This window comes from Rhinatrema bivittatum, chromosome 1 (genome assembly GCF_901001135.1).
Source record: "Rhinatrema bivittatum chromosome 1, aRhiBiv1.1, whole genome shotgun sequence".
Classification (NCBI taxonomy): domain Eukaryota; kingdom Metazoa; phylum Chordata; class Amphibia; order Gymnophiona; family Rhinatrematidae; genus Rhinatrema; species Rhinatrema bivittatum.
Window position 1 is genome coordinate 489,077,900 of NC_042615.1, and position 116,925 is coordinate 489,194,824.

General features: G+C 45.6%; 1 protein-coding gene across 5 annotated transcripts; it reads right to left on the reverse strand.

Annotated features, from left to right (window-relative positions):
• Positions 1 to 1,150: 1,150 nt before the first annotated feature.
• LOC115095113 (dynamin-1-like protein) lies at positions 1,151 to 102,328 on the reverse strand. 5 transcript variants are annotated; one of them, XM_029608400.1, is made up of 18 exons: positions 102,164 to 102,328; positions 100,697 to 100,812; positions 100,039 to 100,189; positions 99,155 to 99,201; positions 98,641 to 98,712; positions 84,930 to 85,016; positions 73,554 to 73,716; positions 56,968 to 57,088; positions 56,151 to 56,282; positions 46,052 to 46,258; positions 45,542 to 45,662; positions 45,281 to 45,436; positions 35,924 to 36,013; positions 16,577 to 16,675; positions 12,928 to 13,074; positions 5,961 to 6,070; positions 5,514 to 5,673; positions 1,151 to 5,238 (listed from the first exon to the last, which is right to left on the reverse strand). In XM_029608400.1, the coding sequence occupies exons 2-18, from the start codon at positions 100,796 to 100,798 to the stop codon at positions 5,182 to 5,184; spliced, it is 2,022 nt and encodes a 673-aa protein (XP_029464260.1). In that variant the 5' UTR covers positions 100,799 to 100,812; positions 102,164 to 102,328; the 3' UTR covers positions 1,151 to 5,181. The 5 variants fall into 5 exon arrangements, 4 of the variants coding, with proteins under 4 accessions (XP_029464260.1, XP_029464252.1, XP_029464241.1 ...); XM_029608392.1 differs by lacking the exon at positions 102,164 to 102,328 and adding an exon at positions 101,531 to 101,917; XM_029608381.1 differs by lacking the exon at positions 102,164 to 102,328 and adding an exon at positions 101,039 to 101,281.
• Between the last annotated feature and the right edge of the window lie 14,597 nt (positions 102,329 to 116,925).

A 116,925-nucleotide genomic window follows, 5' to 3' on the forward strand; every position in this document is an offset into this window, starting at 1 on the left:
TTGAAGTGGACGAGCTGGAGGTCGGTGACTTTTTGTATGCTCACTCCGGCTCCCATCCGTGAGGTGCAAATCTGGTGGTCCAAATCCCTCCCTTCACAAGGCCACCTAGGTGGCTTTTCAGCTCTGGGCAGCTGTTTTTTTTTATTTTTAGGGCTCTCTTTCCTAGCTTTCAGGCTGAGCTGAAGCTGGACAGCTCCCCTCGGCCTTAGGAGAGCAGAAGCCCTTTTATTTTTGTAAAGTTTAAAAAAAAAAAAAAGTTTCAGCAGGAAACAGCTGCAGTGGGGCAGTAAGTCTCTCCCGGGCTTTATGGGTAGCGTTTTCGATATCAGGGCGGCTTTTTCGGGGGATGGTCTCGCTGGGCTCTATGGGTAACCGCGTGCTATGGTTTGCGGTCAGGCCTGCCATGCAGTTCCTGCCTGCCTCAGCCACTATTGCCTAGACAAAGCCGGAAGACAAGATTCCATCTTTGGCCAATCTGTCCTGCGTAACCTATTTCCAACATGACGTACCAACACCCTTCTGCCTGCCCAGTGGGGTTCAGGATGCCCTCTACCAAATTCCACCCCAGTTGTTGTGCCTGTTGCACGCCAATGGGTATCTTTGGTGCATGTTCGGACATCCTCAGCTCGGTACTCATCCATATGTGAGGACTACCATCCTGCTTGTCCTGTGAGAAAGCAAATGTTGCTTACCTGTAACAGGTGTTCTCACAGGACAGCAGGATGTTAGTCCTCACGAAACCCGCCCGGCGGTGTTGGGTTCGTAACGTTTTGTTGTTTTATTTTTTCGGCACTGCCTGTAGCTATCAAGGGGGACCCCTGCTGGCTGCAGGGTTAGTGCCATGCTGGGCATGCCCAGTAGGGGCCAGTCAAAGTTCTGGAAACTTTGACAGAAGTTTCCCATGATTGGGCTCCATCCTGATGATGTCACCCATATGTGAGGACTAACATCCTGCTGTCCTGTGAGAACACCTGTTACAGGTAAGTAATATTTGCTTACTCTCACCATGAAACTCACAAAAGAAGATGTTATATTAAAAATAAGGAGGTAAATATTGTAGCAAATAAAACTAAAAAAAAAAAGTGATTTTTCTACAACCATCTTTAAGGAGAAGAAGCATTGCAGTTAGTTTAAGAGAAAAGAGCACACATTTTAGAAACAACCTTGTTTATTAGTTTGACATTAGAGAAGAAACATGGTTTCTGTTTCAACACATGAAAGCATCTAAGTTATGGCAAAAAAACATCCTTATCTTTGCAGGAATCTTGAAGCAGTCCTGACTAAAGAAAATTGTAAGATTTTTTAACTAGATTTGTGCAAATTTGTAAGTTTTTGGTTTTTTTTTAAACATCTGGGGTTCTATAGGAACAGACCCCCAACATCAAATTGGCAATTTAAGGAAGGGCTGTCTGAGCTCAGGGTCGTCCTTGGGCAGGGGGAGTGGTGAACAGAGGCAACTGTCCCTGGGATCCACACCACTATAATTTCCTGTCATCCAGTGTTCCAGGACCCTGCTGCAGTTGATATTCCCTGGCCCCATACCCTCCTAAAGTCAGCCCTGGGAGAGGCTGGAAGTTCTATTTCTTACTTTTACTGAATCTGAAAGGGGAGTTAAGCAATAATGCAGCATGATAAATATAAAACCATATCCCTGGTATCCTAAATAGATATGTAAATCATGATTAACAGAATTAATGGGCAGAGTTGTACCACTTCTAGAAATAAATATTACAACAGCTGACCACTATCCCTTTCCACCTCCCTGCACTGTCAGGGGCCCAATCAGTCCAACTCTCCCATTACAAGTATTAAAAAATAAGTGTGTCGCAGGATTTGTCATATAGCTGCACCAGTCCTGGAGTATTCCTCACCTTGTGGTAGGTCATGTGCCAGGTTCTCAGCAACAGCAGAGCATACGAGGCATGGGGTTTAGACAAGATATTCTACAACAATCACAAAATTGTAGCAAGGGGCTAGCCCAATAGTTCCATGGCAAGTGTTATGCAGAAGTGGGTTTGATTCCCAGGTGAGACTTCTACTTCCTGAGTCAGCTGGGGCTAGGGATGCCATGGAAGCTGCATTCACAGCCCTCAAAGGGAAAGGAAACCCAGCTGTTGCTCAATGGCAACATCGAGTAGCTGCAGGGGGTGGGGCTCACATTTAGTGTTTGATAAGGGGATTAATTAATTAAAAATTTTTCCAAAAAGACATCACATTATTGAAACATCATTGGCCTATCATGGTTAAGGTCTACTCCTATATCATTCACAGGTTAGTACGAAAAGAAACCAGGAACATCAAAAGAATAGGAAAGAGTAGGAAGAAATTGAATAGAGAAGTGGGCAATTTTGTTTTAATCTTAGGTGGTGCCCTAATGAAACATGAGGATCTGGGAAGCTAACATGATATTCAGTTTCTGGCCGTCTTGGTTCTGAACCTGACAAACTGATCAGCAACTGAAGTTGAGTATCAGGAAAAGATCTCCTGTTGGCTGTATCACAATAAATTGAAACTGAATCCACAAAAGACAGAAGTACTCTTGCTGGATAACAAGGACCCGAGATACTTCTCAAAGGGATAACTCTTCAGCAGCCAAGCTTGTAGCCTAGGATTTGTACAGGACTCGAAGCTCAGATCCTGGCAGTGGATAAGGTAATGGTTTTCCCACTGCATCAACTATAGCATATTTACCTCTTCTTTGAGGCCCTGCCTTTGCTATGATTATTCAGGCCTACATGATCTCCCTCTTAGACTATTGCAACTCACCCTACATTGGGATTCAAAAAAAAAAAAAAAGTACCAGGTGCTTGTAACTAATACAGAATACTAAAGTGTGAATGATGCTGAATGCAGACAAATTTGACACAAAATCCCTGCACTGACTCCCAATATACTACCAAGTTCAAAATCATGATCTTGGTTTTCAAGGTCCTCCAAAGCTGGGCCCCACTCTACCTGAACCCACATGTTCCTTCCCACTTCCTGCGCTCGGTACCACAAGCACAACTAGCTGTGCCAGCTCCTAAGGATCGGACAGGTGTCTCACAAGTACAAGAGAAAGGGCCTGCTCGGGAGCAGGTCCATCATCAACTACAAACCTTTCAGAAAACTAGTAAAAACCTGGCTTTCTGAAACTTTTCCAAACATAAAAATAACTGCTGCCTACCTTGGGGCTATGCTTTCTTGCAAACTAGCTTGGTCCTTGCCCCCACTGTTATAATGAAGTCTACCTGTTTCTCCTTTTTGGCTCATTACTTAGTTATTGTTGTAACATGCTATGAGCTCTTTGATGGAAAAGTGTGGAATAAAGAAAGCACTGGTGACAGTGTGAGAGCGAGGTGGAGTATTATAAAATACAGAGTAGTTGCGAAGTCTTATGGCCCCGTAACCCAAAAGAGTTTGAGCTGGAAGCTCAATCAGAACCAAAGGAACAGGAGAAAACTACCCAGCCAAAACCAACAAGCAAACAGACAAGAATGATAGCAAAGACCTAAAACCATGCTGAGGAAGTTACAGTCACAAAGGGAGAAGGACTGTGCGTTAGCTTATGGTCATAGCTCCTGCTCCCTGCCCTTTCTGCTGAATCTCCCACTGCTGCATTACAGGCAGAAGTGATGCCGCCCCTAAGAGTCTGTGCACACTTTAATCTTGTGGCTATAAGCAGGATATGCGCTTCTTATTCAAAGAGCTGTAAGCACAGCAGAAATGTGCTTGTACTCAATCACTGCCATGTTTGTGCTCCTATGCTTTCCCTCACAGCACATCACTTTGGACATGAAACACCGGCATTTTTTTTATTTCACTCCAAAATGTGAATTTGGAGCACTGAGCATGGTGGCAATTTAGCTAATCTAGTACTAGATGGCAAGATAAAGGGTAAACAAGTGAGGAAAGCAAAGAACAATCTGGCCCAATGACATTAAAAACTGGTCAAGATCTGGCAATATGGGTGACACAAAGAAGAAAGCTGAGCACAGAGAAAATTGGTGCATTATAGCTGTTGACCTGCATGTAGAAGATAGCATTTGATGATGATAGATAGGGTGCTTCCTGTCTAAAGGTACTGTCTGAGCTAGTCCTGATTTTACTCACAGTGCATGCAGGCACTTGTAGTCAGAACAGAAGAAACTAAAATTTCCATAGCTAAGGGCTGGTTCAGCCTGGCCATCCCAACATACAGCTGTAGTGTCACCCTAATAATGGAGGAGCATGAGGGACCATCATGCTGTGTCTGCTCCCCAAGGCCTTTTGATAGAACTAGAAAACTTCTGATGTCATAGTTTAATGTACAGAGAAAGGAAGGCTTTCAAGATACCCACTAGTGTAACACAGATATAACCAAAAGACGTGGTATTGCCAATTGTAGATGTACTGAAACAAATTCTATGTCTTGTCAAATAAAAGTTATCATCATATGTGAGTTGCACATCTGTTGCATGACAGATCTAAAACACCAAAATGGGTAGCAAGGACAACTATGTACTACACACTGCAAGGCAGCCACTTTGCATTTGGCAAGTGCAGAATAATATCAACCAGACGTAGGTCTTGTTAAGTGAATGAATTATTTTTTTTCTTATATTTCTTTATGCAAGTAGAAACATCAATAGCAACTGCTCATGGTTTGTTGTAACATTGCACGCTATATGTTTAAAACATTATTTTAATCTCCAACGTAGCAAGCCACTTTCTGTGATTTTTATATCCTGGGATGTAATTATTTTTTGCAAGCTATACCATTATCTGTTAGACCAACTTAGAAGAACCCAGATTACTCTAACTATTATGGAGCAGAGCGCTACACGCATTTACAAGTGTTCTTTCAATTTCAGACTCAGTTCTGGACTCTGGCAGTATTCCTAGCCTTGTGGGAGGAGGAAAACACTTGACTGATTAATAAGTAATAAATGTGGAAGAAAAATAGCATCCAGGTCATGATGGGAAAAGGAGGCTGATCGGAGGAGGAAGAGGTTTTGATATGTCAGCCAGAGCATATGACAAGAAATGAAGACTCATATAAGGAGGAGAGCTTGCTGAGGTCATCCACAACATGATGGAAGAGTGAGCGGAAGTGCCGACATGTTCCAGGACACAGGATGGAAAGGCGCCACTTGCACTGAAGCCTGGGACAATGTCCACAAGTGCTCTGGCTTCCAAGAATCATTCTCAGCTGTAGGTCTTTCACCAAAGCTGTGTCTCTCTGATCTCAGAGATGATCTGACTGGCTCTGTGTAATGCCTGTAAGGAAAACAGAACCAGATAAAATAGGCAGTGAAGGTCCTATCACACCAAGAAAAATCCATCTTCTCCGTGGCACATCTTTCAATTACTACATAAAAGTAGATAAGGGGGCATTATCCATAGTCCAAATTCAACATTACTATGGATCCACTGACAGAAATAGATTAGGCTAGATAGCATTATCCAGAATGCCTTATTCCCATGTGCCCACTGATGGAGAGAGGCAACCTTACTGAGAACTGCAGGATTTATGTTACTGTCCCTTCTCTTACCTTGAGCATGCTCGTGGCCTCACTGCGCTGTTGAGCCATATCCTGGGACTCAGTTAGTAAGCCATCCAGCAGCTGAGCCTTGTATAATTGCCCCACAAGCTCACTCTGCAGGTGATCTTTCACAAAATTAACCAGGAAATGCATGATAGTCTTAGGGACACTATGAAGAGACAGACAGATAGCAGCTGAAAGAAACCAAGCACTACCCCTCCCAAACAATACACTAGTCTAAGCAGCCTTCATCAATGCAGCCCCCTCACACATTTTTGTATCTGATAAACATTCAGTCTCCTCATCTCCCTCCCTCATCAAAAATACAAACTGCCTTCTTGTCTGCATAAACCCTAATAGACATGTCACCCCCCCCCCCCCCCCCATACACCTCTTGATTCATTTTGCCCTTTTGGACACACATTTTGCCTAAGCATGCTCCTTTGGCCCCCATACCTGTCCTGGATGCTCTTCCTGACAATTAGGAAATAAGATTTGATAAGTCTCTGAATCACTTCACAGTCTCGCTGCTCCTTCTGGCTCAGCTTCCGTGTGACTGGTACAGGCTGGAGAAGGGAAAGCACAGGCAGGCTTGGAGCCCAACACATTATTTAATTCCAGACTCTTCAGAGCACTGAAACCACCAAGGACACCAGTGCTGCCCTTTAACATCTGCTCTGCCTTGAATACAACTGATATTTATACTAAGAACCTACTATTGTGTTAGGGTGCTTTAAAAAAAGTTTTCCTATGACGCTGTCATCACTGCACTGTGAAAATTATACTGATCAGACATAAAATTATTGAAGGTTGATGACAGAACAACATATGTTGAAATGCTACAATGCAGATCAAAACACCAAAAGTATGTTGCATTTAGTCTTAAGTTTTATTCCTGCCTTCTAAGCTCAATTTACATGAAATCACAAGACTTACAAGAATCCCAACTTCATTTTGTATGAGATAGAATTATAATACCATCCTATTAAGGGGTTGTTGTGTTAATGTCACCCAATTAGAAAAATGTTATGAAAACTAACAAAGTAGCTCACTGGTGTGTAAATTGGATTTAACCTATTATGTAAGCAAAGCTCTCAGACTGCTTCTGAATTCCCTTGCTGGTAATCTTGTACTCTCCTGATATATTCTACTTTATCAAAATAAAGTTTCTTTGCTTTCTGCTCCACCAGGCAGGAACAGATGGGTTTTATCCTCTCATCCAGCTACTGGAGACAGAGTTCTAAAATTCTTTAAATGTCATCACTCCCATATATGTCCCTAATAGAACCGGTATGATCAGTGTTCTCTGTCTCCAGCAGCTAGATGAGATGGTTGTGAAGGCACACCCTGGAAGATATATATTTGGAAGGAAGTTAAGAGGGTGTTTTTTTTTATTATTTTAAGTCCATTTTTTTTTTTTTTTAGAACTAGTATGACAACCTAGCTCATTGAGCTTCAAATTTCTGACTGGTCTGGTTTTCTGCTTTTAAGGCAGAGGAATACGTTTTGAGCCATGGAAGCAGCTTTTGTCCTTATTGATAGAGAATTTATATGCTCTCAGCAAACAATTTACCCTAAGAGGAAACACTCTTGAGTCATTTAAAGAAGGCGAGGCTAAGACAGCTTACCACGAGTGAGAAAGTGAAATGCTGAACTGCCTGTGGTTCAAAACAGCTGGCAACTGATTCTCCATATACCACAATTCGGCTAGTTTAGATGAGTTTTGTAAATCAGCAAAAAACAGTCAGGTGAGCCTGTTTTATTTGGGAGAGTGCCATTAGAGAAGGAAACTGCCATTATGACTGAGGAGGTGGCCATTTTGAAATCTTGTCTGGCATCGGGGTCTTGACATGCAGAAGTTTCTGTTAATTTAGAGCATCCCCGTTTGTTTTCTGAGGCTGAGATTCTTGCTGATGCTGATTCAGAAGAGGCAAGCATTTTTTAGCCATGTATTCTCCAGAATTTTTTTTAATTCTTACATCATGCCTTTCAGGCATTGCACGCTAAAGGAAAATTGGTTCTTACCTGCTAATTTTCATTCCTATAGTACCATGGATCAGTCCAGACTGCTGGGTTTTACCTCCCCTCCAGCAGATGGAGACAGAGAAAAACTTGAAAGGCACCCTCTGATATGACTGAGGAGTGATGACATTTAAAGAATTTTAGAACTCTGTCTCCAGTAGCTGGATGAGAGGTGCACCACCTGCGATCCCTTCAGTATAAACAGTGTCAAAGCAGATAAAGAACTAATGAACTTTGCAACCAAAACATCACATCCCAATCCAATGGCTGGATCAAAACTGGGGAAAAGGAATGTGACCAAAAAAACTATGTACATGACAGGAGCACTCTGAAAATTGAGCCCATTCGCGTAGTCTGTTGTTAAAAGAAATGAATTTGAGCAGACTCTCCCCCTTTAAACTTGTCTTCCTCCCTGGGTGGGCATCTGGACTGATCCGTGGTACTACAGGAACGAAAATTAGCAGGTAAGAACCAATTTTCCTTTCCCTGTACGTACCCGGATCAGTCCAGACTGCTGGGATGTACCCGAGCTGCCCTACATGGGGTGGGACCTGGAGAGTCCCACTTGAAGAATACTGCTGCAAAAACAGTAGACATCCAGGGCCCAAAGTCTAAACTGTAATGCTTAGCAAAGGTGTGTAGAGACTTCCAAGTCGCCGCTCTGCAGATCTCCTGCGGTGAGACCAACTGACTCTCTGCCCAAGATGCAGCCTGAGACCAGATCGAATGAGCTTTTAGACCATCCGGCACTGCACGTCCGTGACATATATATATGCTGAAGCTATAGCTTCCTTCAACCATTGGGCAATGGTAGCTTTGGATGCCTTATATCCTTTCTTAGGACCGCTCCACAGGACAAAGAGATGGTCCAAAACCCTGAAGTCAGTAGTACCTCCAAATATCAAAGGAGAACCCGTTGGACATCCAACTTTTTCAAGTCATGAGCATGATGGGACTCATGATCCAAATCGGGAAAAGCCGGCAACTCCACCGACTGATTCAAGTGAAAAGTCGACATGACCTTTGGTAGAAAGGATGGTCCCGTTCTAAGAGACACCCCGGAGTCTGAAAACCAATGAAAAGGTTCCCTACAGGACAGCGCTTGAATCTCAGATATTCGTCTCGCCGAGCAGATAGCCACTAGGAAGATCGTCTTGAGCGTTAGGTCCTTCAAAGTGGCCCGCTTGAGAGGTTCAAAAGGAAGTCCGCACAACCCATGAAGAACAAGATTCAGACTCTAAGAAGGACAAACAGCCCTAACTGGGGGGTCAAGTGCTTAGCACCCATCAGAAAAAACACGCCATGTCAGGATGGGCTGCTAGGGACGCTCTGTCAATCTTTCCCTGTAAACAGCCCAATGCTGCAACCTGGATCCTGAGAGAACCGTTTGCCAATCCTTTTTTCAATCCTTCCTGCAAGAAGGCAAGTATATGAACTATGGAGGTGCGCCATAGAGAAACTTCCAAACCTCTACACCAAGAATCGAAAACCTTCCAGACCTGAACATACATGAGCGAAAGAGTGGAAATGACTGTCAGGATAACCCTTCTTCCTTAACTGCTTCCTTTCACAAGCCAGGCCGCTAGACAAAAGCAAGCCACCTGGTCGAAAAATACTGGACTTCCCGTAGCAGATTCGGAAGATGACTGAAATGAAGTGGGTCGTCCACCACTAGGTTGATCAGGTCTGCGAACCACGACCTCCGTGACCACTCCGGAGCTACAAGGATGACCGACCTTGGGTGGGTTTCTATTCTTCTTACAACCTTGCCCACCAGGGGCCAGGGAGGAAAGACGTAGAGCAGAATGTCATGGGGCCATGGAAGGGCAAGAGCATCCACTCCTTCCGCCCCGTGTTCCCTTCTGCGACTGAAGAAGCGAGCCGCCTTTGCATTCAACTGAGTTGCCATCAAATCCAGGTGGGGAACGCCCCACTGATGAGTTAAGAGCCTCATCGCCTCCTCAGATAGCTCCCACTCTCTGGGGCCTAATTGCTGTCGGATTAGAAAATCCGCCTGAACGTTGTTTTCTGCCCAGACCATCAGCTTGTCTGCCTCCAAGGCTACCGGACGGCTCTTCGTTCCCCCCAGGCGATGGATACATGCTACCGTTATCGCACTGTAGGACAAAATCCGTACCAACTGATGACGAACGAGGGGAAGAACAGCAAAGCCAGTCATACTACTCTGGTGTCCAGACGACTGATGGACCACTGCACTTCCTGCTGCGTCCACTGGCCTTGCACTGCATGAGACTGGCAAACTGCCCCCCCCCCCCCCCCCCCCCCCCCAACCGAAGAGACTGGAGTCTGTCGTCACTATCACCCACTGCGGCACTTCCAGCTCCACTCCCCGACTTAGTCTTTCGAGGATCAACCATCAATCTAGACTGGACTTGGCTGGTTCCTGAAGAGAACCACAAAATCTAGAGAAAAAGTATTTGCTCCGCCCCCTTCCCCCACCAGAGGATCGGGTTGGCCATCAGAAAAGTGCTGATCCAGTTCCGAAGGATCTTCCGGACTGCCAGGAACGGATGATAAAATAGGGCGGGAGATCCCCTCCCTCACTGCTCAAGTATTCAAAATGGCCTCCTCATTTAGCGGGAACGGAGCGACTGGAGGCTCATGAGGAGCAGATATTTTATGTGCCACGCGGGCCTTAGAGGGAAACTCCGGTCCCCGATCTGAGCTGCCTTCACCTCCGGAGAGGCAGCGGGTGCAAAGGCACGAAGCCAACTCTCCACAGGCCACACGAGTAGAACGTGGCATTGGGGGATCCCAGAGAGGCGCCGAAGTGAGAGAGGAGCCGCGGCAAAAAATGCAGTGTCAGAGAAAACCGGCCGGCTGAGGAGAAAAAATGCCGGTAAGCTACCCGGAGTCCAGAATTAAAAATAGCTACAGCAGCCGTACAGCAGAAAACTCAGAGAAGGCTGACAGGCTGCTTCTTTCCTTTTTTTTTTTTTTTTTTTTTTTTTTTAAACGGGCTGGGGATATTGTGGGGGGGGGGGGGGGGGAGGGACTGGACCACCGGTATTCCCCCCCAGGCACCTTACCTCTCAGGAGGCCCACGGGGTCACCAACCCCAGCTCCTTAAACCTGCTACCAGGGCGGGATAGTCCAACTAGGACCTGCCTACCCCCCCTGGGAGGATATGCTTTGTCCTGCTTGATCCTTAGTTTTTTTTGGTTTTTTTAAAGAGATTGCCTTAACCCAAATAAAAGGGCAAGACTGCAGGGTTTGCCACCTCCATCTGCTAGAGACAGAGAAATACTGAAGAGATGCAGGTGACACTCCAGGTTAAGAGGGGATGCTCTTCAAGTTTTTCTCTGTCTCCATCTGCTGGAAGGGAGGCATAACCCACAGTCTGGACTGATCTGGGTACGTAATGGGAACTCAGATAATTGTTGAAGCCAACGAAGCAGAGATCTAGCAACATAACTAGCACAAACCGCTCCCTGTAAAAAAAAGAAGCACGCAGAAAAAAGATTTTTAAGGACTGCCTCTAACTTCCTATCCTGAGCACCTTGCAGGAAAGCACCTCCTTCACCTGAAGCATCCACGTTAGGCTGTTGAAATAGATGACCCACAATCTTAGACAGTAAAGGATACAATCTATTAAAAATCCTCTGACACTTATAACCAGCTTCAGGAAATTCCCACTCAGCCAGGATCATAGCTTCAATCTCTTGGTGAAAAGGAAAAGTAGAAGGCCCTTTACGGTGAACCCCTCAGAATAGGATCCTAATCAGGAACAGGATCATCTTTCTCCTCAAGATGTAAGGCTACAGAGACCTGTAAAATTAGTGCAACCATCTCCTCCTTATGGAACAATCTAATCTGTTCCTCCTCATCCTCTAATGACAATCTCACCTTCTTCTAGAGATTTGAGAATGCTTCCTCCCTTATCATTCTCCGTAGCTCAATGAGGAGGATAGTTTAAATCCAGAGAGAGATTCTGCATCCACTGTATCCAATCTCTTTCCTTTTGAAATCTCAGACTCCGCTGTAGAAAAATCAGCATGCAAGTGCTCAACCTCAACATGACCCTCTTTGTAAGGCATTAAAAACCTGATGTAAAAATCTAAAAGATTCTGGTGAAAAAGATGCCGAGCCACTGGCAGTCGCATCCTGCTTTGGATCAGAAGAAAAATCAAGCCCCGGCAGCAACCTGGGTGGTCCCTGAGCTGCACTGGGACCTCCCTTTAATGACGATGCTATCAGCATATCGTCCAAAATGGCTACCAAATCCAAATCAGCCATTAGAATGGCTGCTACCGATGGTTCCCCTGCAACAGAAGCTGCCCTTTATTGCGGTTTCTGCATGCCAGCAATAAGATCATGCAATGCTACCTTTTAGTTGATACTGAAACCTTCAGCAATTCTGGGGATCCAGACTTACCCCAGCAAAGGGAGCATAATGTTCCCTCACAGGAACTACGTTTCGCTCCACAGCCACCATAGCAACATTTCTCCAACATCAGAACTAAAATGAATTCAGCTTCCAGCTGCAGCGAGCAGATCAGAAAAAGCTCCAATTCAGGTAATCAGCTAATTTGCCAACTACTAGATGAATTAAGACACAGCCACAGTTCCTCTTTACCACAACAAACGGTAGCAGAGTAGGGCAATCAGTGTCTTTGGCTTGCTTCACTGCAGGAGTACATCCACAGGAGCATGGCCATAAAGCTGCTGCTTTGACAATTAAAGGGGCTAAAATTAGCAGGAAATCCTTCCAATGTGCTGAAAACTCTAATATAACAGAGAAAAATAAAAAAGCTCCCATCCAACGACTGGAGGCAGAGAACACTGGCTGAGTTGGTTCTAATCTGTGCTTATGTTCTACTGATGCCATTTTAAAAAAAATTTAAAAAAAATTAGAACTCTGCCTCCATTTGGCTGGATGAGAGGATAGATCCCCCCATAGGTTCGGGACTGGTGGAGCAGAAGGTAATGGACTGTTATTTAGCATTTTAGTTTTTACCTAATGGTAAGTTGTTCAACCTTAAGTTTACAAAGTTCTTTATACATTTTTTTTTGTGTCTTCCTCAAATGGAGACTTTAGGGGGTTTATTCTATTAATTATATTTTAAGTTTTGCTTTGACAATGGTACACTGATCATACAGGTTCTATTAGGGACATATGTGGGAGTGATATCATTTAAAGAATTTTAGAACTCTGTCTCCAGTATCTGGATGAGAGGATAAAACCCATCTGTTCCTGACTGGTGGAGCAGAAGTAAAGGAAAGAAAATTAACGGGTAAGACCTAATTTCTCCATCTTTCTTAAGCTGCCAGCATGAAGGGTTTATTTTGGTTAAACTGCAACAGTGGCCTCTCCTTCCCTACACCTAAGATAGTAGCAACAGCTTCCAAATGATTCAAAGACCAAGGAGCACCTACTGACCGTGTCTAGCAAGTTTACAGCATATGTCCTGCTGGGACTACTATAGGCTGAATTCTGAGCTGTTGCCTGAGGCCTCTTCTCCTCCATTCCATGTTCCTCCACTCGTTCGTTCTTCCACCGCCGAGCTCCATCTGGCAAAGCATCACCCTGGAGAGAAGCAGAGAGAAAGTAGCCCTCGCTGCCATAGGAGGCAATAGCAGGGAACAGGATTGATGGGGGAGGGAGCATTGGGAATAAAGGAGAGGGATATACACACTGATACTCAAGGGAGCATTAGAATAGTAAAGAAAAGGAAAGGGATAAGCACACTACCCAGGACAGGGGGATAAGGGTAAAGGAGAGGGTTACACAAGAGTGTTGTTTAGGAGAGGGAGCGCTGAGAATAAGTTAACGAGTGATACGTTCTCTGTTACCGAGTGAGAAATTTTAATTGTAAGACAAGAAAAGAGAAGCACTGTGAATTTTGGCTTAGTTTGGTCAATTCTTGTTATATTAGTTCTTCACATCAGCCTGGAGAACAAAGTAATGTCCTACCTCTGTAGAATGAAATTAATGCTGGACTGTGAAGATGCAAGGAAGTGACACCATCCAGCATCACCTGATTTGCCTCCTGCTTTGTTGCTCTTCCCATCAACAACATCAATAGACTCAATAACTGAAACAATACTAAGTTCAAAACCATCAAACAAATAACATGACGCCATCCAAATCTCACACAAAACACTGGAAATAATAATAATATGTCCCTGGATGGATTCGTCCAGACTGATGTGGAGAATATAACAAGAGCTGACCATGATAAGTCTAAATTCTCATTATATTTTGTACTCCCCACGTCTGGATGGCAGAGATACCAAAGCTGTACCTTAATGGTTGGGAAGCATGGCATAGATGATCTTTATTCTAAAGGATGTAGCAAGCTAGCGTGGTAGCTCAGATGGTAAGTGCTGTGCATTGCTAAGCAGAAAGTCCCTCAGATTAATCCCTGAGTGGGGTCTTTCTGCTCCCCAGGTTGGCTGGGGCTGGGGATGCTGCAGAGGCAGTGCTCACAGGCCTCCAGGGGGAGGGGATGGAGTTGTGACCATTACTTAAGGATGACTCATAGTGGCTGGATTCAGAGCTAGTCTGGCCATTGCAGCGAGAGTCCAGATGCATAACCTCCCGGTCCAGGACTATTGCTCCAGTGACCAGACTAGGTATGTTAGAGGGGAAAAATCCCCAGGTAGTTGTGAATGAAGGCTCCTGGTGCCAGATCCCTCCCTGGTTACAAGTGAGTTAGAAGTACAAAGGAACAAGATGAAACTGACAGATAAAAAAAAAGGTTGTATTGGTCAGTGCCCAGCTTATATTACTTACAGAAAGTAAATGTACCAAGTGTATAAGTGTACCAAGCCTATATTACTTACAGAAAGTAAATAGGGAATGCAAAGATGTGGGGGGGAGGGGCATTTGCATATTTGTTCCAAAGAAGCCTCTGCTTTTGCCTGGCAGGCAGTTCCTGATGAAGTGATCTATATGTCTCTCTAATACACCTATAGAGGGTTTAGATGCTGGCAATCAGCACACAAAACAAAGTGGTTCCTAGACCATGCATTCAGAGAGTTCCTGGCTTTAGAATCTGAGGGAATGGCCAAGAGAGAAGCAATCAGAGGAGGCATGGCAGCCTCTCTCTCTTCTCAGTGAGGACAAATGGATGCAGCTCCAAAGGCAAGGAACTTTAGCCTACTAGCTCTTGGAATGACCTTTGCTTTTCCTGGCCATTCTGTAAAGCTGCTGCCACTAAGGCCGATACAGTAAAGTCCGCGGGAGAGCGGGCGGGCCCGCTCTCCCGGTGCGCGCAATGCAGTATTTAAATTAGGTCCAGCGGTAGATCCGGGCAAAAGGAGGCGCTAGGGACACTAGCGCATCCCTAGCGCATCCCTAGCGCCTCCTTTTTGACAGGAGCGGCGGCTGATAGCGGGTTTGACAGCCGACGCTCAATTTTGCCGGCGTCAGTTCTCGAGCCCGCTGACAGCCATGGGCTCGGAAACCGGACGCCGGCAAAATTGAGCGTCCAGTTTTCGGCCCGACAGCCACGGGCCGAATTCAAATTTTTTTTTTTTAAACTTTTTTTTTTTACTCTTCGGGACCTCCGACTTAATATCGCCATGATATTAAGTCGGAGGGTGCACAGAAAAGCAGTTTTTACTGCTTTTCTGTGCACTTTCCTGGTGCCAGAAGAAATTAGCGCCGAACTTTGGGTCGGCGCTAATTTCTTAAAGTAAAATGTGCGGCTTGGCTGCACATTTTACTTTCTGAATCGCACAGGTATACCTAATAGGGCCCTAATAGGGCATTTGCATGTCGAGGGCGCTATTAGGTGCCGCGGGTTGGACGCGCGTTTTCCACCCCTTACTGAATAAGGGGCAAGGGAAAACGCGCGTTCAAGAGCAGGCTAACAGTGCGCTCCATCGGAGCGCACTGTACTGTATCGGCCTGACTGTGATTAATCTTTCTGGGATGGCAGCGGTATAAAACTGCTTCCAGTCAGTCTCCTTCATATTAGAGGGAAACCTGGGAAACAGTCTATATTTCTCTGTAGAAACAAAAAAACATGAAATAAAAAGAAATATTTCAGTAGACACTGCAGTCAAATACAATACAAAATGGTGGATTTCCAACCAAAGTCACTAACCTGCTGCTTTTCAAAATGGCAAACAAAAAGCTCTTCCCACCAAAACCTTCCTCAGGCTAAAACACTCCACAATTAAGCAGAAAAGGTAAAACAAATTAAAATAAATAAAATGGTCTCTGTCAACTTACCAGGTAATTAGCAGCATGCAGCTCCTGATCACGATTCATGAATGGGTCAGCAGTAGTCGGGAGTTTAGAGCTCTGGTGCAGTAAACCCATTTGTGGGACGGTGAACAGCAACAGTAGAGGTTAAGCTCTGATCTGATGCAGCACTGGATCATCCAAGAGGACAAGCAGACACTCACTTATGTCCAGGGCCCAGATTTTATCACAGACTTTTTTCTGGTGATTTCATTTAGTGAGGGGACATTTGTCATATTTTTTGGTTTGCTGCCTGCCAAACCAGGGAAAGAAGAGCGGGCTGGAAATTAGGGAAGAGAGATCTGGGGCTGGGTGCTGGCAAGGTCTGGTGATTAAGGAAAGGAGGAAGAGAGAGAGCCTTGCTCAACACAATTTTAGCAAACAGCTGGCACTTCAGAGTCCATAATCCTGCTGCCTTCCTTGAAATGAAAAAAATTAGCTACACTCTCCTGCTCCTGGGATCTAACCTGCCTCCAGCTGCTGCAATGAAGAGCACAAACCAAACCCCCATGGCTCAAGTCCTGCTTTGACTGGAGAGCAGCAGAGCTGGAGGTAGGTAAGGAGCTGCAGGATGAGATCACTTTCTAGTTTCTTCAAGTTCCAGTGGAGATTAAAGTATCCTTATGTCCAGACTGGTGGGAAGAATAAATATAATCGCCTGTTACCTTTTAAGTAATAGTAAAACTGAAACAGTTGATTTTATACTTGCTGCTTTATCAGAACTCCACTGAGGGCTCCCGGGCCCAAGTGTCACTGGGTTAGGAGGAGCACAGGCACGCAGAGACAGTCAAAGAACAGACAAAGGTAGAGAAAAGGGACAGACACTCAGAGTCACCTTTGCATTACTGACAGATGCAGACACGAGGGCAGCATCACTGAAGTCTGGGTGCTTCGTGTTGATATACGCTAGTTCAATGGCCACCAAGTTGTGTACCTGTGGAGAGAAAAGGCATATTGGGGAAAAATTTGAGGAGCCTGCGTAGCGGCAAAGTAAGAGGAACTTTTACTGCGCACAGTTTGTAGTTCATTTGCAAAGAGAGCCTACTCGGGCATGTTGTCTTTGAATATGAGTTAGCGTAAAGTCCATGTGTGCAAAGCGCCTGTGCACTCTGCACCTATTTGTGTAGGCAGCTGAAGGATAGGGGGTACAGGGGGTGTAAAAGAACATGCGTATATTCGAAAATGCCAAGTATGCACACTGTTTTACTCCCCTGTGCTAAACATATCTTTGGGCCCCGCCTATTTTTAATCCGGTTAAAAGAACGCACGCTATGAAAACTTGCAGGGACTTTCAGCCAGTTAGAGAGGGCAGTATACCTAAGGAAGTGGCTTTGGAAATGGCCCTCCATGTTAATAAGCACAGAACTACTGAGGGACAAATATTAACTGTAAGGACTGCTGAAAGCTGAGGAATAAGCATAGGCAACTCAGCATCCTGTCTCTGACAAGCAGCAGAAGTTAGAAGAGGTATGCAAGGCACACAGCCTGTGCAGAGCTGTCAGGCCACTGTCACACCCTTCCTGTTTCTAGCAGTCACGGCTTAGGAATGCAGGGCTGTCTTTAGGCAAGTGCAAATGGTCCGACTGCATCGGACACTGTCATTGAGGAGTCCTGAGGCAGTCATAAGTGCAGGCCTCAAGATGGCAGCAGGAGGAAAGAGATGGCTCAGGCACATGGACTCCACCTTCTTCCTAGGCCAGCTCTCTTTCAAAGAGGAGGAGTCTGCCGTGGCTGTTCATGGCCTGGCTGCTAGGAGAGCACAGTGGCAGCAGGTTGCCAGTGGGCATGGAACTTTCATTACCACGCCAGACCTCGCTGCAGCTTAAAGATAGCCCTGTAGGGATGCACTGAACCTGGGATGGTAGCACAGAAAAATTGGTCCTTACCTGCTAATTTTCGTTCCTGTAGTACCACGGATCAGTCCAGACTCCTGGGATTTGCCTCCCCTCCAGCAGATGGAGACAGAGAAGTTTTAAAGGACTCCGTCCTATACCCCCGAGGTGCCACCTAGAGTCTGTCAGTATTACACTGTGCCCCAACAGAAAGGATAAACCATAACTTTCACTATAACCAAACTTCACACCCCTCGAAGAGCAGAGGAAAGGAAAACTTGTAACCTTATTAACAAAGCCATGCCCATAATCTTACCCTGTAAAGGAGGGGCATTCAGTATAAGAACATTTGATAAATCAGCAGAATTTGAAGAACAACCGGCTGAGCGGACTCTCCATTTCCCCATGGGTGGGACTCTGGACTGATCCATGGTACTACAGGAACGAAAATTAGCAGGTAAGGACCAATTTTCCTTTCCCTGTACGTACCCGGATCAGTCCAGACTCCTGGGATGTACCAAAGCTTCCCTAAACAGGGTGGGACTGAGAGAGTCCCGCTCGGATCACACTAGCACCGAAGGAACTGGGCTCTGGGGCCCGGACATCTAGGTGGTAATGCCTGACAAATGTGTGTGGCGATTTTCACGTAACCACCCGACAAATTTCCTGCGGTGACACCTGCTGACATTCCGCCCACAAGGCTGCTTGTGATCGAGTAGAATGAGCTCTGAGTCCAACTGGGATCGGACGGCCCTGAACTAGATATGCCGAAATAGCTTCCTTTAGCCAGCGCGCAATAGTGGCTCTTTTATTATTTTTTTTTGTAATTTTTTATTTATGCACAATATCCAACACAGTACTTTCATTTGTATTTAAGAACTGTTCACAATAATGCTTATAACTAATTATTTGCAATTACATTGTGGTCAACTATATAACCATTGTTACATACGTGCATTTGTAAGCCAATGAGCTCGATATGATGTAAAATAAAATATAACAAATGTTACCACAAGTTCCATGCCATTTGGGAGCCCTATTGCACTTGGAATAAGAAACTGTAGCAGAAGTTTTATTGAAGGACACCCTGCAAGAAATACGGGTGGGGGAGGGAGACTAGGGATATTATGAAAAGTAACTAGACGGAGACCTAGAAAGATGGTAACATTTGTTATATTTTATTTTACATCATATCGAGCTCACTGGCTTACAAATGCGAGTCTCTCCTTGGTAAGAAAAACCTTGCCTAGGAGAGTGTCGAGTCAGGCACCTAGAAACTCCAAGGACTGGGAAGGAACCAGATGACTTGTCGGGATTGACAACCCAACCCAACGAGCTCAACCGTTGCAACACTCTCTGAACCGCCGTCCGGCAAAGGTCCTTTGATTTTGCTCGAATCAGCCAATCGTCCTTCTATAAGATCCGTCAGTTTATCCTTAACACGAAAGCGTGCATTTTCTGTAGCTGGTCCAACAATGTGGAACTCTCTCCCTGACTGTATTCGTTTAACCTCCAATCGCAGAGAATTTAAGAAACTTTTAAAAACTCATCTATTTACTCAAGCATTCAATTTACAATAATATTCTAATATCCGATTATATTTTAGTTCCCTGAAGCACCACGCTCATTTTATTGTTTGTAATGATTATGTTCTAATTTTATGTATGTACTTTTGACTATGTAAACCGCCTAGACTGATAGATCCCTACCCATTGTGCGGTATATACAAACTTTTAAATTAAAAAAAAAAAATAATAATTTAGCTGGACCCTGGAATCCTACCATCACCGGATCCACCGCCCCCATCCGCGAATCTTTCAGAGGGACCTCAATCCCCAATTCTTCCAGAATAGCTGGAATGAGAGGTACTAACTTCATCCTTATGGAATAAACGTACCACCTTGGGGTCATTTCCCTCAACCATAGGTGCTCTTGCTTGCTTGGAAGGCTGGATCTGGGTATCCAGGTCTGGGTCCAGATCAGCTCCTTGTGGATCATGTGGAGGGGGTGTCCCCCCCCATCCAAGGTATCAGACGTAGTGCCCACCGGACCCGAAATAGACTGAAGAGGACGCTTAGATTTCGTGGTTCGCACCTCCGGTGGGGACTGGGGCCGCTTATGGGTTGAGCCGGCATCCTTGCCGCAATGAGAAGACCCTGGGGCTGCCCGAGAGCCCCTGCTACTTTGCTGTTTTCTGGGCCTTAAAGGCCTTGTGGAACAGCAATACAAAGTCAGAGGAGAATGAAGATTAAGAATCATCTGAGACTCCCTCGGGGTCCCTCCCCAACGAATGCTCCTGATCCTCCTGGAAAATGCCCCCCCCCCCCCCCCCGGAGGCCCCAGGCTGCAGCAAAAGAGGTGGAGGGGAATTCCCCTCCCCCAGCACAGCTTGCTCCTGAGCCCTGAAAACCTGCAAAATTGCCTCAGAGGGCTTACTGTGATATTGAGCCACCCAGGCTCTCGTTGACGTCGGGAATCACCTCCACGGGAAGTTTCAGCTGCTGCCTTCCCTGATGAGCCATCCCCTTCCGAGAGGCAGTCAGAGCAGATTCCGGCTCTGGAGAGCTGCGCACGCGCTTCTGCACGCCGAGCAGGTCACACCATGCATCATAGTGAAGGGACTAAAACTAGCCCGGGAGTGGGCTGCAGCGCAACTTCAGCAAATCGGGGGGGGACGGAGAGGACGCTGGGCCGGCCGCGACAGAGAAAAAATAAGATTTAAAAAAAAAAAAAAAAAGTTAATATCGGAAGCTTTGTGCCCCCCCCCCCCCTTCTGAGGGTGAGTGAACTGGGCTCCCCGGTATCACCCTCAGCTGCTGCGGAGGGCAGGGTACAGGATCCTCAACCCTCTGCTCCTCAGCCTCTATTACCAGGGGGGGGGGGGTCCCACCAGGACCTGGCAACCCCCTGGGAGGCTCAAAGGCTCCTAAGCCTTTTGTCCTATATTTTTTTAAAACCGTAAGCCAATCAAATTAAGCTCTCCAATCAAAACTAAGTCCTAAAAAAATATAGGACAAAAGGCTTAGGAGCCTTTGAGCCTCCCAGGGGGTTGTCAGGTCCTGGTGGGACCTGACAACCCCCTCTCTACAGAGAATACTAGCTAATCCAGACTGAAGGGATTTGCACCTCCACCATCTGCTGGAGACAGAGAAATACTGACAGACTCTAGGTGGCACCTGAGGGGTATAGGACAGAGTCCGTTAAAACTTCTCTGTCTCCATCTGCTGGAGGGGAGGCAAAACCCAGGACCTGGACTGATCTGGGTACGTACAGGGATTGACTGATATGTTAAATAGCCTGCGACTGAACTATCTTCACTTGTGTTTTGAATCTCTGCCTCCATGATGTCTTACGATAATCAGTTCCACCAGTTAACTACATGTGGTCAGCCACTTCCTTGTGTTCATTTTAAACCCACAGCTAAGCCTAGAGCCCAATACTGTATTTGAAAAGTTAGTCTGCATTACTTTGCACTTATCAGCGCTGAAACTCTTTTGCCACTTTATTATCCACCTAGTCAGTTTTGTGATATCCCTTTGTAGTTCTTCACGCATCAGCATTAGATTATCCATAATAATTTGGTTTCATCTGCAGATTTTGCCAGCTCACTCTTTACTTCCTTTTCCAGAATGTTTATGACTACGTTGAATAGCCCTGGTCCCGGTACAAATTCTGGCAGGACACCACTGTTTACCTTCTTCCATTGTGAAAAACTACCTTTTGTTTTCTTTCTTTTAACCAGTTTTGATCTCTTAACAGGTCACGTTAATTCTTCTCTAACACATCATATTTACTTATGTGAATCGTGATTTCATTTTATTTATTATAGACTCTACCAATTTGCTCAGAACAGAAAATTAAACTTACTGGTCTGTAGTTCCTTGGATCACCACTGGAGCCTTTTTATAGGTGCGTGTTAACATTGCCAACTCTCCAATCCTCTGGCACTAAGGGTGGTTTTAGTGATAGTGATAGGTTACAGACTAGTGTTATCAGCTCTACAATTTAATATTTGCTTTCCTTTATAACTGTTGGGTGAATACCATCTGGTCCTGGTGATCCGGTAATGTATCACTTTATTCTAAAACGTCCTCAATCATTCAATGAATTTGAGCCTACCCCGGAAAGAATGATTCTGGTTTGAGAATCACCCTACCATCCTCAGTAGGAAAGAATAATTCATAGATTTCATTTTGTTATGGCTTTATCTTTCCTAAATTCATTTTTTACATCCTGCTCATCCAATAGACCCACTGATTCACTTGCAGGCTTTCTGCTTCTGATATATTTGAAAATAGGTTTAGTATTAGTCCACATTTTCTAGCTGGCGAAATGCACAAAAGATCTTTGTTTTATGTGACCAGTTAAGGATTTGTGCCATCAGTGGTGGTGGCTTACCACCTGCGTCACGTGGAGGGCCAAGTCTGTGCATCTGCTCACACTGCAAACTATCGTTAGGAAAAATGAGGTCCAGGTGTTCAGGGAGCCACTGCTCCACAAAGCCATATAGTTCTTCCTCTAAGGAACTCCGGCAAACCGACAATTTTAATGTTGTTGCATCGGCTCTGGTTTTCCTAGTCCTCTATCAAGTCCATCAGCACGGCGTTCTTCTCCCGCAGCTCACTGATAAGCCTCTCAGCGTCATCAATTGTCTTGTTGAGAGATGTGCTGTTTGGTGGTTTCTAGGCACTTTGTCTGCCCCTCCATGCTACCCTTTATGTCCTCCTGGCCACCTGGATCTTTATGATCATCCAGTGCCAACCTCACGCTTTTGGAAATCTGTTGTAGAGCTTCCTTGGAGAGGTTAGCCAGCGTTTTGTCTATGCCTCCATTTGCCACCATGTTTGCCTCCACTCTTGTCTCGGCCCAGACGTAATGTTCTTGTGCTCATAACCACACAAAAATTTCTACATCTAGCAGAGGTTCTTCTGTCACCATAGTTTACAGATCATTTAAAGCTTTCTGGTGATAAATAACGGCATTAAAGTTTCAAAAATCATAGAATTTTAGGGGGGGATCACACTTGATCTCTAACCTTCGACATCCAATTAGGTGTGCATCATAGCCAGAAGCTCACACTTTGGTTTTCATGGACTTGTGCCAAGTTTTGACACACACATATCTTGGTGCTGTCAACTTCCCCTTCTTACTGATTGTGCCAGGCATTTGTGCTCCTTAGAACTGTACGCCTCCTCTGCCAATGGTACTTTGGTGTCACATATCCTGCGTACATATTAAACTTAGTTGCCACTTTTAACTTTTCAAGTTGTAAAACTTATGTTTTGTTTAAATTTATAATCCGATCTTTGTTATCTGCAGATCAAGCGGGTACAAATACACTATTTTGGATACAGTTTTTACAGAATAAAACGGCTTTACCTTTTATAGACAAATTTTCTTCCTGACACAATACAATTTTTATTTTTATTTTTTTTTTTACTGAATTTCAACTAAATTCTTTATTAAATCAAATACTTAAATTTATAAAGAAAATTTAAACTAAAGTATTTCATGGCAATATAATGGAGACAAATACCCAACTGTTCCTGAAGCAGATAATATAGATCACAATTAGGTTATCTTCTAATTTATATTCTGCTAACTTTAGGAAAGAATTTGCCTGTGACAATAATGCTGTAATCACTTCTCTATGGAAAAGGGGAATTACAGAAAACTTTTCTACCTGGGAATCAAAACTGCTCTCCTCAAATTCAACCTATAAGCCTGCAACAGAAAGAGCTATTGTTCAAGGGGTATTTCTTTTTAATACGTTCCTTTTGAAATGTAAAACTCTTAGGAGGTTTACATATGTATAATGCTAAATGCTCCTGAAGAATCTGTATTGCTGGAGATAAAGCAACTAAACTTTCATCTTGCTTGCAAAGCACAGAATGCTAATTAAGGAATATGAAAACTTTTAAATAAACATTTGTATCCGATATGACTGATCCCACTTTGACATAAGATCCATGATTCAAAACTGGTGGGTCGTGATTTTTATTTATCTGCAGATGTAGAGTGGTTTGCCTGAGCCATATACAAAACAGTCACTGTTCAAAAATCAACAGATGCTGGGTGAGCAGTCAGGTTTATGATTATTAATAGCTTTTGTCACAGACCCGTTCATTCATCAAAATGCGTTATGGCGTTAACACGTGCGTCAATGCCATAACGCATGCAAAAAGAATTATAACATACAGCGTGAATGCAAATTTTTGGGAGGGGCAGGATTTAGGTAAATGAGGAGCAATATCCATCAAGCTAGGGTGAGAAAACATAACAGAAACTTCATCTTTTTGAGACTTTCCTCACTCCAAATGACGTCAAATCTTCACAAAGGTGTACTGTGCTGTTCATACGTCTCACTCTACATGCAGAACTGGCCCCTAAAACCTAAACCACCACCAACACCTCACTCTGATCTAATAGATAGCCCTCCTATAAAGGTATATATACTTAACTACTATGATTGCTTTGTAGATAGTCTCTCTCTCCCTCCCTTTTTTTTTTCTTAACACAGGGGTTATCAGTGCATTAACATCACTTTTTGATGAATCTAGGGGAGAATTTATTTGCCTGGCTACATCTTTTGTCTCTTGACAGTCTTATTTACCAATATTTTGTTTGGTGTCTGCATGTAATTTTGATTGGATTTTTATTTTTTTTAAATAATTTAAAGTTTACTGACCATAATAGCAAGAAACAACAATACAACAGCATCCCATATTCCAGTACAATGGATTAATGTACAATTTCCAATTGTTTTCCCCACCCCACCCTCCTTCTTTTCTGGCAATACCACTACTACCTCACATTGTCTCATACCGATGGGTTTATCATACAGAACCGAAAACCATAATATACAGCGTCAGGAGCGATTTTCTTTCAACCAAGCTTGATATGGTTCCCTTTTCTTAATAAATTTTTCTAATTTATCATGTCACAAAGCAGTGAGATATCCTAGAAAATATATATCATTCAGTGTTTTACTAACTATCTCCATAGATGGAAAAATGTTTGCTTCCAAAAAGTCATGAAAGATAATCTGGCTGCTAGAACAATTTGAAGTATTAAACTTTGAAGCAATCTTGATATATCAGGAACAGGGATACATCCGGGAACTTTGGGAATCTCTAAATTAATTATCCTTTCAATGAATCATTTCATCCCAAAAACTAGTCACCTTAGAACATTCCCACCAAATATGAAACACAGATACCCAAGTCACCACATTGTCTCCAACAATCTGGTGAAACAGTACATATTTTATGAAGGTTCTCTGGGGTCAAATACCAACAGTATAAAACTTTATATCCATTTTCTACAAGAAGCGATGAAATGGAACTTCTACCTACTGATATAAAGCAAAGATCCCAGATCTCCTCTTCCAATGTTTTCCCAAATCAGCTTCCCAAGATATAATGCAGTTGCTTATCTGTAACAGGTGCTCTCCTAGGGCAGCAGGATGTTAGTCCTCACATGTGGGTGAATCATCCGATGGAGCCCGGGCACAGAAAACGTTTGTCAAAGTTTCTAGAAGCTTTGACCAGCAGACTGAGTATCCCCAGCCTGCTACTATCCGTGCTTCCATGCAAGGTCCCCCTTCAGTCTCATAATATAGATGAAAAAAATATGAGCGAAAAACAAAACAAACCGAAAGAAGAACCCAATGCCGTGGGGAGGCAGGCAAGATTCCTGAGGGCTAACATCCTGCTGTCCTAGGAGAACACCTGTTACAGGTAAGCAACTGCGCTTTCTCCTAGGACAAGCAGGATGGTAGTCCTTACATGTAGGTGAGTACCAAGCTCCAGACTGTCCGAAGGAACAGAGATGACAACAGCGATCGAACAAGGTGCCAACAGGCACAACAACAACTGTGACGCTGTAGGTCAGCTGAGGACAGTCTGGTTCCCACAGAGCACAGAATGAAAAGTTGGGTTCAGGACTGGAACAGACTGCGCAGGACAGATTGACCGAAGGCACTGTCCTGATGCCCATCCTTGTCCAAGCATTTGTGAGCCGCAAATGTATGAAAAGAACTCCAGGTTATGGCCCGGCAAATCTCGGCGATGGGGACTGCATGCAATTGAGCCACCAATGCTGCCATGGCTCGCACAGAGTGAGCCTTTACTCTGCCGGTGAGCAGGAGGCCTGCCTGCTGATAGCAAAAGGCAATACAATCCGCCAACCAATTCGACAGGGTCTGCTTACCCACCGTGCTTCCCAGTCTTTTGGAATCAAAAAAGAAAGAGCTGGGAGGACTGTCTGTAGCTTGCTATATGATCCAAAAAGAAAGCCATGGCCCTTCTTGCAGTCCAAAGTATGAAGGGCTCGCTCCCCCGAATGGTAGTGAGGCCTGGGGAAGAAGGTGGATAATACAATGGACTGATAAAGGTGGAAATCTGATACCACCTTGAGCAGGAACTTCAGATGCATACGCAACGTTACATGATCATGGAAGAACTTTGTATATGGTGGGTAGGTCACTAGAGTTTGAAGCTTACTGACCCTATGAGCTGAGGTAATCACCATCAGGAACAAAAAAAAAAAAAAAACCAACTTTCCAGGTGAGGAACTTCAGGTCACAAGACTGCAGTGACTCAAAAGGGGGTCTCATGAGCCGTGCCAGGACATCATTGAGATCCCACGCTACAACAGGAGGCCGAAGAGGGGACTTCAGCTGGAGGAGGCCCCCATGAACCAGCCTATCAGAGGTTGCACGGACATCAACGTGCCAGCGACACTCCAATGGTACGCACTAACAGCACTCAGGTGTTCCCTGACTGAGCTGGTCTGAAGCCCAGACTCGGAGAGGTGCCAGAGGTAGTCCAACAGCTGAGGGAGGTGGCAGGAGAAGGGATCCAAGCCATGCCCCATATACCAGATGGAAAATCTTTTCCACTTCAAGCTGTAGTACTTTCTGGTGGAGGGCTTTTGGGATGCCACCAGTACCTGAGAGTCGCAGTCAGAGAGTGCCAGAGGCTGAAGGACTATGCGCTCAACATCCAAGCTGTCAGGGCCAATGCTTGGAGGATTGGAAGGCACAGGGTGCAGATTCTGAGAGATGAGATCGGGTGCTGTCCCCATCCAGATGGGGGCCCGCACCAACAAGTCCTGCAGAAGCGGGAACCAGACTTGATGAGGCCAGAAGGACGCCACCAGGACCATGGTCCTGCCATCCTGTTGAAGCTTCAGCAATGTCTTCAGCAGGAACGGTAGAGAGGGGTATGCATATAGCAGGTCTCTCTCCCAGTGGAGGGAGAAGGTATAGCAGGCCAGATGTCTGTCCCCCAACACCAGGGAGCAGAACTTGCTCATCTTGTAGTTGTGAGGGGAGGTGAACAGGACCACATCCAGTGAGCCCTAGCGGCAAAACAGCTCGGCCGCCACCCCCAGGTGGAGGGTCCACTCATGAGGCTGAAAGGAGCAGTTTAAGCGATCTGCCAGGACATTCAGGCGACCCGGCAGGTACGTGGCATGCAGACATCCCCTGCAAGAAGGCCCAAGTCTGAGGAGTGGGAGAGCAGCGTGCCCAGAGAGACCACCTTGAACTTTTCTCTTACGAGAAACCTGTTCAACGCCCGTAGGTCAAGAATGGGGCACAAGCCCCCATTCTTTTTCAGAATAAGGAAATAGTTTGAATAGAGACCTTGGCCCCACTAAAGACAAAGGACTGGATCTACCGCGCCTACCACGAGGAGGGTGGTAAGTTCTGTCTGAAGTATGACCTGATGGGCGGACAAACCCCACGATGGACATGGGGGAGAGGTCTCTGGGTGCAGACTGAAGGTTAGACGGTACCCTGACAGATGATAGTAAGGACCCATCAGTCCAATGTGATCTCCTCCCAGCGATGGGCAAAGCTCAAGAGTCTGCCTCTGACTGGGGGATATGGCGTCAGGGTTACGGTCAACTGGCATTTGTTCCCTTGCTGCCAAGTCAAAAGCCCGTAGTCAGGGTTTATTGGGACGTCGGCTGGGGACAAGGCGTTCGCTGTTGGCAAGGGTGGCCCCGGGAACTGGTGCGAGGCGTGCGAGCCCTGGAGGCTGGAGGATAATACTTCCTCTGCCTGTTGAAAGGCTTTCAGGATCCTGACCTAGAGGACCTCCTGGCCAAGGATGGGGTGTCAGAAGCACTAGCAGAAAGCTGCTGAAGGGTGTCATGATGGTCCTTAAATTGCACTACCGCATCCCAGACTTTGTCCCCGAATAGGTTTTCACCTGTGCAGGGGAGATTGGTTAGCCTGTCTTGGACCTCCGGCCGGAGGTCAGAGGCTCTGAGCCATTCCATTCTCCTGGCGCCAATGCCAACCGCAGCCGGTGACATTTTGGTGGCAGTCTGGCAGCCATTGGTGCCGCCCCAGAACCAGAACTGTGCGCCAACGGCAACCGTTGGCAATGCTTGTGGGATCTCCTTCGGTGCTCGGTCCGGTCTTTCTCCAGCACAGAGGATCACGATGTCCGGGAGAGCGGTGAAATCACTAAAGATCTATCACCGTTCCAACTATCCTTGGAGGTACTGGCGAGAGGAACAGCAAGGGGAAGCATGTTGAGGGGCTCCCTACGACCTCTCGACATAGAGCCAATGCAGGAGTGGAAGGAGCAGACTTTGGGGCCCCAAAAATTTTCTACATCTTGTCGAGGCACACCAGACAGCCTTTGGGGGTCATCTGGTCACATACACAACTCCCACGGATGTCGTGTGAGGCCCCCAGGCTGAGAATGCAAACTTAGTGTGGATCTGTGATAGACATGGTCCCAGGGCACTGGGGACCCCAGCGAAACCCGGTCGATGCCATAGAAAAAACATCCGGCGTGTGGTCGATGGCTGGCAGTCACCATGAGGCGAGGAGTTAGGACTAGACCACAAAGTTGGAAAAAGGCAAGAAAAACAACCAAGGAGGCATTGACAAAGAAAGGGGACCAGACGAGGAAATCGGAAAAAGACTGAAATTTAGCGAGGAAAAACAAGAAAATTGAGAGCTCCACGAACCGCAAGGCAACTGCACCACGGATAAGAAGAGACTGAAGGGGACCTTGCGTGGACACGCGGATAGTAGCAGGCTGAGCATGCTCAGTCTGCTGGTCAAAGCTTCTAGAAACTTTGAGAAAACTTTTTTCGTGCCGGGCTCCATCCGATGATGTCGCCCACATGTGAGGACTACCATCCTGCTTGTCCTGGGAGAAATTGTTAAATATAGTAATATCAGTGCCACGCCAAGAAATGGGGCCCATAGTACGAGCTTTCCTCAATCTCCTCCTTTACTGCATAGTAACGTAGACATGCCACAATATCTCTAGTTTTATTAGGTTGTATCATCCCCAATGAGATCTGTCTACCACTATTTCCTGGTAAGCATCTCCAGAATTTTCAGAAGCTAGTATAGGTGACACAAATCGACTGTACACTTTCTATGTTGCTGCATCTGGTTCTATTTTCTAAATCTTCCAGTTTAACAACCAAGTCATTTTTGTCTCACATTAAGGATTGTACATCAGATTGCAGTTGGGCTAGATTGTCTACATTCTCGTGCCCCCACTGCTCATCAGTCAATCTCCAATCCATTCCTGTAATTTCTGTTTGCATCACATTGGTCTTCACCGCAGTGATGCCCACTTTTAATTCTCCGAACTAGGTATTGCTCTTATCAGGCCCCACAACCGCATCAGATTTTTCTCGCATGGTCGCCATGATGGAATCGTGGCCTTCATTTAAATCACCTGTATTCCAGGAAAACAAAAATTCACGTAGATCCGTTTTCTCGGCTTACTTTCACAATACTGCATCTTTTGATTGTCTGCTACAAGCCAGCAGGAGTCGAGAAACCTTTTGTTTAAAGCGGCAGTTTGAGGAGCAATTCATCTAGTCGGCCATCTTTAACAGGTTTCAGCACTTCCTTCTCACTTTTGACTGGAATTTATGTTTTTATTGTAAACCATTTGGATAAACTGCTTTACAGCAGTAAATTAAATTCAATAAATCATGAAGAAATTACTTACCTGATAATTTCATTTTCCTTAGTGTAGACAGATGGACTCAGGACCAATGGGAAATACAAAAGCTACTCCCCTACCGGGTGGGAGGCTGCCTGTGGCCCACTTAGTGCTGCCCTTGCGAAGGCTGTATCCTCCCTGGCCTGGACATCCAGGTGAGAGAACCTGGAGAAGGTGTGAGGGAGGACCATGTCGTCGCCCGACAGATCTCAGCTGGCGAAAGCAGCCTGGTTTCAGCCCAGGAGACTCCCTGGGCCCTTGTAGAATGCGCCTTCGCCTGTAGAGGTAGAGGTTTTCCTGCCTCTATGTAGGCTGCATTAATTACTTCTTTGATCCAGCAGGCTATGGTCACCCGCAATGCCGCTTCCCCTTGTTTCTTCCCGCTGTGAAGAACGAACAGGTGATCAGTTTTGCGCAAGGATTCTGATCTCTTCAGGTATCGGACTAGGATTCTTCCGACATTCCAGTGGCAAAGGAGGCATGAGTCTTCCGAATCCCTGTGTTCATCTGGTGATGGTAAGGATATGGTCTGGTTCATATGGAACTGGGAAACCACTTTCGGAAGGAAGGATGGTATCATACGCAGCTGTATGGTGCCTGGGGTGAACCTGAGGAACAGTTCTCGACAGGATAATGCTTGAAGTTCGGAGATGCGTCTAGCTGAGCATATTGCAATCAAGAATGCTGTCTTTAAGGTCAAGAGGCGTAGAGACAGGCCGCTTGTTGGTCTGAAGAATTCCCCTGCTAAGAAGTCTAGTACTAGGTTGAGGTTCCATAGAGGCACTGGCCACTTTAGTGGTGGCTGGAGTTGTTTGACTCCTTTCAGGAAGCGAGACACATCAGGATGAGCTGATAGTCTGATGCCGTCCACTTCGGACCTGAAACAGACCAGAGCTGCGACTTGAACCTTGAGGGAGTTGAGAGACAACCCCTTCTGCATGCCGTTCTGTAGGAATTCTAGGATCGTGGGAATCTTGGCTGTCCTTGGAAGGAGGGTGCGGTCTTCACACCAGGCTTCAAATACTCTCCAGATCCATATGTAAGACAAAGATGTGGAGAACCTGCGTGCTCAGAGCAGGGTGTCAATCACGGCTTTTGAGTAGCCGCGCTTCTTTAGGTTAGTCCTCTCAAGGGCCATACCGTAAGAGAGAATCGAGCCGGGTCTTTGTGGGAGATCGGTCCCTGCTGAAGAAGATCCCTCTATGGCAGTAGATGCAGAGGATTCCCCGCCAATAGTCTTTGCATGTCCACGTACCAGGGTCTTCTTGGCCAATCCAGGGCAACTAGTATGACTAGTTCCCTGTGGTGCTCTATCTTGTGGATGACCCTGCCCAGTAGTGGTCAGGGTGGGAAGGCATACAGGAGGTCTTCCTCTGGCCAGTTCTGGATGAGAGCGTCGATTCCTTGAGATTGTGGTTCTTGCCTGCGGCTGAAAAATCTGGGGATTTGGGCATTGCGACGAGTTGCTAGGAGGTTAATAGCTGGGGGAACCCATCAATTCACTATCAGCTGGAAGGCTGTGTCCGCCAGCGACCATTCCCCTGGGTCTAGGCTCTCTCTGCTGAGATAATCCGCTGAGTTGTTGTCTTTTCCCATGATTTAGGAGGCCAAAATCCCTTGCAGATTTGTTTCTGCCCACTCCATGAGAGGGTCTATTTCCAGAGACACCTGCTGGCTCTTGGTTCCTCCCTGGCAGTTGATGTATGCAACGGTTGTTGCATTGTCTGACATATGTTTGACAGACTCGCCTCGGAGTCTGTGGCTGAATCGCAGGCAGGCTAAGTCTGACCGCTCAAGCTTCCAGGTGGTTTATGTTCCATTCCGCCTCTTCTTTGTTCCATTGTCCCTGGGCTGTTAGCTCCTGACAGTGGGCTCCCCACCTTCGCAGACTCACGTCCATGGTGAGCAAGATCCAGTTCGGTGGGTATAGGTTTACGCCTCTGCTTAGGTGTTCTTCCTGTAGCTACTATTGAAGCTGATGCCGAACCTCTGTCAGTAGCTGAAAGTGAATTGAGTAGTTCTGGGGCACTAGATTCCATCGTGACAGTAGGAAGCATTGTAGTGGTCGCATATGGGCCTTTGCCCACAGAACAACTTCCAGAGTTGATGTCATGAGGCAGAGGACTTGAAGGTAGTCCCATACCTTGGGGCGAGCTGAGTTCAACAGGTTTTGCAATTGACCCATCAGTTTCCTTCTCCTTGGAGAGGGAAGGTAGATCTTGTCCTGCTTGGTATCAGACCAGACTCCCAGGTATTCTAGTGACTGGGAGGGCTGTAGGCAGCTCTTGGCTGTGTTCACGACCCACCCGAGCTCTTGTAGTAGGTTCTTGACTCTGGTGGTTGCACGGTGACTCTCCTCCAGAGACTTTGCTCTGATCAGCCAATCGTCCAAGTAAGGATGTTCCAGGACTCCTTTCCTCAGCGCTGCCGCTACTACCACCATAATTTTGATGAAGGTTCTGGGAGCAGTAGCTAGTCCGAAGGGTAGCGCTCGAAATTGGTAATGATTGCCCAGTATCACAAAGCGCAGGAAGCGCTGGAGGTCCTGATGGACCGGGATGTGAAGGTAGGCTTCGGATAGGTCCAGGGAGGTTAAGAATTCTCCCAGTTAAACTGCCATTATAACGGAGCGTAGGGTTTCCATGCAGAAGTGTGGTACCTTCAGCTAACGGTTGATGGCCTTGAGGTCCAGGATGGGCCAGAATGTTCCTTCTTTCTTGGGAATGATAAAATAGATAGAATAGTGGCCAGTATTTTGTTGAGACGTGGGCACCGGAGCTATTGCCTTCAGGCTGAGTAGTCTAGCTAGTATGGTTTCCACTGCCAGTCTCTTGGAGTGGGAGTGGCACGGTGATCTCAAATTTGTCTGGGGGGATGCTTTGGAATTCCAGGGAGTACCCCTCTGAATGATAGTTAGGACCCTCTTGTCTGATGTTATCTCAGCCCAACTTTGGTAGAAGAGGTTAAGTCTGTCCTCTATGTCTTCTTCCTGTGGATGGGTCTGCATCTTCTCATTGTGGGGTATGGCCGGATCCTGAGCTTGCTCCTCTCTTAATGTGCCTGTTCTGAAAGGACTGAGACCTTCCTGAAGAACGAGGTGCTTGGGACTGTGTGTTCTTGTAAGGTTTAAAACACTGCGATCCTCTACCCTTGTTCTTCTGGGGGAGGAACGCTGATATGTTCTTTTGCTCCTGTCTTCAGGTAATCGGGATACTGGGGATTCGCCCCATTTGTTGGCTAACTTCTCCAGTTCACTCCCGAACAGGAGAGATCCTTTAAAAGGCATTTTTGTGAGGTTTGCTTTGGAAGTAGCGTCAGCCGACCAATTTTGGAGCCATAATTGTCTTCTGGCCGCCACTGCGGCTGTGACACCCCTGGATGATGTGTGCCCGAGGTCTGCGGTAGCATCGGTGAGAAAGGAGACCGCAGGTTCCATCACTTCTCTGGGCATGGTAGTGTCTCTGGAGAGGATCAAACAGGAACGTGCCACCAAAGCGCAGCAGGAAGCAATTTGTAGTATCATTGCTGAAACTTCAAAAGGACTGCTAAGGATGGCTTCCAGCCTTCTGTCTTGGGCGTTCTTCAGTGCTGCTCCTCCCTCCACAGGGATTGTGGTGTGTTTTGAGACTGCATAGATCATAGCGTCCACTTTAGGGAAGCGTAGAAGTTCCTTTGCCGTGGGTTCCAGTGGATATAGGGCTTCTAGTGCCTGTCCCCATTTAAAACTGGCCTCTGGAGCATTCCATTCCAGGTCATTCAGTTCCTTGATGGGCTCCAACATAGGAAAATAGCATGAGGCTTTACGGAGGTACATCAACATGGGATTCCTTTTTTGGTTCTGATGTAGGTTCCATGCCTGGGAGACCCAGTGTCTTCATAGTTTGGGACATGAGGGCTGGTAATTCGTCCTTGTGGGGGGATTTCACCTTCCTCCAGGGAGTTGGTTTCCTCATCTGAGGTGTCTGGATCCCCATCCAGGATGCTCTTGGTTAGGAGAGGCATGTCTCGAGAGCCTCGGGAGGTGCTGGGAAGGGCTTGTGCTTCCAGCAGAGTTTGAGACAAGTGGACAGCCAGGGCTGGTTGCGCCTGGACAAAGGTTTGCGGCCCTTTAAAAAATTCCACCCAGGAGAAGATTCCTGGGTTCATGTTGATACCAGGAGGGATTGTAGTGGAAGTCCCGGAGGAACTTTCCTGTGGGGGCGCCCAGTTGGACATAGGTCCGGGGTGCCACCATCAGTGGTTCCAGATCCCTCTCCTGGCTGTGGGAGGTCTTGATTTGGTTCTCTCTGGTTCTGTTCGCACTGCTGGCACAGGAGGGATTCTAATTCAGGCTGCGCAGCTCTCAAGTGGCAGGCTGGGCAAAGGAAGGGTCCCTTGGCCTTCTTGGATGGTGATGCCATTGTTTGTGTGCGTGTAGGTCTTAAAAACTCATCCGTGCGAGAGTTATGCATGCAGATGCGCTTAGTTATGTGCGTCGAGAGCGCAGAAGTTATACGCATAAAGTGCGCACAAGTTGTATGTGCAGGCGGTGGGCTTTGTGCACGTGGCACAGTTATGCACGCAGTTGTGCGTGTGGCCTAGCTGTGCGCGCAACTCAGATGTGCATGCAGTTAAGCGTGTATCCGGACCCTCGCACCAGATCGGGGCCTAGCCAGACGGAGGCTGCTCAACCCGATTTAAACCTCGGAGGAAGGTCGGTACAGCTGTTCAAGCCTTGGAGACCGGAGACTTAGAAGTAAAGGTTTCTACCTTATCTGGTCTTGGCGCTTACCGGTCGCGTGCTGGGCGGTCTCCAGCTGTGGGGGAGAGGGAAATATCTTCACCGCCGCACTCGAATCTGCATCCACTGCCTTTCAGCCACCCTGGCCGGCCGGCGGACTAAAGCTCACCTCTGAGGGATATCGAATCGACCTCAGGAAAGTCTCGACTGGGGGAGGGACCGTTAGGTTTCACCGCAGGAGAATCGGGGCTCTCTTCTTAAAGGTAAATTTTCTTTCTTCTTTCTTGTAAATGTTACACTATTCTCTTTTGGATAGTGTCCACATGTGCTACGGGAGACGGAGAAATACTGAAGAGCTAAGCATGCTGCACGGGTATATGTAGGCTGACGTCAGCTTTGAAATCTGACTCCATCTCCCATCTGCTATCAGGAGAGCACAATACCCATTGGTCCTGAGACCATCTGGCTACATGCAAGGAAATAATAATTTAACTTTACATCTTGCTCAAGATTCTCTTTTAAATAAATCCTCCAAGTTTTATTTGCCACAATTTCATGCTGTGCAGGCTATGCTGTCTGCCGCAGAAAGCACAAGAGCGATAATGATCTGACATAAATAGGGCTTAAAACAGCCTTATAATCTCTGAGATGAAGGCTAGCATAATTTTTAAAAGATTAGAAACTTGCTGGTTGAATGCTCTTAAAGTCTTATCTTTCGACATTCAAGGGTTCTCTCTTTTCCATTTTTTTTTTTTTTTAACAGAGTAGAGAAAGATAGTGAAGATTTAAGAGACTCTTAGAGGATCTTCATCCTCCTTTCCTTAAAATATGTATACATGCTCTGAATTGGCTCAACCAGTAAACGTCTAATGGAAATGGGAGCAAAACCAAACGTTGGCTCATTATTCTGTAAAAAAATTACAGGAGCTTGGCCCAGACAAATTCAATGCCTTAGATATCTACTCTAAATTGGCTCAACCAACAACATTCTAATAGGAATGGGAGCATAACAAAATGTTGGCTTGCTTCTTCTGTAAAGATTACAGATGCATGTAATTTGTTTTTTAAATTCAAATCATATGCCAGACCAGGAAGATAAATACTGCTGCCCCATCAGTAGTACTTCCATCAACTGGAGGCAGAGGATACTGGCTCAAACTGGTCTGTGGTCAATGGATGTAGTAGTGATGTCACAGATTAAAAAAAAAAAAAAAAAAGAAAAGAATGTTCTCTCTCTCCATCTGCTGGATGAGGGACTAAACCCAATCGTTCTGGACTGGGGTAGCAGAAAGAAAAGGAAATGGCTTTTGAAAATTGCTACGAAAATGTTAAATTTACATGCATAGCTCCTTTCAAAATGTACCTGTTAATTTTATAGAGATCATACAACTTTCTAACTTCCTCATAAGCATGATTTGCACTTTTGAATTCTCTCTTTTTATGTCTAACAATCTCCTTTGTTTTGAAATTAATCCATATTGTCTTATTTCTGAAGGTCTTGTTTGATTTGTGGCATATGGGTCAATCTTCTGCTTTATAGAAGCAATATTAATGTATAACAGGAGAATCTAGAGACACTCACTTTGTGCTGTTATTTCTCCCTTTAAGGAGTCATGGCACTGCAGGAAAAGATTTACCATTTCATTGGTGATGGGAAGACGTTTCCGCAGGACACCAGTAACCACTTCCACAATCGCGTCATGTAGTTTTGGGAACCGTAAAAGCTCCTGGAGAATTAAAGTACAAAATAAATCAAGAATCCAAGATTAAGGGGCCATTTTGTGTCTATGGAAAAAAGTGCTTAGAACATAGGCCCCTAAAAGTGAACACCAGAAAGATGCATTTTACATACCTGTGTATTACACAGGGGACAGCACTGCTGCAGCTGTATTACAGATGGAGCGATGCTGTTCTTGTATATTACAGCTGCGGCAGTGCTATGCCCTGTGTATTACAGATGGAGCAGCGCCCTTACCTGTATATTAGGAGAGCAATTTTCAAATGATCTAATCAGCAAACTAAGGAATAGCCAGACTAGATCAGAGGATTTGAAAATTGACTACTGCCGAGCAGCTAAATCTAGTCGCTTAGTTAAACTGAGTGGCTATATTTAGCCACTCTTAAAATGGGCTTTCTGAGAAGTAGGCTTGGGGTGGGAGAGTAATCTATGTGTATAAATTGAAGTTTCATATAGATGGGCATAGGTTTTTCCACATTATTGTAACCACAGAAAAACGAGAGGCAAGTCAGCAGGTATTTCTGTTCCCAAGTAGTGTGTAGCAAATTTTCAAAGGGAAACTACTTGGGTAGTTTCCCTTTGAAAATTCACTCCAAATTACATGAGTGCAAAAGTACTTGCTATCTTGTCACTGGCTGATTTAACTGAAATTGCCCCTTATAGATGCAGCAATGTATGATAGGTGGAACAGTATCCTCTACTTTTGTGTGCAAAAGTATAGGCACCCCTGATCAAATTGTATGCTTCAATGAATCTCTGACTGAACAGAAGCTGATACAATATCTATATCGTTGTTGCAAATATCTATATCGTTGTTGCAAATGTGATCTTGAAGTTGCCAATGCTAATCATTGTTATTATTGTTCATCTGATTCAAATGTAGTACGCTGTTGTAAATGTAAACCGGAGTGAAGGCCAACACCAATACTTCGGTATATAAAAAACTTACAAATAAATAAATAAATACAATATATGTTACAAAGTCAAACACATCTCTCTGCAATTTTTAATGCAAAATTACTATTTGCTAATTTTAACAAATTGAAAATAATAAAACAGTGAATATAACATTTGCAAAAGTTTAGACAACCTTCCAGTTGATTCATTACTGCTTTTTTTAAAAATCTGATTGACTCATTAGGCCTTCCATTAATCAGGTGAAGTCAATTCCACAATTGAAGAAATACTTTGATCCTTCTAACCTGTCTACTTTCAACAACCATGGGCTCCTCTAAGCATTTGCCTGAGCATTTGAAAATGAAGATACTGTAATTAACTTTTACAAAGCAGGGAAAAGATAAAAAAAACAAAACTCTCTAAATGCTTCCAGTTAGCAATTTCAACTGTCAGAAATACTGACACTTCTATTTCTTACCAGTATCTTGTGTGATTGTAGCCAAATAATTCAATTTTCATTTAATCAATTTAAAGCATTTTGTTCCAAAGAATTTCAGAAATATTGATGACCATATTCAGTCACTGTCCAGATAGCAAAGTTAGCTGGATAAACTTATCCAGTTAAGTTTGGAGGTATATTCAATAATGCATCCATACTGTTGAATATAGCCAGCTAACCTTAGGACAGCTTTTTGGCCAAACCAGACTTAGCCGGCTGAAGTGCAGAGTCCTGCATCTGGGATGCGATAATTCAAAAGAGCTGTATGTGATGGGGGGATGAAAGACTGATATCCACGGACCAGGAGAGGGAACTTGGGGTGATAGTGTTTGACAATCTGAAGGCAGAGAAGAAATGTGACAAGGTGATAACTAAAACCAGTAGAATGCTTGGGCTGCTTAAAGAGAGGAATAACAGATAAGAAAAAGGAGGTAATAATGCCCTTGTACAAGTCCCTGGTGAGGCCTCAACTGGAGTACCGTGTTCAGTTCTGGAGACCGTATCTCAAAAGGGATAGACACAGGATGGAGGCGATCCAGAGAAGGGCAACCAAAATGGTGTAGGATCTGAATCAAAAGACACATGAGGAGAGGCTGGAAGATCTATAAATATGTATACCTTGGAAGAGAGGAAGTGCAGGGGAGATATGATACACACAGGAAAATTGGTTCTTACCTGCAAATTTTCATTCTTGTAGTACTTCGGATCAGCCCAGACTCCTGGGTTTATTCATCCCTGCCAGCAGATAGAGAAAGCCTCGCTGACACTGCTTGATAAGCCCTGGTGCTACGTGCAGTACCTCAGTATTAATCAGTACCCAAGCCAAAACATTATGTGCAAAACCTTGATAAAAACTTGTAAAAATAACTTGTAAAAATTCTGTAAGTTGTGAATAAACGAAGAAAAGTAGTATGCTGAAAGGATTACAGCTGGGCGGAACTCTCTCCCCCTCCAACCTGGGCGGGTTCTGGACTGATCCATGGTACTACAGGAACAAAAATTAGCAGGTAAGAACCAATTTTCCTTTCCCTGTACATACCCGGATCAGTCTAGACTCCTGGGATGTACCAAAGCTTCCTAGAGAGGATGGGACCTGGAGAGTCCTGCTCGCAAGACACTTTCACCAAAGGACCAGGAGTTCGGATCCCCCAAATCCAATCAGTATTGCCTCGCAAAGGTATGCAGCAACTTCCAAGTCGCCGCTCTGCAAATCTCCTGTGGAGACACCAACTGAGCTTCCGCCCACAAAGCCGCTTGAGCCCGAGTTGAGTGGGCCCGCAAACCCTTCAGAACCTGACGGCCCTTAAAAATATATGCCAATCCAATAGCCTCCTTAAGCCACCTTGCAATGATTGCTTTGGAGGCATAGGTACCTTTCTTTGATCCTCTTCATAAAACGAAAAGATTATCTGACCTCCTGAAATCATTCGTTACCTTGAGATATCGTAGCAAGGCCCTGCGAACATCCAATAACAAACTCTTGAGCATGCGGCACAAAAGCATCCAATTCTGGGAAAGCTGGGAGCTCAACAGTCTGATTAACATGGCAAGCAGAGACCACCTTCGGAACAAAAGAAGGAACCATACGCAACGAGACTCCTGAATCTGATATTTGAAGGAAAGGATCCCTACACGACAAAGCCTGCAACTCTGAAATCCTCCTGGTGGAACAGATGGCCACTAAGAAGACGACCTTGAGAGTCAAATCCTTAAGGGTCGCTCTCCGAATTGGCTCAAATGGAGCATCACTCAACACTCGCAGAACTAGATTAAGGTTCCAGGGGGACAGACTTTCCACACCAGAGGACGCAAATTCTTAACTCCCTGAAGGAACTTCCGCACATCAGGATGGGAAGATAAGATGTAACCCTCAACTTTTCCCTGCAAGCAGGCTAGAGCCACTACCTGCACCCTAAAAGTTAAATGCAAGGCCTTTCTTGTAGAAAAGACAAAACGTGGAATAATGAGGTCCGAACCGCCGTTATCCCTTTGTCCGTACACCAAGCCTCAAAAACCTTCTAAACCCAAACATACGAGAGGGAAGTAGACTTCCGCCTAGCCTGCAAAAGCATGGCTATCACTGGTTCTGGGTATCCTTTCCACCTCAAACATTGCCTCTCAAAAGCCAAGCCGCTAGACAAAAGCAATCTGCCTGGTCAGAAAATAGGGGTCCCTGACAGAGAAGACCCGGAAGATGACTGAGGCGCAGCAGACCGTCCACAGCTAGATTGACGAGATCTGCGTACCATGGTCAACGTGGCCGCTCTGGGGCAACCAGCACCACATTCCTCAGATGCTTGTTTATGCGACGCAACACCTTGCCCACCAGAGGCCATGGAGGGAAAACATAGAGCAGGAGCCCCCGAGGCCAAGATACCATCAGAGCGTTGACCCTTTCAGCCCTGTACGCCCCCCTGCAGCTGAAATACCAACAAGTCGCCATCAAATCGACTTCAGGACAACCCCATCGCTTTTGGATGAGCTGCATTGCTGAATCCTCCAATTCCCACTTGCCTGGATCTAAGCTCTTGCGACTGAGAAAATCAGCCTGGATGTTGTCGACGCCCAAGATATGAGACGCAGCTAACTGAACCAAGTACTGTTCCGCCCAGAGAAACAGTTCTTGAGCTTCCAGGGCCACCCCCTGACTCTTGGTACTGCCCTGATGATTGATGTAAGCTACTGTTGCATTGTCTGACAGAATCCTGATCGAGCAACCTTGAATGAGAGGGAGGAAGGTGAGGAGTGCCAGCCGCACTGCCCTGGTCTCCAACTGATTGATAGTCTTCAGAAGAAGCCTCGTGGCCTAAGAGCCCTAGGCTGACTGCCGTTCGCAGACCTCCCCAACCAGAGAGATTGGCATTGGTAGTAAGAACCACCCAATCCGGAACCTCTAGATTGATGCCACTCTGTAGATTGGACGACTATAGCCACCATGAGAGGCTGCTTCACGCCGACACATCCAGCATGACCGATTGCTGAAAAGCCTCTGACCCTAGGATTCCACCTCTCCAACAGAGCTCTTTGAAGCTGTCGCATATGCGTGAAGGCCCACGGCACTAACTCCAGCGTGGAGGCCATTGACCCCATTACCTGCAAAAAATCCCAGGCTTGGGATACTTTCAATGCCAGCAAGCGGCAAACTTGTGACCATAACTTGGTCATTCTCTCCTCCATGAGAAACACCTTGCCCTGCCTCGTGTCAAAATGAGTCCCGAGGTAGTCGAGTGTCTGAGACAGATCTAAGTTACTCTTCACCCGATTGACCACCCAGCCGAGAGACTCTAGCAGACGAATAACCTTTTGCACCGTGGTGCGGCATCCGTCTAACGACTTCTCCCGAATCAGCCAATCATCGAGATAAGGATGCACCAGCACTCCCTTGCGCCGAAGAGCCACCACCACCATAACCTTGGTGAACATGCGGAGAGCCATGGGCAGCCCAAAGGGGAGAGCCTGGAACTGGAAATGCTGACCCAGTACTGCAAATCTCAGGAAGCGCTGGTGATCCTGACGAATGGGGATATGAAGATACGCCTCTGTCAGATCCAGGGAAGCCAGAAACTCCTGGTTGCGCACCAACATAATCACTGAATGTAAAGTCTCCATGCGAAACCTTCAATGTTGCATTTACTCGCTTGAGGTCCAGAATGGGGTGAATTGTGTCCTCTTTCTTTGGCACCACGAAATAGATGGAGTACCGACCCATGCCCCATTCATGTGGAGGAACAAGGATTACTGCCTCTAAGTCGTGCAACCTGGACAAAGTCTCCAAAACTGCGCAACGCTTCTCCAAAAACCCGCAGGGGGAGACTAGGAACAGGTCGCAAACGGGACGCACAAACTCTAACTTATACACCTTTGTCTCACTCAACTGTTTCATCAGCTGTTCCAACTCCTCCCCAAACAGGCAACCCTTGAAGGGTAACTAACCTAACTGGGACTTAGAAGACACATCCACGGACCAATTATGGAGTCACAGCAAATGCTTGGCTGCTACAGCAGAACCCATAATCCGAGATAATGAACGCACCAAATCATAGAGACCATACGCTACGTACGCCTCCACGCAATCTGCGTTAGACACCTCTGCCCCCGGTTGTGCTTGCCCATCCTGAAAACGTTGATCCCAGCACGGACAGCCCCTCTGCATAAAGCTGGAGCAAATGGCGGTCCACAGACCTAAGGCAGCCCCCTCAAAAATCCGTTTGAGATGAAGCTCCAACTTCTGATCCTGAACATCCTTAAGGACCGTGGCACCCGCAATCAGAATAATAGTCTTATTAGTGACTGCGGAAACCGCCACATCTACCTGTGGAAGCGCAAAAAGCTCCAATGTTTGCTGAGGTAAGGGATAGAGTTTCGACATCCCTCTTCCCATCCCTAAACCGGAGTCTGGGGAATTCCACTGTCTCTCCACCAATTGCTTCACTAACTTATGATAGGGAAAGGCGGTAGGAAGAGCCCTAAGGCCATCAAGGACAGGATCTGCCCCATTTATTTCCGGAACCTGAAGTTGTCGAAACAATATGACAAGGCGATACCTAAAGCTAGAAGAATGCTGGGCTGCATAGAGAGAGGAATATCGAGTAAGAAAAGGGAAGTGATTATCCCCTTGTACAGGGCATTGGTGAGGCCTCACCTGGAGTACTGTGTTCCGTTCTGGAGACCGTATCTCCGAAGGGACAGAGACAGGATGGAGGCGGTCCAGAGAAGGGCGACTAAAAAAGTGGATGGTCTTCATCGAATGACTTATGAGGAGAGATTGAAGAATCTAAATATGTACACCCTGGAGGAAAGGAGGAGCAGAGGTGATATGATACAGGCTTTCAGATACTTGAAAGGTTTTAATGATCCAAAGACAACGACAAACCTTTTCAGTTGCAAAAAAAATCAGCAGAACCAGGGGTCACAATTTAAAACTCCAGGGAGTAAGGCTCAGAACCAATGTCAGGAAGTATTTCTTCACGGAGAGGGTGGTTGATGTCTGGAACGCCCTTCTGGAGGAAGTAGTGAAGACCAAAACTGTGAAGGATTTCAAAAGGGCGTGGGTGGGATAAATACTGTGGATCCATAAAATCTAGAGGATGTGAATGATGAGAAGAGGCATGGGGGTGGCTTGCGGGAATGACGGCTACTACCTGGAGATTATTCAATAAACATACACACGGTTAATGTCCTTATTCAATAAACATACACACGATTAATGCGACTCCAACATTGCTCTATGCTTCAACAGTTAGAGGAAATGTGGAAAAAAGGATTTGCATCCACAAAAAAAAAGCAGGGGAGCAGCTTGTTTGTTACAGTGGTTATTACCCCAAACCAAATAAGCCTGATACTTCACTTTCAATGAATATCCAGCATAGCTCTCTGCTTCAACAGCAGGGGGAATGAAGAAAAGATAAACAAACACACGGTTAACGTCTTATTCAATAAACATGTACATGGATAATGCGATTCCATCATTGCTCTATGCTTCAACGGCAAGAGGAAATGTGGAAAAAAGGATTTGCATCCACAAAAAAGTAGGGGAGTAGCTTGCTTGTTACAGCGGTCACTACCCCAAACCAAATAAGCCTGCTGTTACGGTGGTTATTACCCCAAAACAAATAAGCCTGATACTTCACTTTCAATGCATATCCAGCTTAGCTCTCTGCTTCAGCTGTAGAGGGAATGAAGAAAAGACATTTTATATTCAGACAACTTCCAATAAGGACTAAATTACATAGTCTAGGTAAAACAAATAATCATGCGTGTAGCTTGCTTGTAACGGTGGTTACTACCCCGAATCAAGACTGATACTTCACTTGGAATACATATCCAGCACAGCTCACTGCTTCAACGGCAGGGGGAATGAAGAAAAGAGGATTTATATTCAAACAACCAACAAGGACTGAATTGCACAGGCTGGGTAAACAGCTTCCTGCAGGGGTATATGTACTGGTGGTGATGTCAGATTGAAATCTGACTCCGTCTCCAACTGCTATCAGGAGCACGCTATACCCATTGGTCCTGAGTCCATCTGCTAAATGCTAGGAAAATTTTGAGTTGACAACATTTAAAGAGTGTGTTTTTAGATTGCTACAATTTTTCATAGGGCAGTCCACTGGTCAACAACCCCCTCATCCCCCTCTCCCAAATGAATTGCTTCTTCACTACTGGCATGACAGTGAACAAATGTCCTACATTCACCCATCAGAAACCTGAAAACCTTACTCTAACCCCGATGCAACTATAAAACGGTGCTCAAATAAAGTTATTGCTGGAAAAAAGGAGAGGCCCATGAAGGGGTGTCATGATCACCGATTCTCTTTGCCATTAATACCTTATTACTTCTGTCCAGTTTTACTGCACCCCACTTCTGGCTGAAAGCTTCCAGTGCAACTTTGGGACCAGCCATTAGGTGAGGTTTCAAAAGCAGGATTTGATCAGCATGCCTCCCTGGGCTAGGACAGAATGCTGCAGTGTTCCTGTTACAAAGGAGGAAGATGCAGGAAATCTGTGGACAGCCCCCATCAAGCCAGTCTGAATACTGAATAGTTGGGAAAGGAGAGGGCAGGGTTGCAGTGCTTGGTGAATTGGTCACTGCAACACAGTGTTGATTATAGAGAGGAGCAGAGAACAGAACCAACTTTTACTGTCATGCAGGGCAATAAGTTAATTAGCAAAGCCTGGGCTGACCCTAGGAAAGTAGGAGTTTACTGGGCAAGAAATCTCAATAAGCTGGAGGAACAGCTACAGACTGCCTGCTGCAGGAATGATTTGACTGCTCAGGGTTTGCTTTGTTTTTTTATAATAATGATTAACAACTAAGTCAGTAAAGAAGAGGTGGTAAAATCCATCAGCCCTAGTAAAAGCTATGTAAGTCTCTAAAGACTAATATTTTTCTATTTCTTCTGATGTATGCTGAATCATTTCTATTGACAATGAAGGCTTAACTCAACAGATTTTAATGCAAGTGAAAGGAGCCTAGAAGAACTGGAAACGTACCCTGCTCTGGGGGAGGAATCCAGTACACTGGGGACATTGCACTCAAAACGTCCTGCTCTCTGTGGGATTGATGAAGATGGTGACATGTCCTCCACCAACATGCAAAGCAGCAGCATCCTATGTCTCGTGCAAGGGAATTGAAGGACTGCACACTAAGAACTCCTAGCCAGCCCAACCAAATCCAGGCCAGAGTCTTATTCAATCAATCCCAGCAAGTAACAGAGGAGTCAGATATTGACCTAGTAAATCAGTGCCCGATTTATGTGCGTAATTTTTGGTCCCATGCTGGAATGTACTTGACACGCCCCAACCACCCTTTTTTCGTATTCACGCACATGCGCACATAATTTGCAGCTTTTTAAATTTGCATTGCTCGCACAGGCCCAGGTACTCGAGTATATGGGCCTTTTAATGTGAGCAACGCTTTTAAAATTCACCCCTCAATGTACAATCAAGCTGTGAACAAGGTGACTAGCATAGTGGGGTTTAAAATGGGTTTTGACAATTTTCTGGATGAAAAGTCCATACAAAATGATGAACCAGATAGACTTGGGAAAGTTACTGTGACCCAGCTTGGAGACGGGATTCTGGCTCGATAGAAATGTGGTCTGGCTCAGCATGGCACATCTTTTGTTCTTATCAATGTGTACTGAGATATCTAGGCTAACAACAGTAATGCCAAGAACTCAATCCTGGTCTCTTAAGGCCAATACAAAACCCTCCAGGAAAATCAGTTAAAGACAAAATTGAATTGTTTCAACAATTATTAATTATACATAATTTTGCAGAATTTTAAACTAGGTACAGATTTTTTCATGTGTCTGCACAGAATTCCCCTAGGAGGAATAGGTGGCGTAGTGCTGTTACCTGTGTATTATAGGTAGAGCAGTGCTGTATGATGCGCTGTAATTCTTCGTGCACCAGTTCCACACAGCGCAGACTTGGCTCCTCTAATCGCTTAATTTGTCGTTTCACCAACAGCTCAAAAGAAACCTCAGGAACAAAGAGAGCTGGACGAGGTCCCTGCACCAAACAGCAAAAAGACACTCCTCATTACCTATCCATAACTGAGGACAGTGGGAGCAGTGCTCAGGTGGACACTAGACAGAGAGAGAGAGGAATCCATACCGTGGCATTTCGGATTGCGGTGAGAATCTCTAGCGTTGTAAGCCCAGACAATGGATCAATCGACTCCAGTGTGCGACCAAATGTCTCGTGGAAGATATAACACATCCGAGCACCACCACAGCTAGAAAGTAGGAACAGCGGTGTGAAGCTCACAGATCTTGTAACATACCCCAGACTGCAGTACACACTCACAACACACACCCATCTGGCCAATACAGATTCATAAACACACACCTCCTCCTCCCCCATTGCAGATTCACAACACACATCTCGACATATCTCCCTTCTCCCCCCTATAGCACACACACAACACACACCATTTCCCTTTCAGCATAGCATACATCCCTCCATCCCTCAGTGCCAACTCATGGTACATGCAACTCCTCACTTCAGCACAGACTGATAACACATACTCCTCCTTCCTTCAGCACAGGCTCATAGCACACCCCCCCTCCTTCCCGCAGCACAGACTTACAGAACATATCCCTCTTACCCTCAGTGCAGACTCACAGTTCAGAGGTCTCGATGTTCTTTGCCGTTCCTTCAATGGTGCTGCAATACTCTGTGGCAAATTTGGTGATGATATGCAGGAGCGTTGCATTGTGGTCCTGGATAGGCTGTCCATAGCTCTGCAGCACAGACTGGTACTGTGCTGTCAGCACGTTCACCCGGGTCTTCAACTCTGGCAGGCAGTCTCGGATGTGGTGCATCAACAACCTACAGGCAAGTGTTCAGACAGTAATACACTGACAAGCCAGACAACTACAAGCAGAAAAGCAATAGCAGCCAAAGAAACAAAATAAGAAAAGACAAACCCACACCACAACCTTCAACTCTGAGGTTTTAGAATTTCCTTCAACAGGGAGTACAGTATAAACAGTGAATGTGTAGTGTAGAACATTCAGAACCAATACATCTGTTATGCATCCAGCCATGTGAGTAACCAACTTGGGGCAGCCAAGAACTGTATATTCTCCGAAGGCAGGTGAATTGCCAAGTAACATAGATAAGTGATGCTAACGTTGCTTGGTGCTGATTGGACCTCTTTCCAGAGCTTATGGGGAAATGTTTAGAAACACTGTGCATGTGCAGCTCTTCCTGTGCTCCTGTGCCCACACAGTGTGCTTCAGCTTGTCTTTATGCGCAAGGTGGCAAGAACGTTCATTTTTATCAGAACAGCGTTCTTCTGCTAATGTAAGACATGATTTACTAAGGCTTTTCCCCCATTCCACATGTATAGGAAAAACCAAGTACCTGGGTGGGGCATTGACAATTATTTGACTTTTGGTCATTTTTTCTTTACAATGTGTCCCAGAAAATGTTTTGTGCCCCAGCTAGTTCACTAACCAACTTTTTCCCCTCACTTATAAATTTTCTTATATTTTTTCATCACTCTCTCTCAGTAGGCCTGCTTAGTCTGCAGCCCCTGTCAGATCTCCCAATCATAGTTTTTTTCTGCTCAGGTTGTCTTCTGTGCAAAAATTGTCTCTTGATTTCATCTGGTCAAGTTTTTTTTAAGTATTTCCAAAACGAAGGCCATTTACTTCAAGTTTTACCCCAAGCTGAAGCAGAAGATACCTGTCACAAGCCACCACCAGACCTTCAAATGCTTGGATAAGGATCATAATTCGACCAATTGTAACATCTACATCTTTTCCAGAGGCTTTATGGCTGGCTGAAGGATTACAAACTTAAGTCCTTGCTGAAAACATGGCTGTTCAAAACAGGTATTTTATTAGACATTGGCGCACATATTGAAGCATTACTTGAACGATATTACCGATGTACATGGTCGTATTTTGTGTGTCAGTGATTGTTTGTTAATTACTTTTATGCTTGTTGACAGGTACATCGCCTAGTGTACTGTTTAGGCAATTTACAAATATGAATAAAGAAAGATGTTACCAAAAGCAACCACAGTCTTATCTTGAGGAGTTGAAGAAGGCTGGGTCCATTGAATGCAAAACTGAAGCAGAAGGACCACAGAGCCACACTGTCTGCTGGTGGTACAGAAGTGCAAAAGAAACCATCAAACTCTGGTGCCAAAGTGAAAAGAGAAGCCCTAGCTACAAGAACATTTTTGCTCTCCAAACTAATGCTGAGCATTGGGCTCAGAGCAATTGAGCACAAAGCTGAGGGGACATGGCACAGAAAAGTGAGTGAAAGTGAAGAAATATTGGCACTAATTCTCTTCAAACATGGCTCCAAGAGCCAAGGGATCTTGGAAGCTGTGTTTCCTTCTGAACCCCAAAGCTGCTCTGCTTAGTGGTTATCTCTGCCTAACATTATGGGCAATTGCTACAATGGTCTCCTGAGGTCCAGCTTTAAGCCTTCCACCCCTTATGAGAATACAGAAGTCCACTGACCTTGTGAGGATCACCACATTTCTGACTCCGTGATCTTTGAGGAGAAAGTTCAGAGAAGAATTGCAAAAGCAATGTTCAATATGTAGACTGTTGAGCAGCAGGCCTTGACAAGCTCAATCTCACTTGGAGCATCAAGCAACCCGCTTCCTACTCTCTTGCCTTCAGGACCAAGCACCTCAATACACTAGACTCTTAGAGGTCCATATTCAGACACAATCTGGATAGAAAAGTTAGCCAGATAAACTTATTTATCCGGATAACTTTGGAGGTATATTCAATAGTGCAGCCGCAGTACTGAATATAAACGACTAACTTTAGCACAGCTCTTTGGCCCGACCAGACTTAGCCGGCTAAGTCATCCGGCTAACTTAACTCCTCCCAATTACTGCCCTGGAAAGCCCCTAACTTATCCAGCTAAAATCTAGCCACCTAGAATTTAGTCAGATATCTATCCAAATACTCATTTAGCCGGCTAAATGCTTTTGAATATATTTTTTGGTGTTGAAAGACTTGTTTGACACCAAGTTCATTGCGATGAGGCCAAATGGGCTGGTAGAAAGAAACTTTTTCAGCCCTTTAATGTCAACTGGCCCTGAAAGTTAACTTTCAGCGCACAAAGTCATCAACTTATCGATTGGAACCAGTTCTATTGTAACTTCCAGATGTATTGACAATACAACTGGAAGTGACAGGTCAGAAGAGTTTGGTTCTAAAGAATAATACTCTTCTGACCTTCCCTCAAAACCTTCTCTTCCATAGGCAAGAAACAGGTCTCCAGCTCAAGACCTTCCTTTTTCAGATTTTGTACAGATGATGGCTAAGGCCATTCCAATTGAGTTGAAGGTCAAAGAAGAATCCAAAGCACACTGATTTCATCTCCTTAAGTACCTACATGCCTCTAAGGCATTGGTGGCAGTGCCCATCCACTCACTCTATGAGGCCGTACATAGGAGGCTGTAGTCCTGGTTAGAAGAAAGCTGGAGCCTAAGGATGAGAGATTTGGCTGGTCCCAGTCTGTGGTGATTGAATCTGCCCTCAAAAGATGAAATAAGTCTAAGATACATACCTCAGTATCTTCTGAGTGCATATGTCAGACCTAGGATCATTTTGGGAAAACCACTATGAGAACATTATGATCCAGTCCTGTATAGCATACTACCAGACCTACATTCTGCAGCATTTGCATTTCATCTTGGAAAAGGTACAGAAATTCACTGACCATGTCCCTCAAGAGGACCAAGGTGAAATGTGTTTCCTGTTGGAAGAAGGTAAAGAGTGTGAAACAGGTTCAGTGTGTAAAACATTGGTCCATTCGGCCTACAGCATTTTTGAGATGGTATTGAGAGTCTCTCTGATGGCTACTGATGAATCTAGGATCTTATGGCTGCATCTGGCCTCCACAAAGATGCACAGGAAAGGCTAACAGATATGCCAAGTACTGGAGGAAATCTATTTAAAGAATAGTTCAATGGAGCAGTGGCTCTTCTAAAAATCCATCATAGCATACTTCAGACCTTCTTCACTACTATCTCTGAATTGCCCTCCACATTCGGGAGAAACAGGGATCTATAGTCCAGAAATGGTTTTTTTCTCAAAGAAAATGACTCACCCCAAGCAGCAACAGGGCTTCAGGCCTTGCCACTGCGAAGGCAGACACTCTAAGCCCCATACAACTACCCAAAGCCAGGGATAGGTCTAACTAAATCCAGAGATGATGGCCAGAATACCAATACTCATTCCGGAGGTCCTTCCTATGGATGGAAGGCTGAGTTTTTACACAAATGGTGTCCTATATAACCTCCAATGGCTGGGGCTACAAATTATGCCTATTGGAACACACCCTAAATCACCCTCCCAGAAGAATGATAAAGTTTAACAAATATCAGGCCTGCTCAAGTTGGAAGTTTCTCCTTGTGGACCAAAGCAGTCAAACCTATCCCATTGCAGGGGCAAGAATTTTACTCCAGTTACTTCCTGATCCCAAAGAAAATTGGAACACACTATGCCTTCTGTACCGAAGGTGACTTGAACAAATTCCTCATGAAAGAGAAGTTCCCAATGGTTATCCTAGGCACTGTAATGGCCTCACTAAAAATAAGAGACTGGCTGTGTTCTCTAGATATGAAGGACTATACACTCACAAAGAGATACATCCAACCCATAGGAAGTATCTCTGATTTATTGTAAGGAAATAAATCAGTATTGCATATTGCTTTTTTGGCTCTGCAAATGTTTACAAAATGTCTGTCATCATAGCATTCTTATGCAAACTGGAGGTTCACGTTTCCCTACCTGAATGACTGGCTGTTCAAGGACACATCTCAGGCAAGAGCAAACAAATCCATGCAAAATGCCATTCAAGTGTTGGAGTTACTAGGGTGTGTCATCAGCAACCAGAAATTCAATTTGAGTCTCATACCACAATTTGAATTTATGGGGGCTCTGCTAGACACAATTCAAACCATGGCTTTCCCTCCTGCCAGCAGAACCCTATGCTCTCCATGGAACAAGAAGTCATACAAAGTCAGCAGACATCAGTTTGGACCATGGTGAAGATACTGAGCTGTATGGCCTCAACAGTCCATGTTATACCCATGGCACATCTCCATATGAGAAAAGCCCAATGGACATTAGCAGGTTAACTTTCAGTCATTTATGCATTTAAATACTGATTTACATGTGTAATTTGGTTGTGTGAAAACTGTTCTTCCTCAATGTGGCTAAAACTATGGACTTTGTTTCACAATGTGCATATTAGCCACATTAAGAGAAGGCATTCTCGGGGACTGTTGAGATTGGGGGAGAAGAATAATGTACATAAGGCCTCTTTCACTAAGGCTTTTTCCCATTCTGTATCTATAGGGAAAAAAAAAGCTTAGTAAATCAGGTCCTTAGATTTCAAATCTATGCATGTTATTTTCCATGGGAAAAAAAACCCCACCCACACAAAAATGTTCAAAGATGCAGATGTTCATAGATACTTGGTACCTGTGGCAAGTTTCACAGTGCTGAAAGTTAGGACAAAGTCCTGCGAGGGTCACGTGATGTGGTGGTGCAAGTGAGCAGACATGTGCCTACCTCACTCCTGGGCTTCACCTCTATTTTCCATAATCTTTTGCACAGAATCGCTCCTTTTGGAGCTTTGAGTGGCCACAGCTTTTGTGACAATGGCATTGCAGTTCTTTTTTGACCATGCTTCTAACCTTTGGCTGTCAGTATTTTGTTGAGAATGCAGCTCAAAGATAAGGAGAAAAATAGAATAGGCAAATCTAAGATGATAGAGCTCCCGGATGAGGCGCCTTCTCCAAAGCCTTCTGAACCTGCAGTGAATGATGTAGCACAAGCAGTTGTGTTGGCATTGGAGGAAATATTTCAAAAATGGCTCCAAGAAACAGACTTGTGTAGGGTCCATTGAGGATTGTGCACGATGGCTCAATATGGTGACAAAATTGACTACCTTGAGAACAGATCAAGGAAAGCAAGTTTGCTTACCATAAACAGTGTTTCCGTAGATAGCAGGATGAATTAGCCATGCTGATTGGGAGCGTCACGACTGGGTCAGTAGGCGGAGTTTTCTCAGAGAGTACAGAGTTTTGAACTCTGTACAGCTGCATGGTGAGGTTCCCGCGTGATTGCCATTTTTACCTCAGTCTCTTGTAGCCAAGCGAGATGTACGTGGAAATAGGAATTACTTAGCTGTAGGACTGTCTAGGGAGATGGGAGGGAGCTCCTCCAGGTCCTCTCCTTTGAAAGGCAATGATCCTAACCAAGACTTGGTCTAAATATCCACCAACCAGTTCCTTAACCAAAGGAGATGTCTGGTCAAGACCACCAACATCATAATCCTCAAAGAAATTCTGATGAGGTCATACAAGGCATCCAAGACATAAGCCACTGTGGCCTCCTAACAGTCCACTTGCTTAGCCTCAGACACAGATGGTGTTCTCGTAGCCAGCAATTGCTGAACCCAGCTTAGGTTGGCCCTTTGCCAAAGCTACTGCAAACAAGCCTAGCACAGACACCTCAAAATTCTTCTTGAGATGAATTTCCAGTTTCCTGTCTTGCATATCTTTCAGCACTACTGAACCAGCCACAGGAATGGTGGTCTTCTTAGTGACTGCAGACACTGACTCATCCACCTTCGGGAGTGCCAAAAGCTCAAGCATGTCTTCAGACAATGAATACAATTTTGCCATCGCCCAGCCTACCTTCAGGCCTCTCTCTGGAGTGTCCCACTCCCTGGCCACCAGCTTCTTCACCGATTTGTGAAAAGGGAAGGCTTTCATGGACCCCTCAGGCCATCCATGGTCAGGTCCACTCCTTGATCTGACTCCTTCTGTGGAATCTTGATCCCCAACTTTTTAAGAACATGAGGAATCAAAGGCCACAACTCCTCCTTACAGAAGAGATGCACAACTTTAGGGTCATCCCCTTCAGCAACTGGCATCTCGCCCAGCCTCCCATCTGGGTCTGTCACATCCGGGCTAGTATCAGGAACAGCTGGGTCAGGAGAGGCAGATACCAGCAGAACCTTTTCCTCTGAATCCTCAGAGTCTACATCCGGACTACCAGGATGTGCCATCATCCTGAGGACTCTGTGAGCTTGCCTAGGAATCTGATCCCTGGAACTCCTAGGTCTTTTAGCAGGACATGGACCAAGGAATCCCTGAGCCCGGACCAACTGCTTCCCAGCTGCTTTTCTCGCTAAGTATGCCTCATGCATAAGCAGCACAAACTCCGAAGAAAACATTGTGGGACCCTCCAATTCATGCCTGTAAAGGTCCCCCTCCCTCTGACTCAGGCTTCCTCCTGTTAGCGGAACCCTGCACTGCCAGAGACAACAGAGAAGATACTCTGATCCCCCAAACAGCCCTGAAGTCCCTTAAGCTGCAGACAACATGGCTGCCTTTCCCGCACCCAGCAGGAAGGGATTTGCTGTCTTCAGAGGCGCTCCCACGCCTGCCTTTTGCTTGCTCTGTTGCTTCGGTGCAGCTTCTGCCTGCCCTGTCCCACCCTCTCCATCAGAGAGACATCAGGAGCAGAGCCTGAAACACGAAAGCTGCACATACCCATCACCACATGAGTGGAAGGCACTGCTGTGTGCCATCCAACTGCACAGAAAAAAAAAACCAAAACACTGCACCAGCAAAGGAAGGCCTGACCCCCTAGCCAACAAGCCCTGCCACCCAAGAACTCCCATCCCAGCAAGCGATAAAGCTCTCTGGTTCCACCCACAGCCTCCCCAGCTGCGATATTTATTTATTTATTTATTAAACTCTTATATACTGCTTGATACAATGGAGGTAGGTCCAAGTGGTTTACAATATTAAACAAACAAATTACAGCAATACTAAATAAATATCACAAGGTATACAGAATAAAATATAGTAAAAATAAAGTAAAAGGTTAGGTAAAAGCAAACTTGAATAAATAAGTTTTTAGATGTTTCTAAAAATCTTTGTGAATAGGGATTAATGTAAGGTTATCCGGGAGGGAAGTCCACAAAGAAGGGCCTGCAACCAAGAAAGTTCGGTGTCGGGTAGACTAATCTGGCAAGGCGGACAGTAGGAACTTCTAGTAAACATTTATCAGCAGAGCGTAGTTGTCTTGGTGGTTGATATATCTGAAGTAAAGTGCACTGCCATATAGTAGAGGGGTTGTGGATTAAATTGTGAATGAGACAAAGGATTTTGTATTGGATACGAATGAAACAGGGAACCAATGTAAAGCAATTAGAACTGGAGAGATGTGATCTCTGGTTTTTGAGTTGGATAAAAGATGTGCAGCAGCATTTTGAAAAAGCTGTAATGGGCCTAGTGGAATCAAATAAACCTAAAAATAGGCCATTTCAGTAATCAAATCCAGAAAATGTTATGGTTTGAAGAACCAGATGGAATTCATTGTGAAATAATAACGGTTTTAGATTTTTTAGAAGATGAAGTTTGTAAATTGAGTTTTTGACTACAGTGGAAATATGATTAGACATGGAGAGTTCTGAGTCAAGTGTGACACAGAGGTATCGAGCCTTAGACAAAATTGGTATAGAACAGTTGTCAATATTTAGATGAGATGGAGGATGACAGAAGGATAGTGGTATTGTAGAAAAGTGAACTATTTCTGTTTTGAAGTGTTGAGCTTGAGATGGTTATGTGAAAGCCAAGTTTTAATGGATAGAATACATAGAGCTACAAAGGAGAGAGTTGTAGACCAAGAGTTGTTGTAAGGAACAAAAAACTGAATGTCTGCATAAATCTTGAAGGAATCCCAGTCAGTCCAGAAGACGGCAGAGAGGTAGCAGATAAATATTGAAGAGAATGGCAGATAAGGCAGAACCTTAAGGGACGCTTAAGTTAACAGTGAACCAGTCTGAGTGAAACTGAGAAATATCAATTCTTTGAGTATGGTTAGAAATGAATGACGTGAACCAATCAAGAACTGTGTCAAATATGCCAATTGACTTTAATCCATTAATAAGAATCTGATGATCTATAGAGTCGAAAGCTGCAGAGATGTCTAGTAAAAAACCATGATGTAGTCGGCAGAAGAGCTGCTCAGATTACTCACTAATGAGCTCCTGTGATGCAAAATCATGCAAAGCAGCTCACTGCCGAGCAATTTTGTGAAAACAAGTCACTAAAAAGGCATTGTGGGTTCATTTTTGCAAAAAACTAACAACTAACAGGCCGATACAGTAAAGCGCGGCCGCGGTTACCCTGTTTCTAACCCGCTTTGTACCCACAATTTGGCCGCATAAGTCTAACCCGCGATTCACTATCCGTTTTTACCAATCCTTACCGCTTCTTTAAATCGACGCGTATCCCTTTCCGCCCGCGGCATGTATATGAGATGTAAATGATCGGTTTAGCTATTCCTTCCCATACAGTAACGTGCGGCCCGATTATAGCCTTTTTAACCAACTGTTTTGCCGCGTCTTTAACCCGCTAATTTACCACCTACCCTGACCCTGGCATTAGAGGGATGTGACAGCAATAGGCAGGCTCTGGTCAAATAAGTGGGTGGTTTGGAGCAAGCAAGTAACATGGTGTGGCCTGGTTCTCCTATGCTCGGGCATCGGGGATTGCCAGTCCTCTCTCCCCCCCTCCCGAAGCAAGGCGCAGGGCGAAAATCGACTCAACATGTTATTAAAGCAAATAGAAATTGTAACAAAAGTAAACTTACTGCATGCTTCCAGCAGCCCCAGTCCTCTCTCCCCTCCTCCCGAGGCACGCACCGCGGCTCCCCTGCCTCCCGGGGGCAACCGGCGGCGAAAGCGGCTTCCAGCAGCCCCGCCGGCGAAGGTGCATGAACGCACATCCAATTTGGGCGCTCAAGGCAGCAAAGGCACATGAGCGCACGCCGTGACCTGAGCACCCAGATGGATGTCCGAGGTCACGGCGTGCGCTCATGCACTTTCGCTGCTTGAGCGCCCAAATTGGACGTGCGTTCATGCACCTTCGCTGGCGGGGCTGCTGGAAGCTGCTTTTGCCGCCGGTTGCCCCCGGGAGGCAGGGGAGCTGCGGTGCACGCCTCGGGAGGAGGGGAGAGAGGACTGGGGCTGCTGGAAGCATGCAGTAAGTTTACTTCTGTTACAATTTCTATTTGCTTTAATAACGTCGAGTCGATTTTCGCCCTGCGGCTTGCTTCGGGAGGGGGGGAGAGAGGACTGGCAATCCCCGATGCCCGAGCGTAGGAGAACCATCCACCTCCTGGTACCTGTCATTTCAAATGACATTTGAAATGACAGGTACCAGCGCACCCAGGATACTCTATAGGCGCTGTATAGCGCTCTATACAGTAAAATGGATTACGCTTCATGGACGCGGCTTGCATTTGCGTCTAATTTAAATACTGTATCGAGCGGTATGTGATCCGAACTGTGTGCGCGGCAAACGAGCGGGCGCCTGGCACTGCCGCACTTTTTCTTACGCTCCCTTACTGTATCGGCCTGTTAATGAGGTATAGTTATTTTCTAGGCCGGGCCCGGGAATTAGCAGTTTGTGTGAACCTCCACATGCAGTTAAAGGGGCCTCAGTCTCTGTGAGCACTTCCCTGCCCCTCGAGTGTAAGTGAAAGTCCCTGGTGGTCTTAGTGGCCACCCCCACATTCTCTAAAGCTTATCCTATTGAAGGGGTGGTCTTCCAGGAGTAGAAGCGTTAACACAACACCAACCCCACAGCCATGCTGTAGTGAAAATGTGATGCCTCTGGGTGATACTAAGCTTCCAGATACAGAACTCTCATTACCTGTTGAGTGTCTTGGTGAGGTAGCGAGTTCCATTGCGATTCGCAAGGGATGGATATTTCTTCTGCAGGAAGCCCTGCTCATTCTGCAGCGATTCAGTGATACTTTTCTTGGTGTTGATGTCATGCTGACTCCTGTGGGCAGACAAACAAGTCAATGCACTACAATGGGTGCCACGGGACATGCACACAAAGAAAAAAGTCACAGCTCTGCAGCACAACTGTCAAAGGATGCACAGATATGGCTGGGACAGGATTTGTAGTGGGGACGAAGATAAGTAAATTTTAAGTTCATTCAAACGTGGATTCCCTTGCAGTGTTATTCCTGTATACACAGCCTATTCTAGCCCTATCTCAACTCTGTATCACACAGCCTGTCCCATTCTCATCTCAGCCCTATACACAGAAAATCTTCCTTACCCACTCCCACCCTACTACCACTGCCTGTCTCATTCTCATCCCAGCCTTATACCCCCAGCCTGCCCCACTCCAATCCGTCCTGCACCATATCCTGTTCCACTCCTATCCCAGCCCTGCACTCAGTATCTATCTGAACCACCACCATCCCAACCTAGTACCACACAGCCAATGTCATCCCCAGCTCAAACCCATACAACACAGGTTGTCCCTTTCCCATCCCAATCCCATGCCTATACCTTGTGCCCTTCCCATCCCAATTCCATATCACACAGGCTGTCCCTATTCCCATCCCAGCCCTGTATCACACAACCCTGACTCACCTTCATCTCAACTCTGTACCCATATAATCTGCAGACAGATCATTTTGCTTTTGCTGTTAGCTTGGGGAGGCAACACTTACCTGTTAATAACACCGATGATGCCCAATTTCACTGGAATGACTCTCCCCAGGAGTACATCCATAGCATCTGTTCCAGCATCCATCAGATCCAGTTTGGTGACAACCGCTAGAGTCCTACGACCTGAACAGAGAAACAATCTCTGTGCAAGTAGAAGTATAAGGCCCTGATCACAGATTTTATTTATTTAACGGTTTTTATATACTGATGGTCGTTGGGAACATCTCATCGGTTAACAAGAAACAAAATGCAGCAACAGGCTTTACAATGAACATAGAACTGGTGAATAAGAGGGGGGGGGGGTGGCTCTAACTTGGATGAGAGGGAATAGTGGGAGAGATCAAGTAACTGACATTTACAAGAGCATAACTTTAAGCATCAAAATATTACAAGAGCATGTACAACACAGGTGTACAAACTTATCACATACCTACCATCACCAACCCAAACTTCTCAAACACTTACTGTCACCAAACACATTACCAAATTCCTTGCGCATGTGCATTTCCCATATTCTTCATGCACCTTCTGTAAGCAACATTACCACAAAATCCTCATCCACCAACCACATGCCTAAACTCCTCACAAACTTACCATCACTAGCCACATACCTACTGCCACATCTCTAAACGCTTCACACACATACTGTAAGAAACCATTGGACAGTGTGAAGACTGAGGCTTAATGTTAAATAAGGTATCAAAGAAAAGGATCAATTCTCACAAAATATAGAACCTTAACATTTTGTTTAAGTTAGCATGATCATCTAGCACAATCTAGATGAAAAAAAAAACCACATTTGGACAAATCTATACAAAGCCTCAAAATGTGATTCTTTCCTATTATCAGGCACCGTCAACTTGAAGAAGTGGGAATTAGGGGTGCACTGAAGCCTGTGGCATAGAACTTTTATCCTCTTAAAAATACCATTGCTAGAACCAAGGTTTGAAATTTTTACCTTTGACAGTCGTACCAAGATTGCCAGGCTAAAAAAACTTCCAGATTGGTAACCTGGCAGAAAATCACCACGGAGGCTGCCCAAGGATCAGACCAGGAGTCTCTGTCAACTGAGTAAAGGCTTATATTCTCTCCTTGTTTAAAGGGCCTGGTATCTACAACTGAAGCCTGCTTCTCTGTTCATGATACTGCATGCTTTCTCACGTTGCAACTCTGCTTTCTTTCATAGAAAACATAGAAGTGACGGCAGAAAAGGACCTAATGGCCCATCCAGTCTGCCCAGCAAGCTCCCATAGTTATCAGTTTCCTATACTTATCAGTTACTCAGACTGCCAAGGTCAGGGCTCTTGTTGGTTACTGTTTTGAGTCCAAGAAGGCTTATTTGTTAAGGGTAGTATCCACCACACCAGCAAATTACCCCCATGCTTCTTACTACATTCCACTCCCCCTTGCCTTTAGGGATCCACACAGCGTTTATCCCATGCCCTTTTGAAATCTTTCACCGTTTTTGTCTTCACCACCTCCTCTGGAAGGGCATTCCAGGCGTCCATCACAGGAAAATTGGTTCTTACCTGCTAATTTTCGTTCCTGTAGTACCACGATCAGTCCAGACAGTGGGTTGAGCCTCCTGTCCAGAGAAAAACTCACTGGGTATCCTATATCAGGACAGTTCTCCTCCTATGTCCCTTCAGTATAAACATTAACAAAGCAGAGAAATGTAAAACTGTAATCTTAACTAGAGAAAAATCAAGTAAAACCTGATAAATCCAAATTGAAATTTGAAATTTAAATACTCTTACATATATACATACATATACTTCCGGTACCTTAAAGTTGGAAATGCTTGTGCTTTGTGAAAAGTAGTAGACACTCCGAAAACCTGTGAATGAACAAAACTTCAAGCTGTCATATGAGAATCAGAATGCAGCCAGGGTGGGCGTCTGGACTGATCCGTGGTACTACAGGACGAAAATTAGCAGGTTAGAACCAATTTTCCTTTCCCTGTACGTACCCGGATCAGCCCAGACAGTGGGATGTACCAAAGCTTCCCTAAGTAGGGAGGGACCGAGACAGTCCCACTCGAAGCACCTGTCTGCCGAAGGCACCAAAAAACTGGCGCCTGTACATCGAGGCGATAATGATGAGCAAAGGTATGTAGAGATTTTCGAGTAGCTGCTCTGCATATCTCTTGCAGAGAGACTAACTGGCTCTCCGCCCAGCAGGTAGCTTGTGAACGCAAAGAATGGGCCTTTAGGCCTTCCATAACCATCCGGCCCCAATCGCCTCCTTTAGCCATCGAGCGATGGTAGCTTTAGAAGCCTTGCTTCCCCTATTTGGGCCGCTCCATAAGACAAAGAGATGATCAGAGATACGAAACTAGTTTGTTATCTGTAAGTATTGCAGTAGTACTCTTTTTACATCAAGACACCATAGGTCACCGCCAGGCGTGCTCGCAATGTCTTCTGGAAAAAAAGCAGGGAGCTCCACTGACTGATTTACGTGAAAGGAGGACATGACCTTTGGTAAGAAGGATGGTACTGTTTTAAGGGAAACACCTGAATCAGAAAAACGAAGAAAAGTCTCCCTACAAGACAAGGCTTGGAGCTCGGACACTCTCCTGGCTGAGCAAATAGAGACTAGAAATACTGTCTTGAGAGTCAGATCCTTAAGCGTGGCCCACCGGAGGGGTTCGAAGGGCGCCAAATTAAGGCGCCATGATGGACAAGTAGCCCGGACAGGCAGGTTCAAATGCTTGGCCCCTTTGAGGAATCGAACGACATCTGGATGGGCCGCCACCGCAGAACCATCGACCCACCCTAAGAGGGAACCGAGAGCCAAAACCTGTACCCGCAAGGAATTAAAAGACAAATCTTTGGAGAGGCCATTCTGTAGGGAGGAGAGGACCTGGGACAACCGGGGCCTTACATGCCGGTACTCCGGAATCAGCACACATATTCTCAAACACTCTCCAGACCTGGATGTAAGCGAGCGAGGTAGAAGTCTTACTTGCCCGCAACAGAGTGGATATAACTTCCTCCTTATAACCCTTCTTCCTCAGTCGCCGCCACTCAAAAGCCAGGCCGCTAGACAAAAGCGAACCGCATGATTGAAAAATACGGCACCTTGCTGAAGGAGGTTTGGTAGGTGACAGAGGCAAAGAGGACCGTCCGACGGGAGGTTCACCAGATCCGCAAACCATGGTCTCCGGGGTCATTCTGGCACCATGAGACTGACCGGCCCCATGTGAAGTTCTATCCTTCTGAGTACCTTTCCCACCAGAGGCCAGGGTGGGAACACGTAGAGGAGGACGTTGCGAGGCCAGGGCATCCACCCCTTCCGAGCAGTGCTCCCTTCTGTGACTGAAGAATCTGGGAGCTTTCGCATTCCTCAGGGTGGCCATCAGGTCCAAGTGGGGAGCTCCCCACTTGCGTACAATAAGATCCATCGCCTCTTCGGACACAATAAGATCCATCGCCTCTTCGGACAACTCCCACTCTCCGGGGTCTAGATGTTGACGACTGAGGAAGTCGGCTTGAATATTCTCCTTCCCCGCAATGTGGGAGGCTGCCAGTTGATCCAGATGGCGCTCCACCCAGGACAGCAGCTTGCTGGCTTCCAGGGCCACCAGACGACTCCTGGTGCCCCCCTGGCGATTGATGTAAGCTACTGTGGTGGCATTGTCGGAGAGGACTCGCACAGCTTTGCAACGGACCAAGGGTAGGAAAGCCTTGAGTGCCAGATGGACCGCTTGGGCCTCCAGACGATTGATGTGCCAGTGGGATTGGACTCGGGGATTGATGTGCCAGTGGGATAGGCCCCTGGGTAGCCTAGTGCTGACACACCGCTCCCCAGCTGGACAATGATCAACTGGGGTGTCTTCAGGGGCATCCCCTTCAACAGGTGGGCGAGCGAGAGCCATCACTGCATGCTGGCAATGGTAGAGTCGGAGAGCAATAGAGGTGTTTGAAACTTCTCAGAGACCGGCTTCCAGCGGGATAGCAAAGTTTTCTGTAAAGGACACATATGTGCAAAAGCCCAAGGAACCAAATCTATAGTTGAAGCCATAGAGCCCAGGACCTGGAGATAGTCCTAGGCCGTGGGCACTGAGAGAGATAACAGATGTTGTACTTGATCCATGAGCTTGAGCGCCCGGGCAGTAAAACTTTTCCCACGTGGTTGTCAAAGCGTGCTCCTAGGAAGTCCAGGACCTGAGAGGGCTTGAGGTTGCTCTTGGAGAATTTGACTATCCACCCGAGGGAGGCGAGGACCGACAAGACCCTGTTGACTGCTATCGCACAGAGCTTCTCTGATTTCGCCCGAATGAGCCATTCGTCCAGGTAAGGATGGACTAGGACTCCCTCCTGGTGGAGGAAGGCCGCCACTACCACCATGACTTTGGTGAATGTGCGAGGAGCGGTGGCGAGACCAAACAGGAGTGCCTGAAACTGGTAGTGTAACCCCAGGATGTTGAAATGAAGATACGTCTGGTGTTCCTGATGGATCGGGATGTGAAGGTAGGCCTCTGTCAAGTCGAGAGAAGGAAGGAATTCACCTGAGCGAACTGCTGCTATGACCGCCCTCAGGGTCTCCATCCAAAACTGGGGAACCTTGAGCACCTTGACGACTCTCTTGAGGTCTAGGATTGGTCGAAAAGAGCCTTCCTTTTTGGGGAAGATGAAGTAGATGGAATACCGGCCGGACCCCTGTTCCTCCAGGGGAACCGAGACTATGGCACAGAGCTCTTGAAGCCTGTGTAGAGTCTGGCACACCACTAGACATTTCCGACTCCTGCAGGCAGAGATCCCGAGCAAATTCTAATGCATAGCCTCTTTCGATTACCTCGAGGACCTACTGATCCGAAGTAATTTTGACCCATTCCTCGTGAAACAGGGACAGACGTCCACCTAAGTTGGGAATGGAGGAATGGGCCGGCCACATCTCATTGGGAGGACTTCGGGGCTGAACCTTGAGGGTGACCATCCCGGAATGGACATCGTCCACGAAAGGAATGAGACCATGATTGAGATCTAGTGGAGGTATTTCTTTGGGAGGCCTCCCATGGCTGGTTGTACCTGCGCTGCCCCCGGAAACGAGGGAGTGAAGGGAAAAAAAGACTTGGACTGTTTAGGGCAGTCCTCGGGCAGCTTATAAATCTTGTTGTCGCCCAAAGATTTAATAAGCTGTTCCAGGTCCTCCCCAAAAAGCAACTTACCCTTAAAAGGGAGAGTGCCCAATTACAATTTGGAAGAGGAGTCTGCTGCCCAATTTCGCAGCCAGAGGAGTCATCTGGCCGACACCGCTGAAACCATGGCTCTGGCCTGCACCCTGAGAGATCATAAGAGGACATCAGCCCAATATGCAACCGCAGCTTCCAGCCACTCCACCTGTGCCGCCTCTGCAGATGGGAGGTCCTGGGTGCTGAGTAGTTGTTGAACCCACCTGAGGCTTGCCGCTGCATGAGACTGCTACAGACTGTCACCCGGACGCCAAGAACTAAGACTTAAAAAATCCTGAAGGTCCTTCAAGGCCGTCACTCCGACCACCGGGATGGTGGTTCTCTTTGTTACAGCAGATACCGAAGCATCCACCTTAGGTACCTTGAGCATCTCTAGGCACTGGTCCGGGAGGGGATAGAGCTTGTCCATTGCTCTGCCGACCCGTAAACCAGATTCAGGAGCTTCCCACTCTTGGAGTAGCAATTGCATTAGCATAGGATGAAAAGGAAAGGTACGCGGAGGGGGCTCTCAAACCAGCCAGGACAGGGTCTACGTTACTAGAACCCGGGGTAGTCTGCGATTCCTCAGGAGGGACATCTATACCCAACTCAGCCAAAACAAAAGGTATAAGCGGGTCCAGCTCCTCCCGCTGGAACAGGCGTAAGACCCACGGGTCATCCCCCTCGACCGGTGGGTTTTGAGTGAGAGCATTGGCATCCGGATCAGGATCTGGAATCTGAGGGGGAGATTTAGGAGGATCCGGCGGGTTTTGCCCCCCAGGTATGGTCCTAATCGGAGTGGTCCCTTGAGAGACCGAGGGCTGGGAAGCCTGGTCTGCAGATACCCGAGGCACTTTGGCGGGTGGAGGGCCCGTAGGAAGGTGCACAGGGTCTGTGCAGGGTTCCTCCTGGTGCAGCAAGCTGGCCACATAAGCCTTATGTAGCAAAAGGACAAAATCCATGGAGAAAGGAGTGAGGGCTTTTCCTGGCCTTTAAGGAAGGGGGTACCACGTCCAGGGGGTCAAGGACCACATTAGAAGGACCCACTGGGCTTAAATCGGGGCGGGGGGGGGGGGGGGGGGGGGGGAGAGAGGAAGTTCCAAATCGAGTTTGCTCGAGCTATTTACCCAGCGGGGAAGGGGATCGGCAGTGCAGGAGAAATCAGCCGGCCTGGCAGCGCATTTGCAAGTTCTGCCTTGAACAGCTGATTTCTCCTGCACTGCCGATGGCCCTTCCCCGCCGGGTAAACAGCTCGAGCAAACTCCCTCGTGGGAGAGCCTCAAGGCAGACTCTCCACAAGCTATACAAAATGGAGACCTCGGCATGGTGAGGGGGGGGGGGGGGGGCTGCCGCATGAAAAAATGGCAAGTTCCCCTGTGCCTGGCTGCGAGCGGAAGAGAGGGTAAAAATAACTCTGCTCCCCATTCCTTCCCACGAAGCAACTTGTTGTTGTCCAAGGTACTGAGAAATAAAAACTCTCCTGAGCAAACCCTTTTTTTTTTTTTTTTTTTTAAATAGCTTAAAGAAACAGCAGCTAAAAGAAAACAAGAGGAATAAACTTCTCTGTCAGCCAGAGACCTGAGGCATGAATCTTCTCAGGGGTTTCAATGGGGAGGGACCGGACCCACCAGTATCACCCCAGGGCCAGGCTGAAGTACTCAAGGGGACAGGGTCCCCCGTAGGCCCTAGTAAGAGCGAGGAGACAGGACTTGCTGCTCCTGCTGAATACATTTTTTTTTTAAACAGGTTGAGATTAATAAATATTTGCTTGATCCTTTGAAAGTAAAGAATAGAAGGAAGAGAAACTTTTGCAATCCAAGAAACTGCTACAAGAAGGGAAAACCACAGGTTCTACTATCTGCATCTGCTGGAGTCAGAGAAATACTGAAGGGACACAGGGTGAGCACTCTCCTTATATGGGATACCCTTTCAGTTTTTCTCTGTCTTTATCTGCTGGACAGGAGGCTCAACCCACTGTCTGGACTGATCAGAGTACGTACAGGGAACCTCTCCATGAAGAAATGTTTCCTGACTTTAATTCTGAGTCATCCTCCCTGGAGTTTCATTTCATGACCCCTAGTTCTATTGGTTTCTTTCCAGCGGAAAAGGTTTGTTGTTGATCGTGCATCAGTAAAACCTTTCAAGTATCTAAAGGTCTGTATCATATCTCCCCTGCACCTCCTCTCCTCCAGGGTATACATATTTAGGTCCTTCAACCTCTCCTCATAAGTCTTTTGATGGAGACCCCCCCCCACCATTTTGGTCGCCCTTCTCTGGACACCTCCATCCCGTCTCTGTCCCTTTTGAGAACAGAACTGAACACAATACTCCAGTATATGCTCTCTGTGCAGTGTGTCTTCTCTCCTATGGTAGTATTTTTGCTACCTGGATTTGCTATCGCTGTTTCTCCTGTCTGTTAGAATGGTTTGCACATGGCACGACAATGCTATTAAAGTACTATATGATTTCAAAAGATTATTTGGTAAAACTCTGTATATGCAGATGTATAACAGTTTATTACAATTATATACTGCTTTGAACTGGTTTCTTAGCCAGTAATAGTGGTATATATTAAATTAAATCTAAATAACCTTATGGCACAGAAAAGGGTGAAGTTTCTGGCAACTAAAATATGAAAGCAAAGTTTGGTTTGTTCTATCCAGTAAGGTTGAAATATTTCAGGATCCTCAAGAACTAAAAGACTACAGTGACTCTCTTTCAGAAAACCAAATGGAGATTCTGAGATTCAAGTGTGCAGAAGAAGATGACAAAGAATACCAGAGTGAGACTGAGTTTTATGTACTGTAATCCTGTCTAAAAAAAAATGTGGTTCTTTTTTTTTTAATTTGCACCATTATAACTGCAGACAAAAATATGTATATGGATTTGGGGTTAAGGAAGGTTCTTGATTACAACTGCACTAACGGCTGATAATTATGTGAGTAGCTGAGAGACTTCAGAAGAATTACTATGAATGGGTTCATGTAGAAGGCTATGTTCAGTAGCCATTCACCCGGCTAAACGGGGTGGCTATCAGTGCCAGCCCTTACCCAGCTCGAAGTCCACATGGAGATCAACACCCGGGGGTGGGAAATAACACTCACTGATGACATTTTCAAGCCTAGGTATACTGCTGTCAAGGGAAAAAGCGGGTGCAAATCCCTGCAGGCTCTTTTCCTCGGAGCAGTTTTCAAAGGGAAAGAGCCAACTTACTGAGTAAAAAGTGCCCACTGATTCTGCATCTGTGCATCCAGTTTGAAGATTGCCTCATAAAGCGTCAAAACTATTTCTGTGTATTCGTGCGGCTAATACCACAAACTCACTACTTTACTCCTAAAGCTAGTACAGTTTGAAATGTGGGTCCCCAGGCAGCTTTGTTACTGGAGACTGTGAAGCCTTGACTGACTGTAAGAATTTACTTAGTACAAAATGAGGTCCCATGAAAAATCTTCCATAGATTTCCTGGAAAATGTAATGGACATTGGGCAAAATGCATTGTAAATGTTGCAGGTGTGCTGATTCATCGTTTAATTTAAAATGGGAACCAACAAGTTTTCCCTATAACCTATGGCTTTAACAGAAAATAGGGAGATGCCAATATGAGAACAATGAAATAACAGATCAGCTTTGGGAGTGTGTTTTTGCAATATACGGGTTGTGAGAATATGTGCATGAATTTAAACGTCACTGTTTTAATGGGCATCAGCCATTATGAAGGCTAAGTGTTCTTTACACGCAGATAGATACAGAGATTCCTATGCAGTGAAGGAGTGATTGGAAGAATTGCTGAAGATCTAGTGCATGAGATGATGATATGATTCATGAGTTCATGACTGCTGCTGAATTTATGCTGGGGGACTGAGAATCTCTGTATACATGAATTTAGGCATACAAACAAGAAAAAGACCTAATGGGCTTATTGCTTGGAAATGCAGCAAACACATGGAATAGCAACATTTTGTGAAACTATTAGTCAGTACATTTCTTAATTTTAAATGTGCCCCATTGAGCTTTGTTTTGTTTAAAGGACATTGTCTTTTTTAAAAGTATTGTGGCAAAGTCAATTATTTGGGAATATTATTTAGTGTGGTTGTGTGTTTGTGCTTTTAATAGTCAGTAAGGCAGCAAATAAACAGAAGTTAGAGTGTTTGTATATTAAAAACAAAAAGTTACCAGAAGCTAGAAATAAGCTAGGAGCAGTGTATACCTAAGTAAAAAGGTTGAAAAGTTCAGTTCAGTTCAGTTACTCACCTTGGAAAGGTGTTGAGGTACTGTGATGTGGTTTGATTAGGCACTGGCAGCGGTTTGCCTGTGAGGACCTGAAGACCTTTAGCTTGAAGAAAAGGCCCTTAGACCTTTCTTCTGGCAAGTTATGCACCTGCATCTTGGACTCTCCAGATGCTCCAGGTCATCCTTGTAAAAGAGCCTGCCCTTAAAAGGAAGAGCTCCCAGTCGAGAATTGCACCATCTCCCCCAACCAGCCACACAACCACAGCAGTCTCCTGGTTGACATTGCAGACATCCTGATCCCAAAAGATGATCTGACCAAGCTTCTCAAAGCATCTGCAATATACACCAGAGTTGATTTAACCATTTTTTTTTGCTGCCTCGCCTGACGCAGCTTGCGACTCTAATGCAGTCATGCTCTCTGCATAAAACCGCAGCAAACTGCAGTCCTTATGCTCAGGGCCAAGACTTCAAACCTCATCCTGAGGCAAAGCTACATCTCTCTCAATGTAGCAGACCCCGCTACCTAATTAACTTATGAAAAATAAAAGCTGTCACTGGAACATGCCAGCCATCCAGAACGAAATCCTCTAAGACAGTATCAGCTCTCGCAGGTCAGAGTCCTCCTCTGAACCTTGATACCCTGCTCCCGAAAAACTTGGGGAAATCCATCCCCTTCGGCCAGCGGGACCTCTCCATGTCCCTGGCTGGATCTGTCACATCAGGCATCTGGAAATCCTAGTGTGCAAACTCTGTATAATATGAAATCTCAGAACACATCGAATGTCCGCCACACACTGTCCTTCAGCTCGCACGAGACTCTTCACTGGGATTGAGACAGAGAGAAATCTCCTGCTGTTGGGCTTCACCGCTTATGCCCTAAGCCTAAGGAACACCAAGCAAGCGGCCCGCAGCAGATCCGTCCCACATTACTTCACAGCCCATTCCTCTGGCCCCTCATCGAAGGGACTTCTCTGGACATGAAGCCAAATCTAGAACTACCTACCCCCCCCCCCCCCCCACCCCCGGAATCCTTTCAGGCTTTTTTTTTTTTAATTACAGGACATGGGCAACTTTGTGCCCTGCTATAGGGACGTGGATGCTTCCCCCTTGCTACCTTCCTGGCATGAAAAGCCAAAAGACTCAGAGGCCCGAAGGCACACTCCTGTGGGACCTTCTGACAGCCGGGGAAAGGATGTATTTATTTATTTATTTATTTTCTATACCGAAATTCCTGTATTAGATACAAATCAGTCCGGTTTACAGAGAACGGGAACTCGCCCGGGACTTGTTTGGCTGGGGCTTTTTACATTGTAACAGTTTTAACATTAAAACAATTAGATATACTTTCCATGACATAGCATTAGAACTTTTACATTTTACATTGAAGCATTGAAAACAGTGAAACAAGGCTTAAATAGTTAAATAAACAGAACAGATAAACAGAATAAACAAATAAATAGTCAAATAAATAGAACAAAGTAAGAGGCTTCAAAATAAGTTGGAAACAGTTAGTGAGGGAGTGGAGGGTAAAGGAAGGGGTTGTGAAGCCTGGTTGCATTATAAGTCTGGAAACGCTTGTCTAAAGAGCCAAGTTTCCCCCCCCCCCCCCCAGTTCTTACTGCCTATGCCAAAATAGGCACCTTGCATGCCCCGGCACTTCCCTAAGTTCGCTGCATCGTCTCCGAGGCAGCCCCACCAGAACTGACCTCTCCACGGAGACACAGAGGCCGCACACCAACTGCGCCCGAGCAACACAACATGAGCTCCACCGCTCCTGCATCGGTTCTTCAGCACCATTAGCCACGTGCGCTGACTGCTCCCCAGCCTGAAGCTGTTCTGCTTGCTGTGCTAAAGCCACCAGCTCCTCAGCGCCATTTGCCATGAGCTTTGACTCGCCGCTGCAGTCTGACTGATCCCCCTGAATGGGAACCTGCTTTTTTTTTTTTTTTTACCGTGATGGCAGGTCCCTTCGAAGACTCCTCACCACCTGACAAACAGACAGCACACAATCCGGCCCAACTGAGCCGCAACCGAGCTAACCCACAAGTGTGGCAGACCAAGCCTCACACCATGTTTCATGTGGCCAGAGGATCCTTACCCTAACAGCTGCCCACCTCACACACACTGCTGCTGAGAAGAAAAACAAAGCGGTCTAAAATTATCTCAGCTGCCCCAAGCAGGAAAGCAGAAAACATTTTTTTTTTTTAAACTTAAGAACATGCCATACTGGGTCAGACCAAGGCTCCATCAAGCCCAGCATCCTGTTTCCAACAGTGGCCAATCCAGGCCATAAGAACCTGGCAAGTACCCAAAAACTAAGTCTATTCCATGTTACTGTTGGTAGTAATAGCAGTGGCTATTTTCTAAGTCAACTTAATTAATAGCAGGTAATGGACTTCTCCTCCAAGAACTTATCCAATCCTTTTTTAAACACAGCTATACTAACTGCACTTACCACATCCTCTGGCAACAAATTCCAGAGTTTAATTCTGCGTTGAGTAAAAAAGAACTTTCTCCAATTAGTTTTAAATGTGCCACATGCTAACTTCATGGAGTGCCCCCTAGTCTATTATCCGAAAGAGTAAATAACCGATTCACATCTACCCATTCTAGACCTCTCATGATTTTAAACACCTCTATCATATCCCCCCCTCAGCAGTCTCTTCTCCAAGCTGAAAAGTCCTAACCTCTTTAGTCTTTCCTCATAGGGGAGCTGTTCCATTCCCCTTATTTTGGTAGCCCTTCTCTGTACCTTCTCCATCGCAATTGTATCTTTTTTGAGATGCAGCGAACAGAATTGAACACCGTATTCAAGGTGCGCTCTCACCATGGAGCGATAAAGAGGCATTATGACATTTTCCATTTTATTCACCATTCCCTTTCTAATAATTCCCAACATTCTGTTTGCTTTTTTGACTGCCGCAGCACACTGTACCGACGATTTCAATGTGTTATCCACTATGACACCTAGATCTCTTTCTTGGGTGGTAGCACCTAATATGGAACCTATCATTGTATAACTATAGCATGGGTTATTTTTCCCTATATGCATCACCTTGCACTTATCCACATTAAATTTCATCTGCCATTTGGATGCCCAATTTTCCAGTCTCACAAGGTCTTCCTGCAATTTATCACAATCTGCTTGTGATTTAACTACTCTGAACAATTTTGTGTCATCTGCAAATTTGATTATCTCACTTGTCGTATTTCTTTCCAGATCATTTATAAAATATATTGAAAAGTAAGGGTCCCAATACAGATCCCTGAGGCACTCCACTGCCCACTCCCTTTCACTGAGAAAATTGTCCATTTAATCCTACTCTGTTTCCTGTCTTTTAGCCAGTTTGTAATCCACGAAAGGACATCGCCACCTATCCCATGACTTTTTACTTTTCCTAGAAGCCTCTCATGAGGAACTCTTTCAAACGCCTTCTGAAAATCCAAGTCTACTACAACTACCGGTTCACCTTTCTCCACATGTTTATTAACTCCTTCAAATAAGTGAAGCAGATTTGTGAGGCAAGACTTGCCTTGGGTAAAGCCATGCTGACTTTGTTCCATTAAACCATGTCTTTCTATATGTTCTGTGATTTTGATGTTTAGAACACTTTCCACTATTTTTCCTGGCACTGAAGTCAGGCTAACCGGTCTGTAGTTTCCCGGATCGCTCCTGGAGCCCTTTATAAATATTGGGGTTACATTTGCTATCCTCCAGTCTTCAGGTACAATGGATGATTTTAATGATAGGTTACAAATTTTTACTAATAGGTCTGAAATTTCATTTTTTAGTTCCTTCAGAACTCTGGGGTTTATACCAGCTGGTCCAGGTGATTTACTACTCTTCAGTTTGTCAGTCAGGCCTACCACATCTTCTAGGTTCACTGGGTTAGGCTGGAACACAGAGCTGCAAGTGGGAAAAGGCTGCCAAACTGCTTCACAGAGCCTCAAGCTGCCTCAGCAGCCTCATGAAGGGGTGGGGTCTGGACCACCAGATTTACACCCCACGGATCTAGGACCAAGCATTCTAAAGGATCACCAACCCCCAGCTCATTCACCTTAAACCAAGGGGGATGGTCCCACCAGGACCTAACAAATCCCTGGGAGGAAGGCTCTCTCTCTCTCCTTCTATTTATTAATTTTTTTTTAACTGCAGGTTTTGCGCCATCTACTATCTGCTAGAGACAGAGAAATACTGAGGGACTGCAAGTGGCATACTAGGTTATGTACAGTGTCAGTAAAACTTTCTCTGTCTCCATCTACTGGCAGGGAGGCAAAACCCAAGAGTCTGGACTGATCTGGGTACGTACAGGGAAACTGGGTTTGATGGACTCTTGGTTTGACTCAGTATGGCAAGACTGATGTAGGCTTCAAAGGTGAATAAGCAGCCAAGAAGGCCATGTAGAGATACTTCCTGAAAGTGGGTGGATGGCCCTTGGAGGATTGGCACAATTCACCTTCAGTACAAAAGTGGAGCAGTCTCCTAAATACAGTTGCTTGAAGCACAGGGTACCTCCACCAATGAGTGCCAAGACATCAGAACTGCCACTCAAGGCTTGTTACTTCACTTCAACTTACAGGTCAAGTCTTTTGAGCCCTTAAGGTGATGACTCAGAGAAGGTGGGACTTGTCTCTTCGTCAAGTACATCCGTGGATCAAGATACTGAAGCAGCCGAAAACCACCAGGATGAGGCCTGGCCAGAAGCAAGATTGCGGTCTGTTCCCTGGTTCTTTGAGCTTTGGAACAAGCCTTGAGCTACCCTTACTCTTTCCAGACAGATAGGCATGGATTCTCTCCAGCACCTTAACATAGAAACCATAAAAAATACATCATGACCTTCAGCCAAACGTTTGTAGCACTCAGTGTGATGATCTGATATCTTCTGTGAGCATTTTGGGCACTTCTTGGTTTGCTTCTTGGCCATGGTGTGGAAAATAGTCTATGAGAAATCAGAACTTGAAGAAATTTTCTGAAAAGTAGATGTGCCAAAAGAGAAAACACATGTGGCCAGGTTGCTAGCACAAAACATGTCAGAAGAGAGGAACCTGCAACTCATGTGTTGAGCTGCACAATGGCAACAAAAACCAAAAAAAATTAGAAACTGTCAAAATGCCTATCTAAGGAGATTAAAGGGAGCAAAACAACAAAACTAATTTGGTACAAAGTGCTTAATTTTGAGCAAGAGGAGTAAAAATAGCCAAAAAACAGTTTGCTGGTCAATTTAGTGGAAGTAATCCGGGACATCCTTTTCTAAAATGAAAAACTGAAAACCTGATGAGCAGCAGGTCTGGTGACACACAAGAACCCCTGTGTGTGCTCTGAAGCTTTTCCTAGATTCACTCCTCCAGGGCTGGCACAAGATGAAGCCACATGACCCATCCGTGGGGCACACTGTAGCTCCTCATCAGAGAATTGAATTCTCTTTATGGAAACATAAGTGTGGTATCTGAAATAGCTACTAGAAACTCATTTTTTCTTGGGGGGTGGAGCCAAGATGGCGACGGAATGAGGAGGTGAAGAAGAGTCTCGCGGTTTCTTCTGTGCTTTTTTGCTGAAGTTTCTGGTTTCCTTGAAATTTATCATGCCTCACACAAAGCCAGGCGGTTTCAGAAACGTTGGATTCTAAACAATCATATATTGAGACTTTCTTCTTCTCAACGCCGAATGAGCCGGAAGCGAGGGCTGCGGAGGGAGGAGACGTGGAGCAAACGTTGCTTAGTCCCGGCACACCTGAGATGCCGTCCCCTCCCCAGTGTTTGAATGCAGCGCGAGCGGCTGCTGGTGCAGCCTTTTTGGACTGTCCTAAGGAGATGAATGCTCAACTGGAGAGTGACTGGGGTATATCGAGAGAGGGTTCTGTGAAAATGTTACCTCATGGGGTGTCCTTTGAGCCCCAGATGGGGACTTGTGTACCTTCATCATTGGGTAACAACGGAGCTGCTGTTTCAGTGCTGGAACAAATTCAGGACACTGAAGCCACGAGATGGCGTGAGCATATGCCTTTGTTAGGCCCTTTTCTTGTTAAACCGATGGAATCGCTATGGGAAGCACTAGCTTCGATTGAGTCTGCAATTGTTACTCTAACAAGACCCTATCTGGACACAAACTAATGTAGTATCAATAATGAAGAAAAAGTTGCTGTGCAAGAGAGGAAAATGGACTACTGTGGAAGAAAGATTAAATGTGGTTGAAAAACTTCAGCAGAATTTAATACAATCGGAAAATATTCAAAGTAAAAAGATTGAGAACATAGACAATTCATTAAGAAATGTAAATATCAAGGATCTTAATTTTCCTATTATTCAACAGTTTTCAGCTGTGGATTTAATTCAAGAAATATTTGACTGAGAATCTTAAGATTCCGTCTGAAGCCATTCCTTTAATAACGAAGGCGTACTACCTACCTCAGAAACCTTTCGAGAACACACAAGGAAACATGGAGAATCAACAGCAATTAAACCTTACAGAAATACTGGAACTTTCTCAGGAAGACGAGGTTACTAGAAGAGGAGTTACGCTAGTGACTTTTGCATTTATTAGTGAGAAAAATATTATGCTGAGGCTTTATTTCTGCAATAGATCTTTACTATATTATGGTCAAAAATATGGTTGTACCCAGATATTACTAGGGTTACCCAAGAAAAAAGAAGAAAATTCCTATCTATGAGAACCGAGGCTCTGATAGTTTGCTCTAAGTATACCTTGCATTACTCTTGCAAATGTGTAAGATTTCATGATTCTACCTATATATTTATTGAACCATCACAAATGCAATTCTTTTTAGATTCTCACCCTACAAGTACAGTGCGGTATGGCAATTACCGGTATATAGGCTACCTCAGCTTTCCTTTTGTCTGTTTCTTGTTATTCACTCTTAGTACCTTATGAGCCCACTCCCCGAGGATTTCCTATGTGAAAGGGGTATATTATTATATTACTTTATCAGAGGAAGATTTATGTAGTAGATTATATTATTTCCTTAATGTACCTCTGTTTTCTGCCAAAAATATTTGTTATAAGTGAAATACAATAAAAATAAAATAAAAAAAAAAGAAACTAATTTATTCAAGACTTATCCCACGTTATATAAACAAATGTCACTCATGTATCTGTCAAATACTCGCATACCTACCATCTCCAACCACACAGCCTCCAATTACATCTCAAACTCCTCACACACCTACCATCAGGGTCCACATCACGAGCTAGCTTGAGGGCTTCAGATGTAGCTATGTCAGTGTTGGCAGCGGTGACAGCCAGAATAAGACAGTTGGGATTACTAATATAACTCAGGATCATGTTTTTAATCTGCACCTCTATGTCCAGTGGCTGATCCCCAACTGGTACCTGCAGACAGACAGAAGTGCAGCACATAATTAACTGAATGATCTAGCTTTGTCCTTCAAGCAGATCAGGATTAAACTGAAACCATCTTTTGTGACAGCTGTACTGAGTCTCTCTTCTCCCAAGGAAACATCTTCCTTCCCCTCTCCAAGTGAGTTGTTCTACTGAGAATCTCTCTTCTAGTGAGAGACTCTTGTGCACTGGGAACCTCACTTCTCTCAAAAGAACTGCAGTACTAAAAGCCTCCCTTCTCTCAACAGTGCTGCTATACTGAAAGTTTCCTTGACACAAAAGCTGCAGTACTGAGCCTCCCTTCCCCAAAGTGTGCAGCTGTACTGAGATCCTCCCTGCTCCCAAGAGCACTGCTGTACTGACAACCTCCTTTCCCCCAATAGCACTGCAATACAGAATCTATCTGTTCCATGGATTGGTCTAAAGGAAGTGATAATTTTCCTCGTTGCCAAGAAACTGTGATAACTTTTCCAAATGACACTTATATGGTTCCTCCTGGGTGGCAATCTAATGGATCATACATATTGGTAATTAGAGGTAGTGGGTTGCTTGTGACAAACATATATTACAATGATACCTTTATTAATGTTTATTCATTAAGCAAACAGTCTGTATAGTAGGGGTGTGCATTCGTTTGCAACCTATATGCCATATTCTTTGTATTCGTGGGGGTCACGAAAAATATGGCAAACCCCCATGAATACAACCTATCACTAACAAATAAACCCCCACCCTCCTGACCCCCCCTAAGACCTGCCAAACGTCCCTGGTGGTCCAGCGGGGGTCCGGGAACGATCTCCTGGGCGTGGGCCGTCGGCTGCCATTAAACAAAAGGGCGCCAACGGCCCTTTGCCCTCACTATGTCACTGGGACCGACTGCTGCTATTGGTCGGTCTCAGTGACATAGTGAGGGCAAAGGGCCGTCGGCGCCATTTTGTTTACTGGCAGCCGACGGCCGAAGCCCAGGAGATCGTTCCCGGACCACTCCTGGACCCCAGCTGGACTACCAGGGACGTTTGGCAGGTCTTGGGGGGGGGGGGGGGGGTGTCGCAGTAAATTAAGTCGACAGGTCTTTGGGGGGTTGTAGTAAATTAAGTCGGCAGGTCTTGGGGGAGTCAGGAGGGTGGGGTTGTTAATTTAAAGGGTTGGGATGGGGTTTTTTTTTTGGGGGGGGAGGGGTTCCCAGAGAAAGAAAAGTTTTCTGATCTGGGGAGTGGACCGAAATGGCCCTCCCCAGACCCGAAAACAAAATGGGGAGAAAAAAATAAAACTATGCACTCCCCTAATTTGCTCCATAAGACGCCCAGACGCAGAGCCGGTTTAGCACAAATTTTTTTTTTTTTATTTTCCCCCTCTGAATCCTAGGTGCGTCTTATAGAGCGAAAAATACGGTATATTCACAATCTTAGCAAGACAATACATAGTATCAACAATTATATTCGTATATTAAATCTATCCCAACCGGGCCCGCGTTTCACCTTGCGGCTTCTTCAGGGAACTCTAATGATATTGAATAAATGATCTATGTCTCACGACAGTTATACATTCCTTGCCGTTCATCTTGTTAATCCTTATCTACTTTGATGTACCGCTATTTAACATCTGCTACTGTGTATTATGCTTAACCATTTTCTGCATCTTGTTAATCTGTATTAAAAAAACAAATCAAATCACAAACACCTTCCAATGATATGAATGTTGAAAAGGGTGGTATGGATGAGCATGAATGAGTGTTGATTTTAATAGAATGTTGAGGAAGTATGTAAAATTTAAGCTATTTTATGTGAGCGTGTTTGTAATTTTTGCTGATACTTGTTGTATGTTCTTTCACAAGGATTTAATAAAAGAGGTAATTGTTAAACAACCAATGTGCTTTTACCCTGTTCCGAAAGGAGCGTTAGTTTGTATTAGGATTTAATGGGCACTATAATAAGTAGAATATTGTGTTCCCTGAATGTACCTGGATCAGTCCAGACCATGGGTTATCTCCCCCTTCCAGCAGATGCAGTCAGAGCAAAAACTGAGAGACCACCTACTTATAAGCAGGCTCGCACTCTGTGTCCCCTCAGTATTTCCTCTGACTTGGCAGATGAGGGTTGCACATGTGGTTTCCCCTCTTTTGGTCTCTCTGCTTTGGATGGATCAATGGATCAAGTATATATATATACTTGATCCATCCAAAGCAGAGAGAAAGGAAAAGTCCAGAAAAGGAAAGCTATTCTCTCAAGACCAAAAGAGGGGAAACCACATGTGCAACCCTCATCTGCCAAGTCAGAGGAAATACTGAGGGGACACAGAGTGCGAGCCTGCTTATAAGTAGGTGGTCTCTCAGTTTTTGCTCTGACTGCATCTGCTGGAAGGGGGAGATAACCCATGGTCTGGACTGATCCAGGTACATTCAGGGAACACAATTAGAACAAGAAGAAGAAATTTTTAACTTTACCAATCTGAAACAAAAAAATAGCAGGGGAACTCTTCTCCTAAGGCTGAAGGAAGCTGTCCAGCTCTGTTCAGCCACAAGCAAAACAGGAGAGAAAACCCCCCCTGAAGAAAAAGGGGCTGAAAACCGCTAGAGCGGCCTCATGGAAGGGAGGGATCTCGACCACCAGATTTACACCCCACAGATTAACCAGGATTGAGCATGCAAAAAGGTCACTGACCTCCAGCTTGTCCACCTCAACCAAACAGGGAAAGGGTGCCCTTGGGATCCAAACCCCTGGGAGGAAGGCTCACCCAAAAAAAGAACAGTAACCGAAGACTGCAGGTTTATGCACCAGCCACCATCTGCTGGAGACAGGTGGCACCAGGGCTTATCAAGCAGTATCAGTGAAGCTTTCTCTGTCTCCATCTGCTGATAAGGATGAATAAACCAGGAGTCTGGACTGATGTGGGTATGTACAGGGAACGTTTGTGTATCATCAAAAAAAAACTACAATTTGAAAAAAACCAAGAGGAAATATCTTCAGTGACTGGTGTTGTAGTCAATCATATGGCACTGGATATTTTATTAGCAGAAAAAGGATGGGTGTGAAGTAATAAATGTCACCTGTTGTGCATATATTGATCAGGAAAAATTAATGTCAATTACTACTTTGAAAGACTTAGGAATTATTAAGAAGGGAATAGCAAGTAAAACAGAGGATGTCGTAATGCCTCTATCGCTCCATGGTGAGACCGCACCTTGAATCTTGTGTGCAATTCTGGTCATCACATCTCAAAAAAAAAAAAAAAAAAAAAAAAAAGATATAATTGCACTGGAGAAAATAAAGAGAAGGGAATGCTAAAGAGGTTAGGGTTGTTCAGCTTGGAGATGAGATGGCTGAGGGGGGATATGATAGAGGTTTATAAAATCATGAGAGGACTAAAACAGGTAAATGTGAATCGGTTACTCTTTCAGATAATAGGAGGACTAGGGGGTACTCCATGAAACTGGCAAATAGCACATTTAAAACAAATCAGTGAAAATTCTTTTTCACTCAATGCACAATTAAGCTCTGAAATTCATTGCCAGAGGATGTGGTTAAAGAAGCTTGTGTAGCTGGGTTTAAAAAAGGTTTGGATAAGTTCCTGGAGAAGTCTACAAACTGCTATTAATCAATAGGAATAGCCACTGCTTGTTGCCGGCATTAGTAGCATGGGATCTATTTAATGTTTGAGTACTTGCGACTTGGATTGGCCACAGGATACTGTGCTTGATGAACCCTTTGTCTGACACAATATGGCATATCTTATGTTCTGATGTTTGGTTCACCAAGTCAATGGTGATATAATTCATAATTCTGGTTCAGAACTGGGGCTTATTCAGCCATTTCTAGAATCCTCAGAAGGCTGATTCACACTGACAACTGCTGAAATATAGTGACTTTCTGACTATCACAGACTCAAAGAATGTGAAAGATCTGGAAACTTGTAGGCTCTGCAAAGCCTATAATTACAGGCCAGGAAGGCATCAATGACCATGTTTGCACCACAATACAGGGAAGCTGGGTCCAGGATGCAGGCTTTTGTCTTTCAAATGCATATCTCAACGGACAGGAGCCAGGTGAAAAAGATTCTTCTTTTAAAGTTACAGTTTTAATTAAATCCTGGTGCCAAGAAACGGAATTCAGGCCTAACTCCTATTGAAGCCACAGACTTGCGATTTGTTTACACAACAAAGAATATCAAGAGAAGAACAGAAGAACACAGTGCATCAAAGCCAGAGTGATAAAGGAACTTTTATGGTGGGAGGATGAACAGGTTTAGAAGAATTCTCAGTTGAAGGGTGTCCTCACAAGCATTTCCTATACATGATAGATTGTCATGACAACAGCATAATGTATCTTTGTAATAAGTCTTTGGGCAGTCATGTCATTCATTCTGGAAACTTCGGTAGTGCTGTATTTTGATTATATAAGTCAGGGCATGTCATATAGTCATTGAGATGCTAGTTATTACAGATAGAGGGCATATAGCAACTCCCAGGAACACTTGTCTTTGACTCTTCTTTAAAAAGCCAAATAAATTAAATTTAAAAACCTCTTGCTGAGTTGAAGTGTTCTTGTTGCCCTAGCTTTGAGTCCAGAAATTATTGACAATGGTTTGCAAAAAGAAATGGGAAATTGGATCATGATATGGAGGATTAGGAAAAAAGGTCACAGGCTGACTTTTAGTAGTTGTAGTCTCTCTTGTGGGCATATTACTTTTTTGTGTGTATGGGCAATTAATTTTTAGACTCACAAGAAGAAACTTGTCGACTGCATCTAACCATTGTGATCTACACATGGAACGGCGGTTTATAAAATGTATAAATAAATACTATTATGGCACTAAAGATTTTTTAAGTTGCCTATGGTCCCAGCTGCCATCTTCAGTCCTCTGATAGGAAAATCGAATTCACTTTCTATAAAGGGCATTGATGTAGAAATCCGTAGCATGTAACCACCAGGGAGGAATTGTTGCGAGTAGCCAGGCCATGCTTTCAGCTTGCTCAGTGTTAGTTATCAGAAGTGGGCCGAAGGTCAGCGATTGCACAATGTAGGGACAAGCAATTAGTAGAATATATTTAGCATGTCTGAATTCTCACAGCTGGGCAGGAAAAGGAAAATTGGTTCTTACCTGCTAATTTTCGTTCCTGTAGTACCATGGATCAGTCCAGACCCTGGGTTATATTCACCAATCCAGCAGAGGGAGGCAGAGAAACATTCTACTGACTCTGACGTATATCCTGGGGCACCACCTGCAGTCCATCAGTATTGACCAGTATCAAAGCAGAAATTTAAACTACTAATATATTAACTAGCTATCTAAACAGGATAACGAATCTCCAACTCACAGATCCTAAATGGAAGCAGAATCCCCAAAAAAAAAAATCTTGGGAATAAACAAGAAAATATTAAGAAAAAATAGACAGCATGAAAAGCTGTTTAAATACCCAACGAGCGGACTCTCCGAAAAGATAAATATAATACACAGACATAAAGGGTGGGTGTCTGGACTGATCCATGGTACTACAGGAACGAAAATTAGCAGGTAAGAACCAAATTTTCCTTTCCCTGTGCGTACCGGGATCAGTCCAGACCCTGGGATGTACCAGAGCTGATTCAATTAGGGTGGGGACCCAGAGAGTCCCACTCGGAGAACACTCTTTCCGAAGGCTGCTGAACTTGGAGCGTGAACATCCAAGCGGTAATGACGAGCAAAAGTATGCAACAACTTCCAAGTTGCTGCCTTACAAATCTCCTGAGGAGAAACTAACTGACATTCTGCCCAAGAGGTAGCCGGTGACCTAGTGGAATGAGCTCTCAAACCTTCAGGAAGATCACGACGAGCTAGAAGATAAGCTGAACGAATTGTCTCTTTTAACCAACGAGACATCGTAGCTTTAGAAACATTATGACTTTTGCGAGGGCCATTCCACAAAACAAATGATCAGACAATCGAAAATTGTTCGTAACTTCAAGATAACGCAACAGAACCAGTCGTACATCCAATTTCTTAAGATCCTTAGAGGAAGGATCCAAACGATCTAAACACAGAAAAGCCGGAAGCTCTATGGACTGATTTAAATAGAACGAAGATACTACCTTAGGTAAGAAAGATGGTACAGTCCGTAATGAAATTCCTGTATCAGAAATTCTAAGAAAAGGCTCTCTGCAAGACAAGGCCTGCAACTCTGAAATTCTATGAGCTGAAGAAATGGCCACCAAGAAACACCACTTTCAACATGAGATCCTTCAAAGTCGCATAATTAAGGGGTTCAAAGGGAGCTGAACACAGAACCCTAAGAACCAAATTCAAACTCCAAGCAGGACAAGGATTCCGAAATGGAGGAAGTAGATGTTGCGCAGCCAAGGATAATCCCTGAACCTTACCGCAAAAAATCCAAGCGCTGCCACTTGTACCCATAAGGAACTACAGGACAAACCCTTGGCTAATCCATCTTGTAAAAAAGATAACATATTTGATACAGAAGAGTGAACTGGATCTACTTGATGCTCATTACACCAAGATTCAAAAACCTTCCACACCCTTGCATAAGCCAAAGATGTAGAAGGCTTTCTAGAACACAATAAAGTAGTTACTACAGCATCTGAATAACCTTTATTCTTTAACCGATGTCTCTCAAAAGCCATGCCGCTAGAGAGAAGCGTTTGACCTCTTCCAAGCAAACCGGACCCTGAGACAGTAGGCACGGTAGATCTCAAAATCGAAGGGGACCGTCCAGGTCTGGGAACCACGGACGGCGTGGCCACTCTGGAGCCACTAAGACAACATTGACTTGTTGAATTCTATCCAACGCAGAACCTTGCACATCAGAGCCAGGGAGGAAACACGTAGAGAAGAACATCCCTTGGCCAAGGAAGTACCAGAGCATCTACTCCTTCCACTCCTCTTTCCCTCCTGTGGCTGAAGAACCAAGGTGCTTTGGCATTCTGAAATGTGGCCATGAGATCCATTGCCGGAGTGGACCATCTGTTGCATATCATTTGATAGGCTTCCTCGCACAGTTCCCACTTGCCTGGATAGAGATGTCGACTGAGAAAATCGGCTTGAACGTTGTCTACCCCGGCAATGTGTGAGGCTGCGATGCTTAGCAGGTGCTGTTCCACCCAGGCAATCAGCTGTCATGCTTCCTGTGCTACTAGGAAACTTCGGGTTCCTCCCTGGTGGTTGATGTACGCTACCGTGGTTGCATTGTCAGAAAGAACCCGGGCAGACTTCCCGCAAAGGAGAGGTTGAAGAGCGATCAAAGCTAAACGAACCACTCTGGTCTCTAACAGATTGATCGACCACTGTGCTTCCTCTTCGGACCACCGACCTTGAACAGATGTTTTCTGACATACCGCCCCCCCAGCCTGAAAGACTGGCATCTGTAGTGACCACCGTCCATTCCAGAATCTCTAGAGGAACACCCCGTTGTAGATTCGCTGGCTGTAACCACCAATCTAGGCTGGAACAAGCCGTCTCTGTAAGAGGAAGGGGAAGGTGGTATAGTTCCGAAACCGGATTCCAGCATGAAAGCAATGCAGACTGAAGTGGTCTCATATGTGCAAAGGCCCAGGGAACCAACTCCAGAGTAGAGGTCATTGAACCTAAGACTATCAAGTAATCTCGCACACAAGGAATAGGAATAGACTGTAAGTCTAGAATTTGTGATTGAAGCTTGAGAAGCCAATGCTTCAGAAGATACACTTTCCCTTGACGAGTGCACCCAAAACTCCAGAGATTGGGAAGGTAATAGGTGACTCTTGTCTTCGTTGATCACCCAGCCTAGAAAGTGCAAAAGGCTGATTACCCTGTTGATTGTATAACAAAGAGATTCCGACTTTGCTCGAATTAACCAGTCATCCAGATATGGATGTACCAACAGGCCTTCCTTCCTGAATTGTGCGGCCACCACTACCATTATCTTGTTAAATGTTCTGGGAGCTGTGGCTAATCCGAACGGAAGAGCTCTGAATTGATAATGTTGCCCTAGAATGCAAAACCTGAGAAGCTTCTGATGATCGGATCGAATGCCGATATGAAGATAAGCTTCGGTGAGATCGAAGGATGCTAGAAATTCTCCTCTGTGTACCGAGGCTATGACAGACTGGAGAGTTTCCATCCGAAACTTTGGAATCCTTAGGCAACGGTTGACTCTCTTGCGATCGAGAATGGGAAGAAAAGTTCCTTCCTTTTTGGGAACCACGAAGAAAATTGAACAACGACCCCTCTGATGCTCTGATGTTGGAACTGGAACTATAGCTCCTAGGTCGCTTAAACGCTGTAGCGAGTCTTAGATTATGAGACACTTTTGTAGGGAAGAACACGGTGAAATTAGAAACCGGTGGTGAAGCCGCCAAATAAAATCTAAAGCGTAACCTTGGATTTATCTCTGATAGAACCCATTGATCCTATGTACATCTGGCCCATTCTCAGTAAAACAGAGACAGCCTGCCCCCTGTGACGGGAACCGGAGAAAGGACCGGCCTCATCTCATTGGGTAGACTTTGTGCCTCCTGAGACTTGGGAAGTTTCAGGTCTGCCAAAGCGGCGGCCACGAAAGGACTGAGACCAATTCTGTTGTCTACCTGAAGACTGTTTAGCTGGAGGAACCGGACGAGAAGAACGAAATCTTCTGTTAGACCGAAAACGAGAGCGAGATGAGCAAGAGCTTCTAGGTCTAGGACGGTCCTCTGGCAATTTGTGAATCTTATTTTCCTCTAGGGACAAAATTAAATCTTCCAATTCCTTACCAAATAGCAATTTTCCCTTAAAGGGTAAAGCCCCTAATTGAGCTTTGGAGGATGCGTCTGCAGACCAATTCCTCAACCAGAGAAGTCTGCGAGCCGATACTGAAGCAACGACAGAGCGAGCCGATGTCCTAAGAAGATCATATAAAGCATCTGCACTGTAAGCCACTGTAGCTTCCAGTCTACCAGTCTGTGCAACTTCCTCTTCAGAGAGGGAAGAATTGTTTTGTAAAGCCTGGACCCATCTAAGTCCAGCTCACAAAGCCAAGCTACTACCATGGCTGCGCGCCCGCACACCGAGAGCAGAAACCTCAAAAATTCGCTTAAGCTGAACCTCCACTTACAATCTAGGAGATCATTAAGAGCCGTAGCTCGGTCACTGGAATAGTTGTTTTCTTAGAGATGGCTGATACAGCGGCATCCACCTTAGGAAATTTTAAAATTTCCAAAGCTTCCTCAGGTATGGATACAATTTTTCCATGGCTCTTGCTACCTTAAGACCCAATTCATGTGTATCCCACTCCTGGTACAGAAGGTCAGTGAGAGAAAGATGAAAAGGAAATGATGGTCGTTGGACCTCTAAGGCCAAGCAACACTGGGTCAATGTTACCCATCCGAGAATCCTGCACTGGAGCCTCTAGACCCAATTCCAGTAAAATTGCTGGAATTAAGGGACTAAGTTCCTCTCTTCTAAACAGGCAGACTACTTTGGGATCAACCCCATCCGCAACATGAAGGTCTGAAATAGTACCCAAAGCAGGGTCATCACTTAAATCCCCCTCCGGTAGGGACTTGTCAGGGATAGGAACAGAGACATGCTCAGAATCATCTGAAGAAAAAAAAATTGTCTGATCCAGACCTGGACGAAGGGGACGCTTCGGAGCAGACCCCACTCCCAAATCCTTAGATCTAGCCCGTTTAGAGGAACGTGGCTTTAATCCCTGTTGAGATGAGAGACTCTTATGTTTCTTAGATTTGTAAGCTTTGTGAAAGAAGAAGAAGAAGAAGAAGAAGAAGAAGAAGAAGAAGAAGAAGAAGAAGAAATCTCCTCCAGGCTGTCAGCAGATAAATATGGCCCTGTTTCACGCGGCTTGTCCCCCCCCAGGGACCGTCAACTGCGGCAACAGTGGAGGCGGGTCTGAAACACCCTGAATAGCTTGTTGTGTCACCACCCTCAGAGTAGACAAAAGTGCCTCAGTTCCAGCACTGCAGCGAAGTGAGTCCGAGGCAGGGGAGCAGCTGGGCTGAGGTTTTGGGGCCGCGCGAGGTGGCAGAGTCCCTTTTAGATATCGGCAAACTTGACGAGCCTTCCCCCCCCCCCCCCGGGGAGACAGGATGAACAAAGACTCTCCCTGGAAAGACGCGCACGTGCGTCTCCACAAGCACAGCAGGCCGCACCTTGCGGCATTAAAAGAAAAAATCTGGCACGAAATGAAAAACTATAAAATTAACAGGAAATAAAAGAAAACCCTGGCGAAAAACAAAGGCAAGGCGCCACCGAACACCAAAGGTAAATAAACTACGTTTCAGCCGTCAATAAGAATTTATTTATTTTTTTTTTTTACCTGACCAAATGGTGCGGAGCCCCAGGAACTGCTCTAAGTAGGGTGAGTGAGCCGGGCCCCCCGGTATCACCCCTGCCAGGAGTGGTTGCTGGGTTCAAAACCTCCCCAACTCTGGCAGCCTCAGAACCAGGAGGGATAGTCCTCCCAGGACTTAGCAACCTCCCGGGAGGCAGGAAAAGGAGTGAACGGCTGTGAAGAAAACAAACCCCCTTTTTTTTTTTTTTTCAATAACTTAAATGAAAAGAACAGCCTCTCTTCAATAGAAAAGAAAGTCTAGAAAAAACAGTAACTCCTAAACTACCTGAATAAAAAACTACCATAGACTGCAGGGGTTAGGGACGTCCACCTCTGCTGGGAGACAGAGAAATACTGATTGGCTGCAGGTGGTGCTCCAGGGTATACGTCAGAGTCAGTAGAACGTTTCTCTGCCTCCCTCTGCTGGATTGGTGACATAACCCAGGGTCTGGACTGATCCAGGTACGTACAGGGAACATGCTTTAAGTCTGAAACATCAGAAGTCTGGATGAAAAGAGGAACAAGGTTAAAGGGTACAGAAGAACGATGTTCTGACATGCTTAGCAATGTAAATATAAAAATATGCCACAAATAATTATGTTTGCTTGCTAAAAGAAAAAAGGAGAAATGAAAAATTTACCGATCAAGATGACCTAAGATTGCTGAGATATATAATTCATGCTAACTTGTTAGGTAAAAGAGAAAATGTATTCCTGTGCTTTTTTAGAATTCTAAGACAAGACTGATTCATGTCAGATATTCTCTTGGTATATGCACATCCAATAAATGGTAATACATATTGCACTTAACTTGGGTGTGATTTTTATTTCATCCAAGTTAGTTAGGTCTTTCATTCTTCTGCTATCATTAGAGATTTGTGTATGGCATATTCACAGAAGTATCTCACCTTTGTAATCCCTGGTAGATCCACCAATGTCAAGTTCAACACATGAGGGCTGAAAATCTTCAAGTGTAAGGGCTCTGGACTGATTCCCTACAAGGCAATCAGGGAGAAAGGTTACAGCACAAAATACACAAGTTGGGGGGAGAGTAAGTGGTGTAAAGTGAGAGAGAGAAATAGACAGAGAAAGAGTAGAAGGAGCAAGACACCCTCCTTATTTGCAAGTGCTACCTGCCCTGTCATCCTCCACAGTGTTATACTACTATTTATAAAAATGATTTGAACCTATCACTGGTACATGTCCTGCAATCCTTCCCCATGCTGTCTGCCAGCAAGCCTCACACATTTTTTCTCTCATTCTTATCTGTTACTCTTAGCTCCTTGTTCTATTCCCCTTCCACCCCCACCATTAATGTAGAGAGCAGTGATGGAGCTGCATGCAAGTGAAATATCTAGCTGATTAGTTAGGGGTAGTAGGGGCAGTAACCGCCGCGATAAGCAAGCTACACCCATGCTTATTTGTTTTACCTAGACTATGTTGTACAGCTCTTGTTGGTTTTTTTTTTTTTTTCTTCTCCCTCTTGTAGAAGCAGAGAGCCATGCTGGATATGCATTGAAAGTGAAGTATCAGGCACATTTGGTTGGGGTAGTAACCGCCGTAACAAGCCAGCTACTCCTCGCTTTGTGATTGCGAATCCTTTTTTTCTTCACCCCTGTCGTTGAAGCTATGCAGGATATGCGTGAAGCATCAGTTTTTTTTTTTTGTTTTTTTTTCCCCCTGCCCTTGAAGCAGAGAGCTATGCTGGAAATGCGTGATGTATCAGTCTTTCTCCCATGCCGATGCAGGAGAGAACCATGCTGGATATGCATGGAAAGTGAAGTATCAGGCACATTTGGTTTGGGGTAGTAACCGCCGTAACAAGCCAGCTACTCCCCTCGTTTTGAGTGCGAACCCTTTTTCTTCTCCTTTGCCGTTGTAGCAGAGAGCTCTGCTGGATGTGTGAAGTATCAGTTATTCTTCTCCCCTGTCATTGAAGCAGAGGCTATGCTGTATATGCATTGAAAGTGAAGTATCAGGCATATTTGGTTTGGGTAGTAACCGCCGTAACAAGCCAGCTACTCCCCTCTTATTAGTGCAAATCCTTTTTCCATTACCTCTTGCTGTTGAAGCTTAGAGCGATGTAGGAGTCACAGTAAGCATGTGTATGTTTATTTAGTAAGGGTATTGTGTCAATAGCCATCATTCTGGCGAGTCACCCACTCTTCATTGGTGGCCTCTTGACTTTATGGATCCGCAGTGTTTATCCCACGCCCCTTTGAAGTCTAATGGTTATGTGCCTACTGCTGCTGCTTTTATTAAACAGGCATATACAGCACTGTACAAATGTTGCCAATATCTGCCTTGACATCCGCCACCATGTTATAAGAACAATTTGTGCCTGTGTTTTCTTGTTTTTAAATAAAATGTATTAAATCACTTGTGCCTAGGCCCTAAGCATTGCATATAGTTACATACATATTAAAACATAAAATACAAAATAATTAATGTGACAAAAAATGTGTTTGTCATAGGAAGCAACAGTGCCTGATTAGAAACTTTAGACACAAATTGTGTCTGTTCCGTGTATGTACCCGGATCAGTCCAGACTCCTGGGTTTATTCATCCATGCCAGCAGATGGAGACAGAGAAAGTAAAACTGACACTGCTTTATATACACTGATGCCACCTGCAGTTCCTCAGTATTTCTGTCTCCAGCAGATGGTGGCTGATGCATAAACCTGCAGTTTGTTCCACAGTATTTTTCCTTTTTTTTGTTGCTCTGAGCCTTCCTCCCAGGGGTCAGGATTCCTCATGAGGAATCCCTACCCTGTTTGGTCAAGGCGGACAGGCTGGGGGGTTGGAGACCCTTTTGTAAGCCTGTTCCAGGGATTGCCGTGGGGTGTACATCTGGTGATCCAGATACCTCCCCCCTTCATGAGGTCACATAGGTGGCTAGATTTTTTTCTTTGGCTCTCTTTTCCTCACTTTCCTCTCCTGGTGAGTAACTTGCTGAACTGAGCTGGACGCCGTGATTTCCAAGCAAGGGGGCCCCACCCAGGCCAACAAGGTCACCCTACCGGATCTTTCGCCTGCATAAATAGCTGTAATAGTGTATTCACAGCGTGCACACATGGGAAAAACTGATTTGTATTAAATCATACTTTCCTGGCTCCTTTTTGGTAGAGAATTAATTGTGTGGTCACAATACACTTGGCCTGATATACGTGTAGACAGCATCCGACTTCCATCTCCCAATTTTTTGGGCAACCAGGGCCACTGCTTCAGTATAGGCGAAGTCAATAAATCTTTCTCTCCCAACATGGGTTTGAACCCAGGAGCCAGAGACTAAAGATCTCACGCTTTACCATTTGAGCTACTCAGGTTGTGAGGCATTGTTTAAGTTTGTTTAAATGAAAAAAAAAAAAAAAAAATCTGACAGACTAAGGAAAGCAGGTAGGAGTAGTCTCACCAACCCCCCCCCCCCCCCCTGGTTTTCAGTGCTCCTTTCATCGGAATCTAGGTTTTTGTTTTTTACATGCAGATTTTTCTCTCCTAGTCCGGTGACACAATGGTGAGGGGGGGATGGCCTGCCGCATGCGTGGAGCAGCTCCTGATTGGCTGAATTGCCACGGTCTGTGTTCGGCCTGCGCCTCGGGTGGGGAAGGACCCTCAAATCTTCTGATACCTGCCAAACTTAAAAGAATCACGCCTGCACCAATGGCTACAGACTGGAGCAGTGCAGTCCATGTGCAGCCTCCCGGTGCTGTAACCTCGGGAATGGTGGCCATCTTGGATGCCTTGGCAGTTGGGCCTACACTTTCGGGGACTTTGAGGACTGCCTGGGGCAAAAGTTCCATACCTACGGGGGAGGACAGTTTGCATCCCCAATTGCTCCCCAACGGCCCAACTCCGATCTCGCCAGAGTTTGTGCTTTTACTGCATAAGGCCTTTTTGGCTCAACATGAGGGATTTGGTCCCACCGGGGTGGACAAGAACCTTACGCTTTGTTTCCAGAGTTGGGATCGGAAACGGTTGGACCTGGGCCACTGCAGAACACATCGGCCATCAGGGGTCTGCATTTGCCTAGTATGGTTCCGCAGATGGAGATCTACCACCCAGGGGCGACGATCTCAGAGGACCAGCAGCGGATCTGGGCGCGGCGGATACACAGGGGGATATCGTCGATCTGGGGCCTGAGGTTGAGGGTGATGACCCCAAGATCCTGCAGTTGTTCCGCAGGGAGGAACTGGCCCCGCTCATTTGCCAGTTTTGGAGGAGCTGGGGCTCCAGCCTCTGCTTGATGACTCTCACAAGGACGGAGCGGATCTAGTTTTGGAGGGCATGCAGAGCCCTCCTTCATGATTTCCGTATCATGAGTCCATTAAAAAGATGGTGGACCAGGAGTGGGGCAACCCGGATGTGGGTTTGTGAGTCAGCAGGGCTATGGCCAAGCTTTATACCTTTGCGGAGCAAGCCTTGGAGCTTTTTGCGCTCCCTAAGGTTGATGCCACTGTCTCGGCTGTCACAAAAAAGACGACCATTCTGGTTGCGGGAGCAGCAGCTCTGAAGGATGTTCAGGATTGCAAGCTAGAGGTCCATCTCAATCGGATTTTTGAGGTTTCAGCTTTGAGTCTCTGCGCAGCTATTTGTTCCAGCTTCATACAGCGAGCATGCTTATACTGCGTACAGCGGTCTTAAGAGGGCAAGGCGACCATTGGTACCCAGGGTGCGCAGGCGGACAGGTTGGAGGCTGCAATAGTTTTTGTGGCAGATGCATTGTATGATGTGGTACAGACGTCTTCCCACTTTATGGGTGCTGTGGTTTCCACAAGGCATGTCTTATGGCTCCGTAACTGGTCGGCGGAAGTTTCATCTAAGTCCCAGCTGGCATCTCTGCCATTCAAAGGCAGACTCTTGTTTGGTGAGGAACTGGATCAGCTGGTGAAGCAATTAGGTGACACTAATGTGCATAAATTGCCAGAGGACAAGCCTAAGGGCAGAAAGAATTTTCTACCACATTCGCGTTTTCGGGACAGTGAAGATCTTGGCAACCGTGGGGCGCATCAGCGGCCCTTTTTATCTCACAATCAGTACTGGGGGCAGTCCTTTCGAGGAGGACAGCGGCCCTTCAGAACCCCCATCACTGGAGGGTCCTCAGGTTCCAAATCGGCCAGAATAAACCAAGATCAGTTGGTCCTTAGAATTTGCTTGGCCCATCCGTGACCTGCTCCTGATCTCGCCCCGAGGCTCGCTGCAGAAGCGCTGGGCGGTGCAGGAGCCATTGGGCAGGTTGCAACGCTTGGGGATCATGATTCCAGTGCCTTCGGATGAACTCAGAGCGGGTTGATAAGCCATTTACTTTGTCATCCCGAAGAAGGAGGGGGACCTTTCACCCCATTCTCGATTTTAAACGCGTGAATGCAGCGTTGAACGTTCCCCATACAGAAGGTACTTCGGACTCTGCGGTCGCTATCCTGGGTGGTGAATTTGGCCAAGAGCCACTTAACCCCATCTCAAAATCTGGAGTATCTGGGGGCACGTTTCAACACGAGCCAAGGCAAGGTCTTTCTGAAGGAGGAGAGAGTGCGCAAGTTACAAGCTCAGGTTCAGCCACTGGTCACAGCTGCGTGTTCCCAGAGCTTGGGATTGTTTGCAGGTCCTCGGTTCGATGACTTCCACACTAGATCTGGTGCCGTGGGCCTTTGCTCATATGCGTTCGCTTCAGAGAGCTCTTTTGGCTCAGTGGAGTCAGTTATCAGGAGTTTCTCCAGCCTGTCCCCCTCTCTCCTACGGCCAGGGACAGTCTGTCTTGGTGGCTGTAGACAGCCAACCTAATGCGAGGGAAGTTCCGGATTGGGTAGTCCTGACTACAGATACCAGTCTCTCTGGATGGGGAGCAGTATGCCAGAGACAGGTGGCCCAATGCACCTGGTCAGCAGAGGAAGCTTCTTGGTCTATAAATTGCTTGGAGACCAGGGTGGTGCAATTAGCGTTACTTGCTTTTCGACTTTTGGTTCAAGGGCATTTGGTGCAAGTTCTTTCAGAAAATGCGACGGCAGTAGCTTACATCAACAGACAGGGGGCACCAAGAGCCACTCAGTAGCTCTAGAGGTTCAGGAACTGATTCTTTGGGCAGAACAGCACCTGGTTCAAATAGCGGCATTGCATATCGCAGGAACTGAAAGTGTCCAAGTGGATTTTGTCAATCGAAGTCTTTTCTATCCGGGAGAATGGGAGCTTTCAGACAGAGCAAATGTGGCTCATTTGCAAGAAATGGGGCCGTCCTCATGTCGATCTGATAGCGATGCGCCACAATGCGAAGGCTCCTCGTTTTTTCAGCAGACAAAGGAGTATGGAGCAGAGGGCGTAGATGCTCTGGTTTTACCTTGGCCAAGGGTAGTTCTTCTATATATGTTTCCCCCCCCCCCCCCCCCCGGTAGCCTCTGGTGGGAAAGGTCTTGCGGCAAATAGAGAGGCATCCGGGGGAGGTGGTGCTGGTGGCCCTGGAGTGGCCTCGCCAGCCGTGGTTCACAGATCTGGTAAACCTCGCGGTTGAGGGTCATTGCAGCTCAGTCACCTTCCTCGCCTTTTGCAGCAGGGCCCCATATTTTCCGACCAGGCATATTGCTTTTGTCTAACGGCTTGGTTTTTGAGAGGAGGCATTTGAGGATGAGGGGGTACCCAGAGACAGTAATTAGTACCCTTCTCCAAGCAAGACAGAAGTCCATCTCCTTATCTTACGTCCAGGTCTGGAAAGTCTGTGTCCTAGCATGTGGCTAAGGGAGTGCAGGCATTATGGGCCTCATGTCCCACGTCTTGTCATTCCTTCAGGAAGGGCTAGTCAAGGGCCTCGCTTTCAACTCTTAGAGTTCAGGTGGAGGCTTTAGCTTGCTTGAGAGGTAAGGTGGATGGTTACTGCTTGTCTTTTCATCCTGACGTGATCAGATTTATCCAAGGAGTCAAGAAGTTGCGCCCTCCTGTGAGGAAAGTTTGTTCTCCTTGGAACCTCAATCTGGTTCTTCGGGTCTTGTGTGAGGCCCCATTTGAACCTATCCACAGAGCGACCCGTAAAGATTTGACTCTAAAAGTCATTTTCTTGGTAGCCATTGCTCTGCGAGGCGAATTTCGGAGTTGCAAGCTCTGTCATGTCAAGATCCATTCCTTCACATATCGGACGTAGGCGTGTCTTTGCGAATGGTGCCATCCTCTCTCCCAAAAGTGGTATCCACTTTCCATGTTCATCGGTCGATGGGGTTATCAGCCTTTCCGGATTTGGGAGCTTCTGAGGCTAATGCTAGAGACCTTAGGCTACTGGAAATCCTTAGAGCTTTACTCCGCTATCTTAAAGTCACAAATAATTTTAGAAGGTATGATCATCTTTTCGTTTTGTGGAATGGTCTGAAGAAGGGTTCTCAGGCCTCCAAGACTACCATTGCGAGATGGCTTAAGGAAGCTATTCGATCCGTGTCCATCCTTAAGGGTAGACCAGTTCAGGAAGGCTTGAGGGTGACCTCTTGGGCAGAAGCTCAGTTGGTTGCACCACAGGAAATTTGTAGAGCGGCAACTTGAAGTCTCTGCATACCTTTGCAAGGCATTATCGGCTGGATGTGGGGGGGGATCGTGAGTCTCGGTCCTTTGGAGAAAGTGTTTTATGAGCGGGACTCCCCAGGTCGCATCCTGTTTAGGGAGCTTTGGTACATCCCAGGAATCTGGACTGATCCGGATATGGACAGGGAAAGGAAAATTTGTTTCTTACCTGCTAATTTTCGTTCCTGTAATACCATGGGTTCAGTCCAGAACCCGCCCAATTTAGGAGGATGTAGAATAATCTGCTCACCTGTTGTATATTACAGATATCAGAAGTTTTATCAGTTTATCTTGGAATGTTTTTGTGGTTTGTTGCATTTAGCTTGGGTACAGATCAATACTGAGGAACTGCAGGTGACATCAGTGTATATAAAGCAGTGTCAGTTTTACATACTCTGTCTCCATCTACTGGCATAGATGAATAAACCCAGGAATCTGGACTGATCAGTGGTACTACAGGAACAAAACTAGTAGGTAAGAACCAAGTTTTCCTATGCTCTCAAGCTAAAAAGTAAAAGAAAATTGGTTCTTACCTGCTAATTTTTGTTCCTGTAGTACCACGGATTAGTCCAGACTTTGCCTCCCTTCCAGCAGATGGAGACAGAGAAAAACTTTGAGAGCACCCCCTCTTAAGCCAGTGTGCTATCTGCATCTCTTCAGTATAAACATTACCAAAGCAGAGGAAATCGAACAGTCTGAAACTAAGCCAAGCTGTGGACAAGAAGAAATGACCAACTAACTATGAACATGTGAAAAAACAGTGAACAGGATAAAGAAGAAAACCTGTACCCTTCTTCAGCCAGTAAGGAACCTACCAACAAATACTGCAATTACAGCCAGGATAGTTCGAGTGAACTCCCCCCAAAAAATAGTTACCCAAAGGGTGAGCATCGGGACTGATCCGTGGTACTCCAAGAACGAAAATTAGCAGGTAAGAACCAAATTTTCCTTTCCCTGTACGTACTCGGGTCAGTCCAGACTGCTAGGATGTACCAAAGCTTCCCTATTTAGAGTGGGACCTTGAGAGTTCTGCTCGAAGCACACTCTCTCTGAAATGGACATCCAGTGCCTGGACATCCAAACAGTAGTGCCTAGCAAAGGTATGCAAGGACTTCAAGGTCGCTGCTCTGCAAATTTCTTGTGGTGAGACTGATATTCCGTCCAGGAAGTGGCCTGCGACCGAATCGAGTGTGCTTTAAGACCATCTAGAATGGGCCAACCGTGACAAATGTAGGCGGAAGCGATAGCATCCTTCAACCAACGGGCTATGGTCGCTTTTGACGCATTATAGCCTTCTTAGCACCACACCATAAGACAAAGATGATCCGACAAGCGAAACAGATTAGTAACCTCTAGATAATGCAACAGGACCCTCCTGACATCCAGCCTTCTTAACTCTCTGGAGTGAGGCACATCTCCCTCGACATCGGGAAAGGCCAGGAGCTCCACTGATTGATTTAAGTGGAAAGCAGAGACTACTTTAGGCAAAAAGAAAGGCATTGTCCGAAGAGAGACACCAGAATCTGAAATGCGCAAAAAAGGTTCACTGCACAAGAGGGACTTGAAGTTCTGAAATCCTCCGGGCTGAACAAATTGCCACCAAAAACACAGTCTTGACAGTCAAATCCTTCAGGGTGGACTTCCTCAGAGGTTCAAAAGGCGCTTCACAAAAAACTCTGGAGGACCAAATTAAGGTTCCAAGGCGGGCATACCGGGCAAACTGGGGGATTCAAATGTTTCGCCCCTCGCAGGAAATGAACCACCTTCTGATGTGCAACCAGGGGTGCTCCTTGAAGCTTATCTCTGAGGCATCCCAAAGGCGCAATCTGTACACAAAGGGAATTAAAGGACAACCCTTTGCTGAGACCTTTTTGCAAGCAGGCCAGAATCTGCGCCGAGGCCTGCCTAGGAAAAGTACTATGTTCACGACACCAAGCTCAAAAACCTTCCAGACCAGAGCATAAGTCAGAGAGGGAGAAGTCTTCGTAGCAGGGTGGAAATGACAGCTTCCGAAAAGCCTTTTCCCTTAGGTGTTTCCTTTCAAAAGCTAGACTGTTCTATAAAAACAATCCACCTGATCGAAAAATATAGGGTCCTGATGTAGCAAGTTTAGAAGATGGCTCAGCCGTAGAGGTCAGTCCACCGTGAGGTTGACTAGATTGGCGACCCAGGGCCTCCGGGGCCATGAGAATCATTGGTCCCGTGTGTAACTCTATCCTTCTTAGCAACATGCTGATCAGGGCCATGGAGGGAACACGTAAAACAGCACCCCGTGTGGCCATAGGAGTACTAGGGCATCGACCCCTTTCGCTCTGTGTTCTCATCTGCGACTTAAGAAATGGGGTGCCTTGGCATTTGCTCGAGTTGCCTTCAAGTCAAGATGAGGAATGCCCCATCTTCGGGAGATGAGGGACATCACCTCCAATAACAGCTCCCATTCTCAGAGATCCAGCCTCTGGCAGCTGAGAAAATCCGCTTTGCACGTTGTCGGTCCCCGCTATGTGGGACGCCACTAGTAGGTTGATGTAGGCCACGGCCCTCGCATTGTCCGAGAGGACTCACACTGCCCTGTTGCGCAAGAGAGGAAGAAAACTCTAACCCCAGCCATACCGCCCTGGTCTCCAGGTGCTTGATGGACCACTGGGCTTCCTCCGTCGACCACTGTCCCTGGGCCGACTGGGACTGACAGACTACTCCCCAGCCTGAAAGTGACCACTGACACCAGCCTATCACCCACTGAGGCACTTCGAGATCCACCACGGGCCTCAGATGTTTCTGGACAAGCCACCAGCCAAGACTGGATGCGGCGGATTCTGTGAGCGATAAGGAAATTTGAAACTCTCAGATTTCAGAACCCAATGGAGGTCCGCTGGAGACAAATCACACGGATGTAAGAAATCACTATTGAGTTTTTGAACCTTGAAACAGCCTGTCAGCAAAACATTGGCTAATATCAGCTCTTTTTTAACAAGTGGCTCTGATATGAATAGTTCTCTGTAACCACCTTCCTGTCCCTGCCAAATTCGAGATGTGGGATACAGACCGATGTCTGCACATGAAGGAGAAGGTTGTGCACCTAATTCAAGATTAAGCTAAGTGACTTGATATCCAATACTATGTTTCAATCTATGCCTCCAAGTCAGTTGATACAATTGTAAACAATGTATTCAGTGAGAACAGAAGATTGAGAGAGGAAATAAGTTACGTTCCTGAGAGACTTTAATTGGATTAGCATAAGTTCTATCTTCTATGAACTCCATTGTCACACATAGGAAATTACTGTCATAGTGAAAATATTTTAGATTATAATAAAAAAAAGTCAATTGAAAGATTTATTTTAAGAAAAAAAACATACAGAAAATGTAAATAAAAAATTTGTTTTGAATAAAGAAATGAAATAGGGGTCTGGAGGTTTTTTTTAAGACCTATAATTGAAATAACCTCATATATACCATTGAGTTCTTGCCAAGAAACTGGTACTGAGGTCTTTTTCCTCCTTTTAAACATCTTTAAGATTACAATTAATTGGAATTATTTACAATAGTGAAGATTAAATATTTTTTGGAATTATCATTGGAATCTTCACCATTACCTGCTTAATTTTGGAATTAACCTGTAAATAATCCCACACTCTGGGCAACGGAAGGTCCAAGAGACGATGTACTTGCTTCTGCAACTTGTCAATGCAATCTTCCATAAAGAAGACCTTGCCCATGCAAGTATCGAATCTTGCCCCTAAGAAGTCCAGGACCTGTGAAGGAAGATGACTACTTTTGGCCTGATTGACGACCCAACCGAGCGACCTCAGCCGGTGCAGGACCTTTTCCACTGCCTGCTTGCAGAGATCTTCCGACTTCACTTGGATAAGCCAGTCATCCAGATAGAGGTGAACCAACACACCCTCCCTCCGGAGGGCTGCTGCCACTATCACCATCACCTTGGTGAAGGTATGAGGCACTGCAGCCAGGCTGAACTGGAGGGCAGAAAACTGGAAGTGCTGTCCAAGGATCATGAAGTGAAGAAATCTCTGATGATCCTTGTGGATCCCGATATGCAGATACGCCTCCATTAGCTCAAGGAGGCCAGGAACTCCCCACTGTGCACTGCCACAATGACCGAATGCAGGGTCTCCATCCAAAAATGTGGCACCTTGACAGCCTTCCTTCTTCGGCACCACTGAATAGATGGAATAATGCTCCGCTCCCTGTTCTTCCTGGGGAATGGGGATGATAGCCCCCTAGGGACTCTAGTCTGTTGAGGGTCTGCCGAACAATCTGCTTCATGGGAGAACTGCAGGGCAATATCATAAAAAGATCCCCGAGAGGACGAGCAAATTCAAAAGCATAGCCATGTTCTATGATGCTTAGAATCCATTGGTCCGAGATGATCTTGACACATTCCTTGTAGAAAAGGACAACCATCCCCTGATGACAGGGATGAAGGTACGGGTCGGCCGCATCTCATTGCGAGGATCTGGCTCCAATGAAACCTTGTCTGGTCCCATCTTGGCTCGCTAGATGCCGTCAAAAGGACTGAGACCAGGATTGTGACCTCCCCAATGTTTGACGCAGGCAGGTGCCCTTCTCTGGCGGAAGTGTCTTTGCCCCCTAAAGTGAGAGCATGTTGGAAGAAAACCTCTGGATCCCTTAGGTTTATCTTCAGGCAGCTTGTGGACCTTCTTGCTGCCCAATGACTATCAGTTGTTCCAAATCCTCCCCAAATAAAGGCTTGCCTTTGAAAGGAAGAGCTCCAAGTTGAGCCTTAGAGGAAACATCAGCCGAGTCTCCTGGCAGACATGGCAGATACCATTGTTCGGTAGGAAGTACGAAGCAGGTCATATAAGGCAGCCGCGCTCCATAAGCCACGGTGCTCCAATTGTGCTGACTTCTGAGGTGGAAGATCTCTTGCACTCAGCAACTGCGGCACCCACCTGAGCCTCTCCTGAAGCATGCAACTACTACAATTGGTGGCTCTAATGCAGAGGGCCAAGACCTCAAAAATCTGTTTGAGGAGAACCTCGAGCTTCCTATCTTGGAGATCTTTAAGCGCCACCACACCTGCCACCGGTATAGTGGTCCTCTTTGTGACCGCTGACACTGAAGCATCCACTTTAGGAACCTCCAGATCTAAAATCTCCTCTGGCAATGGACCAAACAGCTGTTGAAGCATCTGATGCAGGGGAAAAATCTTGGCTGGGCCTCTTAAGCAGGCCAGAACGGGATCAACCATGTCTTGGCCCAGATCATCCTGGGGAAGGGCAAGCCCCACTTCCTCCAGGACATAAGGAATGAGAAACTCCAATTCCTCCCTGTGAAATAAGTGGAGAATTTCGGATCATCCCCAACCAGGGGCAAAGGCTTTTCAGAGTCCTCATCCAGATTGGGGCCACCGCCGAGAGGAGGAGCAGGGACCGTGTCCTGAGGTAATGGACTCACAGGCTCCAGAATCCCAGAGGGAGCTTCAGCCGGACCGCTCTGGAACACCAGAACCCTGATCTTCCGGACTCGGACCAAGCCCAATGGCTCCATTCGCCTGGGGATCTTTTCGAGGGGACCAGAACAAGGACCTTGTGTAGGAACGCCCCCCTGCTGAGACCGGCTAGCCAAATAGGCTTTGTGTATCAAGAGCACAAAATCCGGAGTAAAAGCAGGCTGGTTTGCCAAATTCCCCTCCAGGGAAATGGGTTCATCGTCCGAAAAAACAGAATAATCGTCCCCAGGGACCCCCAGACTTCTTGCAGCAGGTGACAGAGCCAGCGGGAGAGCCCCTCCCCCAGCCGCCTTCTCCTGAGTGGCAGAAAAAGTTTTTAAGATGGCCACTGTTCCCGCACTTATAGGAAACAGATCGGCATCACCCTGCTACGAAGCGGGATGTTTACCCGCACCGTGGGTCCTGCCTGAGGTCCCTGCCTTCGCTCCTGAGGTTCCCTCCCCGCCAGGGAAGCAACGTGAGCACAGACCCACGCGAGAGAGCCGCAAGGTTGACTCTCCACAGCCTGAACGAGCCTCACACGGCATGGCCGCTACAAGGAGAAGTAAGCAAACTGATGCCCAGCCAAAGAAACTCCCCTCCCCCCCCCCCCCCCCGAGTCTGCCGACACAGTCCCCCGCTGAAGAGAAAACTAAGACTGGCCCTGCTGCATGCAGAGCCGTGTAACAAATTTTTTTTTTTTTTTTAAGTACTATACCGCTTAAAGGCAGGCTTCTCTTGATCCCAGCAGAGAAGTGGGGGTGGGGGAAACGGGGGACGGGGACTGGACCACCGGTATCACCCCGGACACCTCACAAACAAAAGAGAGCACTGCGGGCTTTCAAGCCTGGCTCCTGCTGTACCTGCTACGGGGGGCGGAGTTCCCATCAGGACCTGCCAACTCCCTGGAAGGAAGGAAAAACAAGATGTTTCTTCTGTCCTGCTGGCTAAAATAATAAACTGCTCTGAGACTGTTTTTTTAGGAACCCAAACTGGTTCAGAACCACAGGTTTTGCACCACCTCCATCTGCTGGAGACAGAGAAATACTGAAGAGATGCAGGCACCACACCGACTTAAGGGGAGGGGGTGCTCTCAAAGTTTTTCTGTGTCTTCATCTGCTGGAAGGGAGGCAAAACCCAGCAGTCTGGACTGATCTGGGTACGTACAGGGAACCAGTGTTAATATCATGTCAACATAATGAAATAAGTTGACTTTTGCAGAAGTTTATGTATATGTCCAACTAAGAAGAAAAGACTTTAGCAAGGTTTTAAAAGTCTTCAGACATTCCATTTTTCTTAAGTGTTTCAGGCAAAGAGTTCCAGATAGGAGCTACCACAGAAAATGCAGTCTCTTGTTACTGACAGCGAGCAGACTTTACTGAAGGTATATCTAAAAGACCCCTTTGCAAGGATCTAAGAACCATTAGTTGATAAATCCGCAGCAAAAAAGTTTTCCCATGGGAGAGAATTTGCATTGATTAATTTATGAGTCGTTATAAGCACTTTATAATTATCCAAGAGTGACAGTGGTTGATATCTGCTCTTTCATCCTCCTTCCTGGATTCCATACCTCCCACTTCATTATTTAGATAAACAATTTCTAAGTGACAAATGTTGTACCTTGTTAGTTCCAGTGATTCTTTCTGTCTCAATTTCAATTTCATTTCTCACGTCATCAAAGTCAGTAAACACCTGGAAAAAAAGACCATTATTTATAGCAAGTGTGCATCTGCTCCACAATCTACTCCCATAAGGAGAGAGATCCACCACAAGCCTCGCGGGGGGGGGGAGGGATCTGTCCCATACTGCACAGAGGAGGAGGCGGAGGAGGGATCACCCCATGCTGCACCAAGCAGAAGGAGGGATCTGTCCCACACTGTATTGAGCAGAGGAAAGCAACTGTTCCAAACTGCACTGGGTGAGTATCTACCTCACGATGTACGAAGGAGGTGGACACTATCACATGCTGCACAGAAATGCGGATGGATCTGCTTCAGGCTGCTCTGAGGCAACAAAAGATCTTTTCTGTACTTCACTCTTGGAGAAGAAGGGTTCTGGGTCTGCACTGCCATTGAGTCAGCATCATCTCTGCTTGTTTAGAGATGGTTTATCTGGTTTTAGGCATGACAGATACCTTGTGTTTGCTGTGCAGGAATGTTGCCCACTCCTCCGCCATAATACCTGAAGAGAGCAGAAAACTGTCAATAATTCCGCAACAATCCATCTCAAAAGTCCAGCCTCACTCCCTTCCTCACAGGAACTCATAGAAGCACCCAAGCGGATAGAGGGATAGAGCAGGAAACAGAAAAAGAAAGTCAGCCTCTCACTTGCTTCCACTCTGTCTTTACCTTACTGCCTCTCATCTTACTGCACTCTCCCTCCAAGACTTGCCCCCCTCTTTTCATCTGACTGGTCTGCCCCACCATATCTTAATTTTTTTTAAGACTTTTAATTAAAATAAATAGGAAAGAAAATAGCACGTCCCTTAGAGAGACTGACAGCAGGCTCTGGCCCTCCTTCAGGGTGCAGAAGACTGGAACCACCACCAGCTGTTTAACCAGACAGGTGCCAAGATACCGAGCAATCAGGGTCCCCAACCCCATGCTCGTTTGCCTCACTAACCAGGGAGATGGCCCCACCAGGACCTTACAACCCCCTAGGAGGCTTGCTAAATTACTTGTCATCTCTTTTCTCTCTTTTTTTTTTTTTTTTTTTTAAATCAGACTACAGGTTTTGCACCTCCACCAATTGCTGGAGACAGAAATACTGAGAGACAGCAGGTGGCACCTCGTCTTAAGAGGCAGTGTCAGGAAAACTTTCTCTGCCTCCATCTGCTGAAGGGGAGGCAAAACCCAGGAGTCTGGACTGATCGGAGTATGTACAGGGACCTCAATTTACCTCACCAGAGCCTGCACTTGTACCACCTCCTGTCACCTCACTGCAGTCAATCCCTTCTCCTCATCTCATCGTAATCTCCACCTCTCCTTCCCTTAGCACATTAATCTGAAAATCTCTTACTCGTGTCTCCACTAGCTGCCTGCTTTCGATCCTCAGGTGATGCAATATGAACCAGCTGCAGAACCAGAGGCCTCCGAGTCACCACCCCTGAACCTCTTGGCAAGAAGTCCCAGCCCACAATGCTCTCCAGTACTGAGCTCTTCCCACAGCTCTGTGAGAGAAAAAACATAGGCACATTATCAAAATCTTATGCAACCCACCATAAATTAGGGGTATACTGTTTGCTTCCATGTGATCTCCAATTTAGGACTCAAACATGAAAAAGCAGAGATATATGTGATAGGATGGAAAGAGGCAGCAATCATATGCTGCTACAGGATGGGAAGATGTTATAATCACTGCATTATTAAGGATTTTCCCTTAGGCACAGACTGGAAGGAAACCATCACAATACTGGGCTCCAAGTGTTTTCTGCATAATTTTACATATGACACGTGAAAGAGATAAATAAGTAAAATGAGTTTCCCCTTATGAAAGATGTACAATGCCAACTTCTGACAAATACAACAGCCCCCACCCTATTGCAGGCTTTACACAAGTGTGCATGTGTGTGAATATATCTGTCTATATATCTATGTGTGTGTATGTAAATGTATGCACTGTACAAGTACAGAGATGTGGAAAAGGTATGCAGATCCCAATCCTTGACTGGCATTACCTGAGAGCCGATAACCACAATCTGCGGTAACTGGATAACTTCAGCTCCCACAGTGGTGAAAATTTCCTGCAGTTTGTTGATTACTGGAATCAAAGTCTCCATTTTCTGGCTGTGTTCTTGAAAAAGCAAGAGAAAAAAGCTCAACAGAAAACAATGGTCTAAGTTCTGTTCCATAATGAGTCACAACAGACAGTGAGAATGTGGGAAGAGACTGAGTAGGAGAGTATCAGGGCCTGAGTTAAGAGAATTGAGGATAAGCAGGATTGGAGAGTGGGGGTGGGAGACCACATAGTAGGTGAAGTCCCTCTCCCCCTACTCCTCTCCAGAGTGCCATAGCAGTACCCCTTTGAAGTGGACTCATAGAGCAGGATCATTCTTAGCACAGCTGCACTTCCCTTTGGCCTGGGTATGTAGCACCTTGCTGTCATCAAAATTTGGCACCCTAGGCAATTGCCTAAGCCTAAATCCACGCCTGCAGACCATTGGAGGGAGGGTTCGTGATAGCTCTTCGGGGAGAGACTCAATTGCCTCATTAAGACTTGTTCAGTGACAGGGTTAGGTTCCTCAGCAACTTATGCTTAGTAATTGGATTAATTAATCGGTTAATAACTAGATCTGTTGCTCTGTGCCCAGGTAGGGCCTTAGTAATAGGTTAGGTTCCTCCAAGACTGGGTTTGGTCCTAACTAAAATGGTTAGTTATTTGGTTATGCGATCAAATTTCGACTATCGGCAGCATATCCCAAATAACAGTCGGTAGCTCAATAAAGGTGAGTCCCTAATATCGAAGTCAGTGCCAGGTGTGTCCCTACTGAGAGGGTAATGGAAGCGGGTACCTAGTAACGGAGTTGGTTGCTCTTTTTTTGGAGGGGGAAGGGGGGCAGGTTCCCTGTCACGGGTCAGTTGCTCGGTGACGGCAGTGTATCCATAGAAATATGTTCAGTTGCTAGGTGACTCGCAGTATCCCTAGTAACGGAAACGGTTGCTCGGTGACAAAAGGCGGGTCCCTTAGTAACAGGATCGGTAGCCGTATACAAAGTAGGTTCCTAGGAAGAAGCCCTGTGTGTTTTTTTTTGACAGCGAAGCGTCTCGCCCTATGCTAAAACTGCAGTTCAACCAGGGCGCTTAACAAGCCCTACCGCAATCTTCTTCCGGCCTGTCCCACTTCCTTTCAGCTGATAGGTCCGAGCCCGCCTCCGTCATTCCTCTTCGCAAATACGATTGGTGGGAAAGCGAGGAGTCGGACGGGCAAGGACGCGGTCCTCTCGTTGGCTGCTTGCGTCAGGAGGTGAGGCGGTCCCAGTTTTGGCCTGGGCTGACGTCAATAGAGGGCGGATCCGGTCCGGTATGGGCCCTACCTGGCGGGTGCCGAATTCCCCTTTGTTAGCGGTGCAATCTCTCTGCAAGTGCCTTTTTTTTATCAAGCGAAGAAGGGATAGAAACCCGGACGAGGATAACCGGCGACTTACCTGGAAGCCTTCCGCAGAGTGTGACTTTTGTCTGGCGGGGAGGAGACGGGCCAATAAAGTTTTCTGTTTGTGAATCGGCGGTCCTGGCAGGCTGATAGGTGTGGACTGGGTAAAGCTGTTTTCATGCAGCGCCAGCGGAAGTCAGCCCGCGTAATAAAGGTTTTTACAATTCACGATTTGAAGATTGGTTAGAAGGGCATGATATCCAATCAAAGAGTGTATGGGATAAGGGGAGGTGGAAGACCTGGTAGCGAACAAGATTCAGAAAGGTTTATTAGCATGACCATTTTACATTGTTGCGAAAGTAGCCGGAGGGCATAATAAAACCAGGTAACTAGGGCGGGGCAGTTTCTTAGGGAGCAAAAGCTAGGAGAGAGGGGAGGAATAGGATACTGGGGCTGTAAGCATAGCTGGGAACTTCTGAATTCTGATCGCTCTGACAGTATAGAGGGGAAAGGGGTGTGGGTTTGTTCTCTTCTCCTCCTTTCCTATCACTTTTATTATTTCAAGTTACACATCTCCCCTACTAGTTCTTCCCTTACAATAGTGTCCGTCTTCTATCCCCTTTCCCCACCCACCATTCTCCTCTGCTCTTTCAGCAATCGACTCCTTTCCCACGAATCGCGCCTGGCCTGTCTGGTGCTCTAGGGTAGCTCCCTCCCCTTTCCGTCCCAGTGGAATCCAGAGCTACTTTGTCCCACTCCAGCACCTCCCCCTCCTGCAAAAGGAAGCACCTAAAGGTGGTTCGATGAGAGTGGCTCTTCTCTGCTTTCTTGTATCAGTGCCCCTGCAGGGAAAGGAGAAATGGAAGAATCAGCAGCTTCCAGCTGCCTTCCATCTGAGATCCCACCGGACAGTTGCCTATACCCATTCAACGCAAAAGGCAAGTACCAGGCACTGTGAAGGAGTGGGATCTCAGTTATGTTTGTAGTAGCCTGGTAATTTGAATAAAATACTGGAGTTTCCTGATAGTTGTCAGCTAGGGCTGTAAGCCGGTACAACCTCATCCACATCTCAGGCCCCAAGGCTGAATGGGAGGGCCTGTACCATGCCACACACTGTAGACCGAACACATGCTTATACCTAAATTTGGCCCTGACTACAAACTTCATTCAGCCCATCCCAAATCTCATATGTCTCTTTTCACCCTGCTGCCCTGAGTGGAGGAGTAGCCTACTGGTTAGAACAACAGGCTATGAACCAGGGAAGTGAGGGTTTAAATGCTGCTGCCACTCCTGACATTGGGAAGTCACTTCACCCTTCTCAGGTACAAACTTAGGGCTTTATTTACTAAAGCTTTTCTCCCATTCTGTGTCTGTGGGAAAAAATGCTTAGTCAATGAGGCCTGTTAGATTGTAAGCCCTCTGGGGATTGGGAAATATCTACAGTAACTCAAAAGACCATAAATCAAATAAATATCCAGTCCTGTCACAAGTCTCTCCCTCCAGCATCCCAGCCAGCAGGCTGGTGGCAGCAAGGTGCAGTCATACTGCAGAAGCAGCCGCCTGTCTCTTGTAATTCATTTGTGCAAGTTGAAGAAAGCAGGTCTCTGGATTGCATTCTGAACTGTAGGGGTGAGGTTGCTGCTCTGCTAATCAAGCCACCCGGTCAGGGAGGGTGTGGGCATATATAACCCTTCCATCTCCAGTTTATCCCTTTGCTGCAAGTAGAAGTTCTTTAATGATGAGATGTGACTGCAGCTTCTGCACCAATACACAGGAGTACTATCCTGAAAGTCAGTCCCATGCAATTGCTTTTGAGCGTGCAGTAAATCTGGCACTCGGTAACAAGTCTCGAGCTGCAACAGGTAAATTTTAGTGCAGCAGTATAAGGAAAACTCAGTATAAATGTTAAACATACACGAATCAGGAACAACAATTTCCAGCAATATTGGAAAGAAAACTGTTTGAGTATGACCACACAATATGATTTGTATTTTGTGTATGTTCCATGTTTTAATTTGGTTTTTGTTTGTTTTGTCAAACTGCTGTGAGCCTTGGTATTAGCAGCATATAAATATAAAATAACTTTGTTTTTCTAGAGTCAGTTCAGTGTGAGTGTGCAGACGATACTTACCAGGGTTCTGGCCTACTGTCTTCACTAGTGGTTGTGTCCTGGAAAGCAGATGTCTTCAGAGGGTATGGGTAGTTGATCAATCCTGAAGTTTGCTTTTCTTGCCCAACTGTAAGGATATCTTCCAGAGCAATTGCACATTTTCAAAGATGTTCCTATTTGAGCAGGCTTTTAGTTTAAATAATCAGCAGATTAATTGAGTCCTTTAATATAACTTCTATGCAGATGCCTTTTTTATGTCATAAAATTCTTTTTTTTTTAATAATTCAAATTTTTATTGAATCACAAAGTATATTACAAACAAAAGTAGTTATCGTTTTCCAGAAACACCAACCACAGAAGAACAAACAGTACAAGGTTCAAAATGTTTCAGAAAACAGATCTACCATTCTCCCCACTTCTTCTCTATACTTCTTAATAACATGGTAACACTTACAGGCCGATACAGTACAGTGCGCTCCAGTGGAGCGTACTGTTAACCCGTGTTTGGACACGCGTTTGACACGCTAGCTTTACCCCTTATTCAGTAAGGGGTAATAGCGCAAATGTGCGTCCAACCCCCCCCCCCCGAAACTAATAGCACCTGCAACATGCAAATGCATGTTGATGGCCCTATTAGTTATTCCCGCACGATTCACTAAGTAAAATGTGCAGCCAAGCCGCACATTTTACTTTCAGAAATTAGCGCCTACCCAAAGGTAGGTGTTAATTTCTGCTGGCACCGGGAAAGTGTACAGAAAAGCAGTAAAAACTGCTTTTCTGTACACCCTCCGACTTAATATCATAGCGATATTAAGTCGGAGGTCCCAAAGTGTAAAATAATTAAAAAAAAAAAAAAAAAATTTAAAATCAGCCCGCGGCTCGAAAACCGGATGCTCAATTTTGCCGGCATCCGGTTTCCGAACCCGTGGCTTTCAGCGGGTTTGAGAACTGACGCCGGCAAAATTGAGCGTTGGCTGTCAAACCCGCTGACAGCTGCCACTCCTGTCAAAAAAGAGGCGCTAGGGACGGGCTAGTGACCCTAGCGCCTCTTTTTACTGCAGGCCCTCATTTAAATACTGAATCGCATGCACAGGAGAGTAAGCGCTCTCCCGCAACTTTACTGAATCGGCCTGTTAGAAATGAATAGATCAGGAAGGAGTAGCCTAGTGGTTAGGGCAGAGGACTACAAACCAGGGTTCAAATCCCACTTCCACTCCTTGTGACCTTGGGCAAGTCACTTTACCCTCCGTTGCCTTAGATACAAACTTAGGGCCTCATTTACTAAGTATTTTTCCCATAGACACAGAATGGGAGAAAACCTTTAGGGGTAGATTTTACAAATCTACACGCGCGCGAACAAAAGTACGCGGGAGCCCTGCACGCTGCCCGTTCCCTCCGAGGCCGCTTCAAAATCGGAGCAGCCTCTGAGGGAACTTTCCATTCACCCCCCGGCCCTATCTAAATCCCCTCCCTACCTTTATCTTAAAAGTTACTACTGTCTCCGGGCAGTAGCAACTTACGTGCGCCGAGCCTATGCAAAATAGGCTCGGCGCACGCAGGGGTTTTAAAAGGGTTACGTGCGTACCTTATGCGTGTAATCCTTTTAAAATCCGGCCCTTAGTATATAATCCCCTTAGAGTGTGAGCCCCTTTTGAGGATTGGGAAAATACCTGCAGTACCTAAACGTAAGCCACTTTAAAGTGCCAAAAAGCGGAATATAAATAAATAAGGGCTTCCCAAACCTATCCTGGGGACCCTACACCCTTTCAGGATATCCACAATGAATATGCATGAGATAAATTTGCATATCATGGAGCCTCAGTATATGGGAACATGCATATTCATTGTGGATATCCTGAAAACATGACTTGCTGTTGGTTCCCCAGGACAGGCCTGGAATAGAGTAATATTGAAGAAAAAAAAAAGATTATTCAGGTGTGCTTGTAACACCAGACAATAAAGAGGTGGCCAACTTTGGTCCTCAAGAGCCACAAACAGGCCATCTTTTCGGGATGTTCACAATGAATATGCATGATATAGATTTGCATGCAAGCCTATGTTTGTGGCTCTCGAGGACCGGAGTTGGCCACCTCTGCAATATAAGGGTCCCAAACACTAGAAAAAGAATCAAGAACGTATTTCCGCAATGCTGCTGTTGTCACCATATACTACACATTTCACACACGATTAGTTAATGAAAGCAATGAAGGGACAGACGTTTTCTTCGAATAGGCAGCAACTTTGCATTTAGCAGCAACAGTTTAACTTTTTTAGTAGCTAAAACAGCAAGAAATAGAGAAAGTAAAAAGATCTTAGGGTCCTTAGTACTGATACACCCAACACCTCCTTAATCAAATTGAGAACCTCATCCCAAGAGGACTGTACATACACACAATTGCACAGGATATGAAAGAATAATCCTGCTGAAGCCAACATAAAGGTGAAATAGTAGGAAAAATCCTATATAGCTTAATGGGTGTCAAATACCATCTGTATGATGATTTAAGAATATAGTGAGCTCACTATTTACGTGTTTTGATGTTTTTGTGCCTCTAGGGTTTATGTTATTTTTGTTCCCTGAGTCAGAGGTTTTGTATTAAGTATTTGCTTAGGTCACGGCGTGCGCTCATTACCTTTTAGAGAATAGGGAGCCATGGGGAGCGCCCGATCCGCCCCGGGCTGCTGAAGCTGCTCTCTTCGGCTGTCCCCGGGAGGAGGGGAGAGAGGACTGGGGCTGCTCCGGAGCTGTCAGCGCGGGAGATCGGCACCCATGGACGCAGCCAGGGCAGGTGAGCAGGGGCTGGCAGAAAGTTTGCCCGATTCACGTTGGTCTTGTCCCAGGGAGTGAGGGGGTCAGGTAGTGAAGCGGGGCTGGCTGGGGCTGCTCCATGGCCCGTGAAATTTCATCTCGGCTTGCCTGACGCTCCACACTAACGCAGGGGTAGGGGTAGGCGGTAAATTAGCAGGTTAAACGCGCGGCAAAACTGCAGGTTTAAAAAGCGATAATCGGGGCGCGCGTTACTGTATGGGAGGGAATAGCTAATCCGATCGTTTACATCTCATATACATGCCGCGGGCGGAAAGGGTTACCCGTTGATTTAAAGAGGTGGTAAGGATGGGTTAAAAGGGATAGTGAATCACAGGTTGGACTAACGCGGCCAAATTGTGAGTAGAAAGCGGGTTAGAAGCAGGGTAACCGCGGCCGCACTTTACTGTATTGGCCTGTTAGTTGGTCGATTTTAGAAGCCCTAATCATGCTGAAGCCAGGAGATATGTGCGTGTCTTGGCATGGTGCGTGCATTGTGGATTTTAAAACCCATACAAGTATGCACGTATTTACGGGTACATGCACAAAAATAATTTTTGCCAAAATGGGTGGGACATAGGCATGGTCTGGCTGGGGCATGGGTGTGCCAGGGCTGAGGCATGATTTCTGTGCGGACCTATTTACACACATAAGCACGCGCCAGGTCCCCTACCGCATAACTTTACTTCTGCTATGGATGACGTGTAAGTCATAAAAATAAAAAAGAATAGGTTACTTAGTGAGATTTTGGGGGGTCTGGCCTAACAAGGTAAAAGGTAGACAAAGAACAGGGGGGTTAGGAAGGCCAATTGGTTAACTGGACAAACTGGGAATGAACTGGGAAAATGGGTTCTAACGTTGGCGTGCATGACTAGTAAAATCCCCCCCCCCCCCCCACTTACGTGAGCAAGGCGGCATTTGTGCATACATGCACGTGTCAATATGAAATCGTGTGCACATGTATGCGTGAATAGCCTCCAAGGTGGCATTCTCTGAAATGCTCCCTGTTCCACGCGCAGGTCCCCAGAGGCAGGCAGAGCTCCGGAGTCTCAATGCGTGGATGAGACGATGGTGCAAGGAAGAGGGATTCAGTTTTGTAAGAAACTGGGGAACCTTTTGGGGAAGGGGTAGTCTTTTCTGAAGGGATGGGCTCCACCTTAACCAGGGTGGAACCAGGCTGCTGGCGCTAACCTTTAAAAAGGAGATAGAGCAGCTTTTAAACTAGAACAAAGGGGAAAGCTGACAGTGCTTGGTTCGGAGGGAGGTATCTTCAAAGGATACTAATGATGCAGTAGAATTAGGGCATCCCAACAAAGAGGTTCCAATAAGAAAAGTAGTCCAAGTGCCTATAAGTAAAGAATCACCTGAGCTAAAAGATTCCAAATTATGCCTAACTGAAAAGGAGATTGTAAATACAAACAAAAAACTCACTTTGAAATGTTTGTATGCTAATGCCAGAAGTCTAAGAAGTAAGATAGGAGAATTAGAATGTATAGCAGTGAATTATGAAATAGACTTAATTGGCATCTCAGAGACATGGTGGAAAGAGGATAACCAATGGGACAGTGCTATACCAGGGTACAAATTATATCGCAATGACAGAGAGGAGCATCTTAGTGGCGGGGTGGCACTTTTTATGTTTAAATGATTTTTATTGATTTTGAAATAAACAGATCATGACAACACTGAGTCGGGCTGGTTTCTGAACCCTCCTCAGAGTAACGCTCAACACGTTTTAAACAACATATTGATTCCCCTTCCACCCTCCTCCCTACCCCACCCAAGACATAAGTATTAATAGCATGTTCAAGAAATACAATTCTCAGTCCAGTTTCACATGGTACTGCCCAACCAAAGATCTTATCGTTCAAGCATTGAGTAGTAGGCTGCGAATGTTGTGCGGGAGTGTTTGAATGTAAAGCTGCCACTCTATAAGAAAGTGCTTCCTAGCACGCGGGGACTTTCGAGACGCCATATTCTCCATGAACATCATAGCATGTAGACTGTTCCTCCAGGCCCAAAAAGATGGTTCTTCAGACGTGCGCCACTCAGAGAGGATGATTTTCTTCCCCACAAGACAATCTTTTCGAAGGAGCATACGTGAGCCAGGTTCTCTGATCCGAATTGTAGATATACACCCAAATAATAACCATAAGGGGGTAATAGGGAAAGCTACATCCAGCAAATCTGCTAAATAGTCAGCGATCGCCCGCCAAAAACGCTGGATTGGCGGACAAGTCCAAAAGACATGGGACAAGGTACCCATTGTATGGCCACAATGAGAGCAGCCTGTGGAGGTTGCTAGGTTTAGATGGAATGCTATCTGAGGGGATACATATACCCGGCTCAGAAATTTGTATTGCAATTCTCGATAATACTGATTATTCGAGATCCTGGCTGCGCGTCGGAAGCTCGCCCTGAGAATATTCTGGGTAATAACACAGTCTCCATCTTTATTCCAGCGAGACTCCAGTTTTGCATACATATCTCCCTCCGAGCACCGTCGTAAGTGTGCATAATAAGTAGACAAAGATGGAACTCAAGGTTCTCAAACCGAAATAGCCGGTCTAAAGTGAAATGCGGAGGGGTTTTTATATTCTTCCGGAATAGACCGCATGTAATGTTTAAGTTATAAATAAGAGAATGTGTGAGTCACCCCCAGCCCATAGGTTGCTTGTAAATCCTTGAAAGAAAAAGCTTCCCCCTCGGAAGTGAACAAATGTCCCAGATGAGTGACTCCGGGGTGGCACTTTTTGTCTGGGATGGCATAGAGTCCAACAGGATAAAGATCCTGCATGAGACAAAAGGGTAGATTTTTTAAAAATACGTGTGCGCGCGCTCCAGTGCACACAGGGGGGGGGGGGAGAGATTTTCCCTGTTTACACACAGCTGAGAAGGAACTTTCCTACCCCCTACCTACTACCCTCCCTCCCTCTTCCCCTCTCTTCCCCAACCCCTTTGAAGTCCCTACCTTTTGTTGCACTATCCCCCGGCACAGTGGCAAATGGCCTCTTTACTGGCGGCCTCCAGTTTTTCCCCTCCCCTCCCCCGGACTGCCTCTCCTCACCCCCTTGACTGCCCCTTGATAGAGGCCTGGCTCTTGTGTGTGTAGCAGGGCTTCTTCTAAAATGCTCACAGTGCACGCAAGGCCTGGCCACGCACGTAACCCCCATTTTCCCCACGTACAGGGGATTTAAAATTTAGCTGTAAATGCACAATCAAACCTTTATGGGTAGAAATGCCTTGTGTATTGAGGAAGAGATTAGTGGTAGGAGTATACTACCGTCCTCCTGGCCAAAATGGTGAGATGGACAGTGAAATGCTAAGAGAAATTAGGGAAGCTAACCAAACTGGAAGTGCGGTAATAATGGGAGAAAAAAAACAGTCAATCGACAACTAACCGACTGCCTAGACAAACATCATATTCTATTCCCATCCCAATTTGGATTCCATAAATATCACAGTACCGAAACCCTCCTTCTTTCCCTAACAGATTACCTCATTAAAGGTCTAGACAAAGGCCACTCGTACATCTTGGCTCTACTAGACATATCCTCTGCCTTTGACACCATCAGCCATAATATTCTTCTCCAACGTCTCAATGAAATTGGCATATCTGGAGTCCCTCTCAGCTGGTTCAAATCATACCTTAGCAATAGGCAATACAAAGTTAAAATAGGAAACATTGAATCTAAAGCAATCACTCTGACACAAGGTGTCCCGCAAGGCTCCTCTTTGTCATCCACACTATTCAACATTTACCTACTACCCCTCTGTCACCTCCTTTCTGAACTTGGTCTTCCGCATTTTATATATGTGGACGATGTACAAATACTCATACCTGTGACTGACACCCTACCCAATGCCATTAATACATGGGAATCCGCCATCCTCTCAATCAACAATCTACTCACTAACATCAACTTTGTCCAATACAACAAAAACTGAACTCATGACCATCTCTCCACAAAACATCACTATTAATCTCCCCCCTCTCTATAAGCCCCCACCCGCAATTTCGTTTTCACATGTACGTGACCTAGGCGTCACACTAGACAACCAAATTAACCTGAAAAAATGTAATAACTCTACTCTAAAAGAGTGTATCTTCAAAGTTCACACCCTAAAAAATTAAAACCCCTTCTACATCTCAACGACTTCTGTACAGTACTCCAAGCCACCATCTTTTCGAAAATTGATTACTGCAATGCCCTCCTCTTAGGCCTACCCAAAAACACAATCCATCCCCTCCAAATGCTTCAAAATGCAGCTGCCCGCATCCTCACTACTACCCATAAAAATTAACATATCTCCCCTATCCTCAAGGAACTACACTGGCTCCCAATCTCCTATCGGATCCAATTCAAGACCCTCACCATCATACATAAATCTCTATACAACCACAATATGCAATGGTTCAATAACTCCTTACTATTTCATACCACCACAAGACCGACCAGAAATCAATACTGGCAACACTACACAACCTGTCACCCAAACTCACTAACCTCTCTACCACTAAAGATCGTGCACTTTCCATTGCAGGACCTGCACTAATGAATTGTTAGGGTTTTGAGGTGTTTGGGTAGATACTTAGGTACTGTGGCAGATGACCACGCCCATTGGGAGGAGCCCCGTGGGGAGCAACAGTACTGGGCTAGACTCAGGACGCACAAACACTGAATTGTCTTTTATTAAACAGCAGATGTAAGCCACCAGAGGTGGCAGTAGTGAGCAGGTTCTGAAGCAGCAGTCCAGGGACCCTCGGCAGAGGGACCCTTCTCACCAAGTTGATATAGGGAGGTTCCAGTGCAGGGTTCCCAGCACGGCAAAGCTGTAGGTGAGATAGACTGAGAATTAGATTACTCACTAGATGGTAGCCGTGATGTAGAAGGTTTCCACCAGGCAGAAGTAGATGGTTCCAGGCACCGAGGCAGGGAGAGCAGGCCCTCGAGGTGCCTTACTGATCCCAGTAAGGCACCTGAAAGAAGAAGAAGGGCCCCTGAGGAGCGGGTACCCAGGTTAGTAGTTACCCCGAAGGGCAGAGGGAAAGCTTCCAGCGGCTGCACAGAAGTGGCAGAGCAGCGAAGACCGGAGGTGTCCAATCCAAAATCCAGTCCTTGCTAACTCGAAGTCAGTCAGCAAATGGGCAGGCTAAATACCGGACAGAGGTGGGGAACTTCTGGGGCCATCCTAGGTAATTCCCACGCTGATTCCTTTAAACCAACAGCTGATGTCGCCACGCGCGTCTAGGTGACGTCAGGGTGCAGGGCTTCGGCAGCGGCAGCGTCTCAGCCGCGAGGGAAGGCCTCTCAGCCCCGGAGCAGGCCCGAAAGAGACCAGCGCATCTTCCAACCCTGCCTCGGCGGCCCCGAGACCAATGAGCCGCCGTGGAGGTAGGTGAACAGGCTCGAGCCCAGCCTCCAGTGTTGAGGAGCATAACAGGAATACTATGCCTGTAGAACTACGCCAAGAACTCTGCCCAAAAAAATTTAAACAGAAACTAAAGACCTGACTATTCAAGCAGGCATATACCTGAACTTTCTCTCTAACCCCACCTCGTTATACAACCTTTTCTATTCACCCCTTCCTTTCCACCGTTCCCTATCCTTCTATCCTCCTAATCTATACACCCACTCCCTTTCTACTCTTCCTCTATCCCCCTAACATCCTGTTCTTTCCACTATCCTATCCCCTATCCTCCTAACATCCTATTCTTTCCACTATGTTAAGCTCTCTGAAGAAATTCCTCCCTATCAAACTCGCTAACCCATCTCTTCACACCTCCACTCCAAGCCTAATTCCCTCTTCAGAAATGTCCTCTCCTCCATTGTTATACCTGATACACTGCAAACATCTGGATACTGTTTACACTGTATATATTTAGTCATTCTTGTTTATACTGTAAATATTTAGTCTCTCTTTATTACAATCCCTGTTCCAAATTTTGTTCTAACTTGTGTAAAATTTTCAGTTCCCTGTAAAGCCCTTTTTGCTACATTCATGTTCAGTGTAAACTGATGTGATGTTCCCAACGAACGTCGGTATATAAAAAAAATGTTAAATAAAATAAATAAATAAATTACCCCAATATTGACTGGGTAAGTGAAACATCAGGGCTTGCTAGAGAGATAAAATCCCTAGATGGAATAAAAAAACAGTTTTATGGAGCAATTGGTTAAGGAACCGACGAGAGAGTGAGCAATTTTAGATCTAATTCTCAGTGGAGCACAGGATTTGGTGAGAGAGGTAACAGTGGTGGGGCAATAGTGATCATAATATGATCAAATTTGAATTAATGACTGAAAGGGGGACAGTATGTAAATCTGTGGCTCTAGTGCTAAACTTTAAAAAGGGAAGCTTTGATAAAATGAGAAAAATAGAAAAAAACTGAAAGGTGCAGCTACAAAGGTAAAAAGTGTGCAACAGGCGTGGACACTGTTAAAAAATACCATCATAGAAGCAGAGACCAGATGTATTCCACGCATTAAGAAACATGGAAGGAAGGCAAAATAATTATTGGCATGGTTAAAAGGTGAGGTGAAAGAGGCTATTTTAGCCAAAAGATCTTCATTCAAAATTGGAAGAAGAAGCCATCAGAAGAAAATAGGATAAAGCCTAAGAGGAAATTTGAAAATAAGTTGGCCATAGAGGCAAAAACAATAAAATCTTTTAAAAATATGTCCAAAGCAGAAAGCCTGCAAGGCAGTTGGTTGGACCGTTGGATGATCAAGGGGTTAAAGGAGCACTTAGAGTAGATAAGGCCATTGTGGAAAGATTAAATGATGTCTTTGCTTCAGTGTTTACTGAAAATGATATTGGAGAGATACCCGTTCTGGAGAAGGTTTTCATGGGTGATGATTGAGATCAACTGAACCAAATCATGGTGAACCTGGAAGATGTGATAGGCCTGATTGACAAACTGAAGAGTAGTAGATCACCTGGACGTGATGGTGTACACCCCAGGGTTCTGAAAGAACTAAAAATTTTAATTTGAGAACTATTAGTAAAAATTTGTAACCTATCATTAAAATCATCCAATGTACCTGAAGACTGGAAGATGTCCAATGTAAACCCTGTATTTAAAAAGGGATCCAGGGGTGATCCGGGAACCTATAGACCGTGAGCCTGACTTCAGTGCTGGGAAAAATCATGGAAACTGTTATAAAGAATAAAATCACAAAACATTTACATAGGCATGATTTGATGGGACACAGCCAGCATGGATTTACTCAAGGGAAGTCTTGCCTCACAAATCTCCTACATTTTTTTGAAGGGGTGAATAAACATGTGGACAAAGGTGAACCGGTAGATGTGGTGTATATGGATTTTCAGAAGGTGTTCGACAAAGTCCCACATGAGAGGCTTCTAAGAAAACTAAAAAGTCATGGGATAGGAGGTGATGTCCTTTTGTGGATTGCAAACTGGTTAAAAGACAGGAAACAGAGAGTAGGATTAAATAGTTTTCACACTGGAAATAGGTAAACAGAGGAATGCCTCAGGGATCTGTACTTGGACCGGTGCTTTTTAATATATTTATATATTATCTGGAAAGGGGTACTACGAGTGAGGAGATCAAATTTGCAGATGACACAAAATTAAGCAGAGTAGTTAAATCTCAAGCGGAATGTGATGAATTGCAGGAAGAATTTGCATGACTGGAAGATTAGGCTTCCAAATGGCAGATAAAATTGAATGTGGAAAAATGCAAGGTGATGCATATAGGGAAAAATAACCCATGCTGCAGTTACACGATGTTAGGTTCCATATTAGGAGCTACCATCCAGGAAAGAAATCTAGGAGTCATAGTGGATAACACATTTAAATCGTTGGCCCAGTGTGCTGTGGTGATAAAAAAAAAAAAAAGCAAACAGAAGGGTAGATTTTAAAAGGCCCGCATGCGTAAATCCTGGGCTTTGAGCGTGTGGCTGGGCTTTGCGGCGCTGGGCAAATTTTCAAAGGGGCCTGGCCTCGTGCGAAAAACCTGGTACGCACATAAGTGCCTGGCCTCTTCGAAGGGGTGGGCCGGGACAACACCATAATTGCTGTCCCGAAGACGTGCACGCTGGCAACCAGCCAGCACGTGCAGCTTACTTGAGCTCGGGATCTGAAGTAAGATGTAAAACAAAGAAAAAAAAAAGGTAGGGTTTAGGGGGTGGGGAGGAGAGGGAATTTAGGTAGGGGGGTAGGGAAGTTCCTTCTCTGTCTGCTCCTTAATTGGAGCGGACTGGGAGAGACCCAGGGAAAGCCCGAATACGTCGCCGTGCGGAAATTGTGAATGTCCCTCCCATGCGTGCGTTGCCCGCACATACACGCATGGATTATAAAATACAGCATGCATGTGCGCGCGGCCCACAGATTTTATAACATGCGCGCACTGGCACGCACATGTTATAAAACCGGCACATCCACGTGTGCGCGCACATGCGCACGTTTGAAAATCTACCCCAGAATGTTAGGAATTATTAAGAAGGAAATGGAAAATAAAATAATGCCTCTGTCTCGCTCCATGGTGAGACCGTACCTTGAATACTGTGTGCAATTCTGGTCACCGCATCTCAAAAAGGATATAGCTGCACTGAAGAAAGTGCAGAGAAGGGCGATCAAAATGATATGGGGCATGAAATGTGCTGCCCTGTGAGGAAAGGCTAAAGAAGTTAGGGATGTTCGGTTTGGAGAAGAGACGACTGAGGGGGATATGATAGAAGTCTACAAAATCATGAAAGGACTTGAACAAGTTAATGTAAATCAGTTATTTATTCTCTCAGATAATAGAAGGACCAGGAGGCACTCCATTAAGTTAGCAAGTAGCTCATTTAAAACCGATATGATGTACCCATGAATGTCGGTATAAAAAAGTTGTTAAAAAAAATAAAAATATAAATAAAAGAAAATTATTTTTCATTCAGCGCATAGTTAGACTCTGCAATTCATTGACAGAGGATGTGGTTATAGCAGTTAGTGTAACTGGGTTTAAAAAAGGTTTGGATAAGTTCCTAGAGGATAAATCCATAAACTGTTATTATGGTAATTAATAAGCAATAGTAGCTTGTGATTTATCTAGTGTTTGGGTACTTGCCAGGTTCTTATGGCCTGGATTGGCCACTGTTGGAAACAGGATGCTGGGCTTGATGGACCCTTGGTCTGACCCAGTATGGCATTTCTTATGTTCTTAAAACGTGTGCATATGTTTTAAAATCACCGCATCCATGTGCCCACGTGCAGCTCTTAAAATGTACCTCTAGGAATCAGTTTGCAAGATAACCATCCTAGGGAGCGTCCTATTTTGTCAAAATCCTAGTTGGGGAGAATATAAGAAGATATTTAACAAAGCACTTACATGGAGCACCTAATATCAAAACTCTTTTGTCTTTTAGTGCGACACAACTTCTTTCTTTGCTGCGTTACCCTAGCAACATTGGGGAACACTGCAAATTTCTGACCTAAGAAAAGAGAAATTTTAAATGAAAAAACAATTGTAGCATCCTTTGTTTTATCAGGCTCTAGCACAAACCAAACCAAAAGAGTAACTCTCTATCCATGACTTCTTCCTGGGATTGTTCCAAAAAAACTATAAGGTCCAAACTAGCTGGAACCTCCTCACGTTTTACAGGAGAGTCTTGAGATATTTTTCTTCGAGCAGGTAAATGATATAAGTTTAGAAACTGGAGAGATGGACTGTTCGGGAATCCAATAAATCTAAAAAGAATGTGTTTAGCGTTTCCAAAGGAGAAACCAAGGGCCTTTTGGGGAAATTAAAAAAATCGCAGATTGGATCTTCTATAATAATTATCTGAATTTTTCCAATTTGCGATGCACTAATTGATTATCTTTAATTCTAGCACACACTCCTGGGAAGCTTTGCATCGCTTCTCAGTTTGAACTAATTGCCCCTCATGCT

Excerpts from the sequence above, each read along its gene's own strand:
- LOC115095113 (XM_029608372.1), bottom strand. The coding sequence starts at position 100,870 with ATGGAACAGAACTTAGACCATTGTTTTCTGTTGAGCTTTTTTCTCTTG. Across the intron at positions 98,713-99,154 it reads TCCTGCACAGCAAACACAAG|GTGTTTACTGACTTTGATGA; the intron begins GTATCTGTCATG and ends CTTTTTTTCCAG. Across the intron at positions 16,676-35,923 it reads TTCCCATCACCAATGAAATG|GTACACAACTTGGTGGCCAT; the intron begins GTAAATCTTTTC and ends TTCTCTCCACAG.